General features: G+C 40.5%; 9 protein-coding genes, 1 long non-coding RNA gene and 1 pseudogene across 14 annotated transcripts; 6 read left to right on the top strand and 5 right to left on the bottom strand.

The window, feature by feature from the left end:
* Positions 1 to 9,573: 9,573 nt before the first annotated feature.
* On the bottom strand, positions 9,574 to 21,489 carry wdr46 (WD repeat domain 46). 2 transcript variants are annotated; one of them, XM_031316750.1, is made up of 14 exons: positions 21,398 to 21,489; positions 20,947 to 21,120; positions 18,368 to 18,448; positions 18,158 to 18,270; positions 17,938 to 18,025; positions 17,459 to 17,520; positions 16,798 to 16,902; positions 16,511 to 16,661; positions 15,665 to 15,900; positions 14,048 to 14,201; positions 13,331 to 13,478; positions 10,492 to 10,682; positions 10,238 to 10,351; positions 9,574 to 10,131 (listed from the first exon to the last, which is right to left on the bottom strand). In XM_031316750.1, the coding sequence occupies exons 1-14, from the start codon at positions 21,452 to 21,454 to the stop codon at positions 10,012 to 10,014; spliced, it is 1,794 nt and encodes a 597-aa protein (XP_031172610.1). In that variant the 5' UTR covers positions 21,455 to 21,489; the 3' UTR covers positions 9,574 to 10,011. The 2 variants fall into 2 exon arrangements, with proteins under 2 accessions (XP_031172610.1, XP_031172611.1); XM_031316751.1 differs by having other exon boundaries at positions 10,012 to 10,131; positions 21,431 to 21,489.
* A 2,272-nt stretch (positions 21,490 to 23,761) lies between these two features.
* Positions 23,762 to 27,985, top strand: LOC116062008 (cytosolic sulfotransferase 3-like). Its single transcript, XM_031316424.2, has 8 exons — positions 23,762 to 23,999; positions 24,384 to 24,513; positions 24,654 to 24,776; positions 25,131 to 25,231; positions 26,246 to 26,372; positions 26,472 to 26,569; positions 26,664 to 26,838; positions 27,291 to 27,985. Exons 1-8 carry the CDS (start codon positions 23,979 to 23,981, stop codon positions 27,401 to 27,403), a joined length of 888 nt encoding a protein of 295 aa, XP_031172284.1. The 5' UTR covers positions 23,762 to 23,978; the 3' UTR covers positions 27,404 to 27,985.
* Positions 27,986 to 30,959: 2,974 nt separating this feature from the next.
* LOC116062228 lies at positions 30,960 to 33,989 on the top strand (annotated as a pseudogene).
* Positions 33,990 to 34,914: 925 nt separating this feature from the next.
* Positions 34,915 to 50,408, bottom strand: LOC116062007 (proline-rich transmembrane protein 3). Its single transcript, XM_031316423.2, has 4 exons — positions 49,827 to 50,408; positions 42,339 to 43,221; positions 41,951 to 42,247; positions 34,915 to 39,188 (listed from the first exon to the last, which is right to left on the bottom strand). Exons 2-4 carry the CDS (start codon positions 43,144 to 43,146, stop codon positions 37,147 to 37,149), a joined length of 3,147 nt encoding a protein of 1,048 aa, XP_031172283.1. The 5' UTR covers positions 43,147 to 43,221; positions 49,827 to 50,408; the 3' UTR covers positions 34,915 to 37,146.
* On the top strand, positions 49,285 to 52,502 carry LOC116062009. The gene is made up of 3 exons (XR_004107874.2): positions 49,285 to 49,641; positions 50,751 to 50,885; positions 52,291 to 52,502. It is a non-coding gene; the product is annotated as an uncharacterized LOC116062009 (long non-coding RNA).
* A 2,161-nt stretch (positions 52,503 to 54,663) lies between these two features.
* Positions 54,664 to 58,362, bottom strand: ogg1 (8-oxoguanine DNA glycosylase). Its single transcript, XM_031316793.2, has 7 exons — positions 57,799 to 58,362; positions 57,309 to 57,679; positions 56,971 to 57,150; positions 55,669 to 55,847; positions 55,432 to 55,579; positions 55,269 to 55,318; positions 54,664 to 55,174 (listed from the first exon to the last, which is right to left on the bottom strand). Exons 1-7 carry the CDS (start codon positions 57,906 to 57,908, stop codon positions 54,977 to 54,979), a joined length of 1,236 nt encoding a protein of 411 aa, XP_031172653.1. The 5' UTR covers positions 57,909 to 58,362; the 3' UTR covers positions 54,664 to 54,976.
* A 146-nt stretch (positions 58,363 to 58,508) lies between these two features.
* On the top strand, positions 58,509 to 68,076 carry qars1 (glutaminyl-tRNA synthetase 1). Its single transcript, XM_031316683.2, has 23 exons — positions 58,509 to 58,724; positions 59,111 to 59,261; positions 61,513 to 61,622; positions 61,700 to 61,775; positions 61,862 to 61,926; positions 62,051 to 62,104; positions 62,459 to 62,522; positions 62,611 to 62,685; positions 62,828 to 62,913; positions 63,004 to 63,090; positions 63,177 to 63,276; positions 63,369 to 63,447; positions 63,533 to 63,772; positions 63,888 to 63,980; positions 64,080 to 64,217; positions 65,106 to 65,193; positions 65,292 to 65,438; positions 65,567 to 65,668; positions 65,780 to 65,872; positions 66,436 to 66,563; positions 66,652 to 66,718; positions 66,821 to 66,946; positions 67,114 to 68,076. Exons 1-23 carry the CDS (start codon positions 58,614 to 58,616, stop codon positions 67,162 to 67,164), a joined length of 2,331 nt encoding a protein of 776 aa, XP_031172543.2. The 5' UTR covers positions 58,509 to 58,613; the 3' UTR covers positions 67,165 to 68,076.
* Positions 68,077 to 69,026: 950 nt separating this feature from the next.
* LOC116062087 (glutamine-rich protein 1-like) lies at positions 69,027 to 75,872 on the top strand. Of its 2 annotated transcripts, none has more exons than XM_031316601.2 (12): positions 69,027 to 69,272; positions 70,018 to 70,306; positions 70,395 to 70,484; positions 70,585 to 70,725; positions 70,843 to 71,610; positions 71,721 to 71,898; positions 72,022 to 72,176; positions 72,303 to 72,417; positions 73,059 to 73,167; positions 73,401 to 73,549; positions 73,656 to 73,746; positions 74,640 to 75,872. In XM_031316601.2, the coding sequence occupies exons 2-12, from the start codon at positions 70,052 to 70,054 to the stop codon at positions 74,824 to 74,826; spliced, it is 2,238 nt and encodes a 745-aa protein (XP_031172461.1). In that variant the 5' UTR covers positions 69,027 to 69,272; positions 70,018 to 70,051; the 3' UTR covers positions 74,827 to 75,872. The 2 variants fall into 2 exon arrangements, with proteins under 2 accessions (XP_031172461.1, XP_031172460.1); XM_031316600.2 differs by having other exon boundaries at positions 69,028 to 69,272; positions 70,843 to 71,622.
* Positions 75,400 to 81,077, bottom strand: LOC116062088 (receptor-type tyrosine-protein phosphatase V-like). 3 transcript variants are annotated; one of them, XM_031316605.2, is made up of 12 exons: positions 80,932 to 81,077; positions 80,507 to 80,548; positions 80,293 to 80,390; positions 79,556 to 79,655; positions 79,357 to 79,447; positions 79,189 to 79,265; positions 78,948 to 79,082; positions 78,681 to 78,803; positions 78,400 to 78,560; positions 78,105 to 78,240; positions 76,733 to 76,794; positions 75,400 to 76,602 (listed from the first exon to the last, which is right to left on the bottom strand). In XM_031316605.2, the coding sequence occupies exons 3-12, from the start codon at positions 80,295 to 80,297 to the stop codon at positions 76,380 to 76,382; spliced, it is 1,113 nt and encodes a 370-aa protein (XP_031172465.1). In that variant the 5' UTR covers positions 80,298 to 80,390; positions 80,507 to 80,548; positions 80,932 to 81,077; the 3' UTR covers positions 75,400 to 76,379. The 3 variants fall into 3 exon arrangements, with proteins under 3 accessions (XP_031172465.1, XP_031172462.1, XP_031172466.1); XM_031316602.2 differs by lacking the exon at positions 80,507 to 80,548; XM_031316606.2 differs by lacking the exon at positions 80,507 to 80,548 and having other exon boundaries at positions 75,400 to 76,599.
* A 2,314-nt stretch (positions 81,078 to 83,391) lies between these two features.
* Positions 83,392 to 91,071, top strand: LOC116062144 (serine/arginine repetitive matrix protein 5). Its single transcript, XM_031316709.2, has 8 exons — positions 83,392 to 83,531; positions 83,620 to 83,766; positions 84,480 to 84,560; positions 84,677 to 84,780; positions 84,936 to 85,144; positions 88,375 to 88,433; positions 89,698 to 89,856; positions 90,622 to 91,071. Exons 2-8 carry the CDS (start codon positions 83,728 to 83,730, stop codon positions 90,802 to 90,804), a joined length of 834 nt encoding a protein of 277 aa, XP_031172569.1. The 5' UTR covers positions 83,392 to 83,531; positions 83,620 to 83,727; the 3' UTR covers positions 90,805 to 91,071.
* Positions 91,072 to 94,185: 3,114 nt separating this feature from the next.
* LOC116062166 (prickle-like protein 2) lies at positions 94,186 to 135,916 on the bottom strand. Its single transcript, XM_031316761.2, has 9 exons — positions 135,433 to 135,916; positions 104,078 to 104,262; positions 100,106 to 100,219; positions 99,856 to 99,993; positions 99,092 to 99,295; positions 98,113 to 98,299; positions 97,323 to 97,477; positions 96,376 to 97,177; positions 94,186 to 96,276 (listed from the first exon to the last, which is right to left on the bottom strand). Exons 2-9 carry the CDS (start codon positions 104,207 to 104,209, stop codon positions 95,312 to 95,314), a joined length of 2,697 nt encoding a protein of 898 aa, XP_031172621.1. The 5' UTR covers positions 104,210 to 104,262; positions 135,433 to 135,916; the 3' UTR covers positions 94,186 to 95,311.
* Between the last annotated feature and the right edge of the window lie 7,465 nt (positions 135,917 to 143,381).

The raw sequence follows: 143,381 nt of genomic DNA, 5'->3' as shown, positions 1-143,381 counted from the left end.
ATATAATTTAAACTGTACTTATAGAGAATACAATACGATCTGTAAAGCAATACCTGTACCATTATTACAGTTAATTCATAACACATTGTTATATGCAAGAACAAGACCCTTACCAACTTTACCAAATCTTGTTATCAATGATTGTACTTTAATTGACAATAAATGTAATAATAAATATATTAGTGATGCTTTGAAATCTAAATTATGTCTTGGTTATGAAAGAGGATTGTGTGTACAGGTTCCGAACATGGATGCATTGTCCATAGGAAAAACACATTTTAAATTCATTAAATGGCCCATTTCCCCAAAAGTCAAAGAGACTCACTTTAAAATAAATTATAAAATATATCCAGTCGCTGACTTTCTTAGAAGAAGATTCAAATTTGATGTAGACCCTTGTGTTTTTTGTGAGATAGCTGATGAGACACTGGAACACATGTTCTTTTTTTGCCCCGTGTCTAACAGCTTCTGGTCTGAGATACAAAATTGGCTGTCACTTAAGATGGATAATATCCCTACTCTCACCTTGCCACACATCCTCTTTTATATGGATAATATAGATTCATCAATATCAGATCTAGTCAATATGATTATTCTAATGGGTAAATATCATATTCATTGCAGTAAGTGGAGATGTTCTAAACCTTCCTTTGTTTGGTTTATAAATTACTTTAAATAATTTTTTTCCTCACTGAAAAAGATCAAATCTACTAAGATTGCAAGGAAAATGTGTAGTGAAATATCTAGGAAACTACTGTTTTGATTAGTCTCTCCTTGTGTACCGCTCCAAATGTTAATTTTACTTTTTCTAGCCTTTTTGCTTTTGACTTGTATATTTTAAGCAGCTCCCCCTTTTTGTTCTATTCTTTGTTTCTTTTGACCAGGTAATTCTTTCTTGTACATTGACCACATTTATATTGTATATACGCATGTATATCCTTTTCCCCAACAAGAGTTTTGTATGTTGGTGCTTTTTGTCAATAAAAAAAAAAAAAAAAAATCTGTTCCACGCTAGCCTATGGCTAGCCTCCACCGGGAAGCTAACGTTAGTTTAGCTAACAGCTAATTCGGCTAACCGCTAGCTGACAGCTAGATTCAGTCTAAAATAACGTTAACTCAAACGTAATGGGAAAAGCAGGCTACAGCTAAATTAAGACTTCACAGTAATAACAATAAAGACAAGTATTGAGTGATTGTATTTTAAATGAGCACAAGTAAAGTAGAACTGACGTAACAGCTGTTATATATGTTAGGTGTTTGTTATATATGTCAATGTTTATTTTCAAGTTTTATTTTGAGGGTCTTTTAAAGTTATTACATGCTGTCTCAGCTAGCAGTTAGCCGAATTAGCTGTTAGCTAAACTAACGTTAGCTTGGCTGTCGACTGGAAGCGTGGAACAGATCGTGCAGTGTCGTAAATCCTCGTACAACCGCGCATGCGCGAACATTTTGCGCATGTGCAGAACGGATCGTGCAGGCAGAACGGATCGTGCAGGCAGAACGGATCGTGTACCGACAGTACCTGCTCGGCTCGCCTCGACTCGACACACTGTGCGTCTGTTTTCCATTGCAGATTTTAGTACCGCCTTAGCATGGCTGGTCGTATGCCGGCTCGACGGACACACCAGCGCACAAGTATAAACATCAGGCCACTTGAGTTTGTTTTACAGTTCTTTGGAGGCTCCACGCAGAGCTTTCGCCGTAGCCTGCGTAGCCTATGTAAAAGTGGCCTGATGTTTATACTTGTGCGCTGGTGTGTGCGTCGAGCCGGCCATTTGTGTGTAGTTAGGCAACGGCGAAAGCTCTGCCTGGAGCCTCCGCAGAACTGTAAAACAAGTGGCGCCGCAGTAAACTGCCGTGACCTAACGCGACACACACACAGAACGTTGAAGGTGTGTGTTGCCAGAAGATACATTTTGTTTCAAATGAAGCTGGAGGCAACAAAAAAAAATCAGCTGGCTGAACTGTTTAAAAATAGCGGGTTTGTTCAGGACACCCCCGTGTGTCGCTTTCACATCACCTTCAGGGGTGTGATTCTTCCGGATAATTCCGGAAATCCGGCTTTTCTGACCTGAAAATGAAGCTCTTGTAAATCATGCAAATCCGCTTTTGGGGCCGCAAGGCACGGGTCGGGGGTATTGGTAAACATAATGACCGGTCACTGCTGTCAACGTTTTTTGTGCCTCTGACTCATGTCTTCATATCACTCCGCAAGTGGTCCATTAATTTGTCACGATGTAACTTCATTCAAAGCAGAGCTCCACCAAAGAGCCTGCAATCGTTGCGGAAGGTTATTTGAATAAGAATTTTGGACGTGTGGGGGCGAACTATCTTCTTAGCTGAAGCCGACAATGGGACAATATTTTTATTTTATGTTGGCAATGCAAGCTGATGCGACGTAGCAGATGACGTTGAGAAGTTGCAGTGAGGAATATTTTAGGAGCACCATTTTCGGCAGTGCAGAAAGGTAGTGGCCCACACTAACTTAGTGTTGAGCCGGGAAACATGGCTAAAAGAGCTCTACAGCGAAAAGATGTGCTGGGCGAGCCGTCAGTCGGTGGACGCTAACAGAAGCTAGCTGGCGTAAGCTGACAGCTGACCAACACTACCAACGCTAGAAAGGTGTTGAGAATGACCAACACCTAATCTTAAACTTAGTGTACTTAATTTGCTACGACCCGATCAGAGGTTACTTAAATTGGGACGTTCAGTCAAAATCAAGCATGTCACCTTCAAACGGGATCTCTGTTTGCAGGGTTCAGGCTGGACCCTCCCGGTGATCATGCTGCTCTGGGGGACCGGCTGTACAGTGAGAAGCCGCTGCTGACCGGCGCAGAGCTCTGCCAAAACTCCAACTGCTGTCTGTCTGCGCGGCCGTCTGACGGCATCAGTATTAAATTGAGACAGTTTTATTAGCGGTTAAAAACGTCTCGCGTTAAATAGTAGTCTAATTCGGTACAGTTGGTTTTAACGCCTGATGCAAAGTGTAGGCCTATAGGAGTACACATGAAAACCCTGAACAAGCAGCGTCGCTCTGCTCTGTCTTTCTGCTGTGCCCCATTCACGTAGTAGTTTTACACTATGTAGATTAAACTCTGCAATTAATCCGTGGTTCACATGTATGTATGAACTGTGGTGGTCCGTTACACTGTAGGCTATATTCAACATCACTGATTAAGTAGCCTAAGTCAATCCTACAAACAACTGGACTTTAGGGTCAAGTGTTGTTGTATCTGGCCCATGTCCCAGATGTGAAAGCCTCCTTACTGGACTACTGAATATAATAATATTCCATTATATTTTGTATTTTGAATTGTTACCTGCCACCAGAATTTTGTGATTTCCTTGCAATAAATATTGACATTTTTACCATAAATTGGTGCCTAAAAATGTATCAGAATGCAGGAATTGAAGTCTTTTACCCTCATGGGCATGGTAATGTGGGCTGGTGTGGGTGTGGGTGTGGTAGTAAGGAGAGAGAATAGGAGAAGGAAGTTTGTGTGAGGTGGACCTGGTCACCACAGACCCAAATCTTCTCAGCTGTTGCTACTGTCATATGCTGCACTGTCTCTTCATGTGGCACTATTATTTATATTATAACAAGGTAATGCAATGTGTAATCAAGTGATGACTGATTAACAGTAATGTAAATGCTAAATGCCCTAATACCTACATATCATGTAAGACTCAATTTCTCCATTTCTTCGCACAAAACTCTCCAGAAAGTGCCATTTAATGGTTTATTTTTTTTAAAAATGAGGGGGGGGCTGTCGCAGCGTCATGGGTGCGCCGTATATTTTCCTGCTTTTTGTCCTTTGCCAATCACACCTATGCACCTTTTCGGCTCGCCTCAACTTGCTTGGAACCTCGACTGAGGAGGTACTAAAAAAAGTACCTGCTAGCAGGTACCAGGTACTTTTTTTCGTAATGGAAAGCCAAAAAAGGCGAGTAGAGTCGAGGCGAGTCGAGCTGGTACCATGTAATGGAAAAGCGCCAGTCAGTAGTCTACGGCTGTATGTACCTGCCTGAACATGTTATCACAGTAAAGTATATTAATTATTCAACCAACGTCTGGTCATTCCCAAACACCAAACGAGAACATCACATTGGCGACGAGGATCAAAAAAAAAAAAGAAGAACAAAACGACAAAGGCTGTTGCACTCGAAAAAAGGAAAGAAGAAGAAAAAAAAAGGGACTCAACGAAGCCAGAGGACCACACCGAGTTGCTAAAACAGACTGAGGGAAAAAAATGTCACTTGGAAATACTGTCGCTCTGCCAGCTTTTGATACCGAAACGGATCCGAGATCAGTAGGACCGCGCTGGACAAAATGGATACAAAGGTTTGAGAACTATTACAGCAGTGAATATTACCGGACATGCCAGGCAGAAAGCATTACTACTGCATTTGGCAGGAGAGCGTGTGCATGATATCTATGACACGTTAGCAGCAGAGCAAGATAAGTTTGCAGACGTTAAGCAGAAGCTAGGCACGTATTTCGTGCCTAAAAAGAACGTCCAGTATCAAGTATATATGTTCCGAAAGGCAGTGCAACAGCCGGGCGAAAATCTAGACACATACTGTACCAGACTACGCATGCTAGCAAAGAACTGTGAATTTACAGACGTCAGCCACGAAATTAAAGCACAGTTGATCCAAAGCTGCAGTTCAACCAGGCTGCGCAGAAGTGCGCTCAGAGAGCCCGACGACAGCCTGGATGACTTTCTCGAATACAGGAGAACGTTGGAACTGTCAGAGCAACAAGCAGCTGGCATGGAACAGGGTGTAGCTGCATCAGTGAATGTGGTGCATCAGAACGGGTGAACAGCTACCAGCCGACGCGCCGGGAGAGCCAAGCCCAACGTCCAGTGCAGGAATTGCAGTGGAAGGTATCCACACGACGGAGACTGCCCAGCAAAAGGAAAAGACTGTAAAGCATGCGGGAAGCTAAACCATTTTGCCAAGCAGTGCAGATCAAAGCAAAGAACACCTGGAAAGGACTATGATACAAAACACAGAGACAACAGTAAGCAACACAGAATGCACAAGAAAGTGTATAACATCACCAACACAACACATAGTACCACACAGGACTCGTCTAGTAGTGATGAGGCTTATATATTTGCTGCCGGTAGCAACAGGAATACTACTCAACCATGCACACACATTAGGCTCAATGGTGTGAAAATTGCAGCAATGATTGATTCCGGGGCAGCAGTGAACATTATTAGTGAATCAGTCCTCAGTACACTGAGACCACGCCCACAGCTCAGCCCAGCTGATATAAAGATATTTCCATATGGCAACACTAAACCACTGCCCATAACTGGTGCATTCACATGTAGCATAGGGACAGACAATAGAAAAACCATGGCCGAATTCTATGTAATGAAGGGTGATAGCTGCTCTATGCTAGGCTACGACACAGCTAAAGAGCTAGGCCTCATCAAGACAACACTGTATCTGCTCCAACCAGCCAAACAGTAGCAGATGAGCTAGTACAGAAATACCCAGAGCTGTTTGAAGGCATTGGCATGCTGAAAGACTTTCAAGTAAAGCTCCACATTAACAGTGACATCCAGCCAACCTGTCAGCCACATAGGCGGGTGCCTTTTCACATTCGACAGAAGGTCGAAGAGGAGCTGAAACGGCTTGAGGATGACGACGTCATCGAGACAGTCACAGGCCCTACGCCATGGGTCCCCCCCATTGTGACGCCACCCAAGCCGAAGGATCCGGACAAGGTGAGAGTCTGTGTTGACATGAGACAGGCCAACACTGCCATTCAATGTGAACGCCACATCACTCCCACCATGGATGACGTAATCCACGAGTTGAATGGCGCTACAGTCTTCTCCAAGCTCGACCTGACTGCCGGTTACCATCAGCTAGAACTCCACCCAGACAGCAGGTTCATCACAATATTCACCACACACCTTGGCTTGAGACGCTACAAGCGCCTGAATTTTGGAATATCTTCAGCGGTGGAGGTGTTCCAGAATGCAATCCACCAGACTCTGCAAGGCAGCAAAGGAGTGAAAAATCTGAGTGATGACATCATCGTGTATGGTAGAACACAGAAAGACCATGACGACAGCCTCAAAGCGGTGTTCCAGAGACTGAAAGACAGGGGGCTCACACTCAACAGAAAGAAATGTGAGTTCAACAAAGCTAAACTCGAATTCTTTGGGTTCATTTTCTCAGCTGGGGGAATCTCAGCTGAGCCCAAAAAAGTTGCTGCCATTCAGCAGGCTAGTGATCCACAAGACCAGACCAAAGTCAGGAGTCTGCTTGGCATGGCAAACTACTGTGCTCGCTTTATCAAAGACTTTGCCTCCATCTCTGCACCACTACGTGAGCTGACCAGAAAAGACACACCGTGGCACTGGAACCCTGAGCACACCAGTGCGCTACAGACGATCAAAGACAGCCTGACCAGCAACACGGTAATGTCATACTTTGATCCAGCCAAAGACACAGAGCTTGTGGTAGATGCTAGTCCAGTCGGCCTAGGTGCCATTCTCTACCAAAAGAATGGAAAAGGAGAGAGGCACACCATAGTATACGCCAGCCGTGCTCTCAGCGACGTAGAAAGACGCTACTCACAAACTGAAAGAGAAGCATTGGCCATTGTGTGTATGGCAACCCTTTCTTCCTTGTCACTGACCACAAAGCCCTAGAGGTCATATGGAACAACCCACGTTCGAAACCACCTGCAAGGATTGAGAGTTGGGGACTGAGACTACAGCCCTATAACTTCAAGGTAGAATTCAGGAAAGGCGCAGACAACCCTGCCGACTACATCTCCCGTCACCCCGTCATGATGCAGACAAGCAACAGCACAAGAGCGATGAAAGTAGCAGAGGAGTATGTCAACTTTGTGACTGAGTATGCCACACCCAAAGCTATGACTCTCACTGAGATAAAATATGAAACACTAAAAGACCCAATCCTGCAAAAGGTTAGTACCCACATCAGAGACAACACATGGCACAGAATCACAGGCGACACCCAACACATTGTAACACTGAAAAAGTACAGACAGATCAGTGAGGAGCTCACTGTGTCCCACACCGATGACATCATCCTGCGAGGTACAAGAATCGTCATTCCTGCATCCCTTGAGCACAGAGTACTACAGCTAGCCCATGAAGGACACCAGGGCATTGTAAAGACTAAGACATTGCTCAGGTCAAAGGTCTGGTTTCCCAACATAGACCAGAAAGCAGAACTGACTGTTAAGAACTGTTTAGCATGTCAAGCCAACACACCTATTACACAGTCAGAACCTCTGAAAATGTCCGAGTTGCCAGAAGCCCCCTTGCACAACATCAGTGCAGATTTTTATGGCCCACTTCCAACTGGAGAGTATCTATTAGTCATCATAGATGAATACTCCCTACCCAGTTGAAATTGTGAGATCTGTCTCAGCCAACACAGTCATCCCAATCTTTGATAAAGTGTTCTCAATGTTTGGAATTCCCAGAGTCCTGAAAACAGACAACGGGCCTCCTTTTAACAGTGAACAGTTTTCTAAGTTTGCAGGCCATCTAGGTTTTCACCATCGGAAAATAACACCTCTCTGGCCTCAAGCAAATGCAACAGCAGAACGCTTCATGCGTACACTTGGAAAAGCAATCCGTGTGGCAGAAACACAGAGTACCCCATGGAAACTGAGACTCAACACGTTTCTCCGTGAAGGCCACACCACACAGCACCACAGAAGCGTCACCTGCAGAACTGTTGTTCCAGTGCAAGATCCACACAAAGATTCCATTAATCACCACAACCTGCGAAGACAACAGGGATCACACCATCAGAGAGCGGGACACGACTGCAAAAGCAAAGATGAAGTCTAACTCAGATGCGTGCCGGCGGGCTAAGCCAAGCACATTCACCCCTGGTGACAAAGTACTTTACCAACAACCCAAGCACAACAAACTCACTACCCCATTCAACAGCAAGCCATACGCTGTGTCAGAGGTCAAAGGCTCCATGATCACAGCAACCAAAGACGGACATTCTACAACAAGGAATTCTTCCTTCTTTAAAAAGGTCATTTCTGAAACAGAGGAGGCGCTCACAGATCGTGAGGAGGAGAATGAGGACACTGTCGTTGTGACACCGAGGTATCCCTCTCGAGTCAATCGCCAGCGCCCATCTTACCTCAGTGACTATGAGCCTGTTTAAAGAATGCCTACATTTAATCTAGCGAAAGGTTAATTCAAACATTTCTTAATGACTGTTTTGTCTATTAGGTTAATCGTAATGTTCCTGAAGGACTGTTCCGTCTTTTAAAACCAGTTACACCATGATTAGAGATACTGTTCTATTTGACACCGTTAATTCTAAGCACACTGATGAGTTACCTGAATGAGTGTTTCAACACAGACCTGAATTATATGTTTATACTTTGCACTGCTGAGTTATGAATGACAAGTAAGATTGTTATTGCAGTTAACAAGTAAATCAGTTACTTATGTCCAAGGCAATGGATCTGGTCGTAAAAAAAAAAAAAAGTGTTGTAATGTTTTAGGTTCACAACATTAGTACGATGTTTACGACAGTGACGTGTTGCTGTACGACTGCCGTCATACAGTGTGTATAGAACGTTGGCACTAAGTCCGGGAAAGTGGTTAGTCAGTAGTCTACGGCTGTATGTACCTGCCTGAACATGTTATCACAGTAAAGTATATTAATTATTCAACCAACGTCTGGTCATTCTCAAACACCAAACGAGAACATCACAGTCCCAAGACCTCGGTGATCTAACCACCCCTGCCTCTGAAATTACACTACAATTTCCATTGACTTGCAATGGTTACACAGGCATTGATGCACATATTGGGCAATGTGTGTTTTAATTTAGGTGTAACATTAATAAGTTAAATGGATTGCCTGTGCCACAGCTATGCTACACTTTTATAAGGGGTGGAAAATCAATATTAATGCACAACAGTATCTCAAATACATGTACCTGCTTGCCTAACTTGCACACCACGTAATCTAACTTGTTTCGCTAGTTCCAACCGTCATACAGTTTAATTCAACCCTGCGTTGATAGGAAAGTTTGTCCCCTCCTATGAAAGTCATGCCTACCGACAAACAGTATGGACATCTGCAACATTATGCTTATTTGAAAAATTATCTGTGATTTCATTTCAAAACTGAAGGAGTAGGCTTTTCATAAAAGGCTGTTAATCCACTTTAAAAACGTTGGAGTCTTCCAATACAAGCTCCAAACTGTTTTAAACAAGGCTCAGTGAATGTCATGAAAATAAGCAATTCACAAATTTGGGGAAGTTTTTACTGTTTTTCCCAATTCCCCCCAGTCAGAAACTAATCCCAGTTTTATCTTAAGAGATTAATGTCTGTTTGTTCACCACACTTCAATTTTATTGCTGAAAATTGGTGTCAAGCAGACAAACTCATATATAATAATAGATCGATACTTGGCGTCTGTGTATCGATACAGTATTGCCACGGAAATATCGCGATACTATGCTGTATCGATTTTTTTCCCCCCACTCCTGTTTCCAGTCAGCTGTGATCTCAAATAACACTCTGAATTCCGAGGCTTGGCATTATGTTGTTTATTTTAGAACATAGTTATAGAAAACATTTGACGCTCAGTCAATTCAGCCACCAAAGCACTCAAAAATTTGTGAAAAGTTGGTTTATAAGTAGAGAAAAAAAAATACAACTCAACACAAATTCTGGATGACACTTATACAAGCCATGGCACCTCACATTATTCACCCACGTAGACAGGAATGCTTCAGGCTACAGACATTAAATAGATCTGTCCTTTCACTGCACTCAACATTGATTACAGATGATCCGCCACCCATGAGAATGACTCTTTATTAGCCAGCTACATCCAGAATTTTTGCAGTCTTTTTTTCCCCCAGTGGAGTAATGTGTCCAAAAAATGTGTCCTTTATATGAAGTTCAAAGGTCACTCCCACAGAATGTCACTGGGTTTTGGGCTGCACAAAGGGGGCTCCTTTTCTATTTTTTGAATCTGTCCAGAGCAGATCTCTGGCTAGATAACACTGCCTCCTTTTTCTCCCTCTTCTTTCTCTCTTTTTCAATCTTCATTTTGTCCTCAGCAGTTTTCCTGATTACATCCTGGGGGGTAAACAAGTCAAGAGATGAGCCAAACACTGCAGATATAGCAGAAAGATCACAATGTCGTTGCAGCATTGCTCTTAATATTATATTCTGGATTATTTACCCTCTGGTCCTCATGAGCCACTTGTCTCTTGCGCCTTTCGACACTGCCAGTTGAACTACGACCCTTTTTCTTGTACTTGGGAATGAATTTTTCTTTGGCAAGTGGGTCAAAGCCCTGGGAAGACAAAAAATGCTTTTAGAAGGGTGTAAATGGTAATACACATATTATGATCAAGAGTCAATATTTCAAAATGTACAGGTCTGTATCCTAAAATAAAATTTGATGTGTGCCATAAGATGCTTCCTGACACTGACCAGAGCTTTGACCCGGTCTTGGTGCCTTTGCTCAAACGTGGCGCGGTCAACCTGTCCCAGCTCTGTGGGGTCGAGGCTGATGAGCTCTGGCTGGATCTTCTCCAGCAGGGCTTTAACCTCCCACTCCTGCCTCTGTTTTGCACTCCTGTATGGATTTGCATCCAGGCCGTCGAAGTTAGGCTCTCCCGCACCTGTGAATGCAAATGAAGGAAGACCGAAACAAAAGGGTCAGCGTAACGCTTATCAGTTTAATTTTCTAAGCACAAACGGACAAAGAAAATTACACAATTGCATCTGAGCTCCAATTATTCAATACTGCAATGGTACCAAGCACCTCTGACCCCAAAGTCTATCAGTTTTTAGTTTTTTTTTTGGTCCATATGCAGTTAATGACCTGCATATTCCCCAAAGGAGAGGAAGAGAATACCATTGCAGTATTGAATAATTGGAGCCCAGATGCAATTTTGTAATTTTCTAAATTTCTGATCCTCTGAATAAAAACAGAAAATTGGAAAAACAGGTTAAAGATCACATTTTTTAATTTGTCAAGGTGGAAAAAAAAGAAAAATTGGATATTTTAACCCATTTTTCTGTTTTTCCAAATGTCTGTCTGTGCTTAGAAAATTGAACTGATAAGCGTTACACTGACCCAAAAGTAAGTCATGGATGATTTTCAAAACAAAACATGACAACATTAAGCTGAACCACCAGTTTCCTCACATCCAACTTTGTGTTCATGTTGACCCTGTCTTATTTAGAGCAACATTGATCAGTCTACTTTTAAAGGGTAATTTTGGTATTTATCAACCTCGACCCTATTTTCCCATGCATCTGTGTCTAAGTTTTCTAATGTTCGATGTTTTGATATCTTGCCTGGTATCAAATTTAGCTCGCCCTGCATTTCTTGGGTCTGTATGAATAATTGATTTGTATTTTAACTATTTTACCATCTTATTAACCTGTGCTATGTTAACACATCCCTCACAAGTGATGTAGCCTGTCTCATCTTTTCATTATTGTTTGTTACTGCTTTGCATGGTTGAACGGTGCTAAGAAGATGGCTTAGGTCTATGTTGCTTGGCTGTGTTCTGATGCTTTCATGGCTTCTTATACTGAATGTGGATACTGTTTGATGTATAACTGTGCTAATGTCTTGCTGCTTCCTGTAGCTCTGTATGGCTAACTGAGAAAGCTTATCTGTTGTTTTAGCGGTCTGTATGGTGTCTTGTTGACTTCTATCTGCAGAGTACTAATGTCTTGCTGCTTCCTGTTGCTCTGGTCTAAAATCATCTGGCCAAAGGACTACAGTTGAAAATTAGCCGGCTGTGTTCTTTATAAATAAAGAATAAGAATAATAAGACATTGGACCAGTATTGAGCGAGAATGCTGTAACCGGCAGCTGCTCACTGGGCAGCATTGTAATCATATATAGACGTGTAATCATATAGGGCAAATGCCCATATGATTTATGTCCACTAAAAGTGCTGTTGTTGCCACTGACAGGCTCAGATTAATATAAGTGTCTAACAACATTATGGAAAGGATCCCTACATAATAGACCTTTTTATGTAAAAAAGTAAGATTCTTTTTGTTTAATCAGAAACAGCTCCCAAATTGCCATAGCCAAACTCAGACTCCATTTAAACAATACTTTTGTACTTTACTTTTTTAGCGGAAAGACGAACCAAGGCGGCTTTTGATTTTGATTTTGTTTCTGTCGACTTTAAATAAGTGGGTTTTTGGGTTTATTTAAATGGAGTCTGGTGGGTTTGGCGATATGGAGACTGTTTAATGTTAAACAAAAAGGATCCTACTCTTTAACAAAAAGGTCGACCTCTGCAGGGATCCTTTCCATAATGTTGTCAGACTCTAAGAATAATAATCTGAGCATGTCAGTGGCAAAAGAAGCACTTTTAGTGGACGTAAACTGAAGGTGCGCAATTGCCCGTTAATGTTACATTGCAGCTTGTTTCGCTGCTGCCAGCTGCAGTGGTCTTACTTAACACTGGAACAACTTCAACCAATGAATCAATCAACATTTATTCATATAGCGCTTTACAGCAACCAGCAGGTATCCAAAGTTTTTAACATGAAGTAGCAACTGTAAAACATAACATAACAGCTGTGAGGTCTAACAGCACTGATACAGCAGGATTCCTGGCATCCACAGACAAAGCAATATCATTGTGGACTCTTAACAGTGCTGACTCAGTGCTGTGACGCGATCTGAAACTGACTGGAGTTCTGTTGTAAAAAGGTGTGTAATTGTATTAAACAATTTTTTCCACCCAGACCTTAGAAAGAAAAGGCAAATTAGAGACAGGTCTAAAATTAGACTATACTGAGGGGTCAAGATGAGGCTTCTGGAGGAGAGGTCTGACCACAGCATGTTTAAAAGGCAGCTGGGACAGAGCCTAAACTAAGACAATAATTAATAAAAGTGAGTAGACTTGACCCAATAGTATTAAAGACCTCCTTCACCATGTTGGCAGGAACAATGTCTAAGGGACAGTTGGAAGGTTTAATGTGTTGCACCACCTCAGTGAGCAACGACTGAAAACGAAACTGGCTCAAACTCTTCAAACACTGCAGAATGCGCAGGAGCAGCAGGTTAAAACACACTCAATTTAACACTGGTGTTTTGCCTGACAGATGCCACTTTATCAGTAAAATAACAGAGAAACTTCTCACAGGTAGAGGTTGAAACATTTGTCAGAGCAGAAGTGCATTTCAAAAATGGTTGGTCCCATTAGACACAGAAATATGGGAAAATAGGGTCCAGGTTGAAAAATACCGAAGTTACCCTTTAAAAATGGTATAATGTAAAATGGAGTCGGACCTGGTATGAGCATGCTGGTGAAACCCTCTCCGTGACCCACCCCGAGGACATCCTCAAAGGGACAGAAGTTCATCCCCCAAATTGTTCTTTGAACTCTGTGAGCCATGTAGGGTTTACTCACTGGAGTGTTCCACACATCTCTGTACACCTGCAGGGAGACAACAGTTTTCACAGACACAGATTAGGGGATATGAGAGCAACAGGACATCAATATGTAAAGAAGTGTCCTATGTATCTCCAGTTGGAGAAAAAAAGAGACTTAATTATGATTAAAAAAAAAATGAATTTAGCAACAGTGTGCAACATTTGAGCTTGTTTTTAAAATTCTATCTTTGGCCAGTAGAAGTCCCTGCAGACCTTTTTCACAGCATATATTTTGTGCTGGTAATAGCAAGAAAAGCACAGGTGTGTGTTTCAGCTATGCTTTTGCTGCTATGACAAGACAAACATATCTGCTGTGAAAAAGGTCTACTGTGTTGTTCTAACACTCAGTTTCCAAACTTCTTATTACATTACCCATAAGTTGTGTGTCATTCACTTAAAATGGAACTCATATGCAACTGCAAAGGTTCCCGTTTCCCTTTTGGTAATCTTAAAATATTGTGTCGCAATAACCAACTTGAGGCCCAGAGACAGAATGGAATGCATCACTTCCTGTGCGCTAGATCGTTTTTCAATGACAAATCAGGTTGTGTGTAGTATGGTGGTGATTATGACCTGAACAATGTCCCCTGTGGCTGCAGACAGCAGACCCCTCTGGCTCAGAGACAAACAGGAAGCTCCAGCTGGGAGGAAGTAGGACTTGAGTGGCTTGAAGGCTCTAATGTCATATACCTTCAGCTTTTTATCCATACCAGATGTCACCATATATCTGCCAAGAGGAGACCATAACAACACATTGCTCTCTGGTGGACATTGAAGAAACTGCAGTTTACTGCTCACAACATAAAATGTAATGGTTATTCCAATAGGGCTGCATGATTTGGAGAAAAAGTCACATTGCGATGGTAAAACAATTTACTATTTACTAATAAATCTTTGCTTTGCCTAACAGTACAAATGAAATAAATAACACAATAAATAAGAAAAACACTGAACACTGAAAAACACTGAGACAAGTTTCATTTAAACAATACATTTTGTATGCCCTTATAAACAATAACATTTAAGATGGGTCTATTATAATAGTGATTAAGTTACAAAATATACTTTGTACAACCTCCTCCTAGAGTAAAAGTAGATATAAAATAAAACTTCTGGTACTCACATGACCATACACGACACATTGGCTACAGCCTAAACAGAAACTGATTGGTCATATATTTTGTGGACGTTGTGACGAGGGTAGCATAAATGACAGCGAGAATGGAAGGTGCGTTGAGGGAGTGTGTGAGTGGTTAAGAAAGGAGAGTGAGCGGTAACTTAGTGTACAAGTGTGGCTGTGTGAGGCGAGAGGAAAAAGAGATAGCAAAGACGATGTAAAGTGAGTTAACACTGAACAATTAAACAACAAGCTTCTCAAGACACGGTGGCTTCATCTGTTGTTAATACTGCAAGTAAAGTGAAGGCTGTAACCCCTGAAAGAGCATCGGCCCTGGAGGGAATGTCTCCCCTGTGTTTCCCGACCACGCTCCGGGAGCCCGAAACAGGACTGCGGTCAAGCCAGTCGTCGCTTGCATCTCCGTGGTCAAATCAGCCAACGCTTAAATTATAGTGCACCCATATGCTGATACTTAAATGTACGAAAATGCATTCAAGCGGCATAAGAGCGACCGCTGGTTTGACCGCAGTGCACACAGAGACTAGCATGTCACACATACAGCACACTTTTATGTTTAATTAAATTGCACAATTTTTGTTTAATGTAATCGCAACTGGATTAATTGTGCAGCCCTATATTCCAACATGACAATAAAGTTTTCTATTTATTTATGGATTTCTTTTACAAATTGTTAACTTTTAACAACCCAGTGTTCGGCCTGGGGGACACTAGCACTACAATTCACAAATTATTACAATGGAAAGCTGCATTAATAAAGAACATGCACTGTATCGATAGACTTCTTGTCTTTTGCAAAAAGAACGTCCCGTCATGAAAATATTATTCAAAGTGCAATGCACCAGGCGGTGGGTTGAAGAAAGGTTTTTGTCAATGGTTGCAATAACTTATATCACACTCTCAAAGACTGAAATAAAATATAAATTAATGACGTTTATACTGGAGCTACTGTGAAAACCAACTCTACATAATTATCCACAGCTTCATACCTCTAAAAGAATTACAGTATCCATGTTCTCTTACATCTCTAAGTGTTAAGTTTTAAGGTCACTCACGTGCCCGTCTTGTCTACAGTGACAGAGCGCACGCCGCCCTGGTGACAGAGCATCTTGACAAGGGCTTCTTTCTGGTTGGGAGACCAGAGGGTGACCGTGCCGTTGGAGTGGCCGAGGTGGATGACGGCATTATGAGGGTTCTGGCACATCACATCAAGCCGGCCAGTCTTGGTGCAAATGGCTGCCACCTCCTTTCCCACTGACACATCCAGGTACTGCAGGAAACTTGTAGCACTCTAAAGACAAGAGTAAAAACAGGAAGGTTTGTCAGAGCCAATTACAATTACACAATTACAGTTGGTGAAATAAAGTCGGTGTTAAAGAATCTGGAAAATAAAATTATTGCTTTACATTAACTGTTTTTACTTTACATTAGATTAAGGGCTTTCAACTGTGTGGTGTGTAGGGAGAAACAAAGATGCTGCGCGAGATGAAGAGGGCCGGTAAATGCTTATTTTGTTATTGTAGTTTGTCCCGCTTATCAACACACACAGCTCATTAAGGTACTTTAAACCCCTAGCGTCTGAACTTCCCGAGGATATTCAGTCCAAAGAAACGTCCATAAATCTGCTTAGAAATCATAGAAAAAGACGCTTATTTTTCTTATGGATTGAAGTTATCCGATGACAGTTGTCGTACTTATAACAATTTGCCAAAATGTAACTAAATAAAGTTTTAACCAAAAGGAAAACCTCTATCAATTGAGCGTATGTTAGATAACATCAGGGTTTGTGGCAAACTCCGAATCCATCAGAAGACAACTTTTTGTTATTGTAGTAATACATTCAAAATAAACTCACAATACATAGTGTCCAAAACCTGTAAATACAGTTTTAATGAACCCACCGCTGTTGCTAGCAAAAAGTGGTAGGGGAGGAACTGCATACGAAGGACGTCATTGAATTTGCGGATGCAGTGTAGCTCTATTCCATTGGAGTCATAGATATGCAGCCACTTCTTCTGAGCCACTGCATACATGGCCTCACTATGGAGCCACCTAAATAAAGGCAGAAATTGATTTTGGATTATTTACAGAAATTACGTTAACAGTTGCTGGTAGGTGAAGCATGATTGTAGTGTACAAAGTCTTGTGATTTGTGTAGTGCTGCGCAATGTTAAGTTGGATGACTTACTTTACATCATTGACAGACTCCATCACGTTTATCTCACACATTAGCTGTTTGGACTGCCAGTCTATACAGGCAACATGCCCTCTCCTCCCACCAAGCAGCAGTTGACTGAAGTGAAGAAAATGCACTGTTAACAAAATGCCCACAATTCAAACATTTAAATCAATATTTTTATATAAAGTAGAAGGACTCAGTTGTAGTGATAAAGCCACAGAAAGTTAACATCTGCAATTTACCCAGCTTTAAGGAGCATTTTAGCATAATTCAAGTCAAGGCTATTTATATAGCCCAATATCACAAATGATAAATTTGTCTCATGGGACTTCACAATCTGCATATGACTCCCTCTGCCTTTAGACCCTCGATTCGGATATGGAAAACTCCCCCAAAAAGGCCCTTTACAGGGTAGAAAATAGAGGACACATTAGGAAGAGCAACAGAGGAGAAATCCTTCTACCATGGACAGACATGCAATAGATCGTCATCGTTTAGCATTTTATTATTTTCATTACCTCCCAACATTACTGTTTGGGTTTAGTCTCAATGCTCTCTTTAACACCATTTTCAGATGCAGCAGGCAGTTGTTGTCAGTGAAAAAGCTCTGAGAAACCCACTGCACTCTATCTTTGTATATTTGTATAAGTATAGAGATCGAGATACTGACCGTCCAGTCTTGCTGTAATCTACTCGATAAGGTCCAAACTGAGACAGTTTCAGATCAAAATACTGAGGAGGAAGTGGGACAGAGAAAAAAATGAATTAATAAAAGGCAAGCAACATGGGGAACATCATCAAACCTGGCAATGTATTTATAAAAGTGCTTGTGAAATACATAAAATAAACAATCTTGTCCCCTACTAAACATGCCGTATTTTACTTGCTTTCCACGATTATGCTTTTTTATTTTTTATTAAAACACACTGGATTTATCAAGTTAAGCCCATACAAATTATCTACTAATAAGTTAATAAATTAGGTTGGAAACAACCAAAGCTGTGTACTGCATGGTGTTCCCAACCATACTAGTAAAACAAATTAATACTTTATAATGGGCAATTGCTGTAAATCAACATTTTAAGTAGCCCTCGCATGTCAGAAGTGAAATCTTCCAACATCTGCGCTAGTATCCGGTCAGTATCCCACCTTTGTCGCAGATGTTATATCCACAACATCTGCAATATCTTCCTGAGAGATTGTACACGTGTCCTCATCTTCATCTCCTTCTAGAAATCTTAGATTAGAGGAAAACGTGTCAAAAACAGGATTTTAAGCAATGGCTGAAAGGGACATTTTTCGTCATTTAATATTTGTCACATCATACACTGTGACACAAAGCAGCCTGCCAACTTTTAGAACAAATTACCCTGCATCCTCTGGGAGTAGGAGGTCAAACCGAGCAGCTTGTTTCTGGGCCATTTCTGAAGCTTCTTCTGAGCGAGTAATCATGTCTTTCAGCTTGTAATGTTGGCGGCGAGGCTGGACAAGAAGAACAAAGGAATGAGATGTTAGCTGGTGGCAACACATAACTTCACTTATTTACTAGAAATTGAAATGGCGACATTGGGGTGCTTACCTTTTTAGTTTTATCTCTCCTCTTGAACTTCTGCAACCTGTCTTCTGGAATAGGAGCAGGCCCAGGGAAAGGGTCAGATTTCTAAGGGAGTATGAACAATAATCAGAAGACATACACTGGATTTTCTTTGTGAAACATAAAAATATAGGTAAATTAATGTAGAGCTGGGAGATATATTAATATAATACCAATACTAAAGTGTGAAAATAGATATTGTTTGGATTCTGGGATAATGCAAGATTGTGGTATAGCTTAAAAATCATTTTCTTACTTTGTAAATACTGAGGTGATGTATTCAAAACTCTCTCATAGGTGTTTGAGATCTCTATCAATCAATCTCTGCTGACAGCAATATTTGGAGTAGTTCTGAAGGAGCTTACCTTCCAAAATACAAATTAAATGCTATTGCCTTTGCATCTCTGATTGCTAGACAACAAATTCTTCTTAAGTGGAAGGATGAGGCACCACCCACCCACACACAGGATTAGTGATGTAATGCAGTTTTTGTTAGATTCACTCTGAAAAACTTCATAAGGCTTGGCAGCCATTCATCTCACACTCATGCATATTGGACTTGGTCACTTTTAGGGTTTTATATTTGTTAAGATAGAAAACGTATACAAAAATTATATTTTTGTTAAGATAGAAAACGTATAAAAAAAATTACATATATCGTCTTCTTCTGGTTGTAAGGCCTGCTTCACAGTTAAGCAATGCACTGCAACAGTACAAGTCTCTTGACTCAACACGAGTTTGGTAAAAACTCCATTGTTTCATTCCACAGTTAGAAATATACTATTACTTTGATTCATATGTTGTTTTTTTTTATCATAATGGAAATAAAAATGTAAGCATATTGTTAGACATCACTCAGTGTTGCTCCATAAATACTTAATATGTCAGGATCAATTAGTGGGGAAATGTGTATAAAATGATGCACAAGACATCTACACTTACCACTAATTGAATGGGGTAGCCATATATATATATATATATATATATATACACACACACACACACACACACACACACACACACGGCATGAAATTGGCACCCGCCAAATGCGGGTAACTTTTGTGATTGGCGGGTGAAACCGTCAATCTACCTGCCACGTTGGCGGGTAGCCAATGAGATTTGAGTGATGCAAAACATTTCAGACCGTCCTGCCAACATGTATACATTTTAACATCAATGTACGCTGTCACTGAACCTGCTGCTGTTCCAATACTGTCGGCTCTCTGCAGCGGGCAGGGCTGCTCTGTTTCCCCCGCGACTGACGCGCACACACAATCACACACAATCACACGCAGACACACGCACAGACACACACACACAATCACACACAAACGCACACGGTAGATGCAGGAAGAAACGCAGATGAGACCTACACATTGACCTAAATTGAGGACAGCTACTCTCGTTATTGTAAGTGCAATGATAAGTTAAAGTCCAACAAGTACTTTATCAAACCGTATTAATGTGTGTCCCAGTCCATGATAGGAAATTAACTAACAATGTAAAGATCAACAAGCCACTGACAATGACAGATATGTTCATATTTGATTCATTTAATACATTCTTATTTTGTGTCTTAAATCCACCAGCCTTTTTCATATTTTACCAACATTTGCAGCATCCTGAGCCTTTTTGGTAAGGTTCCTAGGAAATCTCAGCCCAGAGTAATGAATTAATAGTAATAAGTATTATTCTCCCCAAAACAAGTTTACTTTTTATTTATTTTTTTATTTTTAAGAACTATACAAAAAAATTCTTGTGTTATGGTGCGCATTCACCAGTGTTTTGTTGTTTTGGTGCGCATAGGCTACTCCTGATTTTGTCAGTCATCTCATCTCTTATATGCAGTGGCGTAACGAGCCAACACCGGGCCCCTATGCAGGATTATCAAGGCGGGCCCCCATACTACAGCACGTGATGACGGCGCAATGTCCACGAGTAGGCTACCATCAATAGGACAGGATAGGATCATAGAGACACAGCAATTCCTGTTTTTCACCTTTATGACAAAAAAAAGTGGCTGGTGGTCAAAAAAGTTAACTTCATGCCCTGTATATACACACACGCATTTTTTACAATCTTAAAGCCACTTACGTAAAAACAAAAAGGGAAAACTTTTAAGGAGTTGCAAAGTATTTTATCAAACTGTAAATTTCATGAATTTTTAGCCCTTGAAATATTCCTCCTTCAGATAAATATACCTATAACTATATAACCTATACCTTTATTAAGCAGACACTCTTACCTGTACTTCAGATTTGTACATAAACATCTATATGCAACCCATGTAGAATTACCCTTACTGTTATCCAGTTTATATTTGATGATCCAAAGTTAACCTGTTTTTTGGCATTGTATACAGTATATTTGGGATTTCCACCTTATTGTTATCTTATACCAGAGCCTTTCCTACGTTGTGCTGCAACTGTTGTACAATTTTCCTCGGGATAAATAAAGTTTTATGTAGCTTAATCAGAACCAAAAATAAATATTGTGATATTCTGTAGATATATTTCCCACTTCACCGAATGACAGTGACACAACAATCACTTCCATTCTCTTACCCCTGATATAAACTTATTTCCATCTCCTTGATCCTCTTCTTGCTTCCTTTTCTTTGCTTTTTGCGTCTGTCGCGTCTTCTTTTCCAAAGACTGTTCAGTCTGTTCTCCGTCTTTAACCACTTTGTTTTCATTTTTTCCATCCTCCTGCGGCTCCTCCCAGTAACGAGATGTGGGCTATTAAAGAGGAGCAAACGGCAGCAGGTTAGCAGTAGCGACCTTTAGAACAATACAAAGCCGAATGTATTTTATTTGTGCCCAGAAACGGGAGTCAGCTCGCCTCCTCCAGGACCCCGTACACTAACGTTACACACGCGCTACTTGCGTTAGCTGCCCGATGCTAGCAAAGCTAATGCCACGTACGTTGTGTGTGTTTGAAAAGCACCGTCCTAGTCTTTCTTAGCTGATGATATTAGAAGTTAGACTCTCTTACTAATGATTTATTCTTAGTTACCTTCTTCTTTTCCCCCACGTGTGTATCACCCACCACTGCCTCGCCGGGAGACGCCATTTTTGTTGTATACGTTTTTCAGTTCCTGTGACGATCACTTCTGAGTACGTCACTTCCTGTTAAACATTGAGTTTTTATTTTGATCAAATCCCGAACATATTTAAAAACAACATTATAAATATATGAGATTCTTGGAAATAGTATTTCTGACCATAGACTGCTTTTACAGTCTATGATTTTGACAAAACAATCTCAGTGGTTGACTATAGCTTTTTCAAGACACTAACAAGTGACTATAGGGAAAGGGTTTACATGAAGAGAATGTGGGACCAATGGATACTTCGAAACCCAACATCTTAGCTAACAAAAGAAACAACTACTAGCTCAGTATTCTAACATCCACAGTCGCAGGAAATCATCACAGGTCGGACTCGAACCCTGGACCCTCTGCATCAAGGTATAAACCTCTATCAGGCGCCTGCTCTACCAACTGAGCTATCCTGGCCATGGGCAGCTGAGAGAGATGATCATAAGTCAGCTGGCTACCCTGAGACACTGAGAGCCACTATCCAGGATGAAACAACTAAGATCCTGGCAACAAGCCCCTGTATGGCATGTACCACCGACAGATAGAAGAAGTGCTGATATTGAGAAATCATACCAGTGTCTGGAAAAGGCTGGTCTGAAAGATAGCACAGATGCACTAATCATGGCAGCACAAGAACAAGCTCTGAGCACAAGATCAATAGAGGCCGGGGTCTACCATACCAGACAGGACCCCAGGTGCAGGCTGTAAAGATGCTCCTGAGACAGTCCAGCACATAACAGCGGGGTGTAAAATGCAGGCAACTACAGTATAGCTGGAACGCCAATCAAGTGGCTGGTTATGAACAATAACCCCCAAACGTGGACAGTGGCTCCAGCAAATTCGAGGAAACATCTGAGATCTCTGTCCAGAAGAGCGCAGTCCAAGGAACAGTTAAGCTACTGCGCAGAACCCTCAGGCTCCCAGGCCGAAGACCCGAGCTTGAAGGAAGAGGACCGCCCAGGATGGGGAGAGTGGGAAATTTTATATATATTGAGAAACATGATAGCCCATTGGTTCCCAAACTGCACAATATATATATATATATATATATATATATATATATATATTATTATTTATATAGAATGTCTATTTATACTCTCTGTACATAACCCTCTATACTCCTTATCTGTCACTGTAGACATGTAATCTGGAAAACCTGTATTTATCTAACTATACACTGTTGTACATAATTAATCTCTATCGTCTACATAACAGCACAGAATACTGTACTCAACCTGCACTTTGGTATTTAATGCTTCTTTTGCACTTCTGGTTGGATGTCAACTGCATTTCATTGGCTCTGTATCTGTACTCTGCTAAATGACAATAAAGTTGAATCTAATCTAATTTAAAAGTACAGAAATAAGTCAATGTATTGTACTGTGTTGTCCTTTCGGTCTGATTATGTTTTTAAGTAAATACACTTTGCTTTTGTGCACCACTTTTCTGGCAAATTTCAAGCACACAGCTAGTCTCCATCTGAAAGTCAATACATTTACACAATACAATTTATCCTTGCTTGACATGTTTTGGAAAAGTGTTCGTTCCCCTTACACACACAGACTCAACTTCTTTTCTCTGATTCTTTAGCCTATGCCAAACATCCAATTTCACTTGTTCTTTAAATGTGGCGTGCAACACAAATGTTCCATTAAAAGGTTGCGACATATCCACAGCTGTACATTGCCCTTGGTGAGGATTTTTTTTTTACTTCCTCCCCAGGCTCACTGGAACACCCCAGAGTGTTGTAATAGCCATCTAAATAAAGGCTCTTTTTTTAATCCTTTTACCAGATGAGTACTTTGGACCTTTCTTCTTTTTTGAACTATTGTGTACCCTTTTGAAGAGCACCTTCATTATTTGTTTCAACCTCCTGACCTTTTCTCTTCATTGGAAGTATTTTTGAAAATGGACCAAGACTCTTTACACATATCCAGGAAAAGTTGGTTCTCTCTAGGACATGCTGTGTCTTTTTGTTTTGACAGAACAGAGCTGTAGTTGTAAAACAGAACACTGCAAAAAAGCTTTGTTATTCTTTCCATGTACTAGGAACTCAAAGGCACTTTAAAGTCAAATGAATGCGACATGTTTTGAGTCATGCACACTGTGTAGATAACTCCCAAGTGGCTGGCATTGCTTAAATGTGCATGCAGTATGCTCTTTGTATAGTTCCTGTTTAAATTCTTGATACCCCTGCATGTTTTGTACATACCCCAAGAAGTAGATTCTTGACAAATAAGTAGGCTATATGGTTACATACAGTATATCTCTGTACTTCTGAGAGAACAGGGGAATACAATGTAAAAGCCTGGACATCTGGAAAGGGGAGGGCCTGGAGAACCTTATCACATCTGACTGAGCCTCCAATTACAATGGAGAACGTGTTATGCAATGAGAAGAGAGAGGAAGGAAAACAGATTGCTTATCTGAGAGAAATCCGAGCAGAAGAAAGAGAAAAGTGTCCGAAATACAGCAGAGAAACCAGCAGCATTCAGAATGTCATTTGATCCGGACAAGGTATGTCTTTAATTTAATCTAAAGTCTAAACATCTTTTTTTCAAAGGGCTACTTGTGCTTCACTCTCAAGTGGGGTTAATTTCTTGGTAAACATGTAATGCTGAGGAAAAGAGAATGGACTTGTGGACAAAAGTAGTTTAAAATGCAACTAAATATTTGAGTACACCATGTCCTTTTGGTGAGCTATTTGTTGTTTCTCTCCTTTTAAGATGACATGTAGAAGTTAATTTTTTTTTAACATTCTGACTTCTGTGTCTGCATCTGACCAGTGAACAATCTTTGCATTCTTTTCCACACAGTCAAATTGCTGCAGTTCAATTACTCGCACACAATGATCATACGCATTGTTTATGATTCTTTTCTCTCTCTTTTTTTTCTATTAAGCTCTCTCGACCAGAAATGTTTGATTTCCATGGAGTCTGCATGACTCACTTTTTCACAGACAACTGGGAGAACATTCAAAACTTTCAGGCCAGGCCAGATGATATACTTATTGCAACATACCCCAAAGCAGGTCAGTCCATGAACATAAAGAGCAAATATAAATGCTTTATGAGCTCATAAAAGATGTGTGTTGCAGTGAGGGGTTGCGATAATTTGTTTCCCTCTCTCTCTCTCTCTCTCTCTCTCTCTCTCTTTCTGTCTGTCTTTTAGGAACCACATGGGTGTCCTACATCCTTGACCTGCTGTATTTTGGTCAGATAGAGCGTCAGACATCCATCCCAATCTTTGAAAGAGTACCTTTTTTGGAGCTCATCGTCCCGTCTTTCGGTTCAGGTTGATCAAACATACATGTACATGCATCACAAACATACAAACACTTATTGAACCTTAAGTGTACTGTGCAGGGATTTAAACTTCATTAAACATTACTATTGTATCTGAAAAGTGTGCATGCCTTTTATTAGTTTATTATTAAACTATTAAAGCATTTTACGGAATCAGGACTTTTGTAAATGGGGAAATGGGTGTTGGACTTTCTTTTCAATCGAGTGGAGAGCGACACTCCAAACAGACAAGCAGAAAAATTAAACCCAATAGTAAAAAAACATAAAAACCACAGCAAACAAATGTACCCATTACTTCTGCCCTGTGACAATTTGCTTACTCCATCTTTACCTCTTCATACAGGAAAAGACCTGGCAGACAACCTCCTGACTTCTCCTCGACTCATTAAAACTCACTTTCCATTCCAGTTTGTGCCAAAGTCCTTTTGGGAGCAAAACTGCAGGGTCAGTAGTTTGTGTGTTCTTTGCATTACATCAACTAGAAGTAAGCCCCCTTTGGTCGCCCTTTCCCCCTGACCCTCACTTGACTCCTGAGACCTTTGCCCCTGCACCCAAGCCCTCTCCCTTGCTTTCACCTAAAACCTCTCCTGATCCCCCTTGACCCTCTTGCCCCATCCCTTGAAAGTATCCTGTGCAAAGGGCAGAACTCCAAGCTGTATTAATTGTACATTTGGAAGGGATGTGACAAAAGGTGCATGATTCATATCTGAAAAAGCACACACAACTCACATATTATGTCGCGTTCTATTTACCTTGGAACTCGGAAGCCGGAGCTGGGAATGACGTCATACCCGAGTTGAATGCGTTCCATTTAAAGTCGGATTTTCATTGTTTTCATTAGCTCTAGCCCGGTTAGCTATCGTTAGCAATACCAGTTGATAACAACGCATTACGCTGTTTTTTGTGCATGCAAACAGCGTAACAACATGTCCACATATAGAAGTTGAACATGCCTGTGTGAACGACTGATTTAATGACACAAATAATTTATGTTACTGCAGCTTTCACAACTGTTGATACAGGGGGCAGCCATGTTGGATTTTGAACTCGGGCTACTGCGAGGTTGTCAGAGTTCCGAGTTCGTAAATCTGAGGTGAGGGGGCGTGTTTCCGACTTTGACCTCGGAAAATCCGAGTTCCGAGGTAAATAGAACGCGGCATTATATGGCAGTAACAATATAATGCCTTTATGGCCATTACACATTACACAACTAAATTTGCTTTCCTGAGAAGGTACAGTATCATTCCAAACATGCTTGCACGCTTACACACCACATACACACATACAGTACACGCACCTGTCGTGCTGAAAAACTAATAATAAAAAAGAAAGATAAAATTTGAGTAGAATTTGAGGCATGTCTACCACCAGTTACTACAACAAACACTTGTGTAAAAGTATATTATGTCTCACGTAACGTTGGTCTTCAGATCATTAAAGCATTTTTTTCTTCTGTAGATAGTCTACGTGGCCCGCAATGCCAAAGACAACATGGTGTCTTATTTTCACTTTGATCGCATGAACAGGATTCAGCCAGAGCCGGGAGAATGGAGCAGCTACATCCACAGATTCATGGAGGGAAAGAGTGTGTATGATGTATGATGATGTATTTTATTGATACAGAGATGCATGGATTTTTCCTGAATACTACAGTGATTTTATGTGTTGGTCTGTTGCTATGCAGTGGTGTTTGGATCCTGGTATGACCATGTGAACGGCTGGTGGAAGAAGAAACAGACTTACTCAAAACTCCATTACATGTTCTACGAAGATCTGATTGAGGTAATTCAGTTGTTGTTCTGTGTCTCTTCCTACTCAGGCTACCTTTCATTTATAGCTGGTAACAATGCATTGACTGAGACAACTATGTTTCCAGGATACTGGACGGGAAATAGACAAACTCTGCTCCTTTCTTGGTTTGTCTCCTTCAGTCGAGGAAAAGAAAAGAGTCACAAGTGGAGTGCAGTTTGACAATATGAAAAAGGACGACATGGCCAACTACTCTACGAACTTTGTTATGGACTTCAAAATTTCTCCTTTTATGAGAAAAGGTAAGCTTTAGTGTGTAACTTTTTGATATTAATGAACATCCGTTACATTCAAGCCATTGCCAAATGAGCTGATACAAAGCTAATTAAGACTTTCAGCTCCTTACAACTCTCTCTGTATTTCTCAGTATGGCTATGTTCACAAGATTTTGTCATTCGGCAACTTTGCGCGCAGAAACTCTTCTGAAGAGTTCATCATGTTTTTTTAATCCTCCGTGTCCTCCTTGGCTACTACTGTGTGGAGGAGCGGTGGGTGTTAAGTGTGATCACGGAAGGCTTGTATCATGTGGATGTACCGACAGAATTGTTGTCATTACTTAGAATTTCTCATGGGGGGCGACAGAAGCTACGCACTATAGCTTCAATGAATAAATAGTTAAATGTGTGTGACAAGAAAAACAAAATCAGTTCTCCTCTTTTAGCTAAAGAAACAGTGATTCTCTGTGGTTCTGCAGGGAAGGTTGGTGACTGGAAGAACCATTTCACTGTGGCCCAGAGTGAACAGTTTGATGAAGACTACAAGAAAAAGATGAAGAATTCCACACTTCAGTTTCGCACTGAAATTTAAAGAGGACTGGACAGGCTGTGTATATTTGGAGATGGATCTATGACGGACTGGACATGTGGTGTTTCTGTGAAAAAATCAAGTTACAGTTGCCTCTAATGCAGTGATTCTCAAAGTGGGATGGGGCCAGGGGCTCCGTGAAAAGTTTTCAGATTCATTCATTTAAATTATCATGATGTAGGCTAATTTTTTTTTTTTTTTTCAAAAGGCTTTAGAGTTCTACAAATACTATTTCAATTCTTAAATCTATAATAGTTCATAGATTAATTTCATAGATTTAATATTTCTTTCATAACATGAAAATGTAGCATGTAGAAAAATTAACCAATGATGTAATTGGTCAAAAATCCTTAAATAAAAAAATGTATAGTATCCTGTCCACCATATTGTCCACATGTACAGTCTAACTCTTCAGAAGAATGAAATGTTAATGTGTAATTAAAGAGCAGCTGTATGACTAAAGAATTTACACTGATATTCTCGAATGAGAGCAAGACATTAGTGTGATCAATAAAATAAATCCAAATGTTTTTATTCATATCTATAATTTTTATATTTGCAATAAAACAACAAGAACTCATTCATGTTGTTCATTTTGTTTTTTCTGTGCATGGGACATCAAATAACAAAATGATCGGATAATAGGTAAAAAGAATAGAGGGTATGAAATTGCACTTGATACACAAAAAAATGTTTTTGTGTATCAAACCTTTTTACTTTTACATACTTTTAGTTACTTGTTTGACCAGTCTAAGCTAACAAAGTAACACAGGGCAGCAGTATACATGCCTACAAGTTGTGCAGCATGTCACAGTGAGATCTGTATTACACAACAAACTGACTTCACAACCACTGTTTTGGGAAATATCTTCTCAGCAGGGTGAGTGGGCCACTTTGAACTGTATGTTTTAAAATGTGCTGCACATGAAAGTTATTTGGTAAATTTATGATTGACTTAGCAAATATTTTACCAAGCCATTTTAACAGTTAAAGGTGCTGTAGGTAGGATTGTGAAGATCCAGGACTTAGGACAGGACAGCCAAAGAATTTGAACATCGACAACTTCTCAGTCCCTCCCCCCTTTCTGCTAAAGCCCAAACGGTCTCCTAAGCCCCTCCCCCCACAAGGGAGAATGAATGCGTGTGCATGAGCAGTGATTGACACACAGTTAGACACCCCCCCTGGCCCTGATTGGTGCATCTGAACAGGGAGCTGTGGATTTTTGCAAATCGCACTACAGGCTGTAGGTGGTGCCAGAAGAGCCGGATTTTTTTTTTTTTAATTACCTATTCATGTAGTTCTACTCGAACATAGGGTCAGTTTCAGCAAATATAACAGAAAGTAAGTTTTATAAGTCTTACCTACTGCATCTTTAACTGGGATTACTGTTAGGTATTTTTTAAAGATAGAGGTTTACACCTCATCTGGAGAATATTCAACAGGAGTCAACCAGTGCTTTACTTAAACACAATTTTGAAGTACTTGTACTTTACTTGAGTATTTCCACTTCCTGCCACTTTATACTTTTACTCCACTAGGCTACATGGGAAAGATTGTATTTTTTACTCTACTACATTTATTTGATAGATTTAGTTACTATGCAGAATCAGATTGTTCATACAAAATATAACCAACTAATAAATTATGATTATTATAGATTAAAAACCCATAATCAATTGAAATCAGTTCCTCTTTCACCAGCTGCAGGTGATGCTTACACATGAATTCATCACTAATTATAATCCAATAATATAATGTTCATTTTTATGAAATGAGTCATTCTGCATAATGAATACTTTAACTTTTGGTACTCGGTAGTACATTTTGATGCTAATACTTGTAATACTTGTACTTTTAGTTGCAATAGCGTCCCACTGCAGAGCTTCAGGCTCGGGCCCATCTCTAACGACAGGACTCTTGGTGGAAAATCAAGTGTAATCAATACATAACTTTTACATTATATTTTGCAGTGTATTGTATTATTGTATTAATAGATACATAGCCTAAATACTTTAGTATATATTTAATAATTGTATCACGTCCATGCCACTGTATAAGTAAGCTAGGCCACACAACCTCCACCAATAACACCAAGGTTGGGGCATCTGGTAAACATGTCCCCTGGGCACCTCCGTAGGATGGTGTTCCAGACACATTGAGCTGGTAGGAGGCCTATTATAGATAGCAGTTTCCTAATAATGCTACCTTACATAGCAAAGCTTAGCTGTAACTTAACACAACAAAACGCCTAGTACAGCACAGACAACATATGTGATCAATACTAACACTTTATAAATCGTGATAGGAATACAGTAGTGCCACTGTTTTGGGTGTCTGTCATTAAAACTCAGCTTCTGCACTGAACGTCTGGCTGTCACTTAAAAACTCATTAGCCAATGGGGACGCACCTCTGAAAAGACCCGCCTATGCAAGAGGTGTGTGTCAGGCAGTGCAATCAAGGGAGCTGGGATCATGACCGCAAAGCTGAAAGAGTCTGATCAGTGCAGAAAGAAGCAAAGGGAACTGTAAACAAAGTTGTATGTTTTACTTTTTAGAAGACAATTTTTTGCCTTAGTGAGTGATATTTGTTTGATACTTAAGAAGTGTTGAATATATTGGCACAAATCTAATTCCACAGTTCAGGGGCTGTCAAATCACATCTGCCAGGAGAGGTGATTAAAGTTACAGTAAAGTAAAATTTACTATTAACACAAGTGAAGAAAGACACTGGGAGAAGAGGAAAATACAACCAGGAAAGAGCAGTCAAAGGACACCATCAGTAATCTGGACAAGGTATGGCTCCAGATAATTTTATTTTTTATAATATCCTGTTTTTTTCTTCAAAATATGCTCACTTTCCAGTGGGGTTCAATTAGACGCATAGTCAGGAAGAGGTATTCAGATCCTTTACTTAAGTAAAGGTAGCAACACTGTGAAAATACTCCACTACAAGTAAAAGTCCTGCATTCAAACCTTACTTAAGTAAAAGTATGTAGGTATAACAGCAACTGTTGGGTAGTTTAATTTAGCAATGCATCATATTCTACAAGATCATGTTTGTAGCGTTGTCGCTTTCCTGTGAGAACCACTGTCAAAAATTAAAAGAACGACGTGATCGTTTGATTTCTGAGGAGGAAGGAGAAAGCTTGGGTCCAATTGAAAGTTAAGCAAAAGGTTTAATAAACAACATGAATGAAAATGACAAGACAAAAAGCAAATGTTACACTGTAGCTGACAGTGGACTGAAAACATGCATCTCCGTTCTGGAGTCACATCAATCAGTCATGTGACAATGATAAAACAATACACTGCAAGCAGCGGACATACAGACATGTTTCCTTGTGAGGTCACAGTCTGCAGTCCAAACAATACAAAACAATACATCAATAAAACACTGCCAGCAGTGGACTGCCAAACATGCCTCCCCTTCGGGAGACACATTCAAACAGTCCTGATTCATTGTCAAGTTTCCAAATTTATCCTAAGGAGCTGAGGGTGGTTCCTCAAATGACATCTCTCCCAGGATTTAGGACACACCTCTGAATTCAGGTTTACTCTCATGGCAGACAAAGGTAGTGCCAATTCTATTCAAGTTTACAAAGATATGCATTTTCCTTGTTCTAATCAGTCTGGCCCAGCAGGGAGTGGCTCCCCAAAATGCTAAGACAACAATTACCTTTCCTGTGAGAATGAGTCTTTCTCCAGTATGCAAATTGACAGTCGTGACTTAATCAATTATTAGAAGGTTGGGTTGGGGTGAGGCATGTCAAATGTTGATTAGTGTAGTTATTTGATTAGATCTGGCTGCAGAGTACATTATGTACATTTAAACCAAGGGGACATTGTTTTCATAACATTAAGCATGGTTTGAACTTTTTTATAATCAACACCACCTATCTCCAAAAAGTCAACTTTTCATGCGTTTAGAAAAACAGCCCTGTTTTCAGCTTTTTAAAATTCTACCACTGCTCATAGTTAGCTAGCTATAATTGTGAGTAATCCTGTTTCTGTTCATTTCCGTAGCTGTTTTCTTTCCTAGTTTCTTTTGGATTCTTAAGTTATTGTTGTTTCTCTCCTTTTTTATTTTTCTAAGACAATCTAACGATCAGATGATATACTTATTGCAACATACCCTAAAGCAGGTCAGTTTACACACACACACACACACACACACACACACACACACACACATACACACACACACACACACATGAACAGGATGTGCTTTGCTTTATACTGTAGTTTGGTAGTCTAAAATTATCTTAATTAACCAACCAAATTCCCCCTCTGGGGGGATAAATAAAGGATTATCTTATCTTTATTTATTGTTTAGGCCTATATTATTATATTATATTATCTTTTTATTTAATTGATTATTGTCTTTCTTTTAGGAACCACCTGGGTAACCTACATCCTTGAACTGCTGTATTTTGGTCAGACAGAGCGTCTGACATCCATCCCTATTTATAACAGAGTGCCTATGTTGGAGGCTGCCTTCCCTTCTCTGCAGCCAGGTTGAATTAACTATTATATACTCACCATATTACATATGTCACAAATATGCAAACACTTTTATGACGTGGTGGTAATTCTCAGTCTTTTGCTTAAATCAGTAAACTAAATTGTTCACATTGATTTACATGTCATTCTGTTGTATTATATATTATATGTAAAGGTTGAAAAAAAAAAAACAGCGGGCAAGGATGCATCCACACAGCTCTCACAGATCGTTTCCCATACTTGAAATACTTACGGTTTTTTTTACGGCCACGTGCACTAACATGCACATGCGGCCGGAACGGCATAATAACAGAGAAACTCGGATTAAAACACACACAAAGGGAGTGTGAATTTATTCTCTGCTCAGGATGCCATTACTCCACCATATCTTTTCATGGCAAATATTTGTTTACTGCTATATTAATGTTCTGAATATGTACAGCCCCTTTAATAATAATTGGTGCATTTATCATCACCATGGTATCTGAACGTTTAATGTGTAGTTGTATTGTCTTGTATTCACCACAATGTAGTATTCACTGATTTACTGTAGACTGTTTTGATAATGTACAGGATTGGGGCCTTCTCCACCCATGTACAAAGGAAAAGACCATCTGGACAACCTCACCATCTCTCCTCGACTCATTAAGACTCATTTTCCAGTCCAGTTTCTGCCCAAAAAAGTCTTTTTGGGAGCAAAAGTCCAAGGTCAGAAAAGCCTTTAAGTACAGTATCAATGGCTGAAAATTGCCAAGGAGATTATTCAAACGGCCCACACAACAGTATTTTTATTTTTACATACAGGAATTATCTAAGGACTTACTACAGATCTTTACTAGGTTTATGTCTCTCTTACTCTTACATTCTTGTTAATATGTTATAAAAACAAAAACAGTGTTTAACAGCAAATAAATTTCAACACCATGTAGGATGTTTTATTTCATGTGAAGGCTGAATGATGACAAAAGGAAACACTGACATCTAATGAAGATGATTTATGAACAGTTCTTCATAAACACAGGCGTTTCATGTCACATGCAATACTGCTCTTCAGATAATGTAAGTGTTTTTCTGTTGTGTGTGTAGATAGTCTACATGGCCCGCAATGCAAAGGACAGTGTGGTGTCTTATTTCAATATGGAACACATGACCACATTGCACCCAGAGCCTGGAGACTGGAGCAGCTACCTCCAGAGATTCATGGAGGGAAAGAGTATGTATGAAATACTGTAATTCAGTTGCTCGTATTGGAGATGCACAGATTTCCTTCGCATTCCTTCAATGCTTTCATTTATTGTTCTGTTACTTCAGTGGTGTTTGGATCCTGGCATGACCATGTGAACGGCTGGTGGGAGAAGAAACAGAGTTCTAAAAAAATCCATTACATCTGATCTGACATTAGATCTTTTACTTTCTTAGACATTAGTTTTTGCGGGTTGTCTTTGTGTGTGTGTGTGTGTGTGTGTGTGTGTGTAATTTAGAGTTCTCATACTAATCAAGTTACTTTTTCATAACGCTGCTGTAGGTGGTAATATACAGTATGAGAACTATAATAGTGCAATATTTTACATCTGACCAAATTTCCAGGATACTGGACGGGAAATAGACAAACTCTGCTGCTTTCTTGGTTTGTCTCCTTCCGCTGAGGAGAAGGAAATAATTATAGGCAAAGTGCAGTTTGATGCTATGAAAAAGAACAACATGGTCAACTATTCAACGTCACGAGAGTTGGATTTCACAAAGTCTTCCTTCATGAGGAAAGGTATAGTAAATACATACATGTGAGATGACATAAAATCAGATCTCCACCTTCACCTAAAATACCTGTCTGTTTTTTTGTGGTTCTGTAGGGAAAGTTGATGACTGGAAGAACCACTTCACTGTGGCGCAGGATGAAAAGTTTGATGAGAACTACAAGCAGAAAATGAAGAATTCTACACTGCAGTTTCACACTGAAGTTTAGAAGCTGTGTACTTCTGTGCATGTCCTGAACTGTGATTCATTTGATAATAATGTTGATTACTGAGTCAGATGATACATTCGATTGATAAAAATATTGTCTAATTAGTGTGGCAATTCTTATTGTGATGTCAACTAATGACTTTCATATGTTTAACCCTTGTTGAATCTCCTTTTACTGTGTTCAAAAATCAGTGTTATGTCACTCATTTGTGGAAATTATTTAGATTGAAGTGTACTGTATTTACATTTATGCTGTTAACTGAGTGCAATCAACAATAGTCTCTGGGAAACAATATCAGTGTATATTTAACCATTGTAAAAGAAGAATCATCCACTTGTTTCAGAAATAATTATGTGATAACACTCACTCACTCACTCACTCACTCACTCACTCACTCACTCACTCACTCACTCACTCACTCACTCACTCTTTGGCAGATGATTCCAATGCTCTGCAGACCAACCCTAAAGATGGAAATTTACATTCTCCTTTGTCTCAAGCTACTTAAAAGTCTACTCCCTCTGCCCCATGGCAGTCTACGCTGCAATACATTTTTTATTTTACTTTTATTATTATTAATTTTATTTACAGTGTCAATTCATAACACAAGTTATGTCAGGGCACTTTTTTTTATAAAGAGATGATCTAGACATAACTTAAGGCATTCTCAATTGTTTTTGATACCCTCACCCTTCATGACGACAGTAGGTGATATAGCATTATCAATGAAAAAAGTCTGAATGCACTGATCTTGTATGCTCGCTGTCAAAATATCTACTGCTATCAATGTGTTTTAATCTAAATTCCACAAGTAAGTAGAAGTAGGTAGTAAACAGTTGAGTTGCATATTTTTTCAGTGCTAAGTTATTTTAAGATACAATGAGTAACATAATTCAATATTTTTCAAAAGCTATCTAAACATAATAAATGTGTAGCTGTTTGGGGCCCAAAAACACTCGATCCACTATGGACAGGGATGTTTTGAACAGGCACTGCACTAGCTATGTGAAATAGCCTACATAAAAATGAATACACTAATAATAAACAGCAATAATAATAATAATACGTTTTCTCATTTTTATTTGAATCCATACATGAAATGCAGCAAGGAATACAAGAACAAAAGTTCAATGAGCAAAGTAAACTAATGAATCTAACACTGTACTTCTGCACTGTGACTACAGACTGGAGGCGGCACATTGATTGATTTTCTATGGCACGTACTGCGTTTATGGAGGGGACAACACTACGGGTGCTGGAGGTACCACCCTGGTCATGAAGTAAAAGAGGTAACAGCAAGTACTGATACAGTGAAATCTTATGGGTTCATTGGAATGTCGACAACAACACAAGGCCATTGTACTGTAAATACTAACCAAGTCAAGCATCTCACATCACTGGGAGGTACTGAACGTTACCCTGAGGTTACCCTGAGGTAACCGAAAACAAGTCATGGTTTGGCTCTCATCAGGAACAACAATAACATTTCAGTAATCATTTTGTTAGAACAAGACTCAGTTTTTAAAAACAGAATACTTGATATATCATGTTGGAACAAAACTTTTCAAATGTAAGGAGGAGGAGGAAACCACTGGGCCAGGATCATCAAACAGATTCAAGTTAATTAATAGACTAAATATGGTTACATGTGAAGTGTTTTGTGTTTCTTTCCGATACCTTTGTCGTCATTAAATGACAGAATTAAAAAAATCAAAATCCTGCAGACCGTAGTCCGTTCGTTATTTATTTAGCAATCTCTGCATCAATATAATCCTGAGCACATCTTGTAACAACCTCTGCAGCGAAGTATTAACTGTCACAGCATGTCCTACACTGGACACTGTGATGCAGAAAAAACTGTCTGCACAGCTCACATACATAAGCACTTTAGATTGTCTTTCACAGTAACCACTACAACTATGTTTCAAATACACCTTTATTCATGAACATCAAAAATAACATTATTTACATTGTTGCTTATACATCATATATTTGAAAGATATTTTCCTCTTGAGTAGTAAAATACTTCAGTCTAGTGCTCAGGCTTACAGTTAAGTGCTCTGTTGATTTAGGTCTATTATAAGAGATCTGAGGTTCATGCCAAGCAAGTCTCACGTGGTGCCGCCCTGCAACGCTGTGTAGCATTTAACATGACATATAAAAGTGTCTGAATTGATTTAATGCAACTGAATGGATTATGATCATGTTAAATATTCTTTGTCAAATCCTGTAAAAATGCAGTCAGAGGCTTTAATCGTACATAATTATTGATTGCAAAAGCTTTGTCCTACAGCAAAATAACAAGATGAAATGCATTAACCTCACAAGTAAATGCTTGAATCTCATTGTGAAGTTGAGCTACAGCTAAAAGCCTCAGCGACAGTTTCAGAAGTACAAGCATGCGTCTGCATGTCTCTGGCTGTTGTTTACTGCCCGTCTCTTTATGCAACCAGGTTCACATTATCATACAAGGCAGACTGGACAACAACAGCAGCAGCAGTAGCAGCACGTTAAGAGCTTAGAAGTAGTAATCCGTAGCTGAGTCACTATGATACTGTTAAGACGCTATAGAGAGTTAACCCAAATAATGGATTTATAGAACCATACACATATCACGGAACCAAACAAGGTTATGTATGGCACATCTTTACATCACAAAGCAAATTGAAATATGGAACACAGCAAATAAACTCTATGAAAGCAATGACATTCACGATTGTTGATATGCAGACATTTCTTTTCACAGAAACAATAGAAATGGGACTTACAGACGCTTGGAGCCACATTTGTCTTTTCAAAAGTATTGAAACTCTCGGTGGTGCGGTTCCCAGACATGCTAAAGAGCCATTAATAGGACTTGTTGAAATGTATGTATGGTCCCAGTGTATTTGAAGTGACACCAGTGTTATGCAGGTATGTGTGTTTGAGATAAAACAGGACAAGAAAGAGAGGGCAATAATGTGTGTGTGAGAAAGAGTTGGAAAGAGTTATGAGTGTGCTGTGTTGTTTATGTTTATCTGTGCTATCTGTTTTACTCCCAGAGTAAAAGGCTTACCATATCTGTTCCACAAACACAGCTGTTAAACCCTTTACCAAGATAAAAGGCAACTAGGTGATATCCTTTAAGGTCATCACCAAGAGACACTTTTAAATAGTTTCCCTTCTCTGAAAATAATTCATTTTTAGGCAGCTCAATGATCAAATGTTCCCATATTTTTGAACACTATTTGTTAAAAGGGTGTGTTTGATGTGTGGTAATTGGTCCTCATGTCCAAGGTTTGGTTCATAGATCAATAATTTCACTGCTGACACTGGCAGAGTCGTCATGTCGGCTGACCTCCAGGTAACTCCGTGACCCCATCGGCTTCCCAGCCCTCCCCCGCACCCTCTCTGAGTCTGGGGTGATGAACGGCCGCGTGTCGTCCACTCCATCCTCCCCCAGATGCCCCGTTGATGTTCTGGAGGGACGAAATGACACAGGGCAGGACACTGATGAGGGGACGCTTCCTACCACGTCCCCGGCCCACCTGTGACCCTGGTGAGAGGGCGTGGGGGGAGCAGTCACCTGCCTGCTGGGCACACTGCTGAGAACACTGCCCCCCAGTGGCATGGAAGACTCTGTCGGGTCATCGCTGCTCTCAGAAAGCAGCTGAGGATCACTGTTTCTGCGGAGCCAGGGCCCCTGGCTGACCCCTGATCCCGGGGACGGGGACTGTGAGGTTTGGTTAAAAGGATGAAACAAGCTTCCTCCTCCGAGCAGGTGTTCCCTGTGCAGGGCCGCGTCAATGCTGCGGGTCAGGTCAATGGGAGATGGGGGCCGCAGATCAAATTCATAAAGAGACAGTGAAGTGTCCCTATCCTGATCCAGACTGCCACTCACTGAGCGCTGTGGAGGCCGGCCCAGCGCTTGCAGTCTCAGCAGGGAGCCTGTGGAGCCGTCAGATATGCCTCGTTCTGCAGAGTGGCCTCTATGGTTGCGTCCCCGGTTGTTGTCTTTGACGCAACGTGGCTGGGCAGTAGCCTGCTCGTGGTTCTGGTTCCTGATCAGACTCTTGCTGATGTCAGCTCCAGGACGCTCCTGGCCAGCCCAGTTGTTAGGCAACTCCCCTGGTCCTCCTCCTCCTGGTCCTCCTCCTCCTCCTCCTCCTCCTCCCACCCCATTACTGTCAGACTTTCTACAGGGCTTCCCCCTCAGGCTCTGGACTATCTTGGACCAGCAGGTATGTCTTTGAGTGGAGCCTGTAGATTGGCCAGGGGACGGCAGGTCTCCTGCTGCTGTGCCATCTGGTCCACCCTCCTCCCTTCCACTGCAACCTTGAGGCCTCCAGAACACCCAGGAACCCAGAAGCAGGAGGGAGAACCCCCAGGCCAGCTCCAAGAGCCGGGCCCAGAAGTGCACCAGCCACCATCCCCAGTTGAAGCGCATCCAGTTCCCTAGCAGTCCATAGAGCCATAAGGTGGCATGAACATGTAGCCCGCAGCACAGTGCCCCCAGAACTGCACAGACTGCCAACACTCTCCCCAGGATCACCCCTGTCCTCCTGCTCCCTGTCCAAGCCTTCCTCCTGGCATCTTCAGGGACTCCAGGGTGGGGAATGGAGGGGCAGCGTATACGTGGAAACACATAGCAGAGGAAGCCCAGACAGAGAGCCAGGCCCCAGCATAAGGACAGAACCTGTAGGGTGACAGGCACCACAGGGGACAGGGCTGGGGAAAGCAGATCAACCGCCAGCAGCAGGGTACACTGCAACACAGCCAATACAGCCACCAGAGGAGGACGCTCCAAAGTGGAAGGTAACACACTTACTCCTGCCACCCTCAACGCCAGCAGCGCTAGGGCAGCCTGTGTCCACACCAGCAGGTGTAGAGGCAAGTTGTAGAGGACCATGACTGCAGGGCGAGGGAGGAATTTCCGTGTGCCGTAGGGGTCTATTAGAAAAAGAGCTGCCCTAAGGCCTCCAGCCAGAAACAATAGAGCATTGGCGAGTGCAAGAGCCCCCCGATGAGGACAGTTTGCTCCAGGGGACAGGGTGAGGCCAAGAGCAGCTCCAGCAAACAGGACGAGGAAGAGGCTCGCTGAGCCGTATACATGCAGCTCCCAGGCGAAAGCCAGCGTCCGGCTCAGGTCACCCCAGTAGAGATGTGTGCCATTAGAGGAGGGGCCGTCGCTGGGAGAGGCGGCTGGATTAGAAGTAGAGTGGGGAGCTTGGCGAGGATGTCCTAGGAGAATGGAGCGGTTCCTCTGACCAATACCAGCCTGATATGTGGGGCTTAACCTTGTTCGGGCAACAGGTACAATACTGGTGGCAAGGAAGGAAGAGGTCCCTACAAAAAGAGAAACAGTTTCAGTTTTTTAAATATATGAAAACAAAATGTTAAAAGTAAGATTACTTCTAAATACCATTTATCGGAAAAGCAGAGCAATAGTTTAAAAGTACATGGAATACTATTCAGAGCCACTAGAGGGGTGTAGCTCACCATCAAAGTCATGAGCTAGAACCATCTCTCAGTTCTTCATGTAACTTAATCGGTTCTGCACAGACACATTGTCCTAGGTCTATATTACAAATATGGAGACAAGGTCTAATAAAATTACCCAACTTGTACAGTCTGTGTAATATAACTTCTATTTTTGAAATCTTATTACATATGCATCACTTTTCTCCTCTCTGCAGGTATCAGGTTAGTGTGTTGCTACTCATCAGCTGTCACATTGTATCCCAAAACATGGCTTAGTATGGAAATAACACAACTTAACCGCAGACAGTGCCTTTTTTTGTGAGCACAACTGTACAGAGTATAAATCACAAATGTACTCAATAAGGCACACACAACTGCAAATGTAATCCAAAAACAAGGCACAATGTATCAGCTAATAGCAACATGCAGGGTGAGAAGAATTCGAGCCAAAGTCTAATAATGTAATTTCAAGTACTAAAAAAAAGAAAATTATGTAGGGAAGGTCATTTAATAGCAATCATAACATGCTATTAATCTTGATTTAAATACTATGCCACCGCATCATCCACATTATATTCATACATTCGTAAGACATTTATGCTGACCAAAAACTTCCGGATAACCGAATAGTAATTGTGTGGCGTAATTGGATTACATTATATAATTAACAAGAACATCTACATAACGTAACACCACAGTGACACAAAAACTCTCCGTTCAAATTTGCAGTTATACGATACATACGGTAAGTACTACCTCATGGGACAAGACAACACCTTGACAATGTGGCATCTCATTATGTCTATCTCTCTTTCATTTAATGCATGCACACACATACTTCTGTTTGTTCAAGGCCTCCTGCAAAATGCAGGAAACACCCAACAGCATTATACTCATGGGGCCATTCATCACTGAGCGCTTTGAGAACAACTCAGATTTAAACATAACACAGTGTAAAAAACATTTTGAGCACCATGAACTGATGTGAATAATAACACTACAAAATGTAATTATGTCTAAGTATTTTATAGGAAGACAGTAAACACATAAAATATAACGACTCTGTGACTGAATTACAGTAAGAAACAATTGTAGCTAAAGGTTATCTATCTGGAATGATTTCTAATACAACATTGAACTTTTAAACTTGATGGATGGTGGAACAACATGATCCATGGTAAAATACTCAAATCATCAGCCACTTTGGAGGACGTTAAGCCCGTTCTCACCATGTGGAAGCCACCCATAAAGCTGACACACTGACTTATGACTCACTCCAACATGTGTTTCACTTCCTGGCTCCCTCCCTCGCTCCATCCCTCCTATCACACACACACGTTTTACTTTCAGACTCACATAGGCGAGCGCTGCATACATATCACAGACACACTCCTTTATTTATATAAAGGTGTGTTTTACTTCCTTCCCTCAAACTCCTTTTTTCTGTCTTACAGGAGCAAGATCCAGACACATTCCAGATGTGCTGCTCACATTTCACAGCTGGATACACTTACCCCTACCCTTGAGTTTTCTCTTTAACAAACAAACGCACGCACGCACGCACACGCACGCACACACACACACACACACACACACACACACACACACACACACACACACACACACACACACACACACACACACACACACACACACAGCTTTATATGTCCACATGTTGTAATGATCTATAATATCCTTTTCACACAATAATATGTTCATGACCCGATACAAATGTAGACAGATATATACATACAGTACAAACTGGTATTGCCATGGATGCAACATTATTCATTTCAATGACCTACCAAGGAATCTACTAGAAGACTTTAAATGTGCTCATGGGAGCCTGAGTGTTTAAAAGTCATGAATATGTTGTTCTCGTGGTATCTAAGAGACTGCCTCATGCACCCCATGTGTCATGCTTTTTCCTTTTCCATTTACATTTTTCTCAAGTTCCCTCCCTACATCCCTTTTCTGTGCATCTGGTTTACATTACCATCCCCACTCCCATGCCTGTACCTTTCTTTCATCACACTTTCACCCACCCAATCTACTCTTTCATCTGTATTCCCAACTGTCTCTTTTTCAGACCCTACTTTCCTCTTGTCTATCTCTTTGCATAGCTGCGATTCTACCCGCCTCCTCTTCGACCCTCCCTCTCACCTCCTGCTCATACTTTCTTCCCTTGCTGTGTCTACCCCACACAACTACCGCCCCACTTTCCATGGAAAAGTGTCTCTGCTTTTTCCCTCCTTTGCAGCCTTATCCAGATTCTTCCAGTAAAAAAGTTCCAGCTGCACAAATAATTCCATTTTAAATTTCTTTGACACTAGTCAACTACAGAGTAGTCTTGCATTGCCAGACCTATCTCAACAGCACTGTGTCAGTGCTGGAGTATGGTCTAGTTGCACCACTAATCTATTCTGGGATACGGAAAAAGAACACTCTGGCTTGTTTATATTTCTTTAAACCAATCACAACCATCCTTGGCGGCACGAAGCCCGGGATGCAGCGGAAGGGGAGAGACATACAGCATGTGAGAGACACGCTGGATGTCAGGCTTTATCCTAGAAATGTACATCCGTTGAGCCAGACTAACTACAGAGCAAAAGACCCACATTTCTTACCTGGCCTTGATGACTGTACAGTTGTGCTAGCTGTATTTCTTCCTAGTTGTGCTGTTCCATTGGGTTGATTTGTTGTTTTGGAGGAGGTTCTAACAGCCTCCTGTGTAGTAGTAAGCACACTAGTTGGAAATCTGGTTGTCACTTGCTGTGTCTTGGTGTTTAATGGTTCTTCTGCAGCCTGTGACTGTTTATAGTTAGAGCCAGTGGTGGTAGTCGTGGGTTGGGGTAATGTCACAGCAGCAGAGTCCTGCTTTGGAGTGTCTCTGACGGTGGAAGGAGTGTTCTCTGTCAGTTCACCTAAAGAATGGTGGAATAGAAACATTTGTGACATGACATAGTGTAAAGACTTTGACATCAACAGCAATCTATTATATAATTGATTTCTCACCTGTTAATACTACAGTCCGAGGTGTTACCACGGGGGACGGTGTGGCTCTTGTCTCAGTTTGCGGAGTCATAGAGATTTTACCAGCTGTTGTAAGCACAAACAGGTGAGGCTTCGCAGTCTGACTGTCTGGTGGTGGTGTTTTTACCAGTAGTGTATTTTCAGAAACTTTAGATATCGCCGTCTGTGCCTGTGGCTGATACTGCGCCATTTCATCACCAACTGTTGACTGAGGAACAGGTGATTCCTCCTTCACAGGCATCACTGTTGGAATACTACCTGATCCCAATCCATGCAAATCATCATCATCTGTCTCTTTCTCTTCTGGATTCCCTGCTGTCACTGGTTTATCACCCGCAGACTCAGCAACAGCAGCAGAGGGCAAAGTGGGCAGAGTTGGAGTTTTTGTAGTAGCATTTCCCTTTACAGTCCTGCTGGATGCTAAACTAGCTGTGTCAGTCCTGGGCCTGGAGGCTGTTGGTTGAGTTAAAATTGGCCCACTGCTGAGCTTCTGCGTAGAAAGGGCAGATATAATAGGAGTGGACTGTGCGGTAGGACGGGACATTTCTCGCCCCTGTTGCACTGCATTCGTAGTGGTCAGTTTATCCCGGACTGTAGCTCTGATTGGCACATCACTGCGCCCTCTGGAAGGCAGAGAAGGCCAGAATCTAGTAGTGTGCTTGGTTGGTTGCGGTGGAGAGAGCAGGTCCAGAGGAGAGAATGAGGAGGAGGAGCCAATGAGGGTCTGGGAATCTGAAGGATGAAGGAAGGAGAGGATGAAGCCCAGGAAAAGGAGAGGCATGGGAGCCATGATCTGCCTCTGACTGGTGAGCACTGGTCCCTCTGGCTGTCTGTCTATTGGTCACACCATCCTTCAACTGTGGTGCTGTTGACAGAGAAAGACAGGTCACTTTTACATTTCATCAAATAAAACAAGCACAAAAAGCATGTAGCATGTTTTGCAGAATTCTTGTCTACATAGTAGCAATGCTCCATAGCTAATTTAATTCGTGAAACAGTGTAAATCAGTAAGAATTTGTGATGATGGCTAATTTGAGGAGTGCATGTTGTTGTCTTGCTATGCTGATTCAGAGGGCAGGTCAATGAAACTCCCGCAAGGTTTTAGCAGCATGACACTGACGGACACACAGGGTGTGGTAAGGTGTATGGTTTCAGAAACCAATGTGTCGACGCACAGACACAGACAAAGGCAAGAGTTAACCTCTAAGTTATATAACACATTGCACCATCAAAATTATTAAGCCAAAACAATAAGTCACAGATGGTTTGATTCAGTGGCAGATGGACACATTAACTTTTTTTCTTACTATCCCTGCCATAAAATGTTCTTTGGATAAACATCAGTTTCTTTCTCCTCCAAAGTCTTCAGCTATTTTGTTCCAAGGAGCAGGACTCTGCTCCCCTTTTCTGCTAGTTCTGTTTGAGTCATGGATGCCAGGAGCTGACAGCTGTAGCACCTAGTGGTGAAGCTCAGGGAGCCCAGTGACACGGAGAGACCCCCGGGCCCTTGAGGATTACACAATCCTACGACTCATCTAGCTAAACAGCTGCCAGCTGCATCCCCTCAACTCAACATGCGCTTCTTATACAAAAACCCCACCCCTTTTATTTTATTATTTCAGCCCCTGACTTACATAAACCTCCCTTGTTCAAACTAGTCTGCCTATGACTCACAGTGGGAGATAACCTGGGGCAGCAGTAAGGATCATACTGAAACTTCAGCTGAAACATTAGGAGGAAAAGCACAGAAAATAGAAATCAGTGCCTATGGCAGAATTCATTCTACTGCTTATGACTCACCTAGGGTCCATTCACAGCTGCAGTGTATGGTTCTCTGAGAAAATACTGCAGCTGCACACCACGGTTGGCATGTGCAGATCGTACTCATGTAAAATGGGAGTAATCTAGGTGAGTATATGGAAAAAGTGTGTGTGTGTGTGTGTGTGTGTGTGTGTGTGTGTGTGTGTGTGCACCAAGCAGGAAGTCACAGAGCATATTGTAGGTATATGAGAAAATGTAGACTAGTGCAATCTCAGTTAGCTTTTGAGCTTGTCAATCAGTGTTTTGTCTCCCTCTTTACTAAGTTTTACACAAAAGCAGCTGGAGAGAAAAACTGGCAATGAGTACAGTAATATAAGTGGTAGTATATCTCAATCTCCACCCACTCACAGTAGTCTGTGTTTATTTTCCTTCCTGTCTCAGCCACCTCTTCTACTCTGTCTAGTTGGCTGTTGGCCAATCCAACCTCTGATTAATTCCTGTTTTTCCCCCTTTCTTTCTTTTCCTTTAATCCCCCATTTCACTGGAGTGGTTTCAACACAGTCCTACAGCAGGTGAGGGTTGAAAGAGGGCCCTGCAGATAGGGAGATAAGGTGAATGTTAGGATAAGAAAAATGAGTGCGAAGGATAGGCAGGAGGGGGGAAAAACAAGGATGACAGGAACGGAGAAGATGGAGGAGGCATGGTGATGGTGATGAAGCTGACAGTGGAGGGTACAGCGAAGAGAGGGGGCAAGGATTGATGGGATCTGTGATAAAATTGAGACTGAGAGAAGTGGTAAGGGCTTTATATTTAGAGATAGCTGGTTGATAAACTGACAGAAACTAAGAAGCAGAATATGTGAAGCAAAGAGGAAGAGTCACAAGGAAACTATATTTCGGGATTAACAGGCTTGTTATGGTCCAAGCGCAGATATGGCAGTCTGTCCAGGAAGGCATGCAGAGAAACTGAGCCTGCTTCACCTTTCCTCTGAGGTTAACTAGCAGGTGCGCAGCCTATTGAGAAATTGCTTTTAGAAAACATACTACTATCTTGATCCAACATACGTCATCCTATGTGTACGTGTTTGAAGGTAGGTGGAAGAGATTAGAAATCTTAAAAGACATTTTGCCAAATAAGCTTTAGCTGGAGGAGAGAAACACTGCTGCTTTATTTGAAACACTGTCAGCATTAATCTCATCTCCACACATGGGCCATAAACCCACACACACAGCAGTGGTTCCCCAAAATATATTTTTTTAAACAATTTGACTACAAGTTTCCATTGAAGTAATACAAATGTAGTAAATGTAGGCTGATTGGCAGTTGCTCTAAGCAGACTGAATTACAGGCCAGGAACAGACAACCATGTGTGTTGTTGGATTTCATCTCCAATGTAACACTACAAAGACCAGATCAGTGTAATCAGCCTGTTTGGTGCTTAACTTGACTAACTAACACACACACACACACACACACACACACACACAAGCAAATAAGACAGCTAGTCCCTCTGTGACTGTCCTTGGGAGGAAGGCAGATGCTATTTTTTTTTTTTTATCATTTTCAGACCCTCGGGGCAGAAAGACGTATCGCTCTGCATGTTATTTGCACTGGGGTGTGCATGTTGTGTAGATGTCGTCATTTTCTCCTGCACAATACGTTCTTTATCCAGAGCAGGAAATGCCCATGCATATTATCCAATAGTACAGCAGCCAGCAACAATCTGAAGATTACTATAAACTCCTTGCCCACAGTATAGACCTGCTGGTTATACAATCACATAAGTCAGTACAACAGCAGCTGTTACTAATCAGTTAATCGTTGCAGTACTGATGTCATGTCTACACTGATGTATTAATATGATCAGCTAATGTCCGTACTTTACATAAGGAACCAGGCAGAGGGAGTGACATTTTGGAGAATCTCCCTCTTTCTTGCAAGTGTTCTCTCTCTCTTCTCTGCCAGATTCCAGACAGCCTGGCAGTGCAACATTTCCATTCATTTGAGTGAATATTTCCAGGGACAAACATAAGTCTGTTTGTGGACAGAGGGAACTGAATTATTGAAAGATAGCATTGAATGTCTGGTCAGATTTGTAATCTTGTTAACTTATTATCTAATTAGATAGTTCCTGATTGACATCATAATTTCGCTAATTTTAGACTGTAATTTATTTAGGCAAAGATCTTGTACTGCTGCATGTGTTTAGACACCAACATTTGAGAACTGTGGTTCCATTTGTTATATGAAATAAAGGGTTTTGTAATAAAACATGTTCACTTAAAATTAAAAAAAATAGCTGATAAGAAATGTTACTTAACTCTGTAAGATTCATCCTTTGGGGACCATGAATGTCTATAAAAAAAATAGCAATCCATCTAGTAATTGTTAAGCTATTTCATGCTGGACCAAAGTGGTGGACCGACTGACCGACATTGCTATCGCCGATAGCAGCTATAGTCTCCATCAGTATATGTGTGAATATGTGTGGACACATGCTTGTGCTGTGTTTCAGGGCATGAGATCACAAGGCCTTGACTGAGTGTCCAATACCTGAGTTGACTCATAGTATCCAATGTCAAGGTGGCTCTTTAATGATCAGGACTTCACAGTCAAAGTCACCCATGGCCAGAGAAGCCCTCAGCTGGGAAGAAGATCTTGTTAATGGATGATAGGGAAGAACACGAGTGGGGCAGGAGAGAATAAAAAAAGATACAAATCTTTCAAAAAAAAAAATGAAAAAAATAAATGATAGGAAGAATCACATTACAAAGAGAGAGAGGTACAGTAGCAGGGCTTCTGCAGTGCCAGCAATAGTAAAGATGGGCAGAAAGAAAAAGAGACTGGAATAAACCAGCTGAGAGCTGTGTGTCACTGTGGACCGCTACACTGCAACAGCTCCTCAGTCCAACTATTACTTGCCATACAGATGTGTAACTTGTTTGTACTGTGCTATGTAGAGGGACAAATGTGAGACTGTGAAGCAATGTATGTATGTGAATTTGTGTGTATGTGAGACAGAGAGAGAAAAAGAGTGAGGGGGGAAATGGGAGAGGGAGTATGTGCGGTTATGTTGGTATGCGGGTAGTGGGGGAGGTAGCTGATTTGACCGTTAAAAATTCCACACCTTGAAATAACATATGGATTGCAAACAGCTCCCACAATATTCTCTTGCTTATTTCAATTATAGCTACCACATTAAAAAAAGTAATGCTATTCTTTAAATGAAGTTGATTTATATATGAGGAGATATACGAGCTCTACATGCATTATATATTCTCCAGGACGTTTTCCAGGCGGTCACCCAATTTCTAGACCTCTGCCTTAGACTAAAGCTGTCCATTTAGCTCCTAACACAAACCAACCCCTGTTAAAGATGCCTCTCTTGTGGCGCTCCACTGCCTCAGGGGGTGTCAAAACTGCATTGGAGCAACCGACCACACAGCAGGGTCATGCTGAAGGAAGAGAGGAGGCTCCAGAACCAATCGCGGATGCTTTTGATCCCCGGTTGAAGTGGATGTCCAACTTAAAAGTGCTGAGCCCCACAACATCTTTGACTGATGTTCCGCCTTCATGCGAGCCACAGATCAAGGGCTGAAGTTCAGCCTTAAAGGGTGAGGCACTTTAACTGTACTGTGACTCCACACACACACACACACACACACACACACACACACACACACACACACACACACACACACACACACACACACACGATAGGTGACCATGGAAAGAGAGTGTACCTACTTAAATGTACATTATCTACACAGATTCAGGAAATAACTGTGAATTGAGTATATTCAGAACTTCAAATGAGCACTCACCCATTCCCAGAAACATAACCTGAGAGATAGCAAGTCTGGTGACTGACTGAAACAGCTGCTAAACCGTGTCAAGCCACAAAACACTTTCAGGAAAAGAGATTACAGGCATAAACAGCTTGCCTGCTACAGGGAGTTTACCACAGCTCCACTTCAACCAGAGACTCTCACTATGTTACAGCTGGATGCTATAAAATGACTGCTGTGTTAAGTGGTGTGTTGTTGGGTAAATTAATCACTGGATTTGCAAACAGACTGTATATTATCTTACATAAGATGTCCTTGGTGCATATTTACAATTTTATAAAAATGTAATGATGCATACTTTGTACACCCAAAGCCAAAAAGATCCAGTGCCATAAAGGGTTAGGAACAAATCATGTCTAGTGCTTACTTAGTGGGTCTGTCCTTCATTTATAAATGCTTGTCTTGATTTATGCTTTGTTTTCTGCTATTCTGGTAGTTTAGTTTAGTTTAGTTTAGTTTAGTAGGGCTTTATGCTCTGGGAAGTGTCTCATGTCTGCAGCTAACTGAAAGGAATAACTGCACTGCCCGTTTAAAAGCATCTGGCTCAAAAATATGGGTGATTAATAACGTTTAAGCCATTAAAGTAAGCCCTACTCAATACTGATGGATACAGTCATGGATCATCCTCTGTCCTGTTACACTCTTTCAAAACCCCTCTTCTCTGTAAACAGACTCAATCAAAGCAGCTAGTGAATCTCTCTTGAGCTGTTTAACAATTGGATAGGACCATTTTTCTCTTGTCAGTGGATCAGGCTGTGCTGTTTTTCTTTTGAATTGGAGTCGTATGGCAGGGCTCTGCGTTACATCCAGTAGCACTTTGAAGCAGCTCTGTCTGTGCGCTCTCAGTGAGAGGCGCATTGGCGCGGTTGCCTTCTTTTGCCTCCCCCCTTCACTGGATCCTTTCAAACACTGATGAGGAACAGGTGAATCTAGATTCTCTAATATAAGTGCCACAGCCCTGCCTACATGTTGAGGTTGGACAACCCTCGTAAAATACACTGTAAACACACACATGCACACAGACAACACTTTGCGCTCCTGCCAGCAGTGGCGAAATAGTACCCCACTTGTTGCTGTTTCACCCATTATTTCCACTTTCTGGACAGCCAAGCCTTTTCAGTTCCCTGGGATATTTGGGCATTTAGCTAGTTAGGTTTGACCGGTTATGCAAATTAATGAAACAGGAGAAGCTGGTTGAATCGCATGGCCAGCTATTCAAATGATCTACTTTTTACGTAAAATACGACTAAATTAATCCATTATTGAGTAGTTGCCGTTTAAGGTGGGTCCTTGTCCTCATATGCTACGTTACACACTGAAATAGGTAATAACCTATCCGTAGGTAGCCAATTTATAACCTAACATTAGCTTAAGTAACGTTAAGCTAACTTAGTAAATTAATTAGTAACGTTGATAAACGTTAGCTATAACGTGTTTGTTTGTGTAAACTTGGCTACTGTAAAGGTCTAGGGAGTTTTTAGGCTCAAAAAATCATGATCAATCACTCGCTGACGTTATTCACCGTTGGTCACGAAGAGCAGTAACGGCGTTACTGCGTAGGCGACGTTACGGTCGTAACGGCAGGCAGCCACCGTGATGGCTTCAACTGACCAAATTCACCCAAACTGTCGTTTTGTCCTGCGATGGGGACGTAAGCTCTCAACACTGCACACAAAGTAAGTACAACAAAGGTACAGGTAGCTAAAATGTGAACGTACGTGTGTTAAAGTAAACCCGAACCGACCACTGCTACCGCGGCAAGTCAACATCACGCGTGGATCACTGCGCAAAGTATCGCCGCATAGCAGCCACTCCACAACTGTTATCTTATTACAAGTCCATTCGTCACCGACAAACATACCTGCAGGTTCTGTGCGGCTCCTCTCCGATGGCGTCCTCTGCGGCAGAATATGAGGACTAGGACATACCGAGTTAGCCAAAGAAAACGTGTAGCGTTAATCCAGGTCCATCGCTAATTAGCCGCTGGGTACAACTGAAAACGGTAAAACAGTCCTCTATCGACATACAGAGAGCAGCAGCCTTGTACCACTGCCAGCAGCTCTCTACCCACGAGCTAGTGAGCAGATGAACGCCCCCTCCGATCGCTCTATCTCTCTCCACATCGCTCCCTCCCTCTCATTTTTTTCCCTCACAAGCGGATAAACACGATTGCCTACCTTCCAACCTACCGACTGGCACGTCTGTTCACAACGGCAGTCCGGCATGCAGTTTCAGACTGAGCACCCTTCATTTAGAAAGCAGCCTGCTCAGACAGTGCCCAGTGGAAATATGACGACACTGGCATTGACATCATCACATAGCATGCGGTGCCACTATCAAGGTTCTGTTTTTTTTATAAGATCTAAACTGGGTTGTTAAAGTGGCTGGGTGGTGTGAAAGTAGTGTCATGTGGACGAGACAGGTGAGGAGGCACCTGACATTTCTGGAAGGGTGGTGCAGCAGCAGGGAGGACAATGAGCTGGGAACAGAGCTGTGCATGCAACTCTACCTCCCTCGTCTCTCCTGCCCTCCAACCAGAGTGTTTAGAGGGGGAGCAAGCCTGCCAGAGCCAAGATGATACTGTTTTCTGATGCAGCACGGCACCTTGGCTCGGTGCCTCCTCTCCTTCATCCCCCATCTGATTGTCTCTCTGTCTTACACAAACACAACACTCAAGTTTGGACATGCTGTTGAGACTGCAGAACATTAACTAGGCCTATAACTCTCATATCAGCAGCAACCATCTCACTCTGTATCATTATTTCTCATTTGTCACTCTCATTAGATTGGCAGCACTGCACAGTCCTAAAATAACCTGTGCAGCTCAGAGGATTGTCCTAATGCCATTACATTACTACTGAGCAAGCAGGAGAGACACTGAAGGGTTGGGACAGGAGGAGCGGGGACACTTCACCTTATGGTAATCACATTATTGCACATGGATTATGACTAATAATCTATAGTTAGGGGATAAATTAAAACCAAATTGAGCAGAATAGGGAATGGATGTAAGTTTTTACAAGAGATGTCATGTAATTTAGATCATTAGCACGACATTGAATGTGTGTGTGTGTGTGTGTGTGTGTGTGTGCGTGTGTGTTTGTTTATGAATCGATTGTTATCTAGTTATGTTAATAAGATTACTGTAATCTGGTGTACCAGAGGGGAATCTGATTCATCTGACATTCTCAAACTATATAAAAAGACCCAGATGAGTCTTTTCTCGTGGACAGGTGCCTTCTACTCATTGTTTAAATTAAGGGGGAGCTCAGCAGTGTCCGAACACTGCACAAGAGATAGTGAAATATTTGCTTACTTTGGTAATTTACTTTGGTAAGTGAATGCCCTGATATGAGGCGACTTTGTCCTCCTGTCCGAGTTTTCAACAGTTTTCTAAATAAGTCTTAAGGCAAGTGCTCAAACAGACAGTTTTGTTGAGCATTATATAGTGGGTGACTGTACATTATGACACAGAGAAGCTTCACCAGGCGTGGTCCTCCTCAAGTGTAAACATCAATCTTTCATCTGATTTTTTTTTTTTTTCACTTAATTTTCAATAACTATCAATTTGGTCATCTGTTTTCTCAATTTCAAGTAAATCATTACATTTTTTTTATAAGCAAGAATAAAATAACCCATATGTTTACATGTCACAATCACTGTACAGCACTTTGAATTGCATTTTGTAATGTTTGGAAGGTGCTATATAAATAAAGCTTGATTGATTGATGTCCCACTTATCTTAAATCAAAGCAGGTCAACCTGGTAACTTACCCATACGTATATTGCCTTTGACTGACAGCTCTTGATACATATGGGGGATGTCTAGCGGGCTTTAAATAAAGTGAGCAGTATTTAAATTTTGCTAAATGAACAAATTCTTAAAAAGGAGTGAGTTGGCTGCACTGACGTACACCAAAACCACACATGGGAATCATGCTACCCCTCACCCATATATACTGTGGATCGTGTTTCTATACCATCTTTGTCCAGGAATGTAGTGAATACATTCCATCTAGTCATTTGAATTGATCCTAGTAGGGGCACTGAAATTTAACTCCAGAGCAGACGGAACTGTTTCTTCCTCCCAATCTATAAGGCATTGAACGTTAATCATAGCCAGCAAAGTGGGGATCTGATCAGATGGTAAAAAGGATTAATTTTCTCCAAAAATAAGCCTCTTTCATTAAGAGCAGCCAAGACCTTCATATGCTAACCTCCGCACACATATGAGGCAGAAAAGCTTAAGATCTAAAATACCTCTGCCAGCTCTGTGTTCTCAGACTTTCTCTCTGTGGCTTTCCCTTCACCCTATGGTTGTCTAGACACCAAAGAATAATCTTCCCAACTCTGGGCCCCAAAGACAGACTTCAATGTGGGGACTGCCTTCCCCCGTCCCTCAGGCTCCCCTCAAGGCTGCCTACAGCAGCAGCATTGGGTTTCACCCATAGACTGTATGGTTTCACCACATCTCTAAGGTGAATCAACACAATGCTCTTCACATTTTATCCATCTTAGGTATTGTATCAGATACTGTTATATAATACATCTGTTACTATTCAGGAATAATAGTAATAATAATAATAATAATTTAAAACATCCATCGTTTTAAAGTGTGGATGTGCCAAGAGACCATTTTTGGTTCAAATCTACACAGAGCCTGGATATTAAAAACTGGATCAAATTCTTATTTAATAAATTGATAATACCAATTATATAATAATATCAATAACATTTTTCAAAAATGTATCCCTTTGACAGATATATGACAGATAAATGGCAACATTAATATACCGTAAAAAATATGTTGAGAGATTTACTGTGAATTTTTATTATAATTAATAATAATTATTAGTATCCAATGCAACAGAGTCCTATATTTTACATACTTTTAAATCTCACAATCTTATGCAATTCAATACAACTATTCTGTCATAAAGTCTACTTTATTTTTTTATAACAGTTACATCAATTTTAGGTTCCAGTAGTGAGGTTAGTGGTGGTGTTCTAATGAACTGCATTATACCGGGTTTCTAATGTTCTGCCCCCTCATGTACTTACAAATAAAAATAAGCCTCTCAATATTATGTAGTCGACTCTAGTACACCACCTTAACTTTGATGTCAATAATAAGCATTTAACTACACATATCAGAAACTGTAAACAAAAAAAATTTACATCATGAACTTTGTAAAGATAGAACCTATCTATCCATCGCTCTCTCTCTACATTTATATCATGGTAGCTATCCATTTATTATTTGGCCATTACAGGCAATGTTGCAAATTAATGAGCAGGACTGCTTTATGGAAATACTGGATTTTACATCATTTCTGCCTCAGTGTGATGATTTGTCAGGCATTTAATTAGCTGGATTAGTCAAAAACAGAAATAACCAACTAGTTGTTTCATCCGTTTTTCTAATGATTTTACAATATCATAATATGTATGTAAATATGTCTAGTTCATAGGGTATAGAGATTGTATTCATATCATCCACTCCAAAAGTGGTGCCCCTAGTGCTAGCAGGAAGTAATGAAACCCTCTTAGATCAAGTAGACACGACGAGAGATGTCCTTTCAACTGAATAATTCCAGAGGGGATGATACAAGCTGAGGCCCATCTCTTACATAATGTGCAGGCCACTGTTGTGTTGTTTGAGTCTTTGCGTGTCAACTTGCGTGCGCACATGGCTTTTTCTTTAAGATTCATGTCCCCACCTCAAGCACACTTTCACCTCTCCCTGCCTTTTTTCAAAAATATATACACCGGTATTTCTTTGTCTCAACTCTATTTTTACTCTGCTTTTCTTCTTCACTGTGACTCTGCCCTGAAGCTGGGCCCTAGCTTCTGTCCGGCTCAATTGAGAGTGGGGATGAAAGCTGACATATTTATTAACACACATGGCTGCACACACTTCCACAAATAAACATCGTCTATGGATGTAAGACATGGACATTCAGCCACACACAGATGCAACTACATGCATGATGCACCTGCTCACTTACGCCAACATGCCAAAAAAATATGCCTTTTGAACTAAGGATAAGAAAGAGGTTTGCTAGGCTTGTGGCTATACACAGATGCCACATTTTAGAATGATTTCTCTACATATATTTAGAAACAAACTAACATTTTGCTCGGTCATTGCACAGGGACAGTAATAGGTCAAACACCCCTTGAGATATGTTCATGTTGTCACAAGACAAGACAGTCACACAAGCCCCAAGCATTGACAGCAGATAACTGCAATCCCTGCTATAAAAAGACCAGCTGACAACCAATGCCTATAGATTGACACCCAACCAAACAGCTTTTTACGATCCGACAGACACACTATTTTGATGCAGGGAATGCACAGAAGAAACACAACACACCATTTTGGTGTCCTATGACCTTTTCAGACATGCATACAGATGCCATGACGTGTTGGTGTATGGTGTAACAGGAACCAGGGGGCTTGGCAGAAATAATTCACCCAGGGAAATAGTGAAATGTGTTGTTCTCAGAGATATATATATATATATATATATATAATATATATAAAGGCCGGCTAAAGCAAATGGCCCACTATGAGCTATTATCTTGCAGAGCAATAACTTTCAATGCATACTGCCACCTAGGGGCCTTGTCTGGCAACATTTATCAGGAATGAGAGCTTCTTTTAAAATACATACCGTACACAAAACATTAGCACATAAGTTATTTTGTCTTTATTGTAAAAGCCAAAACAAAAGGCCACCAGTGTGCTGTATTTGTACTATCGTAGTGGACTCATAGGAAAGTAAACATAGAAGAGGTCACTGTAAACAACATAAAAACATGTAATTGAAAACCCTAAGAACCTTCATACAATAATTTGTTTTATACCATGACAAAAATACGGTTTATATATTTCATTCCAATAGGTTTTTCAAAATGAAGCAAGCCAAAGTGTGTGAAAAAAATGTGGTATTGTGATCTGATGTGAGTCCTGATGTAAGAACCTTGTTTACCTTATATAAAACTCTCTCAATTAGAAGTCTTTGCTTTCTTGTGATGTGCTGACTTGGTTTTCATGTTCTTCACAGTTCCATTTTCTTCTGTCTTAATTTTTGTTTTCTTGCATGCCACCCTCAGTTCTTCTTCATTTTCCTCTTTCTTCGGCCGTTTCAGTTGGGGCATTTCTTTCAGCTTTTGGAACTTCTTGAGATCAGCACAAAACAACACCTAAAACAGATAAAGACCACACAGTGGTTATAGCAGACAGATTGGAAGAGACATGACAGAAACTCACAGACAGACACTGACTGATAACACTCACCGACTGTGCCCAACCAGCATAAGGACCCCACAGTTTTCTGAAAAAATCCCCTGTGAAACAATATTACATTGGACATCGGATTGTGTTTAGGATTAAATAGAACCACTAGTCAGTGTTTACAATCAGAACGAACATACTACTGATAAGGTGGGTAAATACTAACCAATATCTCGGTGAAGTTTAGCTGTGATGCTCTTTTGTCCGTTGCCAGAAGCATAGTTGTAGTCACGTTTAGCAATCTGCCACACATGTGTGTCTATGGGTACGGCCTCCGCCTTATCCAGGGACATCAGGCATACACAGTCTGCCACCTACAGCGAGACACATAGCCTTGATTACATGTTACTGTAACAAGTTCATGAAAAATATAAGAGGCTAATGGGTTGTTTTCCTACTCTACCTTGGTGCCTACACCAGGGAGAGTACGCAGAGCATCACGGGCCAGCAGATATGGGACACTGCGTAGACCTTCAAGCCACTGGAGCCCATGGGTGTCCAAAATCTGCTTCGCACTCTGCTGAAGGAACCGAGCCCTGTATCCAAAACCGAGATCCCTGAGACACGCCTCTACACTGTTGTCTGTCAAGTGCAATGTAGAAAAACAACACAATTATGATGACAATGGCTAGTGAACATGACTCTCAGCACGTATACATCAGCATGGAAAATGTAGGCACTTGAAGGAAGAAATAAACACAACAAAAAGACACAGGATAATAACACATTTGTCATAGAACCTGCAGCAAGATGTATGTACCACTCAGCTGTCAACCAAAGCACTGATCTTATTATCTTACTTTCATATAAAAAGAGGCTGGATAGTAGTCAAACCCATGTTAAATGTGGATTTGCAATGATAGGCAATGATTGTGAGGACATTTATTTCTATTCTGCAACATGACTTAGGTTGAAAATATTGTTGCATTGGCCAGAATAAAAATCAAGGCCTCCTGGTTGGATTTTCTACTACTGAACCACTTACACTCTAGCAAAAGTGGAGGGGGAATACTAAACCTGATGCAGTTGTAAACCCTGAACTAGGGCTGGGCAATACGTATATAGATATTATAATGATGTATGAGACTAGATATGGTCCTAAATGTTGAATATTGTAATATGACACAAGTGTTTTCTTTTCCTGGTTTTAAAGGCTGTATCACAGTAAAGTGATTGACTGTTCTATCTGTTCTATTATTTGCCTGTACCCACTTAGCTCCACTTATTATATCCACATTACTGATGATTATTTATCAAAAATCTGAAAGCACCAATTGTCAACTCTACAATATCGCCGCAATATCGATTGATTGATTGTATGATTGATGTATTTGGTAAAAAATATCGTGATATCTGTTTTTCTTCATATCGCCCAGCTCTACCCTGAACCACTGATACGAAGAAAGATTTTAAAACAGTGGCGTAGGTCTGTGGTGAAGGAATGTAGTTTAAACAAAAGAACTGCTGTGCTCAACTCAACTATCTCTAGAGTCTAATGGGATCCGACCCAAAAATCATACAACAGGCAAATAAAGTCATAAGCACTCACAAATAAGTATACCATGCTTTTAATAATGCACAGCAGGAGAGGAAAAGGATGTGTTTCAGCCCTAGGCTTTGCTTAGTGTTTCTGCTATAATTAAAAGTATTATATACTTATTTGTGAGTGCTGATGACTTCATTTGCCAGAGAAAGAATATAGTACCTGCAAGCGCAGACAGGGAAGGAAAGTTGTAGTAGGAGGTTTCATCCAGTTGGCACAGTGGGGCGCCCAGAGCCTGACACAGTCTCTCCACCATGCCCTGGATACGAGAGATGTGGTTGTTGGAGGTGCAAATGAAGGAAAACAGGCATTCAATGGGGTCCTGGCGCAGCATGCGCACTCCTGGGGAGAGACCAAACAATATATTTAAGACACATTTCATTGAACAAATATTGCCTTAGTCATTACTTACAGTAATGTAATAATAAGTGGTAGCATGCATGCATGCACGCACACACACACACACACACACACACACACACACACACACACACACTGACCTGTGAAGATATCTGCAATGCACTTAAAGTGAGGGTCTGCTACTCCCCATTCATTGTACAGATCCAGCAGCTTCACATTCAGCTGGAAGTAGTCTCTCAGCATCTCTTCTTCCTCCTCACTGTCCTGCACTGAAGTCAAGGCCACCGGCTCCTCCTCTTCTTTCTTCAAAGCTCCTTTGAACCTCTTCTCTGACTTGTTTTCCATTTGTAGAGAAACACCAGCCCTCCTCTTCCTGTCACTTCCATCCACCTGTCTGCTTTTTTCATGGTTTTTGTAAACGTGGTACCAAAGAATGTCACCTGTTTGAGTCAGAGTCCAAACTCGTCCTCCCATCACTCCGGTCCAGTGGCCTTCTGCGGTTTCTCTCCATCTGTGGGTTGAAATGCGTTTAAACAGAGACACATACACGATTTAAACTGCATTAGTTATGTCCAGCAACTCTCCTGTTGATCATGAGACTAACGTTACATCTGAGCTAGACCAACCTACCGGAAAGATTGTCCACATGCAAGAGTGAGATCAAGACTCAGCTCCGACTTTGCACAGGCCAGAGATCTCCACATTTTTGACCCCGATGACAGTACCGCATGTTTGGCCATCACTTACCTGTTTTGATGCTAACAGTTACTCTGCTGACTGTTCAGAGGAACACAAGCGTAACGTTACACTAACCAACCACAGTGTCCCGACATTATAAAACTCATCTTAGTGTGATTAGAGTAATGTTGCAGCGTAAAACAAACCCTACACCTTAATGTAAACGGGAAGCTACAACTTCTAAGTACAGTTCATGCTATGAGTTCATGTTTACAATAGCCAGTATAAATAACTTTCGCGGAGTTGTTTTAGCTAGCGTCGATAATGATGATGGACAACAAAGACCTTACACCGTGATGCACAGCTGAGCATATTTGAAAAGAAAAAGTGCAAAGTTTAGATATTTGTAATTCGAAATGTTATTTTGTACAAATAAGACGTGGTTATAGTCCTAACTTCATGTTAATAATTATCCCAAATCACTGTGATGTCAATCTGATGCAACATTTCTCAGATTCCGGTAGCCCCTCCCGTACTGATGTAAACACAACTGCTGATTGGCTCTCTCGCTCTTAGTGGGCGGTAACTTTAATCAAGCTCATTCACGATTGGTCAATGCCATCCGTGCCCGCGGTTTTCTATTGGCTAATATTTTTGTACTCTTTCCCTTTGAGGTGTACAGGAAGTCGTCCCCTCCTCGCTCTCTCTCCGAGAAGAAAACTTGTGTGTGGCGGTGGCGTGTCTGAGTGGTTCCGATCGGTGGAAAAATGGCAGATACGGTGGCACTTTTCACTTCCATTGGGCTCAGTGAGCAGAAAGCGAAAGAAACACTGAAAAATGAAGCGCTGAGTTCTGCCTTGAAGGACGCAATTGTTCAGGTACGACCCAACGTATGATATGGGGAAGATCAAGTTCGTGAAGGGACAGCTGTGAAATCAGAAATGTGACTGATTTCACTTTATTTTTGAAACTCACATGTATCCACCCTTATTTCTTCTTTACTTGAAATGAGCTCTAACTATGGGGTCAGAGGTAACGTTACCTACCTTTGGATACTAGGTTTCTCATAACTTTTGAGTAGTTGTGACAGGCTGGGCCACTATAGTTTCATTTTCACATTCCAAAGGCTGTTTGCAGACAATCGGCCCACATAAAATAGTAACACTTCCCAGTCTGACTGTAACACAGTTCATTAGCTATTGACATACACACATTTTAAAGGACAAAACGATTAATTATGGTCTTTTCTCATTGCTTTCAAAAGGCCCAGCGAGTCCGTGGGGCATCAGGAGTAGACAAAGCCATGGGCACATTGCTGTACAGTATGGCATCTCGCCTTAAAGACACCAAACGCCTGGCATTCCTTTCAGACTGCATAGTTCAGTGCAAAATCATCACAGAACTACAGCTGGCAGGTAAGTTCTGACATCTTTGACATGTTGCAAGCTGACTGATCAAGTTCATGAGATGTATTGACATTTCCGCAGGTACAGGACAGTACAGATACATTGGAATAATTGTGCATATCTCTCAGAGTCAACTGTAATAAAAACAAAAAGAAAGGCAATTAAAGGAGCAGCATAAAATAATACACACTGTGCAATATGAATTATAAAAAATACACACTATTGCACAATTACTTATTTCACTAGATCATAACCAAAATGTAAACATGACATATTTTAACATTAATCTTTCAGGTAATTTCTCAGACCATTCCCTGACATAAGAAAGCCATTTTAAGTCCATGGCATTTATTCACCCACCACTGCCCACACACAAAATACAGAATACCCAAATTCAGCCAGGACACATGCAATTCAATTTGGCAGTGTGCCAACAAAGTCTGGGATACAATACATTTGATGAATATAAAATGTGCAGGAAAAAAATGTCAAGACCCCACAGCCTCTGAAGGAGGCTAGGGAAGCAGAGAGAGCATAGGTGAAAGCAGAATGGATGAGTGCCAGCCTTGACTCTAGAGGGTTTTTACCGACGTTCTGGGCGGTAACCTGGATGTGCGGCCATATTGGAGGCACTCGGTGTAAACAACTGAATGGAGTAATGGAGTATTGTGCACTTTGGATACTTGAATACTTTATGTCTAAACAACAGAAAAGCTCATCAAAATGCGTCCAAGATGCAAAGGCAATGGAAGGACTTGGACCACAAAAAAAAGGTGCGATATTTTGAGAAATCACGGTTTACTGGTGGTGCAGATCCCTACAAGTTGGCTCCCTCTTCTTGGATCCATGGCGACCCGGTGATTCTTCCTTCAGTTGCATATCCCGATATAGTCAACTACCTGGTTTTCTCGCCGAGCCCATACACAGCAGAAGACCTTAAATCCTACAAAAGTTTGGAGGCCTATAACCAGATGGTGTGTGGATGGGTGAGGGAGACGCAGTACCAAGTCATTAACGACCGTTGTGTTGTGAAGGCCTGAGTAAGTAATGCAATAACGTCTTTAATCAACCTAACCTTAACTGTATGATATCATTGTGATACTCGAGGTGTAGCCAAGTAACTCTCAATCGTTTTTTTTTTTCATTTCAAAGACCGAACAAGACAGATTTCCCCGTCGTAGATCCTGGTTAAGCTTTGCCAACCACAAGCGCCTCCTTTCCTCTGATAACTTCTGGCATTCCTCTCCCTGGTTTTTAATAACTTTTGGAAGTCGATAATATTCCAAATGTTTTTCTCGGTCTGACCTATTGGTACAACCTAAAACACGGCAATAATTAACAATTTTCCTTGACTGTGTTTGGGATCTACTTCAGTGCCTGTACTTTGTTGTGATGCGGAGTACCTCCAATATGGCGACTTCTGGTCTGATGACGCGTCGTGAAAACCCTCTATATGGACTGTCTAAATGAATGCGCTAAGTTTGTAGACATGAATGACTGAAGAAAATAGGCTCGTTCGAGATGAGCCAGGTCTGCGCAGAATCGATCACCGGTGATCGCCGCCCAATGCATGCTGGTTAGATTTGTGTCCGACTTGCTCTGACATCATGCACACGTGGGCAACGATAACCTCACGAGATCAAGACGGCCGCAGGTTTGAGACGCAGACCCAGGCGGACCCAGGGCATCCTGGGAAACGCCTGGCTCTCAGCTGATCTAACAGCTGAACCGACTCAACATGATGGCGTTTTATATATACTTTTTATTGTTTTTGAATTTTAATTATTTTTAATTACTATTTGTTTGATTTAAAGGTTTATTCTGTACAGAACACATAGTGATAGCTGATAGTGAGGTTTAGAAGTCAGAGAGACTAAATCCGTTCAGATTACGGATCATCTATAGTCTGTTGTTTATTAACATCAGCAACAGATTGCACGTAGAGCATTTTAACAGCTACTCTGTCATAATAAAAACAACAGAAGACTTTGTACAAGCTGATATATGGGTCTGATAATATTGTATTAACTCGGAATCGGACCTAACTGGATGTGAGTGTGTCTTTGACTTCCTGTTCAGCCTGAAGGCTGCTGGAAACGTCTGGAAACTGTCAGACTTGACCGCGGCTTTTTGTCACTGCCCCCGGCTGCTAGCGCCTGCTCTCATCCACTTTACAGGCGAGGCGCAGTTCATCTCGAACGAGCCTAATGACTTCTGTGTCTTCCTGCTCCATCAATGTCTCCTCCCTCTTTTTTTGCAGCTGCACTTGAATTTGTGAAGAGTCATCCTCAGGACCCCATCAACCAGAGGGAGTTTGAAGAAGCATGTGGAGTGGGCGTGGTCATAACACCGGAGCAAATTGAGGATGGGGTAGGTGCATGAGCTTACATTGCCCAGAAGTGTGTCTGTCTTACTGGTGTGTTCAGTGACAGTGGAATGTTGTGCAGGTTGAATCGGTGATTAAGAAGCACAAGGAACAGCTGTTAAAGGAGAGGTACCACTTCAACATGGGACTGCTGATGGGTACGATGCGTAGTAAAATATGTTTGAAACCATTAAAGCTTAACAGACAGATAGAATGTCTCACTGAGCTTTTGTGTCTGTTTCAGGAGAGGCACGCTCTGCCCTTAAATGGGCTGATGGAAAGGTCGTCAAAAATGAGGTGGACATGCAGGTGTGTTTTGAAATAGAGAATATTGTTAGAAGTAGTGCGTGTGTCATTATTATTGTATATTTGCATCTGAGGTTGTTCGGTTATTCTCACTGTGTACTAACTAACTGTGACGTTTGTCTTAAAGGTCCTACACCTCTTAGGACCCAAGACCGAGGCTGACCTGGAAAAGAAACCTAAGGTAACGCACGGCACATTATTTAAAGGAATTAGTTTGACGTTTTGGAAAATATGCTTATTCGTTTTCTTCCTGTGCCCAGCCAAGAAATGGTCCGACACATAACCTTCCCTGTTTGGACAGAGCCAGGCTAGCAGTTTCCCCTTGCTTCCTTAGTCGTTATGCTAAGCTAAGCTAACTGGCTGCTGGTTCTGTCTTCACATTTATCATGCAAATATGACCGTGTTATTGACCTTCTCATTTAACTCTCTGCAAGAAAGCAAATAACCTTTATTTTCCCAAATGTCTAACTATTCCTTTAATCACTGCACTTAATCTTTTGGTTTCCTCTGTGGTTAATGTCCAGTTGTTTTGCAGCCCCAGAAAGCTAAAGTCGCAGAGAATGAGGTAAAGGCAAAGAAAGAGGAGGTGGCAGTGAATGGTAAGCAGCAGACAAAGTAGACGGAAGGTTGAAGTGACAGGTAGTTTGTTTATTTGTTTGTTTTTAACTGTGGCTGTTGGTTGTTTAGGCGAGGCGATGACTGGGGAGGGAAAGTCACTTATGGAGCAGCTCAGAGGAGAAGCACTGAAGTTCCATAAACCAGGTTAGAAGGAACCACCTGAACAATTAGATGCAGTTGCATTTCTGCTTGCCGACCTTTTTTTCTTCACACTCCATTTAGAGCAATTTGAAAGGATTTACTTACTAAGCATGTTGATCTTTCATCCTTACCTTCCATCATACAGGAGAGAACTATAAAACTGAGGGCTATGTGGTCACACCAAAAACAATGGACTTGCTTAAAAAGCACATGGAGATCACTGGTGGACAGGTACAAACTTAATATGCGTTACTTTTGGATAACTTGAAAATGATTATGTATATTGATTTTCCCCCTTTCCATTTACAAAATTCCTTTTAGATACGTTCTCGTTTTCCTCCTGAGCCCAACGGTATCCTTCACATTGGACACGCCAAAGCTATCAACTTTAATTTTGGTTATGCAAAGGTACTTGTCTTTCTCTCCTCTGTCACATAAGCAGTTTAATCCTCTCGGTTGCAGCAGTTTTCTTTAAACCTTGTCTCTTCTTGTAGGCAAACAATGGAATTTGTTTCTTGAGGTATGATGACACAAATCCAGAGAAAGAAGAGGAGAAATACTTCACTGGTATCAAGGACATGGTGGAGTGGCTTGGTGAGTTTGATTGATGCCTTTGTGATCTGATGAAAACTTCAGGTACACTCTACATTCATTAAGTTTCTTAACAAAATTACTGTATTCCACAGGCTACGAACCTCATGCTGTCACGCATGCATCCGACAACTTTCAGCAACTCTACGACCTCGCTGTGGATTTAATTCGCAGGTGGGTGTCCAAACCATGTGTACATGTTGGTAAATGTGCACAAGCCAGTAGATGATGTCGGATTCTTTTCTTTGTCTGCCTTCAGGGGTCATGCGTACGTGTGCCACCAGAAAGGGGAGGAACTGAAGGGCCATAACGCTCCTCCATCCCCCTGGAGAGACCGACCCATTGAGGAGTCGCTGGTGTTGTTTGAGAGGATGAAAAAGGGGCTGTTTGCTGAGGGAGAGGCTACGCTCAGGATGAAGATGGTCATGGAGGACGGGAAGATGGACCCTGTGGCATACCGAATCAAATACACGCCACATCATCGGACAGGAGATGAATGGTATGAGAACACAAACTGCTGTACTTTTTAAACCAGGTATTTTCATTGAAATACATTTGTTCACACAACAAGCTGTGTTTTTATTTTACGCTTTGTGTCTTCCGTTTCTCTGCAGGTGCATCTACCCCACTTATGACTACACCCACTGTCTGTGTGACTCCATTGAAAATATCACACACTCCCTCTGTACCAAAGAGTTTCAGGCCAGGTACTTTTCTTTCTGATCTTTGGTGATCTGTCGTAGCTCGAAACACAAATGCATTGTTATGTTCACCGTCCTTTTTGGTTTCCTTTGTGTTTGTAACAGGCGTTCATCATATTACTGGCTGTGTAATGCTCTGGATGTGTACTGCCCAGTTCAGTGGGAATATGGGCGCTTGAACCTCACCTACACTGTTGTCTCAAAGAGGAAAATCATCAGACTGGTAGAGGCTGGTGTTGTCAGGTAAAATAGCCATTTGTTTCTAGTCTGTTAATTATTTATTTTAACTATTTATATGACATTGTTAGAAGGATGAGTATTTGCCCTACTACTATTCTGTACTATACTATGCTGATACTTATTAAGCGGAATAGGTGTCAGCCAAAAGTGACCGTTCAACATTTGTCAATGTCATTATAAAACGTGTGCCTGGAACCCCTGGTCTTATGTTACCCTATGTAAAAATGATCACAATGAGTTCCATTCAGAGTGGAATACAGATTTTAAATTTAGGAAAAGAGAGCTGTCAGTAGAGAAAAAGTTGGGTCTGTGCATCCCTACCTACATACTACCATGTTTTATATTTACTTTTTCACTAAAGCCCCTTTTAGACATGCAACTCTTTAATGTAAATGTCAGGGCTTCCGGGATAACTAGGGAGAAGTGAATAAACCACTGAAATAAAATAATCCATACAATATATGGAGTAGACATCGTCCTTAAATCATTAAATTTTGCAGCAGTTTAGGTATACAATTTCTATAAGGTAAACCTCAACTACTAGAAATAGGATATACAAAAGGGCCTACTAACTATATTATAACTAGAGATTATTTGGATTCTATCGCACAAGCCCATGGCTCTTCCTGTAAATGTCCAAAGACCAATTTAATAGCAATGTTATGAATTCCATGTCTGAACAGGGCTTAAGTGTATTAAAAGCTATAACCACTTCTTCTAATAACAACACAGATGTCTTGCAACAGATAGATAAGTCAAACATCATGAGTGAATTCAAACCATATATACTTCTCACTGTGATTTGGTGTGCAGCATTTTAATCACAACAGCTGTCTTCCTGCTACATAGAATCTGTTTGGTAACTGTAGAAGGTATCTTTTCTAATTCCAGAGACTGGGACGATCCCCGACTCTTCACTCTGACTGCGCTGAGGAGAAGAGGTTTCCCAGCAGAGGCAATTAACAACTTCTGTGCACGGGTATGCAGAATAAACAGAAGGATGAGTGGTTGGGTGGAGGAAGTAGTAATTAAACGCATGAGGACGGTGCTGTAATGATATGTTGCATCTGTTGGCAGGTTGGAGTCACAGTTTCCCAGACGACGACAGAGCCCCACCTTCTGGAATCGTGTGTGAGGGACGTGCTGAACGACACGGCACCCAGAGCCATGGCTGTGTTGGAACCACTTAAAGTCACCATAACTAACCTCCCTGCGAACTCAAAGGTTTGCACAGGACATTACTCATACGTGTGCTCCCTGAGGACTTGTAATACCCTGTATATTCTGTCTTTTGCATGATATTTAAAATCACCGGTGCTGAATATTCCTGCTTTCGTCCTCTTATGTCTCAGTCCGAAGTACGAGTGCCAGACTTTCCTGCCAACGAGGCCAAGGGCAGCCACACCGTCCCATTTACACACACAATCTTCATTGAACAGAGTGACTTCAGAGAGGTCAGAGAGAAAAACTAAACAAAATACCCTCACAGTATAAGTAGCATACTTTCTTTGTGTGATGCTTGCATTGCGGACAGAGGATAATGATGGACTCCTCTCCTTTTGCAGGTATTGGAAAAGGGTTACAAGCGTTTGACCCCGGAACAGCCTGTAGGTCTAAGGCATGCTGGGTATGTCATCTCTGTCCAGAAGGTCATCAAGGTAAGACTCTAGATATGTGTGTGTGTGTGTGTGTGTGTGTGTGTGTGTGTGTTCTTGTTTTACTATATTTGTGGGGTCCAAAAACCGGGAATACAGTATACTTGTGGGGTCCGGACAGCTTTATGGGGCCAAAATGCTGGACCCACAACTTTAAAGGGCTGTTTGAGGGTTAAGACTTGGTTGTAGGATTAGCGTTAGAATTAGGTTATGGTTAGGGTGAGGGTAAGGTTTAAGGTTAGGCATTTAGTTATGATGGTTAGGGTAAGGGGCTAGGTAATGCATTATGTCAATGACAGGTCCCCACAAAGATAGTGAAACGCACTGTGTGTGTGTGTGTGTGTGTGTGTGTGTGTGTTTGTGTATGTGTGTGTGTGTGTGTGTGTCATTTTGGATCGCTTTGGGTAAAAGCACTACTCAAATACAGCTTGTTTTTCTGCAGTCCATCTGATATTGCAACAAAACGTACGATCTTGGTATTATACATTCTTAGCAGTGTTTGCTTCCCTCGGTGGATGTCTTATCTTCCTGGTCCACATCCTGCTGATATCTCCTTTGTTTCTCAGGACACTCAGGGTAAAGTGGTTGAACTGGAGGTGAGCTGTTGCAATTCTGAGACCGCAGAGAAACCAAAGGCCTTTATCCACTGGGTCAGCCAGCCATTGGTGTGTGAAGTGCGTCTTTATGAAAGACTGTAAGTCACAAAAAACACTCTCTGTCATTCACAATCGATATTCTATGTAGAAAACTCACTTAACCAAAACGTCTCACTGTCTTCGTAGATTCCTGCACAAACATCCAGAGGATCCGTCTGAAGTGCCCAATGGCTTCCTGAGTGACATCAATCCTGTAAGTACCTCTGCACTCCTGTGACAGAAGGCCTGTTTAGATCAACTGAGCTTTTTCAATGGGCTTAGTGATTGCTCAATGTGTTACCTTTTTGTCATTTAGAATTCCCTGCATGTGATCAGCAGTGCCTTAGTGGATACCTCAGTAAAGGGAGCAAAGGTTTTTGACAAATTCCAGTTTGAGAGAGTCGGCTACTTCTCCCTGGACCCCGACAGCACTGCAGACAAGGTACAGTAAGATTGAACAACTTTGAAACGGTTGTGGTGCAATGCTTAGTGGTGAAAGCTTTCACAATATTTTAGTTCATTGGAAAATGTATTATTATATCTACTCTGGTTTAAAAAACATTTTTGTAATGAGTGTGACGTGTGACTGTAATCTTTCTTTCACTGCAGCTCGTCTTCAACAGAACAGTCACCCTCAAAGAAGACCCTGGGAAGATCTAATTGACAGAGATCAAGCCACTTCCCATGAGCCCACAGATACATGTCCAAATTGTTTGCATCAATTAATGTGTAACATCAGCAAGGGCACGGACTGATCAAGTTGAGATTGACTCAGAAAAGATACCGTAATAATTACATGTCCATATTTTTTTCTAAACTGCAGTTCTCTTTCATGGATCTGTCTTGCTGAAATTGGAAAATATAATTGTATTTCTTAATTGTCGGCTGCGAAAACAAAATTACTGCAGTATCACTTTGCGCAATCTCAACCTTGGTCACTCAGTGTCAGAGTCCTCTTGACTCTTTTTTTTCTATATCTGCTGCAATAATATTCACTTACAGTGTTTTTTCTTTGTTGAATGGATGCATGCTGATCATTGACATCAACAAGGATGACACGTATATTATTGTAATATTGGCTCGAAACTGGTGTTACACAGGAGATGCTCTCAAATGGCATGCATGACCTTCTTACAAAGGCGGAAGATCCTTGCCAAACCATAATGTGTTTTTTTAGACTCAGAGGGGTGAACATGTGTCCTTTTGACAGGTGACAAGAATAAATAATATAAAATAAAAAACCTGCAATGTCTCTTTGTTAATAATCTGAAGTTTTTGAAGCTGATATTAACATTCTCCTACTAGTGATATTTTAAATTATGATATTTTACTATTAGAATCAAATGTTTGACTTTGTTTATGATGATATTTTGGTTATGGTTATTGGTCACACACATCTAGGGGTGGGTGACCGTAATAGGTATTGTGATTACCTGAAGGTAATCACTGATTTCACTAAGAAAAGTCTAATAAGTTTAGTAAACAGTACAGTGTTGCTTAACTGTAACCAAAATACAAGATATGTGAGCTGTATTATCCTATAATAAAACACACACAATCCCAGGCTAATAATCATGATATTAATATATTTTGCAACATTAGTTTCTGTGGCTGATTTGGCAGTTGTGTTAAGTAACTGCTTTTTCAATTACAGCAGCAAAACAGTGGAATGCTATGCCTACAAGTATTAGAGAGTGTATTAGTTTTAGTCAGTTGTCAGTTTCAAAAGTAATGTTAAAATGTTGATCATGTTGTCATAAGGTCTGATAATGTGTCTTTGAATGTTTACACACTGGTCTGTCCTACAGGTGTATTTAATAATGTTATATGGAATTGTCTTTTTAACAGTGTTATATATGTATTATATACACCCCCCAGGGACAGGGACTACAGATGGACATTAGCATTGTGCTATTTCTGGTGCAATGCATTTATTGTGAACTGTTTAAAATAAACCAATAAATAAAAAATAAATGAATGAACATATTCAATCCGGCAATTAATATTGGACCAATACTGATATCAGTCAAAAATGACGTTGTGCACTGGTGCATAAACCAGACGTTGTGTAAAGGAAAAGTAAAGATAATACATGTTTTAGGTTGCTTTTTTGGATAAGCAAAGAGGTAAAAGGTAAAAGAGAAAGATGTAACCTGTTTTCAGCTTTTTCCAATAAGCAATAAAAAGTTAAAATAAATACTCAAGCAGATATTTGGTCCAAACAAGAGCAGTGTGGGAAATGCAGAACACGCTGAAATGTAGTGCGTGGGAATTAACCCTCAACTGCTCACAGCTTCTTGAGCATCACCCAAATATTCAGCGCATCTCTTTGGGATTACCTTAAAAGATTCAGAAGCTAGTGAACCACTAGGAGCGTCTGTCTGGCAAAACTGTGTTTTAAGGTGGACCGACATCTACCTAATCTTGAAGGCCACTTTGCCTGTGTGTGTCGCCTTTAATGGACCATCCTGCAAGCGCCAGTTAACGCGATAACATAAGATGGAAATACCGCGATAGCACGATAGAGTTACAAATCGCTTGCCTATTGGTCGGAGCCGGGTACTGTTGTAAGATGGCGCCCAGCGAAATATGAGTATTTGAGAAAAAGAAAAATTAGAGCCGACCACCTAACGAAAATAAAGAATAAAGCAGCCATAGAGAAACGCCATTAGCACTTCGCGTCCCTGCTCGTTGGAAGAGGAGCGCCGTTTTGAGGGCAGAGAAGCGCTTGTGGGCGGCTCCAGCCTCGGCCCGTTTAAGGAAGAGAGGTAGCTAGCTAACGCGCCTGCTAACGTTAGCTTGCTAGCTTTGGGGATATCAGAAAAATGTAGTCGGTGTAACGTTACGGACAAGAGAGTCGCCAGTTTCCGGTGCTTTCTGTTTATGTACAACATGCTACGTAGCTAGCTATTGTGTTGTTTGTGCACATGGTCGCATTATTACACTTTGCCAAAAACAGCTGTAGCTAGCTAGATATTATTTGCAAACAACGCGGCTGATTAACGTTAGCCGTACACCTGGCTAACCTAGCTTGTTGTGTAATCAGCTGTTAGATTAGCTATTATAGAGCAATTCCACTATGCACATAATCGTAGCCGGATTGTTGTGAAAATAGCTAGCATGTTCTCATTATGCAGCACTTTCCATCGCTTCTTCGAATACTGCATTCAATTTGGAAAGTGGCCGCGCTTTTGTCCCTGCTCGTACACAGTCAGATAGATTTAACCCTTTCGTATTACCATCTGTCTGTGGTGCCACTGGACACTGATCTGTTGGTCAGTTTGTAAACACTGTAAAGTTTCAACTGATGTCAGCGCAGCGTTTCTGTCCGTTAATTGTTACATCAATAACCATGTCGCTGTCTCCTCCTTTTCAAATGCGTTTTAGTCGTACACGTTTTGACAGGGCTATTGGAATGTTATTCATGGTCAGTCTTTGGTGATACATATATAGAATGTACAGACGTCTGCAACTAATTTAAAACACTCCAAAATGAATGATGCCTTTCCTCAGATCCCTACTATAGAAGAAGATTCTGTCAGCAGCAATGAATAACTCCCTGGATGGTACAGGCTCCTATGAGGAGCTTGTGAGACAGAAAGCTCGGAGCATCCCTCAGCATCGCATGAAGGAGTTCCTAGAGTCTTTGGCCAGCAAAGGCCCAGATGCCCTGCAGGAGTTCAGCCAGCAGGGCGGAGATACTACGGCCACCACCACCACTATGGTCTACCAACAAGAGGCTAACTGCATCTACACAGACAGCACAGAGGTGGCAGGGTCATTGTTGGAGCTGGCTTGTCCGGTAAATCAGCACACTAAATCACAAAGCAGTCCATTAAAGAGCTTTGTTCTTGAAATGAAGCTCTCTGACAGACACTTTTCTAATGCAGGTTCAGGTGCAGGTCCAGCCGCAGCAGCAACAGATACAGGAGTCTCAGCAGCAGTCTGTACAACAGAATACAGAGCAACAGATAGTGCAGGTTTGAGCTTTTTATTTTACCTTTGTGTTGTGTTTATCACACATACCATGTTCAATTTAATCCTTGGTCCACTAAATTTGGCCTATTATCTCTATTTTAGGTGCAGATCCAGGGTCAGCAGCAAGGTCAGATGCTGGGTCAGGTCCTCCAAGTACCCTCTGGCTCCCATCAACAGCTCCAAGGTGTGACTACTGCACAGCTGATTCAGCCAGGGGAACTCACCGAGGAGCAGCATCAACAGGTGCATATAAACACACACATACACACACACACACACACACACACACACACACACACACACACACACAGTCAGTCTAAAACTTTTTACCAGTTATCATCTTCCTCCCATGTGTTTTAGCTACAAGCCCAGTTGGTGGCAGCTGTTGCAGGAGGACAACATATTCAAATCCAGACAGTGGGGGCCCTTTCTCCCACCCAGCAGCAGGACAATATTGAGAGGAGAGTACTGGGAACCACCGTTGCCACATCACAGGGAGCGGGTGTCCTCCAGCCAGCCAAGAAGCGTAAGGTTGACATGCCCATCACTGTATCCTATGCCCTGCCTGGCCAGCAAGTAGCAACAGTCCTTGCTATCCCTCAGGGACAGGGCCAGCAGCAAAGTTACGTGTCCTTGCGGCCGGACCTCCTAACTGTGGACAGCTCCCATCTTTACAGTGCTACAGGCACTATCACCAGTCCCACAGGGGAGACCTGGACAATCCCTGTTTATTCTGCTCCTGCTGGTTCCGGAGGCCGTGAGCAGGTCACGCACATTGCCATTCCCCAGGAGGCCTATGGAACAGTGCAGGTTACGGGGCCAAACACTACAACAATGACTACAATGCCAACACAAGTTACTGTTGAAAATGACAAGCTGAAAAGTCAAAGTCAGACAGTGCAGGCCGTTTCCAGCATAACAAGCTCCGGGGGAATGGGAGGCCAGGAAGAAGTGGTGCACACACTAGCTGCAAACACACTATTCCCTGCCCAGCTGATGAATGGAAACATTCACATCCCAGTGGCAGTACAGGGCTACTCTAACGCTACACAGTCTCTTATCTGGGATCCACAGCAGCAGGTGCTGCACACACAGGGGCTGTCAGGGCAGGATGCACAGCAGCTGCAGGTGCTCACACAGGTGTTGCTATGTTTTGCATGCTTTTTTTGTGGCCAGATACACATATTGACATGTATTTCTTGATTGCATGAGGTAACATTGTTGGTGTGTCTGTGCAGGGTCAGACAGTGGTAGCAGAGGTAGATGGACAAGGTCAACAACAAGTGCATGTGCAGGAGCTGCTGCTGCCTGCCACTCTGAAGCCAGAGGAGGGGCTGGAGGTGTGGCGGCTTTGGGCTCAGCAGAAAAACGCTGAGTTGGAAAAATCAGACAAAAACAAACTGGCCCCAATTGGTCGTAAGTGCATATACACAGTGTTTGTTAGAGTGTACAATATTTTGTTGTTGATGCACATTTGTATTCCCATTATCTCTTCTCTGTCAAACCAATCACTGAATTATGTGTATGTGTGTGTTTTAGGACGCCAGGCGCTGCGTTTCCAGGAGGACTTGGTGTCATGTGCAGTAGCCGAGCTCTGCATGGGTCTCTCCTTGATGACAACAGAGGCTCGTGGGTTGGAAGGGGAGTCTTATGAGGCTGATGTTCTCTACTATGTATTTCTGTGTATACAAAAAGTAAGTTCATTACACACACACACACACACACACTTCATTCAACGTCCATTCTATCTCTGTTGGTACTTAGTTTTGATGTGGAAACACTGTTTGACCGCAGTTATCTTTCTCCAATTTTCCCTGCAGTATCTGTTTGATAATGGTCGTGTGGACGACGTTTTCTCAGATCAGTACTACACCCGCTTCGCTCACAGTCTGCACCAGATCCTGGAGCCTTGGAGACAATCTATTCATCCGCTAGGTGTGGACAAAAGTCGTTTTCCAAATATTTAGTGGACTTGCAATGCGTGTTCCTCTGCAATGCATGTTCCTCTGTAATCACCTTAACGTTTTACCAACTAATATTATCTCAGATACAGTTAGGGTTGGGTACCAAGACCCGGTGCTTATACGGCACCGGTCCCTTAACGACGGGTATCTACCAGACCAAATAGCGACGCGGATTTCGGTGCCTCATTTCGGTGCAACTTTAATGCCTGCCCTGCTCTCTGATGCTCCGAAACGGACAAGGCAACAGGAGCATCCCTGCATGTCACGCTAGTTATTCGGTTCAGGCACCGTTTTTAAAGGTATCGTTTTAGCACTGATAACGGAAAAAATCCAAATGATACTCAACCCTAGATACAGTGCAAAATAGTAAATGCACAAACCTACCGTGTTAGGGGTATCACCAATCAATCTTTATCCCCCATCTTATCTATTTGTATTTTCCTAAATAATACAGCTGCACATTGCAAGTGTATCACAACACAGACTAACATTGAAGTATTAAGACCATATTGCCTTTAATGGTTTTGGTTTGTATAGTAGCCCATGAGTGTCAATCTTTGAAGGTTTTTAGCAGAAAGGTCTTCATAATCTGCTCTTGAACTCCCCTACCAGGTTATATTATCCCCAGTCATGTAACAGAGGAGATGCTGTGGGAATGTAAACAGCTGGGAGCTCACTCTCCCTCTACGCTGCTCACGACTCTAATGTTCTTCAACACCAAGTGAGTTGAACTGCGTTTACAGTCATCGCATACAGTTTCATTGACATGCAGTCATATTGTGTGATACATACCTCTGTGCATAAAAGCAAATGTTTTGCACACAAATAATTTCCAACCCACATTTCAGCAAAATACAAATCTACACAAGACACCTGCTGTAGTTCTGTCTCCCCTCTGCCCCCATATGGCTATGAATCAACTCAGTTAGTGTATATACTGTATATCTTTAACAGGTATTTCCACCTGAAGACAGTGGATCAGCATCTAAAAGTGGCCTTTTCTAAGGTGCTGAGACACACCAGGAAGAGTCCCAACAACCCCAAAGACAAGAGCACCAGCATCCGATACCTAAAGTCAACCGAGAGGTTCATAGGACAGAAAGGTAAGAGTGCACATTATTTGGATTTGTGCTGTCGTGTCTGAGAGGAAATCTCATTTTAAGAATAAATAACAATGTTTAATCTGTTTGTACATTTTTCTTTGTTTAGTCACAGATGACATGTACTCTGAGCAGCTGGAGGACCCAGAGAATCCACTGCGATGTCCCATCAAGCTCTACGATTTCTACCTCTTCAAATGGTAAATATACAAGTGTTTATCAGGAAACTTAACTTTAGGTGTAAACATGTTTTTATGTAATGAAATATTAATCCAATATTTCAACAATAATGAAACGGTATTTGTCATATCGTAACTGGTAAAAATGCTTCTTTGTCGGACCATGTAGTGTTTTTTACTCTGACCAATGTTAGGGTTATTATCATTTCATGATGAGAGACAGATTTTCTCTTTTGAGTTGCTGCCTAAATAAAACTCTTGTTTGCTATTGACAATGGGTTGTGGATTACACATTGCACTCAAGTGTTCAAGTGGTAAAACTTGTGAAAACACTGTTGCTAGGCAACTGACAAAAACATTGATGCTTTATAATAACTTCATTTTTCTCCTCAAAACGGCTAATGATTTTGATGTTTTCTGCCTCTTAACAATTTGCAGAGCAACTAACTTCTTTGGTTTAAGCGGTCTATAAAAATGTCAGCGTCCTGCACAACTTGTGACAATTGACAGAAAAGTAATCAACTATTTTGATAATCGATTCATTGTTGCAGTAAACCTTTCAAACAAGAATGCTAGCCATTCACTAGTTATTGCTAGCTTATTTTTTTTTGCTTAGTGTACATTCGCACAACACACAAACTATCAATGGAGTATACAGTATAATTGCCAAATCCATAATGGAAATAATTCTTAGTTGCAGCCCTAATCTCAAGGATAAATGGAACGGTGGCCACTAAAGGAAATGTTGGCCATACATTTTTGATATGACAGCACACTTTTCCACTGATTCTTTCACTCTCAGTTGCAGACAAAGACTACTTAATATAATTCCATTATAGGCAGAGACGGGCAAATCTGGTAAATAAGCGCATCTTGAAAATGTGCTAACAGTGTGTTGTCTGTGTCTCTGTCAGTCCGCAGAGCGCTAAAGGTCGCAATGACACCTTCTACCTGACTCCTGAGCCCGTGGTGGCTCCGAACAGCCCCATCTGGTACTCTACTCAACCAATCCCAAAAGAACAGCTTGAGCAGATGCTCGCCCGCATCCTCGTCATCCGTGAAATCCAGGAATCCATTAACATGTCGGAGAGCGTGCACTAGTTGGACCTGAGGAGAACAATAAATGGACTAGACTCTTCCTCTCTACACCCAGCCTTTGATTGCTCATAATCAGTCGTTTTCTATTCTCTCACACCCTCTTGTGGTCTTTAAGGGTGGCATGTATATGTTTATATTCATTATGTGTCAGCATATCTTATTCATAGACTGTACATACAACCAATACAGATAATTTGTCTTATTGAGGGCAATCTCTTAACCTGAACACCAAGTTTTGTTTTCTTATTTTTATTTGGCCAAAGGATGTAGTGTCTAATCTTTTTATTGGACCTGAACTCTAATTTAAATGTTTTAACGGTCGGTTTCCTTACCAATTGTCTGGAATTTTCCTTTCCCGTTTTGTTTTAATCTGTAATATATTTCATATATATTTTCACTGGGGTTAGCCTGCGCTATGCTGCTTTTCCTTTTTGTTGCTCTGCTTCCCTTCATCTGCCTTGGTCTCTGTAAAGTGTCACAGTAAATACCACAGTGGTACTAAGACTGCATTTAGTAGCCAAACAGGCTAAAAGCTCATTTTTAAGTTGTGTGAATTCTCCCGTTTTTTGCTTTTTTGAATTTCACTCATCTGTCTTGAGCTGAGCTCACACGTGGATACACCGAACTCTGGAGATGGCTTGCTTGTTAGTTATTGCTACTTGCTACTTGCTTGCTGTTGGACTGTCTCAGCTGCATCTATCAGGACACAGACATTGTTGCAATACAGTGACGCCACTCACCCTGCAGCTACTAGCACTTGCCACATGGTGGAGACGTGGCAGAGGGAGGGCGGAGGATGCTGACTGCTGCTGGATCCGCCTTTCTCTCTCCTGTCTTCACAAACCCTAAAACTCACCCGAAGAGGGATATATTGTATCATACATGTTTATTACATGACAGATGAAAGACTCTTAAAAGTGGGGTTAGCCCTTTATGTTCTATAATGTATAAAACTCATAGCTCCTTCATGTACTGTAATGGGTTTCAGTCATCTAAGGAGAATGGCAGTGCCTGTGTGTTTTTGAAACATGACCCTTTTTGTACAGCCACTATACCATGTGTCGGCCTTTCTAGCAAGTATGCTATCAATTCTGCACATGCATCCTTAGAAGTGTGTGGTATTAAATGATTCACAATGATTTTTCACGCAAAGAAAAACTAAATAAAAGACATCTAGCGGCATCACTTCATCAATAGTGGAGGTAAACAAAGAAAAAAATGTACACCCTCAGTATTTACATGTATCTGTAATGCAAGCGGAGCAGCCGCTTGTTCTCATAAATCTCATGCTAAGTAATTTATAGTAGAAGAACAGGTTTGACCTGACTGGCAGGTTAATTCCTTCATTTTTCCTTCTCGTTCACAACTGCTTTGTCTCGGATTTCTTCACCAGCATGTATGTGCTTGTCCAGCCAGTTTTTCACCTGCAGGGCATGTTGTCATACAGCGCACACAGCATTATTGCTGCAGTGTCCTTCCTTCTTAGGTGCTGTATGAGGGCATGCATATTTTTTGTCTTGACTGTTTTTGTATTATCAGCTTTACAGTTTGTAAATTCAGGAAGCATGTGAGCCTGGATGAAACAGTGATGAGGAGGGCAGTAATCTCCTCAGTAGCATCCTAGGGTTCAAAATCTGCTGCAATGTGCTCTGTGGTTGGGCTGACTGAACTGTGTGCCGCCGATGGCGACGTCTCCTCCCTGAACGGCCCAGGGAACTATGGGGTTGATCTTGACTGTGGTGGTTCATTTTTGAACTGGCTCCCTGAACTTGTGCCCTGCTGGGGAAAGAGAAGCCGCCTAATTACAAAATGTCATCTTACTTTACAATGACTAATTATACACTGCCTGTGCCGAAACAGAATTTGGTGTGTGTTGTTGCTCACTGGGAGCTTATTTCTGTATTCTCACCGTGCTGAGGTTCCTCCACTGAGCCAGTGTAGCAGACACTGATGAACAAATATGTACTGCTCCTGAGTAAACACAAAGGAATGAGCACGTAATGAGGATATCATGTTTGGGATGAAACAGGATAGCACGGTGTTCATGAGTATGGAGATAAGATTTAGTATGTGTCAGTGGCATCGTAAGAAAGCAATGGAATACATAATGTGAGTGAATTACAGGTGTGCATTTACACAGTAATTTAACTTAATACTTCAGTCTATATAGTCCATTTAACTGAATATTTAATACATTTTAGAGTTAGTTTTAAATAAGCACAATTATGACACCAAGCAGTGGTGGAAAATGATTAAAGTATAATTCTCGAGTATTTACATTTTCTGCTACTATATAGTTCACATGATTGTATGATTAACTTCTACTCAACTACATTTATAACAGTTATGCTTAGTTACCTTCCAAATTAAGAGAATCAGCTCACGATCAGCATATGAGTTTGATTCATTGTTATACAGTAAGAAATAGTTTATTAGAACATTGATACCACTCATATTTCATACATCCAGTAGCTTAGCTGAGCATGCTTAGCATAAAGACTGGAACCAAGGAGAGCTGTTTCAGGTCTTTATGCTAAGCTAAGCTAAAGGCCGCTGGCTGCATCTTGTCATCCAACTCTTCGCAAGAAAGAAGCATACCACTCAAAGTATCAAACTATTCCATAAAACAACCAAACTCTGACAGGAGACAGTTTGCTGATATATTACTGACTTTACTCAAGCAATATTTTCAATGCAAAGACCTTTCTTTGTAATAAAGTATGCCTATGTTTTCATCGTGGTATAAATACTTCTGAATATTCTTTTACAACTAAGTAAACTTAGTTACAAAAATGTTTAGTAAACATCACATTTTACAAATGGCTGATGACCCTGTCCAGGTGAGCAACTGTAGTAAGTACGTTTACTAACTACAACTTTGAGATACTTTTATATTTCTTACGCTCACTAGAGTGAAATATTGTACTATTTATTCCACTAGATTTACCTAACTGCTATAGCTTGTTACTTTTTAAAATTATTCTACATAGAAAACATATTATCAACTTATAAAATATGAAGCGTTGTTATACTGTAGATTAAACAACCCAGAGATGTATAAAATTAACTTTACCTATCTGCACGAGTACTTTGAGTTTTGATAACTTTAAGTGCATTTTGCTGCTAATACTTTTGTACTTTTACTTGAGTAACACTTTAAGCGCAGGACATTTGCTGGTAACGGAGTACTTTTTTAAAACTTTGTTTTTGCTTCTTTTACTCAAGTAAAATATCTCAATATTTCTTCCAACACTGCTTGTGAGTGTCATTACTGGACTGACCAGATTTTGGACCATCCACATTCGATGTAACCGTAGATCCTCCACAGCAGCTCGGATATCAGGCCGGATGCCCCTCGCACACAGCTGCATCAGCCACAACAACGTCACAAATGTCCCTGAACGCCCAACACCTGCACTGAAACACACAAAGAGCGTATTGACTTTAAACATTGTCTTGTGGTCCATCTGAATGATAAACCTCTGAAAACTCTACAGGATAAATACTAAATTGGGTTGGCAATAACCCAATTAAATAAGATGTAGAGGGTTATGGGCTGGAGGTCAGAGGTCACACCTGCAGTGCACCACAGCCGGCCCCAGGAGTGGAATAGCTTCCAATTCCTGCCGCACATGCTCAGTGAAGGCACAGAGTGAGGATGAGTCTTTAGGGACGCCTCGGTCTGGCCAGGCAGGGTAGTAGTACTGTGTGATTATCCTGACTGTTGAACAAGCTCTCTGAAACACAAACACAAGGACTTCTTCTTTGATTGATTACTGGTGCCGTCAGTGCACAAAGAAGTCAACAGCAGCAGTTTAAAGGTACCAAAGGGGATGATGGATGTTTATTTTGCTCACCTGTCTGAGGTTAATGGTGGTGATAAAATAATCTGGACCTCGTTTGCAGGTCACTGTCGTCACTTGGATCAGTCCATGATTAACTTTGCCTCCTTCCAGAGGCCAATACCTATCACACAGCACCTGAACAGATAGAAACTCCCCAAAATGTCTAACAGTTCCTTTAAAATAAAATATTGATATAATGACACACACACACACACACACACACACACACACACACACACACACACACACACGCACGCAAACTGAGTGTGTCTTTCTCACCATGTCCTTGTGTGTCAGAGCTGTCACCATGACGATTATCCTGACGTTTTGCTCCCACACCATCCTCCAGAAGTCAGCCATGGTGTTGTGCAAAGGACCCTGGGTGCAGATAAAGTCTCTTTCTGATCCTCCACCCTGAATACAGACACACAGTCATTAACAGATGTAGATAGATGGTTAAGCAGACAGAGTAATGAAAATGACAAAATAAATTTGGTTGAGGGGTTGAATGAGTTCTTACAGGCACAAAATTTGCGTTGATGTAGTCAGTGTGTGGTTGGGAGTTTTGGACTGACAGCCTGACGCGACAGTGGTCATCTATAACCAGATGGAAAGCAGACAAAGAAAAGTCTCATACATTTCCACAAATACTTGCTGTAACCTGTTCTAGTACAAGTCTTGCACTTACATGGCAGTATGTAGGGGTATCTGTTCTTTTCTCGGTTGGCCTCTGAGTCCCCTGCTCGGGTGGGGAGGTTTTTTCCAACTTCATCTAGCTCCTTCACAGAGCCAAAGACATTAGCACACATGCCAAACACATTTAGCTTCACAAAGTCTAATCATCAAAGTCTAAATAAATTTAAAAAAACATAAAACATACTATTTACCTCAAACTCCTGTTTAAAGCCCCTGTTGTCATTGGCTGCGAGTGCCTGGCATCGCAAACTTAACTCCTGCAGAATTTGCGCCCTTGGGAAAGTTTGCGCCCTGTGAGACATGATTGTGTTACATTAAACCATTTTTAGACCATTGATGCACTCAGAAAATGTGGATATGTTTGGTTTTATTCTATATTTATCTTATTGTCAATTAATTAATTCTAACAAGTATTCACTGTGTGGCCAAATCTTGATAGCCTATAGCTTATTTATTTGTGTTATCAAAAACACATTAACAAGCCACAGCATTGCACTGGCTGATGTATTACTACATTAAAATGAACATGAGTGCTGTATTTATTTGAGGTGATCCCACATTCACCATCCTGCTGTCATAAATACTCACCAGTGCACCAAATTTGCAGCTGAAAATAGTCCCCAATAAATGCATTTGAACACTTTCTAAAATCCACAGTGCCCAGCTATTTTCGGAAATGATTTAGCCTCGGTTGCCAGTTTATTAGGTAGCTTGCTAAAACTAATGTGACCTTTTAAAAAAAAAAAAAGTAATGAGCTCAAGGCTGAGTGCCAAAGACAGGGTAATTAGAAGATATAAAGGGGTGAAATGACCCATTGTTGGTTTTGGTCTTTTCACATGATTTGTTGAATATAGCAAAAATATAGAAAACTATCAGCTGTATCCTTTGTGCATATTATCAGCATGCTACAAGGAATTTTGTCCTTACCTCATGTCTTTTCTTGCGGTCAACCTCGTACTTTAAATAGAAAAATTTAGCTGGAACTTGGGATGTTGAATGATGCCTGGGTCATTTCAGTGTTGGAGCTGTGAAAAAGATACCAAATCATGTCTCATAAAGTCACTTTTATAAATTTAAATCAATAAATCAATGAGCGATTGATGAAGCAAACTGAAACTGAATAGCTGAGAACAGTGTCTACCTCTTGTTTTCCCCTCCCCCTGGCTGTTAAAATGTTTTCCTCCTGAACAGAGGTATGTGACACCAGAGAAAAACACTTACAACACACAATTGTGCAGATGAGAGCGGCTGTATCACACGTTATGAAGTTAGGTGCTTTCACAAATGTACTGCATTTATGTATGCCCTGAGGTAGCTGAGTTCATATTTGTTTTACTGTCAAACCAATAATATTATATATTCCTATCTAATTATACTTCTCCTCCACATTATAGCAGAAAGGCATACCTAACAAGCACAGCCCAACATTCACACGGCACAATTAGTGAAACTGACTCGACCAGAAAGAAAACCTGCTCCAACAAGTTCTTAACCTCAAACACTAACAGCAGAAGTACAAAACAGAAAATCCCAACAGCTTCAGTATGTTTTTTTTTTCAGGATTACCTTTCCAAATGAGCCTCTGTTAAATATTGAAGAGAAAAAGAACAGGACTACTTTATTCCAAGTCATCTTAAAGTTGTCTGGTTTTAATTATTCTCTCTCTGACCCTGTGTATGTGTGTCTCTCTCTCTCTCTCTCTCAGGGGAGGAGGAAGTGTGATGGGTGGAGACAGTGGGTGGAGAGAGGAATACTAAACCTCTGAGAGGGATGGCCTCAACTATTCTTTGTACATTTAGCTATTGTGCCATTCAAAGCACTTGGAAAACAAAATGTCACTGTAACTAAAGACATGTGAGACTGGATCTCATGTTTGTTTTTATTCAAACTTAAGAGTTGACTTTACCAACAGCGGACATTTGTGTCTCGTTTTACACATATCCATGTTACGTCTTTGAAAGTGTCCCTGCTGACATGTTGCATCAGTCTGTAGCCATATACAAAATGTTGTTTAAATGGCACAAAGCTATGAATTGCAGCATGTTTAATCACTTTACATCTCCTAAATGATCAACACTTGATGATTTGGGCCAGAATTCCTGCTTTATCGATTTCATTATGACTTGACTATATATTGCTTTATGGTATTTTCAAATCCTTGTAGTGTTGTTTTAATCTTGTAAATTAAATGATGTGCATCAGTTGTGATATTGATGGGAACCTTCAAATGTCAGATACAGCTGTGAGATGATTTAACTTTGGAGCAGACTTGTGAACATGTCTAAATTTACGAGAAAAGATATTTAACTGCGGGACATTTTGACTAGACATCCCTGGATTAGTGAGGGGAAATCTGTGTTTTGTATCATTCATATATATATACACTGTATAAGTTACAGTGTGATACTCTAAATGCTCAGTGCAAATTGTTGCTTAGTGCAAATTGTTCCTGATGTACGAGGAAATATGGTGTGTTGATGTTTGGGAGATATTTGTCTCATGAAAAAACAACTGCAGTGTCACAGTTAAATTCAGCTGCATCCATTACCGTTAGCACTAGAAACAGGCAGGTTTAATAATCTCCCTGAAGAGAAAACTATTTGTTTTTTTGATGAAGATGACATCCATTTCATGTTTTATTGCTCATTATATCAATCAATCAAATTGTATTTAAAGTGTAAAATCACCATTAAACATGGTCTTAGTGCATCAAGTACGGGATATGATAAAAACAAAATTCTTTGTTTGCATTGGAATCTTATATGTAAGAAGAAATGTTATTGTCTAAAAAATGTTTTCCAAGTGCAGCAGCATTAATAATGTCTTATATTAGTTCATTTGAGCTGGACACCAGAATGTTTGAGCACACATGTTCTCATATAACATTTATTAGAATAAATACATTATCTAGGCTATTTGCTGTATTTTTCTTATACAGTATGTATATATTTGAAGGAGTTTAAGCTTTTGCCCTTAGGATGTCATTTCAGGGTTAGGGAGGACTAAGAGACTCCATGTCTCCTTCATCCCATGTGCTATTGATATGCTTAGCAGCAAATAGCACTCTGGCTGCATTCCTTGCACTTCCCATGCACATCAGCACTATTGTACATGTATGCCTTGTATGAATTTCCATTTCCCTGCTCTAGCTCTGTGATTTAATGTGTTGATGTGTCATTGATGTTGACTTTTTGTATTATATATATGTGAACCCTGGCAGAAAAACAAAACAAATTGTACAAAATGAACTGTGGGTATCACTTAAAAAAAACACGGAATTAAAGTATATTCCCAAACTGGGGTCGGGGGACCATCATAGTCCTTCAGGATGTCCTGAGTAAAAATAATCAGTTTTATTTCACTACAATTTCAGTGTCATGGCAGGAATGATGAGGTTGACTGTTTGAGGTAGGACTAGCCTACATTACTTATTACTCAGAGTACAGACTACATCAGATTTTGTGGGGTGCCGAACATAGACAAAATGCTTATTTTTAGTTTCCAGTACACACTTGCCATTGTAGTGTGCCATCATTTGGTGGAAAGTAACTAAGCATGTTTACTCAAATACTGTACTTAAGTAGAATTTTTAGGTACTTGTGCATTATTGTTATTATTATTATTATTATTATTATTATTTCCATTTCATGCTTCTTTATACTTCTACTCCACTACATTTTGGAAGCCAATATTGTACTTTTTACTCCACTACATTTATATGACAGCTTTAGTTTCTAGTTACTTTGCAGATTTATACTATATATACAAAATATAAATCAAATAATAAATTATGATATCTTTATAAAGATTAAGCTACCCAGCAGTATATAAAGTATTTACAATTTTCTCCACTTTTGCCAGCTGCAACATTACTACGTCTCCCACCACTGGGTACACTCGTGTACATGCAGTCACGCGCAGCCTGAGTGTAAAACATAGGTGTGAAGTGTAAACTATATGGTTAACACTTTCAATAAGTCAGCATATGAAGTGGGCTGCGCGTGCGTGTTCTCCGCTTTCGTTTTTGACAAGCTTTTATGACCACAGACTGAAGCTGATTGGGTGGCTGTAGAAAAAGGAAGTAAAAAACATGTTGCGTTATTTTTCAGCAGATACCAGAGAAAACGCAGGTCGTTTGTCGACATAGTGACACATTCAACTACAAGGTAACCCTTTTACACTTGTCAGCACGATGATATAGACGAATCAACCGCGAGGAATACAGAAATGTAGGCTACATATTTCACTTAACAGATGTAACGAAGAGAATCATTTGGCCACACGCGCTTCCTGGTTTGTTGGAGTCTCTAGAAAGAAAAACAGTCAGTCACACGGATCAAACAACGCTGCAGACAGACAGAAATGGATCATGTACGACCGCAGGAAACAGAGCAAAACAAGGTGAGGAAAAAAACATTTCCTGGGAGTGAAGAGCTTCCCGTTGTCTCAAGTTCGTCATGTGCTCTGGTAACCCCCCTTTTCACCACAGTCTATCTACTTTTCCTCTCAGTGTTTCTTCTGATAAGGGCACCACTGAGAGACGCACGCACGCACACTGTAGAAATATACAATGGTGTTTATTTTCAAGAAACCATAATAATAATAATAATAATAATAATAATAATACATTATGTTACTACATTTTGACTCACAATATCCTCCATAATGACAGAAAGTGTGAGTTGGCTATTTTTGGAAATAGACCACTCCTCTCTGTTGCTATCTTGGATTTGTGTGTTACTCAGAGGTTACAACAGCCATATGTAAATTAGAGTTCAATCCCCAAGGGTTTTTGTGATACTACATCTATTATTAGTTTAACCTATAACATGTCAGAAAATAGTGGAAAATGTCCATCACAGTCTCCCAGAGTCCAAGGTGACCTCTTGCTTGTTTTGTCTGGGTAACAGTTTACTGTCACATAAGACAAAAAGAAAACTGTCACATTAGTGAAGCTGGAACACGGGGATGTGTGAAAATTATTAATTTGTCGTCAAAAAAAGTTGCCATTTATTTTTCTAATCACCTAATTGTGTCTGCTCTTGACAATAACCATACACTACCTGCACTGCAAAACCATATTAACTGTGATTTACATGGTGCTATTTCCTCAGGGCTCTGTGTTGCGGCACAGAGAACACAGCGATGACTCTGTCGACAAGAGGCCCACTGACAGCTCTGCGTCTCCCCCTAAGGTACATCCTGTTCTCAGATGTCCAGCACAAAATTACCCATTTAGACTGTATGATTGCTCTGCTCTCTTTTATAAAGCACCACAGTGTGATACATTGGTTTACCCATGTGGATACAGGATAATAAGAGGCTGATCAGAAGAGTGCGAAGTCCATCGAGACCAAGGGCATGGCTGTCCAATTCTTACAAACCAAAGTTTGGAGGGCCATTCTACAAACCTCGGTAAGACAGACTGGTCGAGAACAGGGAGCACTTTGCATTTTGTTTTCCTTGCAACAGTTGACTTTTTTGCTGAGTTACCTGAAAAATATTAATGACGACGTCGAGGGTGATTCTGGCTGTCCTAAAAGCTTTTTTTCCCATCTCAAATGATGCAGTTTTACTAAGGATGACCACTCATTCTACAAACCTGGCTTTGGCAACCAGAGGTACCACCACTTCAACCCACGGGGTTACTTCCACCGGAGAGATCATTTCCAGCCTAAACCTCACCACATCGCACTGAGGGAGAGGGAACGGGAGAAGGAGAAGGAGCGGTACGAGCAGAGAGAAAGTGCTGAGAGAACTTCACCTCCAAATCCAAACTGTAAGTTTGTGTTCTGTAAGTCTGTTGCAAAAGTCTGTGAAAACAAGGATTATACTTCATCTCGTTTGAACCTTTTAATGAAGAGACTTTGACAATATGTTCGCTATAGGACCAACATTTTTTTTTTATGGTTTGGACTATGCTCCTTAGTTTCAGTTGAAGGGAATATTAATGCTACAACATACAATAATATATAAATAACTTTTTGGGGAAGGCTTTTTCCTGTTAACATGACATCTCCCCCTGTGCACAAAGTGAGGTCCATAAAGAAATGGTTTTTCGATAGGGATGTGGAAGAACTTGATTGGCCTGCACAGAGCCCACCTTCAGTCCCATCAAACATCTTTTGGCTCCGTCCGCCCAACCTTACTAATGTTCAGTGACATCGGCTTGTAACAGCGAGGACCTAGTTCAAGATTTTTTTTATAGGCCTTATTAAACTTGAGTCACGTGCATAATCAATGCAAAGACACATACTTGTGAGCACACACAGTGTGACAACTGGGATTTTACAGGCTGGGTTATCACAGCATCCTTATGTGCAAGGGCATGAAATTAAATACATTTGTAAGAACCGCTGCTGTAAAAAATAAGCTTTTTGTGTTTGTTTTAAAGATGATGCTTCCCTGTAGTGTTGCGTAATGTGTGAGGCTACATGACTTTAGGACTAGATATGAGTTTGGGACTTTATAGACAATGAAAGTTCCAACCAGGCTATCACAGACTTTTAATGTAGTAAATTAAATTGTAAAGACTCTTGTAACCAAAAAAAAGTGTGGCGGCACAGACAATGGCATTAAAACTATTGGAATATTGCAAGAATGTTACAGCCTAATGATTTCTCCAATGAGCTGGAGGAACACATAGATAAGACAGGTTTCACAGCAGATAAATAATGAAATGAATGATGGCTGAATTCCATCTTTAATGTTATTAGTAACACCTGTGCTTTTCCTACTGTGACATGTCAAAATGTCTGCTGTGAAAAAGACCTATTGCTAAAAAACTGCATGAAGAAAAAAATACTGTGATATTATTAATATATCATAATAATAATAATAAATAAAATTATAATTTCGTCATAACTTTGGTTCATGACTATCAAAAGTAGTACATTTCACAGAACCCCACACCCCTGCCACAATAGCCTACCCTTTTACCTACAGTATCATACACACACACACACACACACACACACACACACACACACACACACACACTAACTAACAAATGCAACAGGAATTATGATAGATTTAAGAAGAGATGCTTTGTTCCAATTGCTTGTTAAGTAACCAAGTAAGTGCCATAAGTGCACTGACTGGACTGGCTTCACTAGTTTTTTCACTGATGCTTTTGTGGCTAAATGGTAGCAAATCCCCACAGCCAGGCTCCCAAATGTTGTGGAGAGCCTTTCCAGAAGAGTGGAGGTGCCAGGAAACCACCAGTGACTCCAGGAAGTGACTAGACTGGCCCAAGAAATAGTCTGGCACATAAACTCATGTATACTTGTTGTCTTTACTCTTTTAAAACGAACAAGCTACAGCTAGTGAATTAGTGAGATTTAGAGATGCCGATAGGTAGATTTTTAACATTTGACAAAGCCAGGCTAGCTGTTTCCCGTTTCTAGTCTTCATGCTAAGCTAAGCTAAACTTCATATTCACAGTACAGACAAGAGAGTCAATCTTCTGATCTAACTGATATTTCCCATAATGTAGAACTATTACTTTTAGTGCCCATGTTTTTGGAATGAGATGTTGATGTTTGGGTGTACACATACTTTTGGTCACATGGTGTTGGGCATATTTATGAGTTGCATGGAGTATATTTTCATACAAAGCACTGACTAATGCCTAAACAGAAGAACACACTCTCTCTCTCTCTCTCTCTCTCTCTCTCTCTCTCTCTCTCTCTCTCTCTCTCTCTCTCTCTCTCTCTCTCGCACACACACACACACACACACAGTGGTTAGACACAATAACAGAAGCACATATACACTTTAATATAGTTTAATACAACAAAAAACACAGCCTGAAACATTGTCATAGGGTTACATAAACAAATGACCCCCTGACACACTCCCAACAGAAACATTATAAACTGCAAAATCTTCATGTGATTGTTGCCACCTCCTGTACATGCATATACAGTATATTTAAAGAATGTACCTTACAAGCTATACAGTATCATCGTGCACTTTATTAATTGACCATTGGGTGGCAGTATAAGCAAGCAGAGAGAGACACACACACACACACACACACACACACACACACACACACACACACACACACACGCACACGCACACATGCACATTTTCATCGACACTTTGTATTGCAAATATTTGGAGGGTATTTTGCTCATCGTGGTATCTGGTGGTTGGTAGGTAGTCACACTCTGGTAGCAACAAACCAGTGTTACATAATGCTGACCACTAAAAAGCTTTTCCTGGACTCAATAGATGGATTATGTAGTGATGTGATGTAGAAGTCCGTGCATTAGTCATTATATGTCTCAGTATGTAAACTGTGTAATTTATTTACAGGTAGATTTATTAGATACTTGCGAATTACCTCATCATTTGTCAGTGGGAGTCTGGAAGTAAACAGGAGGGGTTTAAAATGTGTTACGATCATGTTTCTTTGGTTTAAACACAAACTGTGAATGTTTTTGTTGATCTTTTCCTGGTATAAAGCTGTACGTTGTGTTGTTTTTATTGAGTGAGCTGTTGGTACTGTATGTTTTTATCTTCTCTTGCACCCAGGCACTGTATCTGTGCGCACACTGCAGCACTGTGGAGGTGTGTGTTTGTATGAGTGTGGAACAGGTTTTTTGTGTGCCTGAGTGATGGTGCGATGATGGTGACTCATCGCTGATTTGTGTGAATAAGAGAGGGAGAGACTAGCCAGCAGTATATAATGAGCCATAACAAAACTATTGCTTCACATAAGATAACTGCAGTCCAGTATTACAAGGCAAAATTGCCAAATATTAGCAAATTCGGCTTAAAGATATATTGATTTTTAGATACCGATACTTGCAAAAAACACATTTTTCTAACAGGAAGCTGAAGAGACAGAGAGTTCTTAGAGGGCTTTAACCATCAATGGTGGTCTAAAGAGACCTGTAGATGCTGTAGGTACCTATAGGCATGGTCAATAGAAAAACAAGGCCATCTCTCTACTCTCTTGTTGTGTTATTGTGTTGACCGTGTGATTTGTATGTTTTCCAGCTACCAGACCTTTCTTACCCAGATCCACTTCCAGCAGAGACAAGGACATGCAGTACATCGTAAGTTCACTAGCAAAAAGACCTTCTCTGTTTTTCCCCTTCCGGTTTTCCATTTTGTTAAAAGATAGTGGTCCACCAATTCCTCAGAAATGACCAAATATACAATTTTTTCCTTCCAAAATATGGATGTGATATAGGGCAGCACAGTCTGAATGTTAGTATTGTGATATGATTTACAAGAGCTTTTGACAATTCTATCCTAATTAGCAAATAAAAACAATTTGAAGAGAAAAGTGATTGAGATGAAATGCTATTTTCTGTCCTGTGCAATAAACAACCTAATAAAACATGGCAAAAAATAAGGGCTGTAATTATTAATTATTTTCACTATCGATTAATCTGCTGATTTATTCAAGGCTAGTCTCCCAAGTTTAGTGTTATTGTTTGAAAAATTAGTAAATTATCTTTTTTCTGTTTATGGACTTATCAATTCATCCCCTAATTGTTTGAGTAATCTTATATATATTATATATCCATGTAGATGGTGTTTTTGTTTGTTCATAGACATGAGCTCATAGCAGAGAATGACTTGGCTATAATGCAAACAGCCCAGGTGCTGCATTTCTTGGCTGACCTAATCCCAGCGAGGAGCGGAGCCGCACACGATGAATCACTGCTGGTCACTGCTGCAGTGAAGTTAAAGTGAAGAGAGGAAGACAAATTCAAGAATGACTTGTTTTTAGATTTTCAATTTTCTAATCAGTGTTAACAAAATGTGAGCTGTTGACAACATCAGCTTACCTTAAGGTACAATTTGTGTTATTAACAGGTCTTTAAATACAAGGACTAACACTAGACAACTAAATCTTCTAAGCATGTTAGTCATTGTTTCCCTATGCTCTTCACATTACATGTACACATTTGATCCATTGTAAATTTAAAAGTAAACATTATAGCAGCTTTAATAAAGAGTTGTGAGTAATACATTTATGGCTACATACATTTGGTTATTCTGGAGGGGCAAGCCACAAACAACCTGAGCCCCAAATCATTAACAAATGATTTGTAATTAATATATTAATATAGCCAATTGCTGCAATTTATTATTATACTTTTCTTCATTTATTTATGACTTTTACTTTTGTTAATCAACACCCCTTTTGAAATGTACATGTTTTGCCATTGCATACATATGCAGAATAAATTCTGAATTAATATTTCACTCTCTGCAGTGTTACAAGTTGACGTAAGTCATCTTCTGGCCATTAGCAGCTCAGCCATCATCATGTTTTTGGCCAGCTGTCTCTGATTACCTCTGTTGCAGGTTTGTCAGAACGACAGGAACCAAAGCAGGGAGAGAGATCACAGGGGGACTAAAAGCAAAGAAAGAGAACGAAGCAGAGACCGGGAGCTCCCTTCAACTGCGAGCCAGACGGCGACACGAGACCGAGCCATCCAAAAGAAGAGGAGAGAGATAGATGAGGTAGAGGAGTGTCATTCCATAAACGCACACCTTGGGAAGTGTTAGAAACAGAGGAAGAGCACAGATAACAGAAGCTGGGATTAGAGAGTGAGTGACGGAGGAAAAGATCGCCGGGAGACGTGAGACAAGGAAAAAAAGATTTGTTTTCTGTCGTCGATTAACTTTGAAACGCTGAGCCTGAGGCAACTTCAGTGTCATTATTGTCTTCACTTTGCTGAGCTCGACATGGAAGGTCCTATTCATCGTTTAACATGATTGATGGTGTTTTAGTTTTCTAATTGGGCAAAAATGCAAAATGAAGCTGTTTACTTCAGATCACCTGTATCACAAGAGGCTCCGACACGTGCCTTAATGCTGTCTCCAATGTGACAGACATCACATGACGCACTGCTCATCGGTGGTGTTTGTGTGAGTGTGTGTTTCCACCCACTTGACGGGAAACATGGCCTCTTGCTTTTCATATCTCCATGGTTGCAGGATTATAGATGCATTGCGAGAAAAGGCACTCTGGCAACAGGTAGCTGGTGCAAAACATTTCCACAAAACTCAGCATACAGGCACACACAATACTAATGAACAGTTTGCATGTGAGCGTTTCCGTGGATTGGTAATCCATTCAGTGGTAATTGGAGATGTGTGACTACTCACTAGCTCATTTGTTGTGATCTTCTGTGCTTTTCTCTTCTGTTCGTCTATTCTCTTCACTCTTACTCTTCGCCTCTTAATCCCATTTGCCCTAAAACCACAGATGTGTGTGTCTTGCAGGTGTACCATCAGGAATGTGAAATGTTTGGCCTCGTGGCAAAGATGCTGATAGCAAAGGATCCGACCCTGGAGCGCCCCATCCAGTCCGCACTGCAGGAGAACCTAAGGGACATCGGCAAGCGTTGTGTGGAGGGCATGGAGAAATTTATAGAGGACTATGACTCCAGGGAGCTGTCTCACTAATCAGAGAAACAGTCTCCTAGCATTAATCCTACTGCTTTGTTGATAATTGTATTTCATGTGATTGAATGCTGCTTTTCTTCTTTCTTTGCCAGTAGAAGTAATACATTCGCACATTCTTGTATATGTAAAGGTAAACTTGACTGTGACTTGGACATGTGATACTGCTTCTAATTTTGAGAATTTAATGATTATGATAAAAATAAAACACTGGATCCATTGGTTTAAATGTCCTTATCAAAAAGTCAAAAATATTGATTCTAATTATAACTGATGTGCCTTTTTTTTTTTAGAACTTGCTTTTTAATTATTTAATTGTGTACAGCAAATTAAACGTGGTCAAAATGTGTTCAGTAATTTATTCATGGCTATATGGGCAAGACAAAATCAAGTCATAGCAGGAAATTCATTAATTCAATTACATTTTATTTATAGTGTCAAATCATAACAGAAGTTATCTCAGGACACTTTACAGATAGAGTAGGTCTAAACTACACTATACAGAGACAATTCCCTAGACAATTCCCAGCGGCAAGGAAAAACTTCCTTCAACAGGCAGAAACCTCGGACAGAACCTGGACCTTGGTGGGCGGCCATCTTAGCTACCGGTTGGGAGAGAAAGTGAGAGATACAGAAATATGACTAACTGAGTGTAATAGAATGACATGAACAGTGGCAATTATAGTAACATTGGAGATTATAGAACTATGGCTAATAATAATAGTAGTAGCAGTGCACAGTGTCGAGCAGGATCACGGCAGGAGCTGCAACTACGATCCATGTGCCACCCCAATCCAAGGAAATCTGCAAGGTGAGAAAGCACAAGGACTCCAGGGAAGAAGCTAAGTTAGTTGCATGTGTTAATGGGACATGAATGCACACAGATGGAGTGTTCCCCGGCAGTCTAAACCTAAAGCATAACTATGGCTGGTCCAAGGCAAACCAGAGCCTGCCTAACTATAAGCTTTATCAAAGGAGAGTTTTAAGCTTACCCCTATTTTCCACCAGGCGCAGTTCCATTCAAGTCGATGCTTGATATTCAACCACCCGCCTCACGGCGCGTTCCGGAAGCGTGCATGAGGCGGCTCTCTGCTCCGCTAAAGATACACGCTAGGTCTATTTTCACACAAGGTGCGGGGCGTTCAGAAAGCTGGGCAGGAAGTGAAACAGTGAGAGTATCCAGTCAATTGACCAAAATACACACCCCAATATCGTATATGTCTTCTCTACAACACCACGGACAACAAGAGATTCATCTTGGAGGTGAAAAAAAACATAATAGACATCACAAATCCTTTTTATCAGGACAACGCCAGAAAAGAGAAGGCATGGAGTTTAATTACAGGAGTGCTTGGAGTGAAAGGTAGATACTAGCTTAATAAATGTGATTGTTCTGTAAAGTGCTTCTAGAGACATTACACTTTTTGCAAGTCAGGCAGGCAAGACGCTCTGCTTCTGAGACACTCCTGGTGTGGTATGGCGTGTGGTGGAGGACAACATTTTTTGAAAAATTGGGGTCACTCCTAAATGTCTGGACGGTGTCTCCCTCCCGAACCAAAACTAGGAGCCAGAGGAGAGGTTCCAGAGGAGAGGAGCCTGATAGCTGAAGGCTCTGGCTCCCATTCTCTTTGGAGACACAAGTAACTCTGCATTCTGGGAGCACAGTGTTCTAGTGGGGCAATAGGGTACTATATGCTCTTTAAGATATGATGGTGCCTGACCATTAGGCGCTTTGTAGGTCAGGAGAAGATTCAATTCTGGATTTTACAGGAAGCCAATGCAGAGATGCTAATACAGGAGAAATATGATCTCTTTTCCTAGTTCTTGTAAGTACACACGCTGCAGCATTTTGGATCAACTGAAGAGTCTTAAGAGACTTATTTGAACAACCTGATATAAGGAATTACAATTGTCCAGCCTTGAAGTAACAAATGCATGACTAGTTTTTCTGCATTGTTTTGAGGAAGGATGTGCCTAATATTTGCAATATTACGCAGGTGAAAGGCAGTCCTTGAAGTTTGTTTTATGTGGGCTTTAAGAGATAAATCGTGATCAAAAATAACTCTGAGATTTCTTACAGTGGGGCTGGAGGCCAGGGCAACGTCATCCAGAGTAGCTATAGATAATGAGCTTCAGAGGTGTTTAGAGCCAAGTACAATAACTTCTAACATCAGGAAATTGTAGGTCACCCAGGTTTTTATGTCCTTATGAAGTTTAGCTAATTGATTGGTTTCATCAGGCTTGAGATATATATATATATATATATATATATATATATATATATATATATATATATATATATATATATATATATATATATATATATTTGGGTATCATCTGCATAACAGTGAAAGTTAATAGTATTTCCTAACAATATTGCCTAGAGGAAGCATATTTTAATGCGTCAGTAGGTAAGTAGGCCACACGTTTAGTCTTTAAGTATTCGTAAATGAAGAAGTCTTTCTTTGATGTTCGACCTAAAGCCCGACAGATACGTCAGCATGGCCGATATTGCCTCATCATTAAAAACGATATCTGCGTAAATGTCAGCCGATAAAAAATTGCAGCACAGAAATACCAAAGATATTTTTTAGGTTATTCAGGAACACACCAGACGGACAACTTTATTTTTCAATGTACAATCTTCTGCTCTGTACATATCTTGGTCACAATTATTAAAGTGGCAATTGAAGGTCAGTTTACCAGGCATTGAGAGTTTAATAAAATATGCTATCCAGTTGCATTATGGGAATTGTAGGACATTGTGTTTTTCACAACAACTATTGGATGGATTGCCATGAAATTTGGTAGATATCGATAGTAACTAGAGGATGAATCCTTATATCTTTGATTGGTATTTTTCTAGCTTTGTCATCAGGGCAAAACTTTAGTTTGTCCAATATTTGATTTATGGCCAAATACCTGCAAAAGTAATGACATTCCCATCAGCCTCAGCTGTACTTAGTGGTTATTGTTTTTTTGCACCTGTAAACAGCTCCTCCATTTCCCTTGAGCATTGAATTGTGGGACAATAGACCTTTTTCACAGCAGACATTTTGGCATGTCATGGAAAGAAAAGCAGCAGGTGTAATTGATCAAATCAAAAATGCCTGCATTCCATTTAGGTGAGCCAGTTCCAGGGTCCTGATATTGTGCATGCTGGCTCACTGGGACACCTGATGGAAGTGAGCCATTGTGTTGAGGAAATTTGTTTCACCTGTGCTTTCCCTGCTATGACAAGTCAAAATGTCTGCTGTTTTTTTTCTTTTTTCCAATGTGAACATTTACAAAACCTGCTTAGAAATAGTATGCAGTATGGATTTGTGGAACAGCTAATGTGTCACTCAAGCTGACCAATCAGAACGACTTATAGATACAACTTGCTGGTTGTTCATTGAAGTACACTTTATTTTCAGTATGAGACAACAACAACAAATCAACATGCAAGTCTCCCTATCTCTACATCATGTTATACAAATAATGATTCTTTAGTTACAAAATATATAAATATTTAAGACCATATGTACAGAACATTTACATTACTACATCCATTAGTTTATTAAGTTTATTACTATATATACATTTAACAGGTATTATTCTTTAATATTCTCATAATTATTATTTGCATTATTATTATTATTATTATTATTGTAAGCATTATTATTTTTATCATTCTTAATCATCTAAGGGTAACTCAAAAAACAAGCATGTTGCAGAAGAGAAAACGGGACCATATCTGACGTTACTGTGCCTGAATGGTTCAAGGAGCAGAGGCTGTCCAGCGCTCTGTCCTTGGTAAAGCATGGAGAGCTGGCTATGTAGAGCACAAAGTTCAACAGACTATTTGTACAAAGTGATAACAGGGCTAGCGAGCCAACACTATATTCCAGCAGCATTTGAATTCCACTGAGGTAAACAATGACATAGCTTGGAATCTAGCACGTAACTTTCACTATCCCAACACAATTTCTGGTTTGTCCACATAGAATAAGTTTTACCGCCCAGGGCTTGAATCACTGAGCTGCGACATGAACAGTCAGATTGCTGCAGTTCCACCAGTTTTACCTTCCTTTTTGAAACTGTAAAGGAATGGTTCAATCTCTTTGTAACATGAATTCACACACAGACACACACATACATCATGGTATTTACCTTGACCATGGTATATTTAGTTGTCAAATTCATCATCGTGCTTCCTGGTACCATCAGATGAGTTGATCTCTATCTTTGTAAACATTTCTGTTGTGTAAGCCAGCTGAGCTTCCTCTTATGATTAGATCATTTTGTGTAGGTGTACACAAACACTACCCGGTGTAGAGTTGTGTAAGCTTACAAGCACACAAAATAGGCCTTTTCTTTCTTCAAACCCAACACACACTGTCAACTGTCTCACTCTCACCTTCCCACTCCCTCTGTTCCACCTCTCTGTTGCTTTAACCATCTCCTTACCTCTCTCCCTCTCATCTCTTTCACTTTCCTGTTCATCCCTTACCATCTCTTTGCTCTATATCTATGAAAGTATACAGTTTTTGCTCTTCCTCCTTTGGCGGGTGTGCAGCTGGCCATGAATCGGTCCGTGCAGAGGTCCGTGCAGAGGTCCATGATGGGCAGCTATCCCAGAGGGGCTGTAGCGATGGCGCAGCTCTTCGTTGTTGATGTAGCAAAGCTGCACGGGCCGAGGGATTGGTTCACCCAGGAAATAACCCTCATCTCCCTCAGACTCGGAAGAAGAGGAGCAGCTGGAGCACCAGGGGTCAGCAGCCTCCATGTACCCATCGCCCCAGCATGGCCCACCCAGCCCCACAGGTTGCCAGCCAGCATTCTGCAGGGTGAGATCAGAAGTGGTGCGGGGGCAGGGCCGTTGGGGCTGCTGTCTGTACCCGCCTGGCTCAAGACCAAACAACTCCCGAGCAGCATTACCGGAGGGGAAGCGATCGTAATCCTCCTGGACGCGACGGTAGGGCAGCTCTACCATTTGAGTGGGCCGGTCCGCCACCAGGTGCAGGGCATTGTCAGAACGGGAGCGGCGAGAGCGTTTGTGGTGGCGGCCACTGCGGTGTTGACTGTTACCGTGGTTTCCACGGTGGTGTTTGCGGCGCCTTGGTTGTGGCTGCTGTTGCTGTGACACCGGTTCCTGTCCGTTGATGCGTCGGCGGGGCATTCTGTCGCTCATTGGAGCCATCCGCAGGTTTCCGCTGCTGCCCATCACCCCAACACGACCTTTGCTGTCAAAGCCCAGCGGCTGTGGGCCATCCCAGTACTGCAGCGGGTAGCCGACTCTCAGTGGAGCATACATGTTATTGGTGTAGGGGCGAGAGGAGGACAGCGACTCTGTGCTGTGGAACTGGACTGATGAGCTGAGGGTGCCCATGTTGCTCTTTTCAGACACATTCACACCTGAGTCTTTACTCAGGTCGGGCATGGAGAACCTAGACAAATGCTCCTGACGCTTACTGACCCCGTCCAAAGAGTTACCTGTTGAAACCATAAATCACATGTCACATTTTCATGTAATTTGGCATTATATCTTATTATATCTTATCATACTATACTGTATCATTTACATCACTGTACCTGTAGCATTGGACATAGTGAGGGAATCCATGGATCCACGAGGAGTCTGTTCTAGAGGAGTGAGGGGCTCATTGAAGCTCATGGCATTGATGGGATTCCTCCTGGTCAGCGGGGGTCTGCCGTCTCTCTGGAATCCATGCAGGCTAATGCTCCTCTTGTCAGAGAAGCCCTGGTTCTGGCTAGACATCTCATTGAAACTCATCTGGGTGCGTAGCTTGTTGGGCCTGAACTCATCCTGGCTTTGGTGGGTCCAGTTTTCATTAAAGGAGTGGCCCCTCAGAGCAGCCATAGGGGTCCTCTTGGCATTGCCTTGTTCCTTACCCCAGGAGTCAGGCCTCTTCCCTGGGTTGGCAGCAGTCTGAGCTGGAGGATGAGCGTTTGCGTTGGGATTGTAGCCTGGCCTGGGGTTACACTGACCCAGCAGATGTATAGGTGCTGGTGTGGGGGAGGGTTCCCCCTGGGGGCCCTCGTAGACAGCAGGGACGTAGGGGTCATCCCGGCTCATCCACACCTGGTTAAGGCTTGGGGCACGGCTCGGAGTGCGGCTTGGAGTGCGGTTTGGTGTCCTGCTCGGGGTCTGGCTAGATGAGAGGCTTAACCGGTCCATCTGAACAGAGAGAGGATCAATTTCAGCAGACAGACGGTCAGGCATGGGTGGAGGAGCTGTCTGCCGGGCCTCGGCACTCCGCCGCTCCTGCTCAGCGTTCCTGCGCTCCTTTTTGCCAATCTTGGTACTGTGGCGGGATTCACGGGAACGGGCGCTTTGGAATGCCGAGTCTGAGGAGTCAGACTCATCTGGATCCTGATGGTTCAAATAAAACAGATTAGTACAATTATTAAACTGTACATATGTAGACAAACTGTTTTAATTAAACCACAAAAATGCAAATTACCATTACAGGTCACTTTTTAAAATATAACAGTAAGTCATAATTTTGGTGACCCACCTGTCCAGCGCTGCAGGACCGTGAGCAGAAGATCTGCCCCTGCTTTGGCAAGAAGGGGCGGCCAAGCAGAGAGCGCTTGCAACGGGCACAGCAAAAACACTCCTCGGTTGCGTGCCAGTGCTGCCCATCATACGTCATCTGGCCTTGGTCAATGCCTTTGGTAAAATGGGAAAAACAAGTATAATCTTATAACATGACATACCAGAAGCAAGTTCATTAGTAAATACACAAGTGGTCTAGATTTAACTGCTTAAAAATTATAATGTTGTGATGGCAGCTATCTTTTATACTGCCTATACTTATTCTACAAAGTCTGTGTGGTTAATGAACACAATCCACATTCTGTTTTAGCCATTAGCCAGTAGGTTATGTCACTAAGTACTGAAATGGAGTAAAAGTATAAACGGGGCTTTTTTTCTCCACAAAAACATTTGTGATTCTGTGCCCATACATTCATACATGCTCAATTTGTAAGATACATTTCACCAGTCCTGCTCCCCAGCTAGGGAATCATCTTCCACAGCTCCCATCTGGATTCAACATGGGAGCATCCTCTGAAACACACTCTTTCACTGTTACTGGAGCTTGGGATGATAATAACCATCCACATCTCACTGCACTGACTCCGCCTCCACACAGCTGTGGCACACAAGGCTCAGTGAGCTGACAACACCCACACTTACAATAAATGCCTGTTAGAGGTTTTCTATGATTAAAAACATGTCCATGTGTTTTGGTAACAGTTCATATATGTTAGAGGATTTAAAGCTGCAGTAAAAATGTGCTGTACCTATGTGTTCTCCACATGCGTCACAGTACTCTGCATAAAGGGACTCGAAGCAGTTGCAGCAGTGTGGCCGTCCATCCTTCATGATGTAGCGCTGGCCACCGAGGGTGGTCTCACACTCATAGCAACAGAAGTGCTTCATGTGCCAGTGCCTGCCCTCTGCTTCAGTGCACTCATCAGCAAAGATTATCTGCATGATCAAGACATTACATTCATCAGTGAGGATATTCTACACAGAGATTCAATGAAGATTTTAACTGGCTTTAAACTAGTTTCCATTACACCTATTTCAAAGATTACTATTATTGCTGCTGAAGAAGCAAATTCATCTTGGGTGGTGATGATGTTCAGTGCTCCATCCTTCGCTCATTACTATTTTCATAATATTTGTATGTTTTGTAAGTTTTAAGAGAAACTCCTTGTCACACGTTGCATATGTCAGTGAGTTGTTTGCAATTCCACCAAATTATTTCCCCCCTCTCATTGTTTTATTTGGATAACTTTAGAAAATTTGACATCTGACATATCCCTAATAATTAATCCAATAACAATGATGATCTACACATTACTCCTAAATGTATTTTATGACATTCAAAGTTGCACATTTTCATATTTCAAGTAAATCCAAAACTATTGTTAAAAAAAGGGTTAGGGTTAGTGATCTCAGTCCTACAGAGCTTTTTATGAGTAAGGAAAATCAAATAATTTGTATCAAATAAAAATGCAAAAACAAACCTGACCAGTCTTTAATTAGTGCAGAGCACTGTGGCCAGAGTTTTTATTATTTATTATTATTATTATTATTATTATTATCTCAGGCCAGCTTTCCACACATTCCAGTTAGAAAACAAGCAGACTTTCTGAGACATGGCAAGAAACATCTTTTCTCTCCAGACCAGTTTTTAACCACATCCAAGTCTCTGGGCTATGAACCATTCAGCCATTTCCAACCCTGAAGGGCTCGAGGCCCAGATAGGCGCACCTCATCACAGGCACAGCAGCGGGGTTTCAGCCTCTCGGCATGATGCCGGCCACAGAAGATCTTGCCATCATGGTAGAAGTAGATGAGATCCACCAACAGTTCCTCACACATGCTGCAGACAAAGCAATTTGGGTGCCAGCATTTTCCATGACCTGCCCTTGCAGCAAAAACAACAATGTCCCCTCCATTTATTTGACCACCACACTGTAGGAGAGGAGAAAGCGGAGAGGAAAGGAGACAAGAGGAGAGGAGTAGAGAGGAAAGGAAAGTAGATGAGAGGAAACAAGAGAAAGGGAGAGAGGAGAGAATAGAAAAGGAATGGGAAGGAGAGATGAGACGGGAGGAAACAATAGGAGAGGAGAGGAGAGAAAAGGAGAGAACACAACAGAAAAGGAAAGAAGGGACGAGAGGAGAGGTAAAGAAAGGAAAGGGTTAAAGTAGGTGTGGGACAAGAGGCAGCATTTAGTACAAACTGTAAGATGTGGCGAGGGAGGGTAAGAAGATGGTATTTGAAATAACTTGTGATCTTTTAAAGATTTAAATGTTTCCTATTTTTATATCTCTTTCATCCATATGATGAAACATCAAAAAGAAGCCCAGGCGAGCACAACCGAGAGTATAATTTGAAAAATGGGCAGAAGTATACAGATATATTAGATCATGCAATTTCTTTAGACATAAAGAAGCCTTAACAAGTTGTTGGGTTGTCCATTGATATCTTCAATAAGTGAAATGGAGAACAACAGGCTAGTTGCTGATTTTACCTTTTCACAGATCGCCCCATTGATGGTGAGGGGGAAAGGACGGACGTTGCCTCTGCCCAAGCTGTCCTTCTTCCGTTGGTTGCTAAAGAGCTTAAGCTCTCGCTTCTCCTCCTCGTCCAACGAGTTACAATAACGCATCTGAACAACACGATTCTTCATCAGGCATCATCATAAAAACTAGAATGCTAACTACTCAAAGTCATAACAAAGTAAACGTGTAAAAATTGAGAAATTTGCTTTGCTGTTTTACCTCATTGTCATGTGGTGGCAACTGGTGAAGCAGTTGTTTGATACGACATTTCTCTCCAGGGCTGTTTATATAGGGGACCTTCTCTTCTGGTAAGGAGTTATAATACTGATGCACCTGAAACAACATCAAACGTGGCGATATTCAAATATTAAACCGGCATTCATTGATGTTTTGGCCACTGTAAAAACAGTGACATATTGTCGCTTTATAAAGTTGAGATGATGAACTTGTTAGCAACATTAGCATTCATTTCAAGTTGTGTTTCTGGCCATGTGATGAAGGTAAGTTAAATATTCACTCTCTTTTTAGCTGTTTTGGTTTCCACTTATCCTCAGATAAATATTTGTTTCTTTAGCTGCTAAATGCTCCACTATGCTAGTCGCTAAGTTTGTCTCTATGCCGCTTTCCACTGAAAACAGCTGATAAAGCAGTGAGAGTGAACCAAAACAGTTCATGTGTGGCTGGAAAATCTAAACAATGAGCTGAAAGATGCACACAAAGACACCTTTTAAATACAATTAGTAATGTGTGATATATTATTAATATAAAATATGATTACAGCCACTTTATGTAAGATATAGTGCTGACTTGCACAGTGGTAACAGAGTCCATTATGCTGTGTTAAAGGTAGTCTAGTTTACATAATCTACATTATTTCATTAATTCATGGTGACAAACCCACCTAAATGAATCTAAAATTACTTTGAGATGAATTTATCATGGTCTTCATGCCAATTTAATTTGTTTTTGCTTTGCCCTCCATCATCGCTGCCCTTGGAAATTAGTGTCTGGGATTGAAAGTGTGGCACAATGAGCTCTGTGCTGCTGCTGCTGCTGCTGCTGCTGCTGCAGACAACCTTGAACAGCATCAGGTGCTCCACATTTTTAAGTTACTATTCACATTGCTTAAAGGAAATCTCCATGCTGGTATTGCAGTTAGAATTAACGATACAGTAGGACTTGGTATCTGTGGCCTGAACCTCTTTTGATTTTTGCGAGTTAGCGGGTGAAATAGAGAAAACCTGATTGGTGTTTAAGAAGTAAACACTCAAGAAAGGAAAGCAATCTTGTCACTTGTCTCTGATTTTCAGTAAAACAGCCTGTGACACTGAGTGGTCTAGTGTTCAGTGCAGTGTAAAGATATATTTTGCTGAGGTTTTTGTGATCCAATTTACATAATCAGTGGGGTGGAGGACGAGAGGGAAAGAAACATCTCTGATTGTTGCCCCTCAGCTTCTCTATACTTGTTCTATTCTATGCTGTGGCTGTAGAGGTTGACACCGAGCCTTAGGTCAGGTTTGCAAGTCAGGGTTATTTGAAGTGAGGAACTTTTCTCCCGAATCTGCCTCTTCACATGAGGAGATCTTATTATGAAAGGAAACAGGTAAGCTTTAAAGTTCAAGTCCAAGTATATCACTGAATATTCATTCTCATACTGGATTTTTTGTATTTTATCTGGCTGCAAAAACACTTTCCTTAACAGCTCTTCTGTGTTTTGAGCTCATGGAAAACTTATCTATGGCTGCAAGTAATGATTATTTTCATTATCGATTAATCAATTAATTGTTTCTGGTCTGGTGAAAAATGCCTGTTGCAATTTGCCAGAGCCCAATGTGACATTTTCATATTGCTTATTTTGTCCAACTTACAGTCCAAAATTTAAAGGTATTCAATTGACTATCATAAAAGAAAGAGAACCAGCAGGCATTTACATTTGAGAAGCTGTGAGTTTTTGGTATTTTTGCGTAGAAAATGACTTTGATGATAATTATCAAAATTGTAGCCGCTTAATTTAATGTTGATCAACTAATCGATTAATTGATAAAGTCTCAGCTCTGTTTCAAATTATGGGAGGCTCTATCCCACCAAATCCTGTATTCTCAAGCTCTTAAAATAACTTTAGTTTTAGAAAATGAACAATAAAAATATGATATAAATAATATAAAGTATTATTTAGATAATATTATACTGATACAGTTTGCATCTGTATCTGAAACCCAATTTTGAGTTTGGACAGCTCGATAAACTGTAGTGCATGAAATACTGATTTTCTTTTAAAATTTGAGTCACATTAATGACATTGTGCGGAGAGAAACCCAAAGTGACAGGCTTAAAAATCATTACATTCAAATGCATTAAGAAAGCAACAGGAGGCTACAATTGCCTGTACCCCCTGTTGGATGAGAGAGAATGCAGCCTCTTTGAGCATCCTGTCAAGATGGCTGACTGGAGAAAATGACTGTTATCAGCCCAGCCTGTCATCTGTTAACAGAGCCCTAGTGTTGCCCTTACTAAATAAAGACAAGTGTTTATACCCAGTATAGCTGAACAGAACTGGACTCATCTTATGTCAGAACTTACGAAAGCAACGGACAAAAATAAAGAAATGATGAGGACATATCTTCCTCTGGATGTGCACAATTGATTACATAAGCTTGGCCATGCATGCAATTACAAGGCATTTAAACTGCAAATGAGTCCAGACAGGGAATTGTGAAACCTGGATGCATAAACACATTGCCAATTATTTCCAATTAGATTCATCCAAACATTCACCGACTCAAATTACTTCCATTCCTCTGGGTTTAAATTTGCAAGAATACACTAAAATACAGAACACATTGAGGCTTAGCATACCAAATTCATTAAACGGGAATTTGTTTTTATATTTGAACAGTTCTAAAGTGACATATTACTCATATTTTTTGGAGAAATGTTATAATCATCTACTTCAGGGATCTTCAACAGGGGGTCCTCAGCGTCAATGCAGGGGGGGCCTCCAAATTGCGTACAGAGTCATTTGAACTATGCCATTTGATCTCGCCTCTAATACAGAGCAGACTCCCAGACTAATGTTCAATCTTAAAAGATTGAGCTTGTTCTGGCAATAGCCAGACTATATTCACAGTGTATTTTTAACATTAAAACAGGATTTATAAAATCATGCCAACAATGATTAGGCTATTTCAATAGCTTAGTATTCTATGGGTGGCTGTGGCTCAGAGGTAGAGTGGTTTACCCTCAACCACAAGGTTGGGGGCTCAATCCCAGGCTCCTCTGGCCACATGTCAAAGAGTCCCTGAGCAAGACACTGAACCCCAAGTTGCTCCCCGGACGCTGTATGTATAGCTGTACACGTTGTACTGTGTGTATGTGACGATTAAGGATAAAAAGTTTGATCTTTGAGTTTGATGCAAAAAAAGATATGTATAAAGGTTTTAGGCCGCCCTATACGTTATTGTAGGCACATGTTTAATATGCAACTTTATTTTATACAACATATGTAGTAGGGGGTCTCTGCTCCAACTCTCTTTAAGTTAAGGGGTCCTTGGCTTCAAAAACGTTGAAGACCCCTGATCTACTTGATGGTAATCAGGGAAATTGCTTATTGCTTTACTATGTGGATTGGGACTCCACATACATGTTTGAATATATAAAAGGTTGACTAATACATATTTTGATGACAGAGTGATTGAGACGCTTGCTTAATTCATCTGTTCTTCAGACAATGCAATCATCTAATCAGTCTGTGGTTCCTTTTCATGATGTCGGTTATGGTTGTCATTCTTCTGTTAACTTGGTTCCTGCACAGTGTCAGCTTTAACACTGACTGAAAAATGTCCTTAGATATTTGTCTTAGTGATTTGTATGTCACCCCAAGCCCTTCCCTCCGCTTCCCCCCTTTCAACTCAAAGAGACTAACACACCATGAAGGAGATTAAAAAACAATAATGATACATGGTCTTGTTTTCAGATCAGAGAATTTTCCATCTCAGGATTATTAGGAAAATGCCACAGATACTTTATAGTAATTAAATTCTTCTGACCGATTTGGTTCAATTTGATATGGTCTGGCTATGCCGGAAAAAAAAGCATTAGCTAATGAAGCACTTATGAGCGATGGGAAAGGGGTGTTTACTGTGCGAGTTGAATATCTTTGACTTGAAAGGGAAGATTGTGGAGCTTGTGTACCTGCTCAGGACTGAGGCCGGGGGGAACCCAGGCGTATTCCTCCAGTGCACATCCAGAGTCATCATCAGAGGTGGAATTCCTCTGAAAGTCATACATCAGCTTGGTGATGGTCTTTTCCATCTCCAGAGACATGGCTGTCACAACATGCTCCTCTACACAAATTGCTTCAGTGGACACAGGTATTCCTGTTGAGGAAACAGACAAGAAAGTGAGAAGGAGGCAGAAAAGAAGGTTCAAATAAAAAGAGAGAGTAGGAGAGTGAGCAAAGAGAGAAAACAATAGGAGGTAACCAAGTCTTCTTATTAGTATTCCAGGCTATATGTGGAACTTGCAGATTTAGATCCACTAGTGGTAAACATCAGGTGTACCAGGGCTATAGAAAAAAATGAATGTTATGAACCATACTTTTCTGTCTCGCATATGCACAGGAGAAAACATCAGTGGTCCAGCTCTGTAAAATGCATTCAGGGTATATCAAAGTGTCTACAGCCAAGCTAGAGCTGTACTTGGGCACAGTGGGGTTTTGCTTACGTCAGCTTGCTAACATGCATCTTAGTTTAACGTGCTAGCATGCTGATAAGCATTGGATGCAAAGTACAGCTGAAGCTGATGGGAATGTCATTAGTTTTGGAGCAATCTGGTCATAAGAAGTATTGGAAGCATTTTAATTTTGGCCTGATGATGGTGCTGGATGAATCTGAGCGGATCATGAATGTCTGTACCAAATTTCATGGCAATCCATTCAATAGTTGGCTGGACATTTTTCACAAAAACTGCTGGTGGTGCTAGAGGAAAAGACAGGAGATTGTCAAAGTCATTAAGATTCATCCTCTGGGAACCACAAATGTCTATTCTAATTTTTGTGCTGATCCATTGAGTAAATATTCCCTGGATAAGTGAAAAATCTGACCTGCTGGTGGCGCCACAGGTAAAGTCAAGGGATCACTTAAGTTACTGGGATACATGCTTTGGGAACCATGAATGTACAGTCCATCCAATAGTAGTCAAACAAATTCAGTCTGGACCAAAGTGGTGGACTGGCAGACAGACCAGCATTGCCATCACAAAAATGTTAGTGGTGCAGATCTGTAATATCACAGTACTTTATATTAAAAAAACAATCTGTACTAACAATGCAGTGCCAAGACATTGTTATCAGGAAACGCTGCTGTATCTGCATTCACTGCTTTACTTGAATGAATAGATTAGAGATCAATTCAATCTCCTCCTCCTTCTTCTTTTTGTCTGAGAGGAGAACAGCTGCACACATTACTGACACATGAATAATTAACAGGTAGGTATCATCTCCACGACCAAAATATGAAAATGAAATGCAACTCATTTTACAGGCAACAAGAATATTTAGTGAACCAGCAAGGAGAGCAACAATGACTTCTGTTCACATCTCATGGCTTGTTATTTTGAAAGCTGATGAGTGGAGAGATATTAGAGTCGATTAATGTAAAGTGTAGGGAAACAAACGTTTTTAATTATGTCAGAACCTAATATGAATTTGAAACATCCATTGTGATTATTGAACTTGCTGAGGTTGTTGTAAAGTAATCAGAGAAGACAATTGGATCAATGTGGACATGCCAGCACAGAAAACTGAGATTTCTTTTTGTCTGCAGGACGTGTGGTATGGCATGGTGGTCAGGGAGAAAGTGTGAACAGGCCCTGACATTTCTGATTAAAATGATTGCACCAGACAGGTCTTTTTGGGCAGTTTCAGACAGCAACACTATTTCCCACAGATTAGAAATCATAGAAAAAACAGAGCTTAAGCAGTGGCCAAGGAACAGCAGAAGTTTCCATAGACAGAGCCAGTGAGTCAGCCTCCTTCCAAGCAGAGCTGAGTACTGTTCTCTGTATCTCTCTAAGATGGGTGCTGCTGATTTCTTTGTGAGGAGAGATCACAGGTATGTAACCTTGCGCCTTTAGCCTGGCCCGAGGCTGTTATTCATTAGTGTACTGAGGCTGAGTGAGAGTGGGCCTGCTGAGAAGACTGCAGCCTGTTGCGCCAGTCAGACGTCAGTTCAAACGTGACTTATGTTGGCACTATGAAATCACACCAGTGAGCTGCTCAAGAAACTGACATTTTAACCACATTCTGGCATTAATATACATTTCACTTTCTCACCATCTGGGTAATAGACTAAGCTAGCATTTGTTTTAATTGTATATCTTTTATAGTGCTGAAATTCACTTGATGTTTTTATTGTCATAACTAAAAAAATACTCAAAATATTTTGGGAAATATGTTCGTCTGTTTTCTTTGTAAGAGCTACATGAGAAGATTGATACCACTCAGGTCTGTACATTAAATATGAAGCTACAGCCAGTTATCTTAGCTTAGCATAAAGACTGGAAACAGGTTGGCCTAGTTCTGTCCGAAGGTAACAAAATCCACCTACCAGCACCTCTAAATCCCACAAATGAACAGGTCATAGCTTCTCTGTTGAATCCGTACAAAAATGTAAGTGTAAAAATTACGATTTGTGGTTTTAAGGGGTCATGTACATTGTGCACAGTGACTTCCTGTAGTCTCCACTAATTTCCTGGCAACCTCACAGTAATGACAGGACTGCAGGAAGTTACTGCGCCTGGCCAAGAATTTTTTTCCCAAAATGTCAAACTATTCCTTTCAAACATTCCTAGTCACTGAATTAGTTTAATTTTTTTTAAAACTAAGATATCGGTTTACCCTTCAATTCAGATTAAGGATTTGTTCATACTGAATTTATTAATCTCTGAGCTGAAGAAAGTTGGTTTAGCCTAGCCAGGAAGTCTGAAAGCAGGGGGAAACACAGCAAGCCTTAAAGGAGAACACACACAATTTTTACTTTAATCTTGATCGCTATACCTATGTGAGTACTGTCTATAGCAAAAAAAAATGAGCCGAAATGGTGCTAGCAACATGGAGCTGCTGCAGCTAATGCCGAGAGCTCCCACTTAGCTAAAACGGCAGTTATGGGGGCATAAGATAAAGAGTGCCTTTGTGCCTCTTAACAGATACAAAATGCAATTAAAATGTCTGTGCAACATGAACAGGGCCCTTACATGACAACAAGATGCGTTTAGCAACTTAGCCATTGTTGAAATTCACCTACCCTGTTAGCTGCTAGCTGCCGTTTGGGATGAGTGAGTGTGTCCAGCCATGCTTCGGTAATAATCATCACGCAGCAGTTCTGTGTGTATTTGTAACATATATATCCATTTTGTGTGTTATCCATCTGGCGTTGGTGAGTAGGAGTCTTGTCAGTGTCGATCGTTGTGGTTTCCTTAGCCGGGCTAGCATGCCCGGCCGGTGTCCCTGCCTCTGCTTCCTCCCCGCCCTCCTGGCTTCACGCGGCTGACAACAATCCAACGAGCACCCGCTGGTCTGGTGGATGTCTTCCAGAAGACCGTTCAAACCTTCCCGGCGAAAAATGGTATTTTATTTCACCCTCAAAAATAGGTAATTGAGCACTCTAGTGGTTATGACCATATTAGTGACTATGTAAAGTTTTGGAAACGGATCAAATTTTGTGCCCTGTACAGTAAAATAGTGTTTTAGACAGCTAGCTGTAGTCTCGTGCTGAAGTCCCGTGGGAATTTAGTTGTAGCATGAAAAAGGCAAATAGCAGTGTGCAGGTTGGAGGAGCGTAGTGTGTGAAGAGTGAAGATCGGAGTTGTTCACAACTTCTGGAAGACATCCACCAGACCAGTGGGCACACCGCTTTCACATAGGTATAGCGATCAAGATTAACGTAAAAATTGGCCGGAGTTCTCCTTTAATCAAAAATAATGCCTTCCAGCAGCTCCAAAATTGCCTTATTTAGGCTACATATTGTATCTTGTATGTTAACAAACTAGCCACAATTACACAACTGAGTTTTGTTCAGATATGGGAAAGTGTGCAAATCTGGCAAGTTTACTATGACATAACTTTCAAGAAGCAGCTTATGTTCACTGTTATTTGTTAAGAAATGGCTCCAATATGTAAGCAAACTTCTCATTAAGCAACAATGACTTGTTTGCTATGTTTACAAGTGTTAAATACACAAGATACAATGTGTGTATATACGACAGCTTTGGAAGGCACTTTTGGTGGAGTTAGGCGAGTTGTCTCCCCCCTGCTTCCATTGCTTGTGCTAAGCTAGGCTAAACATGTCACAGAGCTGCTTCTGACCACAGAGATAATCTCATCCTCTACCTCCAGGTAAGAAAGAGTGTATTTCCCAAAATGTCAGAATATTCCAAGTTTGCCTAATGAAGGTCTTTGACCAAAACGTTTTTTAATAACCCTTTTTCACAAAGGACATTTTGACATGTCATAGCAGGAAAACCGCAGGTAATGGATAACAATAATGATGGCTGGGGCTATTGTATTGCGCATGCTGACTCTGTGACATGGCTTAAATGAAAAGGGGCCATAATTATTATCATGAGTTTTACTTGCTTTGACAAAATGTCTGCTGTAGAAAAAGTCTCTAAGTGCTAACATTTTGGGGGAGTCCACTACCTTCTTTTTTAGTAAGTTTAAACATGTATTGTAGATAAACTACAAATTCATACTAAGAATAAAGTAGCCATTTTGTTGTAAAATGGGCTAACCCTCTGTGTCTCTATTAGTAAAACCATTGTGAAGAAATTCATTTGGCACACACAGTTAGATGGAGGGAATGACAGCCTCACTGTGTGCACCAGTGCATCGATTAATGGTCCCTTCACACCCCACTTATTAAGACATACTCTAAGTCTCTGTGCATTGCTAAACAAAGACACAGCGTTCGTGTCAAACAATTTCAATGTAATGAGTCGTCTTTACACCCTAACTTTTGACTGTATGCACATTCAGCTGGTACAGAAGGCTGCTGATGAGTGTGTGACTTTTTGACGTAATACACACTCGCCAGGCTGACTGGCTAGTCATAACACACTCCTCTGTTCTTGCCCAGCAACACAAGGAGAGAGGAGAGACAAGCTGTGAACTTCTGTTTCCTGGAGGAGGCATACTTTTGGGTAATTCATGCTTCAGAAAGAAGAAGTGGTAATATATTTGGGGCGAAAATAACTATTTCAGTGTTCACTATTTTTTAATTTTCTACTTATATTCATCTTAACAAAGCCATACTCTGACAACTGAGGGTTGATTTTGCTGACTGCATGGTCTATTTTATAGTTCATTATAGTAAATCATGCAGCACTATAATTTTTTAAAATAGTAATCTTTAATGTGATTTTTTTAGGAGTTTATGTCCATAGAACACAGTGCTCCTTTGATGTTAATCATTCAGTGTTTAAATGTTTTTTTTTTTAATTTTTATTATTTCATCAATTGAGAAAGTAGGATAAGAAATGGAGACACACTTTAAATACCATTATTAAGTTATTTCATTTAATGCCCTCAATTCAATATATTTCTTTGGTAAAATGTGACATGTTGAAAAGTATTAAAACATTAATTGAAAAGCTCACAAAAGGTAAATTCAGTGATAGATTTGATGAAAGCACCAGTGTCTTGTAATTAAAAAATGTGTAAAGGTCTACAGCAGAAATGGGCAATCATGTGCCTTGCAGGACCAAGAGATAGCTTGTTCTTTTTCCAACCGATCAATACACTTTCAACTAGATGGACGAGCTGATCAGAGAAATCACCTGGAGGAGTGTATGGCCGGAATAAAAAGCTGCAGACTCTCTGCTGAACATGTAGTTTACAATAATTACTAACATGTTATAATCTGTCTTGAACTTGGTCCCTGGTTTTTATTCAAGTCTTGATCTTTAAACCACAATGACATCCTAATTAGCATCATTGATATCAGAGCCACTTTCTGGGTGCCACGTTGTGCCTTGGATGTTGCTAAATAGCTAAAAGACATTTCTCAAAATTGTCTTGTATTTAAATCATCGTTTTTATTGCCATGGTAATGTGAAGAGGAATGATAATCTCTCTCTGTGGGGTCATACTGTAGGGATAATTGCTTTAGAATTTTTACAATGAAATATGAATATTGTCTGAACTGAACAGACAAAAACGTCACATTTATACATTGATCTAACAAATCTTCACCGTACATAAAATAAGTATCATAATATATATTTTCATGTTTTATTGCCTCACAAAGTAGATTTATTGTGGGTATTTTGACACTGAACAACTGAATACAACCCTTTAATGTCAAAGTGAAAGCAAGAGTGGCTTTCTCTTTGTCACTCTCCCATAAAGAGACTGGCGAACACCCGGTTTTGTTGTTGTTGTATGCAAAGTCGCTCCAATCTGAGCCTTTGAAGCTTGTCCTTCAGAGTTGTTGTAGGTCTCTTGGTGGCCTTCGTCACTACTCCATGTTGCACGTTCCCTAAGTTTTTTGAGGACACTCTGCACTAGGCAGATTTACATTTGTCCCATACTCTTTCCATTTCTTAACGAATTAATGAAGGAATTAATTAATTAATAGGGCTGTGTGATATGGCCAATATCCCCTATCCCATATAGGTCATTTCATAACAAGCATTTTATATCACGATATAGCGTGTTTTCTGGTAATTCAATACATTTATATCTATCTTTATATCTGTCTATATGAAATAACAGCATAATAAAGCATATTTTGACATTTGTATACTCCTGTGTGTATTAATACTTATGAAATAAAAAGTATTAAGTATTTTCTCATTTTATTAAGAACTTTAGTGCAAAATAAACATAACGTGCAAGGATCAGTTTGACCGCTGATAGCGATAGAAACCATACAGAAAAATATATGATATACATTTTTATATCGTTTAGTATATATTGTCATATCGCTTAGCCATACTTAAAAGGGTGTGAAATTGTCTTGTATCAATCTCCTGAGTTGCTTGACTTTTTGTTAAGTTACTGATTCACCTAAAGTTGGACATTCCAGATGCAGGTGTATCAGTTTTAACACCTTGACTACACACAGTTGATCTTCATTTAACAAATGACGTGACTTCTAAAACAAATTGGCTCCACCAGTGATGATTTAGGTGTGTCCTATTAAAGATGGTGAAACACTTAGTATTTTATATGTGTAATTAACAAAGATCATTTTGTAGAGATCTGTTTTCACTTTGACATAAAATTACAATTTTTTCAACCTGGACCATATTTTCCTATGCATTTGTTTGTAAGTGTAAGTAACGCGTTACAAAAGTAACTCAATTACAGTAATGTATTCCTTTTTGCTGTAAAGCAGTAATATAACGCATTACTAATTCAATTTCGGTAATATTATACTCGTTACAGTCTCAGTAACGCGAATTACAACGCATTTTAACGCAACATTTAGTGGTGCGTTTTTTTTAAGAATTCAACTTCAGCGTCGTAGAATCCACCAACACTGCGACACATTTCTTCACAGGAAAAAAAAGCCGTATTATTTTCCTGTCGCTGTATTCGATGGTTGAAATGACTGTAGAGACAGATACATTTGCGAGATGGATATTATTTTCAGGAGTTATTACACTGCGTTGAAGTGAGCTGTCCTGTTTATGTTCCCGTGGTCTGAACCAGAGACAGTACGGACAGCATGTATGTCCCAACAGGTGACGGTACGTCAGCGGCTGACAGATATAAACATGTTGGGAATTAATGTTGAGGCTTGCTACACGTAAATATCATTGCATTTTATCAGCCGTAGAGAGTAACTATGCCTGTAGTGGAATGGCTTCGAAAGACGACCAAAAGCGCTTGTCTTTTACTGTGACCATTTACTGTTCAATACGCTGCAATTTTACAAACAAGAAAGCAGAGGTGTGGACTCGAGTCATGTGACTTGGACTCGAGTCAGACTCGAGTCATGAATTTGATGACTTCAGACTCGACTCGACAAAATGTACAAAGACTTGCAACTCGACTTGGACTTTAACATCAATGACTCGTGACTTCACTTGGACTTGCACCTTTTGACTCGAGAAGACTTCCTACTTCCCATGAAAACTGGGGAAGAAAATGTTCACACGGCCGCGCCGCTCTCAGTTTATCTGCATCTGTGAAAAAAATGTGCACCACCTGTATGCATGCAGAGAGCACGCGCGCTGCCTGCACGACATCCAATCACTGTAGTCCCACGTTGTTTTGATTCGACAGCATCTAAGCAGGCACATTGCAAGACAACCAATGAAGCACAAGCAACAACGAGCCAGTTGGCAAAATGATACCGAAGATAGTTTCGTTTGGCTATAACAATTACGAGGTAGTCGACAAAAAAAGAGTTGCAATTTGCAAAACATGCGGGTCGAAGATTACAGACGGAGCTGCCACAACGTCCAACTTTGTTCGACACCTTAAGTTGCACAAAGAAAGGTAAGTTTTGAACGAATGCTAAGCACCTTATCGGATGTATGTACCGTAACATACTAGCTGCTGCATATTTACTGTCTCAACGAAACAGTAAACGCACGTCTCCCTTGCTGGTTCATGCTTACCAAAATAGGGATTTTTGAACCCTGATTATATGAGGTACATGAGTGTAGCACACTCAGATGGAAAACCTCGCCAACATCATGTCAACGTCCGTTTTAAAGTAACGTTACCATAACACAGTCACAGTAGATCCACCATTAGCCTTCCCTTTTCATATCAGGGGTTGTATTCGCTATAACTACCGCCTCGCTATACATTATCCCGCTTATTACATGGCTACCTATCAAATAAATCATTACTTTGACACAAAATATTGATTTAAAAAGGAGTTTATTGATTTAAAAACGATTGTATTGCTTCCGCTAAACCGAACTGCGTCCATAGCAACGCTCTGTTTTTCATGGCAACGGTCTGTTATACTTCGCAGCGGTCTGTTATCAAGAAATAACAGGCCGCATTCTACATTGGAATTCAACCAAGCCATGTAATAAAATAAAATAATAACGATTATAGTAGTAATGTTCAGAGATGCAATAGATTATTATAGTGCAGTTCTTAACTAATGGGAATATTGTTTAGCTTATTTTTGGTTTAATTTGGTTTACTTTAATTATTTAATTTATTCAATTATTTTGTTTTGCTATACTTTTCATGCCAACTTGCCATGGCCCCCCTAGCACTCCCTCGCAGCACCCAGGGGTCCCCGTCCCAACTTTGAAAACCACTGCTATAAAGCATATGACTTCAGTTTCTTGAGAGAAAGGGCTTTCTTATGACTTTTGAAGCAGTGAAAATATTCTTAATATTGCATACACTGAAACTGAAATGACTTGAAATGACTCGAAACTAAAATGGTAGGACTTTGGACTCGACTTGAGACTTGTTGGCTTTGACTTGTGACTCGACTCGGGACTTGCCTCATCTTTGACTCGACTTGACTCGGGACTCGAGGGCAAAGACTTGAGACTTACTTGTGACTTGCATAACAATGACTTTGTCCCACCTCTGCAAGAAAGTGAACAACTTCAGCCTTACGGACATGTTGCTTCTCAGTAAGCTAGCAAGAGTAGGCTACACAACAGACAACTTCCGTGTAGCTTACTTCAAAATAAAAAGCACTTCCTGTGACGGTTCGCAGTAATACTAAATTACTGTTAAATAAGGTTGTGTAGGCTACCTTTTCACAAATCAGCTGTAAATCAAGTACTGTAAATAATGTAAATAGTGTGTTTTAAACTAAACAACATGAATTTCTTATTCAAGTGCTATAAACAAACATTTTACAACAATGCCGTACTTTTAATTGAGTATTTTCATTTTCTCCTAATTGCCTATTATACGTTTTACTTATCTATTTTTTATAGCTTTAGTTACTTTGCATATTTATATTAATTATACAAAATATGAATAATCTATGATGTATTAAAGTGGATTCACAAGCTAGCTGCCAAATCAAACTTCCCCTGTTATTTTGGTAAAAGTAACTCAAAAGTAATGCAAAAGTAGTGTAACGCATTACAATTCAGAGACAGTAATATTGTAATATAACTAATTACTCTCAAATGACAGTAACTAGTAATCTATAATGTATTACATTTTGGAAGTAACTTGCCCAACACTGGTGACTAATGTGAACAAAGATCGTTGAAATGCGGTAACTGGCGAACTGGGCTCCAATGTAATAGGGCAAATGTGCACTGTCAATTTCTAACCACTAAAAGGGCTGTTTTGCCACTGACAGGCTCATATTATTATTATAAGAGTTGGATTATATTATAGAAAGATGATGAATTCTCGTTCTGAAATCTCACAAGGTGACTTTCTGGAAGACAGAGGTGTGGTACGTGAGTGGGGAGAGAGGAGATCTGGGGAGTTTGTTGTTTTGGAGTACAGAAAGCATAGCTTTTTCTTATCCCAAAGATTTTCAATTGTGCATTTCTGAATTGTGCCAATGAAATGTCGAGCTACACTTCGCGCAGCTTTCATAGACGTTACCTTTGGACACGGACAGGATGAAGTTGAGGCTAGTTGTTCTACAGCTACAAATGGATCCTAATACTCTGGTCCATACACTGCGCCTTGCAGACCATTGGGTCTGCAGTGACCAGTTTGACCGAGATGACTACTGCCAGCCAAAGAGGAGAACAAATATTTACCAAAGCACATTTTCCTAAAGAAAAATGCTGTTCCAAGAGTGGAGAGCGGCAGACAGAGCGGGAGGTAAGCTAATGTAGCTCAGTGCAAATTCTTTCAGGAAGACCTAACAAATAATCAGTCTCTCCTAAAGCGAATTAGCGCTTCAGGCGCTCTCCTTCTGATAATCCAATCAGGAACGGCCAAAGATTCCATAGGCCAATCACAGCGTCACAACACTGTTTTAAAAGCGCTTTCTCTCCCTGTGCTATCAGCTGTCATTTCAGAAAGGCGTCGTCCCTCCTCCTCCCCTTCCACCTCCCGTCCTAGTGATTCTACGGCTGTCGCTCCAGTGCCTCCTCGGTCTGGTCTTCCGGCCCTTCCCCACCGCCACCGGTGTATTGTATTCATCTTAACAAAGCCATACTCTGACGACTGAGGGTTGATTTTGCTGACTGCATGGTCTATTTTATAGTTAATTATAGTAAATCATGCAGCACTATATTTTTTTTAAATAGTAATCTTTAATGTGATTTTTTAGTTAGGTTTATGTCCATAGAACACAGTGTTCCTTCGATGTTAATCATCATCATCATCATCATCACCAATAAAACATTTTGCATATCTGCAAACAGTCTCTCCTGATTGAAATGCTATTAGCTAAAGTTACTCTTGACCTGGCATCAGTAAGTTACACACCAAAGTATGGCAGGATAATGGCAACTTATCCATCTTTCCATAATGTAGTATGGGTGTTGAAATTAATCATTGCATCGATGCATCGCAGAAGTGGACGATTCTGCATCGATGCAAGGACAGACCATAATCGATTATTGCCTATTGATGTTACTTGTTGATTTTCCGTTCGCTGCTTTTTTTTTGTTTTTGCCTTTTGTCTGTTGTGTTTAGACTCCGCTACATTTAGGAAATGTCTTTTTTGAGAGCAGATACAATAAAAAGAGTTCTTATACATCTGACTGCTTGAATTTGTTGATGAAAACCATGTGTAGCAATAAATAATAATTTTGAGGAGGTGACGCATCGTGATGCATCGGGATATCAAATCGGATCGAATCGTTGACAGGATAATCATAAACGAATCGAATCGTGAGACCAGTGAAGATTCACACCCCTATAATGTAGTCAGACAATAATAATAGTCTGAGTCTGTCAGTGGCAGCTCGTTTCAGCGTTCTCGCTCAAGACTGGACCAATTACAAAGATTTGTGTTCACAATAGTCACATTTGTTCACACAAATGCATGGGAAACAGGGTCCAGGTAGACAAATATAATTATTCATTCTTTTTGAAGGCAGCCTGCTGCTTTTGGAGTACCTCACTTTAGGTCATTGTAAATCATTAATTATTGTCTACTTGACACTTCTCAAATAATCACAAATAAGTGATGAGTTTAGTTTGAGAGACTAGATTTTGTTTTATTATAATTGATTTTATAAAATTGTATGAATTATTTGAAAATGATGATTACTTTTTTTTTAACCAGGTGCAGGGACTGGTATATAGAAGAGAACTCATCCAAACTGAACCTCAGTGAGGCAGCAGTCAGCCAACTGTAGGTTGGAAAAAATGCTGCAAGTTGCCATGGCAACCGATTGGTGTGCAAATTCTTGAACAACAGCAATTTACTATGTCGGATGAAATATATGATTTTATCGATTTAACAATACAAATACAAACAGAGAGAGACCTGTAATATATCTTTCTTATGACCACTGTCGTTGCTGGGGAGCATGAATCTTTTAGTGGGCTTTTTCTTTTTTCCTTTTTTACACACCAGGGTTATATAATGCATAATGTATGTGCTGTAGGCATATCATGCTTTACAGATCATAAGTCATCACTGAATTTAGTTTTTCTCCAGAATTTGCCTTTCCTTCAGTTAGATCCAATTAGCAGTGTCTTAATTCACACATAAATTAACTGAGATTAATCAACATCTCTGTTCCAGAGGAGAGACGATCTTGGATAATTGGGTAATTTTGAGAACAAAGAGAAGAGACTCTGCGTATAAACTCACAATAGCTCAAATTTCAGCAAGAGAAAATAGTATTGAATACATATGGTATTTGAAAAACAGAAGGAGAGAGAGAAAATTTAGAGAAACAATAGAGGGCTGTAGATGCAGTGTTAAGAGCATCGCTTTTCCTTTTTCACGTGTCATGCTTCACCCACCTCCCTCCTTCCTCCTCCCATCCTCATGTGCCTCTGACAGGCTCTGTGTGGGTGTGCATGAGAGAAAGAAAAGGAGAGGGAGTGATGGAGAGAAAAAGCTCTTATTTATGTAAAAGCTGACATGAGAGGAGGTGCTCAGCTGAAGCACAGAGCCTGACCAAGGCTCTATTAACTCTACACAGTGCGAGCAACTCCAATCAAAATCAACTAAAGACTCTCCACAACAGCAAAAACAACGCAAAGCTGACTTTTAATCTCATTTCTATTAGGCTACCACTTTACAGTAAATCAGCAGTCATTACAGTGTCCTTTGGTTGACAAATTCCCTGGTTTTCTATTTTTATTTATTTATTTATTTTTTTTTTTTTACAATTTCTCCCTTTAAAACAATGCAAACATGGAGATATGGGCTTATTATAGGTTTCATGGATATGTCTAATCAACATTAATCATTAAATGAAACCAAACATCAAAGGCTTCAATCTGAAAAACTGGTGAAGAGTTTTAAATTGAATGTATTCACTCCCGCGTCCCCTTCAACACACAAAAGCTGAACAAAAGAGGATACTAATCGTCTCAACATGTTCTTGGTTGTCAGCTAATCTCAGTGCTGTATGTAGGCAATTAATTCACTGTAAACAAACATAACAAATTATTATTCCAACACACACACAACACACATTAATCATCCTGTTGTGGACTTTGCTGCAGTACACAATGGTTCAGGATTTGTGAATGCTGTTTACTATGTGCATGAAACAACTAAAAAAATCACTTGCAAAAGAGTCTAAATCATGTTACTCACTCCTTTCTATTTGTAACGGCAGAACTTTACTACTTTCAACAGCCTCACATTCTCAAAGACTCAGCACATCCGATGAAATATTAAAGCCAGGTTACAGTGGGAGGTTTGAAGATTTTCACTGGATACATTTTCTGCTCACTCTGTTGTGTGTGTGTGTGTGTGTGTGTGTATGTGTGTATATGTGTGTAGTGGTTAAACACATGCTCCTAATGTTAAAAAAGTGGTAGTGGTTTAGTTTGTACTCAGGCCCCCTCTGCAAAAACTGTAAAACATCAAACACTTCAACAATATGCCTCTGGGAGAATTGTGGCAGGCAAATACATAATGCGACAAAGTACATAAAAGGTCAGTCATTGAAAAATTTGAAATGCTATTTTTTTTTTGTGGAGTAAGCAAGCTTCAGTGTACTGTAGCTCAGTAGCATAAACAATACTGAGAGAGTGGACGTTTTTGATGTCCTCTAATGGATTGTCCCACATGTGTCCTGTCTTTAGTCAGGCCCCATTTATATATTCATTCATTTAACAGACACTACCAATACAGAATAGAAAATAAGCTACATTCTGCAATATCTGTTTAGTTGTTGTCTGAGGCTGAAACAGCTCAAATTTATCTTTCCAGTTTAGGTGTGCCTCTCTGTGCTCTTTCAACATAAAGCATTCAAAGACGGATATTCCCAGAGTAATTTTTAAAGCACTTTGAATAGTAATTATCTGCCTAAGTGCCTTTACAGAAAACCATGGAGATGTTTTGAAGTACAACAAGAGGATTTAGATCATATTATAGCTTTGCTTTTACAAAACAAAAGGTTGATTAAACAGATATGTTTTGATAGGCGTTAATAATATTGGTTTCGTCAACTGATTGTGGGATCCTTTTTGCTGGCTTCCAGTGCTACACTATGAAACTAAAGTGTTGGCTCATCTCATTACTTGCTTACATAATCAACTGATAAAATACATTTTACAGGACAGCAGATGGATGAAATCTGGTATCATTTTCTTCACCTCAACCAGTATCCTGATGCAAATGGCTTTCAAATGGCTCAGCAGGTACAGTTTGGATCAATGTTTTGGGGTGAGTGTGTTCAATACCCCTCCCAGGTGCGTGCACACACACACACACACACACACACACACACACACACACACACACACACACACACACGCACACATGCACATTTTCAATTCAATTCAAATGTATTTTCACAGCTTCAAAGCGACACAACAAAGCACTGTGGGCAGGACTGAAACAGTAACCTACTGCTCCACTAACACTGGTGTGTGAGCCTCCCTACTGGCCTTACAACAGCCCAAATGTCAACCCTTGGCCTTTTCCCCCTCCCCTGCTGAACTCACAGTTATCCCCGATTCATAATAAGGGTTATAAATACACATACACAAAACCAACACCTCCCAATCCTCAGACTTCCAGCCTTTCTATCCCTACTTCCAATAACAGGAGAACTAGTGTGGCAGAGCACAATAACCTTCTATACAGGAAAATGACATAAGAGCCGGTCGCCATGGAGTCAGGCTGGTTGAGTAAATACAGTAACCCTTGCCCAACTCTCAGATATACACCATGTAATAAAAGGGAAAATAACAGCATGGCAACCAAGAAAGAGGCTCGACAGGAAATATGTTATTCGTTTATCTAAATGTAGGAATACAGATGCAGGAGATGACAAAGATGTGTCGTTGTGTTTGGATGGAAGATAGAATAGACGACTGAAGATATATGAGATTTCTTTGTCAGATTGCTTCTCGCTGAGAAGAAGGAGTGGAAACATTATTTTTAAATGCAATCTTTCAAGCAAGTTCTGTGTCCTTCCTTATTCGATCTTGTTTCTTAATCGGCACAGAGGGGGAGGTGTGTGTGTATGTGTGTGTGTGTGTGTGTGTGTGTGTATATGTGTGTGTTCATTGGCTCTCTTAGGTCTGCGTGGAAAATCAGTACCAAGGACACTCGTGAAAACAACCAATACGCTGCTAGATCACGTCTCCTAATAGGAGCCAGAAATCATCCTCTTTTCTGTGAAAACAAGATTCTGATTTTAACGACGCAACTGTTCAACCGTTCAGTTCTGATTGGCTGTCAATACACCATCAAATCCAGAATTATGTAACCCTTCATTTCAATAACAAACAGCTCTCTTGCAGCGCCAATCAGCTCGTAATCCAGTTATGAGGATTAAATTCTTACTGCAGCTTATTTGGATCAGGACTAACAAGAAATTAATTGAAAGGCGGTTGACCCTATAGGAATAAAGCTCTGCAGTTCAGCTGGCAGAACAGACTGAGAAAAGCTCAGAGTGGGTGACAATACTGGTGATATAATTGGGAACATAACACACACTCGAATTGGCCGTCTGCGTTACTCACGTGGCGTTGTCATCAATAGCTGGAAGGACTCATCATTTTCATGTGTTAAAGCTGTGCATCTCAAAAGTATGGGAAAATAAACCCAAATGCTCAAATAAAACTAATTAAAGCATGCACACACACACACACACACACACACACACACACACACACACACACACACACACACACTCACACGCACACGCACACGCACACGCACACGCACACGCACACGCATGCACTGCTGTTCATATCACTGATGTGCTAATTGTTGGAGGTGTGTTCTTGAAATCCAAAGTAGGAATCTCTTACCTACAGATGTACAAAATTTCACAAGGACCTGAAAAGCTGTAATTAAAGGGTGACACATTTCTGCTCCTCTCCCACTGTGTGTGGGATGGCCTGAAATAGAAATGCTGGGTTGCAACAGGCAAATCTGCACTCTACACCGCTGCACAGACACAGTCCTGGATCTTAGCGAGGGAAATAGATACTGCCTGTGTCCATAAGCCTCCACATCTTTGTGGGAATTTCACCAAATGATCTGACAAACAGGCATGATCAGGTTTGATGATAGGCAAGCGGTGGGCTGCTACGGGAGAGTGACTGAGTCTGGATGGCAACACACACACATGCACACACAGCAGATCAGTTTCCAGACCGAAGCTATGACCTGTGCGAGGAGTGCAGCTGGGCGAACAGCAGCGCATGCTCTCCCTCCACTGCTCCTAGTGATTCACAAACTGAGGCTAATTGCTATTGTGTGCTGCCATTTACATCTTTTGCCTGAGGGTGTAATCTTCAATATGGGGCCATTATTATTCCACAGAGCCTTGTGTTAAGAGGGTACATGTGTGCTATATCTGTACAGGCGTGTATTTATTTATCTGTGCATGTGCGTGTTAGTGTGAGTTTGTGTGTGTGAGAGAGAAAAAGGGAGAGAGAGCAGTCAAAAAAAGAGTCTGTTGCTATGCATTTGTACACGTCCTTTCCACTGGTCTCTTCACATAAAACATCATGGCAGAGAGGAGTTGAACACATATAGCTGAGCCATTTTCCTGTGATGCAACAACATTTTAGCAGTAAAAGCCCTGAAAGCCTCAGCCTAATGTTAGAGGTCAGGCACATCCCTGAGCCGTCTTGATGCTGCGAGGAAAAAGGGCTTGAACCCCCTTAAATTGCTTGTTGGTTCGCCAGATTGCTCCATTACTTTAATGGATTGCAGGGGAAGTCACTGCAGTGTTTTATGGTTGAATGAAAGCATTATGTTATCTGGCAGTTTAACCTGTGGTGAAGAGTCATGCTATTTGGGTCATATGTAACATTTGAGTTCCATAATGGCCCAAAATTCACATCCATATATCCAACTGCTGCTATTAAAGTAACGTGTGGGGTTTCCACAAAAAACCCAACAAATAATGTCACTTCTCTAGCTTTCATGCTTAAATATCCCTTGGCAACAAGTTTCTCAAATTAAACGACAAAATACATCCTTAGTCCATGCACTCCAGAAGTACCCCTATCGGCAGGAGACATTATTTGTCAGTGCCTTCCTAAAGCTATAAATAAATGAATCAGTTTTATGATGTGACAATGCTATGGTTAAGGTTAAGTCATAGGCACAAAACAACTTCATGATCATGGTTTGGGTTAAAAAAAAGTACTTTGTTAAGGTAGTTAAGGTAGGCACAGACTATTGTCACCATTGTTAATAATAATAATAATAATAAACATGTGGTTAAGGTGAGGAATGACTGACTGAATGATCAGAAACAAAAAAACGAACAGCAGTCTCCCGTGTTAAAGTCTAACGTTTTGTTGACCCATCCATCCACCCCGACAGCCTGCCTATGCAGACATTGTGGCTCTATAATACAGTCACGACTTCCTCCTTTGTTCCCGTGCCGCTAGAGGGCTTTGTCACTGGAAAGTCAACAGAAAAAAAGTACTTACATTATGTTACTTTCTTTGTTGGCAAGTATAATTAAATTAGCGTTATTATGCAACCTTCAGCTAGTGGGTTAAGTCCAGCACTGACAATGACAATGGCACACATATGATCCACACACAATGTGATAAATTATAAAAGAGGTAATTTATTTAGGGCTCAATAGAGAAAGCCTTTTTCTTTTCTGACATCTATGACTGATAACAACTTGGCTTCGATGTGACAGCACTGTGTGAATCTAACAATATCAGCACTCCCTCCCGAATTTTTTTTTATAAATCTCAATATTATATATATATATATATATATATATATATATATATATAATCTTTCTTTTAATGGCAGTGAACTAGCTGCAAACATTTTTTGTTTTTTTAGACCAATGCAGAAGGGCTGACAAATGTGTGGATGCTGCCATATGGGAAGCATTTACTGCTCTCCATGCACGTGTAAAGTGCCGTGCATACGAAAGAGACGTCTTTTGGTGTTCAGTCTGGAGATAAGTTTTCTGAGTCTCCTTGTTGTTGGACCGCTTTGTCAGAGAAGCCATGATGAGGCAGCATGATTATGTATGAGCTGTACACCGGAGAATGTCTTCTCCAAAAAAAACAGAAAGTTGACCCTTTTAAACATTACTGCGGCACCACAAGTTCATACATTGTGCTATAAACAAAAAGCGCTGTAAAAATTTGTTCGCAAGTGGAAAATCCACCACCAACATCTGTTTGGCACAGAAGCCTTGGGTTTAAAGAAAGGGAATCCAATACTGACTGTTGGGTACCAAACCAAATTCAAATGAGTGAAGAGTAGCCACTGAAGGCATGATTCATTTGACACTCTCTGTCATTGTTTTTTTTTTTTTAAATCAGCGCTTTTGTGCAGCGGCGCAATCAACAATGGACATGTAATGACTCACGCCAGAGTCGTTCCAAAGTGAACAAAGAAAAATAATTGACTGTGACTGTACCAAAAGGAGCAGACAATGAGATGGGACAAATCGATCAGATCTCAATAGATCAAGTCAAAGCCAGACAAAGACTTTGAGAGGAACAAATCTTTGTATGTATGTCTTGGTGTTAAGCTGCTGCAGGTGTTACCACTGAATCCGTGAATCACTTACACCTCCATGACTGTAAAACTGGAATTAGAGGCTGAGAGGAAAATTATATTGGGCAACTATCCTGTAAGAGTATGATTACATATAGACCAGTGGGAGCCACCATTATCTCTGATATAGTCTTTTTTTCATCTGACCTCAGTCATACTGCAAAAGGATGCTGCAGAAAAGTTCACTGACACAAACACCGGCTTGTCTGTGTGGCTGAATGAGGAATGGCATAATACATGGCCATGACAATGCAAAAAGAACAAAAAAGGCCAATTTTGGTCTATGTACAGAGGTGATCACTTACCATTAGCCTAAACTCCATTCAGCTAACAGCTCAAAGCTGCAGACTTTATCACAAAACACAATTATCTAATGAGAAAAACCTGGTGGCCATTAGCTTGTGACTCTGTTCAGCTGAAGGGCAATGACTAGATGTTGCACCTAAATGGGTTACAGCACAGCAACAGGGCTGATGATTGTGCGTGTGAGTGAGTGTGTGCATGTGTGTGTGTGTGTGAGACAAGGTGGGATTAGAGGAACAATTATGATACCCACTCATTTTGTGATAAGAGCTGCTCCCAAGCTGGAAAGATAAATAAATATATTAAGTAGCTTAATAGAGGATAGATACCTGAATAAGATTTAGTGAAAGAAAAGACAGAAAGTGAGATGAAAATTATGTCGAGCAACATAAAAAGGATAACGAGGATAACAATGGAGGTAAGGAGACAAGGGGTGTAAGGGGGAAAGTGTCTGTGACTGAACTACAAATGGAGACCAGTCAGCCAGTTTTCAAATTTAAGATGTCAGTCTATCTAGGGGTAGATAATTTATAAAAGGAAAGATCAGTACAATCCACTGACTGGTCGTGACTGTTTTCCAAAGATGGCGCCCGCCTGTATACGTGAACGGTACTATCTTTCTAAACTATCTTTTTAATAAACTGTCTGTACACTTACAAAGTTCTCAATGCTTCGGTTTACATGTAGAGACCCTCATTATGCTACTGTGGAAGTGTGGTGCTATTTTGAGCCTTGTTAGTGGTATAGAAATAGCGATTTCTTTTTACTTTAGCCGTGCCCCGACGACTAGCTTTATAAGCTAATTAGCGGTTTGCGATAAAACTGGTCACATTCGATTAGCATGAAAACATATCCTAGAGAACGGTCAAACTCGGACATGTGTTATTAACCCCTAGGTTCATTTTGCGCCGGATTTGTCGTTTAAAGCGTAACTCTCGCCAAAATTACATTATAACACGTTAGCAGTTGTTGTTTACGCTATCTGCCATTTTCCCAGTCCAAAATAGGCGATCTCCGAATGCGAATGAACGGACTCCATAGGAGGAAATGTCATTCTTATATGAGGCTCCTTTTTCAACTACAATCAGTCAGTCAATATTGTGTTTCACTAATGACAAAACAACGAATTATCCGTGCATTTATATGGAACTAAGCTTTTGGAGCTTTCCATCTTTGCTCTCCTCCCTCGACTATTTTTGACTGGCTCGATAGACGGCAACCGGAAGAACAACAGCTACAGTGAGTTAAAAATAGCTATTTTGAGGCTATCATAGAAGTTTCCCTAGCACTCCCATTCAAAAGGCCATTTGACCGAAAAACGAGAATACGGTAAATCTTAAAAGTGACGCTTCCGTCCTAAATATGCTTTTAAACGAAAGTTTGACTCAGGTACATTCACAAAAAGACCTTAGGTTGCATTTTGGCGAGAGTTACGCTTTAAGTACAATTTTGAAGTTAGTTGCTTTGCAGATTCAAATTAATAATACAAATTTCTGATGCATTATTATGGATTAAGATAAGACTTTAATGAACCCTGAGGGAAATTCATAAGCTAATAATTAGTATTATTACCTTACCAGCTGCAATATTAAATTGATGAACACATTTTAACACATTTTACATATATATTCTGAAATGGGCCATTCTGCATAAAGAGCACTTTTACTTTTGGTACTTTAAGTATATTTTGATGCCAATACTTTTCTACTTTTGTACAATTTTGAATGCATGACTTTTGACAGCGTATTGTGACAGCGTATTTATACCCTGTTAGACAACTAATGAATTCCTATGTGAAGTTCTAATATAGTATCCTGAGCTCATTGAGATTCATTAGCCCCTAATTGGTTTTTAACAATCAAGCTGTTGTCCAAAGGCAATGAATCTAGTTTAACATCTGTTCAGTACAGCCTATACGGATACACACAAAATGGAAAGCTCTGTATATGTTGTTGGATTAATAAGTGCTATTAAATAACACGTCAAAAGAGTAAGAGGTACTAAGCTTCTCCAAAGCCATTATTGGATGATTAAGGGCTTGCGTGAGCGACGCTCTGCGCAGGCCATGCATGACACTGCGAGCCCAGGAGAAGGGGGGAAAATGTCCCTCTGTTGGAAAAATCATTAGCTGAAACCACAAATTCAATTACCTCCTTGTTACTGGATCTCTCCTGATGGTCCTCTGGAGGGCTCTGTAGCTAAATAATTCCCATAACTCCCCCACTTTTGTGAGGTCAGTCATCAGGATCCGCCATCGACGGAACAACACAATCAAAATATTCAGAGAAACATTTAGGGAGCTAGCCGGGAGCAGCGAGTAAAGACATACAAATCAACCCCAAAATGAACAAAGGTCTCCACTTCAAATCAAACCTAGACATCGCCAGTGGAGGAAGAAATACTCAGATCCTTTTCTTAAGTAAGATGACCAATACAACAATGCAAAAATACTCATATAGCAATGTCTCTTTGATGGAACTTAAACAACTCATAGACATCTGAAATGTGACAAGACACTGTTTTCTTTATGTAAAGGGTCACAAGCCAAAAAGGTTGGGAATCGGTGGTTTTCTATCTATCTATCTGTCTATCTATCTATCTATCTATCTATCTATCTATCTATCTATCTATCTATCTATCTGTCTATCTATCTATCTAGCTATCTAGCTATCTATCTAATGTAATGGAATAAAATGGAAAATATTTGCCTCTAAAGAGTAGTAAAATAAAAGTAGAATAAAATGATAAGTATCTCTAAATTCTACTTAAGAGCAGTGCTTGAGTACTAGTGTACTTAATTACTTTCCACAACTGGACATCTTGTTTATGTGCCTGACTTTCTGAAGTCCACTAACCTTGTCCTTTACAGAATAAAAAAACAGAATACAACCCAAGTAAAGAGCAAAGATGCATATGTGCATAAAATAAAGTCAGGGAGGGAGAGGCATAAAGGAAGGGTGTAGGCTGTGAGCACCTTTCTATACTCTTGGCTTCCAGGAAGCCCTGAGTGAACAGCTGAGCCCTGCAGTGGGAGCGCTGTTGGTATGCCATGGGCTGAGACGAGTGGATTAACAGTGATATTATCACCTCATCAAGTTACTCTGCTTGATGAGGGGGTTGATGAGAGGCAGGTGGTTAGACATATTTGAGTGTGTGTGTGTGTGTGTGTGTGTGTGTGGTTTTCACAGGAGATGTAATAGTTAACAGCTTCACATCCTTATCTCATCAAAGCACTTTAGAGTGACGCAAAGCTCATAAGAGGAAACCAAAATTTTGGTCAGTGAAGAAATTCCACGGCAGTCTCAAAGTAACGGAAGATTTAATGGATCAAGCAGGCATTGTTGTCTTTTTCTACATCATCTCTGGGGTGCAGTGGGGATTTTACATTTACAAATATAACACAAATTGCCTTGTTAGAAAATGTTTTAATTAAATCAACTTAAATTATGAATAAAAAGATAATTATTATTTTTTTAAGATTATTGAATGCTTTCATCTAGTGCCATCATCAGGTCAACATTTTGTTATTTGGTTTATGACCAAATACCTATAAAACTAATAACATTCCCATCATCGGAGATTACACAGACTTTGTACTAGGGAGCTGGCAGGGCAAAGAGCGGTTGATGTCCGGTCGAACCAATTTGGACATTTGCGTTCTCACATACAGCTCCGCCGGCTGGGTAATAATTTCAGGTTTGCAGTGCATGTGTGAAAGGGGCTTTAGTTTTGTTTTTCAAGTTACTTTTCTGACTTTGCATTTAATTGTATGATGGTAATTGTGACCTAACTTTTTACAGTATTACAGCTATAATGTTAGCATCAAATAGCTAATTGAAACTGTCAATAATAATCAAAAGTCCGGTACAATATTTCCCTTTTTTTTTTGTGAAATGAAACTAATCCTAAACTACTCTGATTATCCTCCCTTTACTTAATAAAACTAGTTTATTGAATCACTTTATTGGCCATACCCTCCTAATCAAGTGTTTTTGCCAAGATGCAATACCCATTCAAATATAAGAACAAATATACCCAACATTGCTTTCATGTATTGTGAATTGTATGAGACTTGAAGAGGGCTGCAGATAAAGTCATGAGGGATTTGAGAAGACAGACGGAACTGCGAAAAAGAGAAATTGGAGATTTGAAAAAAAAAAAGGTTTATATCATGATGCAGGTCAAAGCAACATAGTCTACTGTGAAATCATCAATCAATTTACCTTTGTTTCTGTAATTTTGAAAATGGTTGTCTTTATACGATAGTTAAAACTGAAGAGCGACTGGAAATATGAGAGCGCTTCGGGGAGATGACACACATAGCAAAGGCCCCTCCTGGATTTGGATCCAGGACGTTGGGGTGATGTGGGGTTCTTTCCAGCTGCTTATTTATACATCCTTGTCCTTTCGCTTCTCCATGACCTGGAAATCGATTGAGGTCTGCCATCTCGAACAACGTTCCAATTGGTAAAATGCCTTTTGGAGCCGACAAAGAGCAAGAAGCCTTCTAGAAGAGCTTGGAGTGAGAAGTAAAGTGCATTGTATCCTACTTTTCTTTCCTTCTTTTTTTTTAAAGACTTTTCCTTTATTTTTTGCACATCATAGAAACGTGGTATATAAGTGGATACCTTAAGTCCTGCTGTTTAGCATTAACTATACATTCATTTAGTAAAGGGTTTAAAACACACTATAATGAAGTTGTAAGAAGATATAAGGACATCTTTGTGTTTATTAATGTAAAATATTTATAAAACAACTATAATTTCTCCTATGAAGACACATTTTGTATATTTTATTATTATACAACTGTGCTATACTATATTGTATTATTATATTTTACTCCAGGCTCCACTTATGGGTGTCCACAGAAAAAGTTCTAGTTGTTAATAAATGCATTAATAAACACTTATATCTGCGTACAACTACATTGTAGTTATTAAATATTAAATATTTAAGACTTTTGAGAATTAAATGTATGACTAATACCAATACGTTCCAAGGCCATGTTTAAGAAAACTAAATTAAATGCTTTTAAAGACTTTTTTTCAAGACCTGCAGATACCCTGTTGAAAGGTGAATACTTTTTCTATAATGATCATGTCCATTAAAGGGGTTTTTAGGAATACGGAATCCAATTTAGAAAAACCTTCTGTTGTCAGACTAAGCATGCTTTATTTAATAAGTTAAAATGCTGGCCAATGGGAAACGCATTTTATTTAGCAGTTGGATACTGCATCTGAGTGTAAAAGGATGATAAAGCCAACAAAAGGCGGTGATTTAAATTGTCCTTGGCCATTTTTTGTGTATATGTCGAACTATAGGTACATTAGGTATTATTACATATCTTATTTTCACATCTGCCTGTGAAACATGTAACGAAATGACGTCACTTCAAAATGACGCTCGTAGAAGGATGTCCTTTTTGGCAGACACATGTTGTGCTACTTCCTCCATCCTTTTATATCATCCCTGTCATCTAAATAAGGGTAGGGGAATATAGATCAGTAAGTACTTCAGTCAGGATCACAGAGAAACACTTATTTTATACATTTCACTTATTTCACTACATTTATTTATAAAAAATAAATGTATGTCTTTTTCAATCATAAATTTATGCACACATACAGTACTTTTCTTGGGGTATTTTATGTGCATCAGTGTGTTTTTGTGTATGCATGTGAATGGGTGATACAGTACACTACTTGCGTATGTGTGCACATACACATTGTGGTGAGTTGCAAAATGCTATTTCAGAAGCCCAGTAATGATGCCATTAGTATGAGGATAGAGTGAATACTAAACCTCAGGGCACCGCAGCACCACAGATGATTGCCCTAGAGTTAAGTTTCCTTGTATCTATCAGTCAGTGAGGCCAAACTAGCACCAACATCCAAACCAACAACACCAGGAGCAACATCTGCAGCAGCAGCAGCATTTACATCATGTCATCTCTCTCCTCTAACAATAATCCATACACCTGCAGCCTCAGTTTGTCCCTGTCTCTCTAAACTCCTCTCTGGATGTAACTTTTAATTTAAGGGAAACAGTCTTCCTCTGACTAAGCATAAACTGCATATTGTTCTCTTAGTGATCCCTATCGTAAGCCAGTCAGCACTTTCTAGGATACACAGAGATTGGGTGGAAACTGCTGAGACGCACAGTGCTACTGCGCTAAAGAAACGCACTGTGGTGAATCCAGTTTAAACCCAGAGCTTTATGAGTCTCTGTGCCTCTGTAGCCTCCTCCTCTATTCTTCCAGTTCGCCTCCTTTCTTCTTTTCATCCAAAATAAATGTGCGTGCGGGGGCCATTATGAACTGGAGGCCCCACAACTGTCAGAGGAACCGGCCAGTAAGAGAGCAGAGAAGCAGCTGGCAGAAAGAGTGTGTCCAGATGGGAATATTTGGCTAGAACAGCAAGGTTAGTGCAGTATCCCCCTGACGCTAAGTGGCAAGGAATCTTTAAAGAACCAAAATGAGTCAGGACATTGGTGTTGATGAGTCCTGAATAATGTCGCAGACAGGACCATGACTCGGCTTTGGGAACAATTACAGAAGTTTGCTATGATCAAGCCACACTGGGCTCAGCACTGCAATAAGCTTTAATGAGCAAGTTAATGATTGGTTTATTCTAACCAATTAAGAGGCTTTAATATGACGTTTGGGAGAACATTAGTCATCAGACTGCAGGGAATCATCCAGGATCCACTTCAAGAGAGGCTTGATTGTGGTAACGACCGGTTAGAGGCTAAATATTCACCTTTCACTCCATGTGGAAATCAAATCAAGCCGTCTGCACCTCGACATTATTTAGAGCATGATTCACCGGATTTCCTCTCAGTGTATTTTGAACTGAGTATGCTCCTTTTAGCTTATGGGAAGAAAACATTCATGTTTCACTAGTCCACAGCCAAGATTACGAAAAGAAGTTATCTGCATTCACATTTCTAAGATATTATTTAACACATTATTAACATTATTTACCCCAAATACACCACCAGAATAGCTCAGTTAAAAGGCAGGGCCAACTTATTGGAAAAATCAATCTTGGTGGCTGCAGAGTGTAGAAAGAGTAAAGTCAATAAAGGAAGAAACTCAATACTCATTAATCTGCTCACCAAAGGAAAACAATCTCCCTACATCAGCAGTGAATTCCCTGCTAATATTCTTAATATTCTTTTTTATGAGTACCACCAAGTCTGGATTTTTTGCTCCCCCATACCATATCAACAATAACATCTAATACTAGTACTACTACTACTACTACTACTACTACTACTACTACTACTACCACTACTACTACTACATATATGTGAGGTATGCTAGTTGTTCTTTTAGTTAACACTTTGTCTTGGGCTAGCAGGTGTGTCTCTTTCATAGGTGACAGGGAGACAAGCCACAAGTTATTCTACTATTATTATTAGTCAGATACAGATTTTTAACAGATCCGGATGGCTTTTAATTGTGAATTTTAACTGATTATGCTGGCAATATTCTGCCTTTTTGTTATTGTCCTAGAATCCTATTAAAATAGGAGAACCAGCAATGTGTTAGTCTGTCTCTCTGTCTACTTTCTGACTACCCTACCCTGTCTGTGGCCCCTTAGCTCCAAAACATTGGTTGTAGTGAGTACAACAGCAGGATGGTGTACGTGGGATTGACTCAAAATAAATAGAAAATAGAAATATAGCAATAGAAATAACCTGGTTTTGGTCTTTTAATGGGATTTACTGACAATAAGAAAAATATACAATTTCACCAGACTTTCACAGTTTTTGTTTTATTATTTATTATTTATTTTATTCCTTTATTCCTATCCATTTTTGGAGGAGCACAATATGTGGCCCAGGATTCTGTGGTTTGCTGGGGATTTATTCATACACTGAAGTCCCAGGTAAATGGGGTTTACCTTTTTTGTGCATGATTGTGGCTCTTTATTATCATGGTAAATCAGGTTGATGCTAGTGAACAAGATCCCTGCTGCTGTGTTGCCCTTCTACGGTATATCTTTCGCAGACAGTTTTATTTTGCCTGGTGTGAATCACAAGCGTTCTTTACCGCTTCTATCTGGGTTTTAGTGAGTTTATAGGGAAGTGTCACACCCTCTGAAGACAAACCAGCTTCCTAAACTTCCATTTTTATCTTGTTGCTCCTGGAGCACTGAGTGACAGTTTTATTTCTGGTTATCTGCTATTTTGAAATTTTACATTATCAGCATTATTGCTGCTAAACAATATAAAAGCTTCTTCTCTTGTATAAGTATTAAACAATATCATACAATTTGAATGATGCAAAGATTTAATTTAGTGCAGACTGATTATTAATTACCCTATAACCACTACAGATGCATGTGTTTACTTGTTGTTTTAGTTACTTGTACAGGTGTGATAATGAGTGTATTAAAATGGGGAAGGGTTTTTGTGCTCCGCCACTGTCAGTGGATTTGTGGACCAAACATGGCTTTTTATGTTGCAGGTAGTCTTTGCAGTGCCACCTACACAACGTGGGGTGGTAGGTTACCATATTAGTGTAGCCTAGCGCTAGGTCGGCCAACCTCTTGAGATCCATTTCACCTCTATCTATTCATTCATTTAAAATCTGCATTGGATCGCTGCAAGTTTTGTTTTATTTAGATTCCCTAGCTTTTCCCTCCCCTTTTCATTATTTGTCAATTGATATGCAAATTGTCTGATTTTCTCTTGTATAAACTTACCTTTACGGTTTAGTTATGGGTTTGTGGAACCATAAAGTAAGGCTGCAGCCTCACAGATATCATCAAGGTGCCTGACGTTAAGCTTGTTGTCATTTGTGAACTCCTCCTCATACATTTACAACCTCACATGTTCATATGAACAAGTGAATAGGTACAGGTACATACAAATAGATGTCAAACTGATCTAAAAGTGTTCCACCTGCTGCGTCTGGTGCCACAGTTGTACCTGGGACGGTGTCTTTAAAAAGTAGTCAGATGAGCCTCATCACATTCTGTATCTCCTAATCTTCTACAGTCCTTGTATTGTAAAAAGGCTGCTGCTGTGTTATTTTCCATGTTGAGTTTTTCTCTTAGATGACAGTGTATTCTCTTTGTTCTGGCTGTGTCTAGTGACGGGTCTGCAGTGTGCTGTATGAGGCTCGGGCTGCGTCACCACTGACTGTAATGGCTAAACACTGCAGGGTGGAGAAAGCCCTGCAGGATGCATACATTTACACCTTTTTGTTCTCAAAAACCAAAAAGAAAACCCATAATCTGAGGCGTTTTCAATAAATATGATGAGATAAAATTGTGCTTTGCGCAAGTTAATATTAATATTGGACAGACTCACTAGAAACTGCTCTTCATCCCTGTTTAAACAACAAGGAACTTTTTACAACAGCTAATCCATCTGAGATGGTGTGCCCTAGTAAGACTGTGACTGTGACCAACAATGTGTTTGTACAGTGAACACCTTGATTAAAACCTTGATTTTTAGGGAGCACAACAATATAGACAGAGCTGGTCTTCCCCATTACCTCCTCAGTGGATACAAATTCCCATTTTAATTTGATCAGGCACAGCTGGATGAGCTCTTGGGGTCCTTCTTGGAATTGACTGTGGCGCAACACAGGTTTCAAGTCCTGTTCAGAAGCCTTTCTAAAAGGCAGTGTTTTAAGCTACTGTACAAACTATCACCATGACAACTAGAGCTATCCTAAACATGCAACAAAATGGATAAAACCACAACACAAAAACCACTTCTGATAAATTCATCTGTAATTACAGACGGAAATCTTTGATCTGGCACTTATTTTGAGTGTGATGTAAGGGGTAATTTATCCAAGAATATCTTTCAAATTCCATCTTTTCATTTCAATTCTGTACGCCATCACTCTCAGTCTGCATCATCAACCTTATATAAGAGAAAGGTCATAGCATATATATTATTAAATGACTCAGTCACGGTATATTACATTATTAATCACCTCAGTGTAATCTCTAAACACACACAGTGTGGCTCTGACCCGGGTGTCATATATGTTTAAGTAAAAATAGCCTGCAATCTCTCAGGATTAAACCAACACTTAATTAGTAGACCAGTCAAGAGATGGACATTTATGTCAGAATCATAAATAATGACTTTGCAAATTCTGCACAGTATTACCGTAACCAAAAATCTCCCAGCGCTAGGGATTTGTCAGCGGGCAGTGAAGAGGTTCCCTGGGTTTGCACCAACTGAACATGAATGGCAATGCAGCTCTAAACACAGAACATGTCCTTTGTGGGAAAGAAACAAACAGCCTTTGTGTTGCTGATATGATTGTATAACATCTGACTGAGCCACCTGAACTGTCAGCATATGGGGGCCATAAAAGCAGTACAGAAGCAGAAATGTACTGTGAAAGCACCACATGGGGCAGAGCAGCAAGAGCTCTGAGACACCCGCCCACCCTTCCTGAATCAGCCGTTTCTGTGGCGACCAGAGCGAGGGGGGGGGGGCGGGGTGGAGGGAGGTGCTCGGTGAAAGTGAAGAGACAAAATTTGAAACCCGGTGGGAGAAACATGAAGGGACGGGCGGATGGATGGACAGATACTATATTGAGGGATGGGTGATAAAGGGATGTGGCAGGGTCAATAGGGAGCTGGGGCTGATTCCTCAACATCACAGTCAGTGACAGATTGACAGTCAGATGCAAACAATAGCAGCATCCACAGTGAGAGAGACAAACACAGGGGATTTTTTTTTACTCTCAAATGGCAGCCCAGATCACGGTCATGGCTCAGGGGTTTAAACCATCTTGACATTGACAATGTCTCTCTGTGAAATCTCATTCGGCCATATGGTCCTATTCAAAGCCTCGTAATTCTCTGTCCTCTCTGTACGCAAATCATACAAGCTTGAAGTAAGTCATAGCAGATTAAGACTAACTTCACAGGCAAACTTTAAAAAGAACTGAAGTTGATTCAACAAGTGGTGCACTAGAGGAAATACATCTGGACCGACCTGCTGATTTCCTGCGGTAAGCTGCCATTACACATAAATTACATTTTCAGGATGCAACAGTAGAAGCGACAAATGTCACATATAACATGGAGGAGGAGAAGGTGATGAATTATCCAATGTTTGGTTCAGATGATAGATTAAATGACAGCTTTGTATCAGAATTAAGATACTGTAATGCAGATTAAGCTCAGTCGTGGCCAAAGCAATTAGAAAATAAATCAATCAGAAAACTGTGACACCAGTGGACATATGTGCAACAAAATCTACTTCATACCAAATTAACAACACATTGTCCTTTGCACATAATATTACAGAAAAAAGAGCTTTGCATTATCTTTCTCATTACATGTATCTATGATTAAATGTCAGCTCTGTTTTTGAAATCGCTCCAGTATGTTGAAAACCTTATTATGTAATGGACTAGACTTTGATCTGGGAATAGTGTTACAGTTATATACTACAGTGATGGCATCCTGTCAATGCTATAACAATTAGGGCTGGATGCAGTAGTTCTCTTGCGCAGTTGAGACAGAAGGCTCACACTAAGCTCAAGAAAAACTGTGTACATCTGACATGTAAACAACTGCAGAGTGCCCTGACGGTTGTCGATAAATTACTGTGTCCACACACGCTACAAACCAAAATGTATGCACAATCTGCATACCATCAAATACTGTAGTGCGCCTAAAGCGCAGCATCTGAGATGGCACTGTCTTCATCTGTTTTTTTTTGTTTTTGTTTTCTGTTTCCTAACAAGACTGAGATAACAGTAGCAGAGCTGAAACGGTTCCCACTCCACCCACTTTCTGTTTCAGGGACACATGGATTTACACATGGGGATACTGGCATGAAATCGGATGGATTCACTCTGATCACCTCCCCAAGTCCCTGTGATCTTTTTCTTTGTCAACTAGCCTTCACAAAACATACGAGTAAAAAAACACCCCCACTCGTCACATCCTTATGGACACAAAACTAATGATGGATGCACCTCATTTCTTAAAACTTTCAGCAATCCATGTTTTGTTAAAAAAATACATTGTCTTTTTTTGTTAGATTTTTTAAACATCAAATCATAATTATATAATATAAGCGTCAAGTCAAATTGGCACGACGCTACTGAGAGTAGTTCATGATGAGGCTGTTGAGACTCACCTGTTTGGGAGGATGGTTGTCAGAGTCCTGGTGTGCGAGGCTGCTCAGACAGCAGCAGAGATGCGCAGGGACTGGACTAAGTCGCTCACACTGGACACATACCAGAGGACTGAATGACTCTTCTCTGCTCTGCACTGCTCACAGCTCACAGTGCTCAGCTCTTCCCACCGAGTATCAGAGACAAACACCAGCTCAGCTGCCTCTCCCTCTCTGTCTTTCACACGTACTGTAGCAGCAACAGAGAGGAGGCTGGGGGCTGCAGCCTCTGTGATCAGCACAAGTCTCTCTCTATTTCTCTTTCTCTCTCTCTCTCTCTCTCTCTCTCCTCCAAGCTCTGTGTCTCTCCTCAAGTCTGGCTACAGGCAGCCATGGCTGGAGAGGCAGAAAAACAGTGAGGAAGTGTATGTAGATTAAGTTGACTCCCTTTGCAAGTATTTATGTTGTGTTATAGTGTGTGAGAACCAGCATGCCCTCATAACAACAATGCACACAAGCGTACACGCTGTGGGAGAGAGCTTTACTCCTGCCTCCTCCTCCCCTTTTTTCACCACCACCTACCCACTCACCCATCCACCCACCCTCTTCTTGCCAGCCCCACACCAGCCTGTCAAAGTGAGTCATCAGCTATCAGCCAATCGTAGGGCGGCACACAGCTTCCGATTAGAATAACAGGAGTTTTTATGCATGCCTGTTTTGAGGAGATGAAAATGAAATGCAGAAGTGTCTGGGAGGACTTGACATACTTTGCTCTGGGTGTGGGAGATCAGGTGGTACATGAAGAAAATCACAAGATTTATAAAAACAAAAAAACACATCGGAAATTTTCTTTGTAAGTGTATCCATTATTATTTCATATAATTTCTAGTAAGCAATTGTTTTTGGTCTAACAGCTCCTTTACCACTTACAAAGCATAAATCATGAAGAAATCCATATGAATATGATTATAAATGCACAGTATTCATCACTGCATCACTTGTGAGGTGTGACTCACTGCGCCATATGATTCATTCTATCAAGGCTGTAGCCACATATGAGTACAATAAGGTCTGACCCCGGCAATTTTCCCAGGAAAATGAAGGTAAAGTACTAAAATAAGCACAAAGTCACTGATAAGTGTCCTTCTGTGTAGTTAGGTGGGAGAAGGTATTTTGGGCATTCAGGGTTCCAGAAGTTACATTTCTGTTCATTTTCTGTGAAGACAATGTTTTGGAATAGGGCTTGGATGGACATTAAGCTCCTCTCGTTGAATCATAAGTACAAACAATGAGCAACTGTGCTGAAAGGAAAAACGGTTCACTGGTGGAAACTCAAAAGATTAAAGAGTATATACAAAAGAAACTTGAGGATAGAAGTCAACTACACTTCCCAAGGGGCATAATGAGTAAAAAACTGAATCACAAAGCTTACACATCTGAGAGACTGTCCTCCAAAGAAAGACAACAGCACCAGTTGTTTGGACTGTTTATGTGCCACCTTATAGGTACCCTGTGGAGTTTATCACCTCTAGTAGCACTGGAGCCGGTTTTCTTTTTTAGGATTTCATATTATTGCGCTTATCGACAGGTGGGGGCAGGGAAGAAGAAGACTGCTAGCAAGTAAACATGAATGTAGACAATGTAGGTTTCAAAATGTTTCAAAAAATCTTTTTGCAATTTTTTTATGAGGAAGGAAATGTGTTCAGTGTGTCTGTTAGACCTCAAGGATACTGTGATATTGCAAGGTACGCGTCCTGCATCTCTGACGCATTAAAATCTGAAAGGACACAGTGAACTCACTGTTGACGCGTCCGGGGGACGTATCCAGTGTTTCCCACACGTTTCGGCTGCAGGAACTTCCACTAGAACTAAACCTTCTAAAGAACTCATTGCGTTTCAACTGCAGAGACCAGGGTCTAAATTTAGTTCTGGGGACATTTTCCGTATCCTTATTATCCCCCAAAACGTTTCTGATCAGAGGGGATATTCTAACTCCATAGTTAGTCTTCAGCCACAACCGATGCTGACTCAAAATCGGTGAAGGTACCTTTAAAAAAACTCCTCTAGCCCTGATTCTGTGTCACTTTTTTCTTTATAACGTCACTGTGAGAAAACTTATTTAGAAAACTGGAGTATAAACATCAACATAAGACCCCTGAAATTCATCCCTGTGACCTTAAAAACAATTTATCGCACCCCTCTGCTGACCAGGCCAGATTTATTTAAAATTAAAAGACACCCTCCAAGCCATTTCAAAGAACTAAAAAACATTAATGGCTGTTTAATTTGAAATCTCCAAACATTGTTATTTATCTTGATCGACATCCCGCTTGCTGAATAAATTGTTTTTTTCAAGGGTTACACTGGAAATCAATTGTGAAGAGCACTTATGGCCGAGACAAGATTTAATTTGGTACCAGACTTAGAGAAAATCTGATAAGATGTGGGACATCTGTGAAGTGTGGGGCACATAATACAATAAACCTAACTCAATGACTGTCATTAGAAATTGTTTAAACGACTGTAGAGCCCAAACTGTGGTGGTCTATTGCGAGGGTAACACATCCAAATGAATTTCCGTCATCTCTGGGCCGGCTGGAGAAATGACTTCAGCCAAAGGGCCTGAAGGTGAGGAAGAGAAAAAGGTAAACGGAGGGAAAGTGAAGAAAAAGGAATCAATAGCTGATTGTCTGAGAAGAAAAGGAGAAGCATGTGAGAAGAACAAATGGAGCCTATTCCATATAACTAAGAGGAACACTGCAGTGTAGCTGTTAAAGTCATTTCCTCTTCACACATTTCTGTTGCAGGATGAAAATAGACTTTGCCATCAGATGCGAATAATAGAAGATCCTGATAATTATATGGCTGAGCCGCACTCATTCCTAACATGCTATTTTTTCTCCCCAAATTTCTATTATTTCCACTAAAATCACTGGGATGGAGGGCAACATTATAAACTAGTACAGCTATTCAGAGTAAATACACTTAAAGAAAGGGGACGAATAAACAACGAGAATGAGATAACTTTCTTTGTTTAGAAAGTCTACATAAAGTACTTACACAACAAAACATACATATACAGTGGAATAATAATTAAAGTGACAAAATAACAGTGGAAGAACTACTCAGATCCTTTACTTAGGTAAAAGTATACAAATATGAACACAACAATGTTCAAGCAGCCATGGACAGTATGAGAAAATAAAAAAAAAAGAAAATAAATAGTGTTTTTTCATTCAAGCATGTAAATATGTTCTAGTAGAAACACAAAATACAATTATGAATCTGAATCCAGTATATAATAGGTCTCCTTTAAAGTTGCATTTAGGTACAGTGAGTAAATGTACTTAGTTACTATCCACCACAGCAGAATGACTATTAGACAGTTGTCCAAGTTCAGTTAAGACCAAAACATAATCCTGAAAAGGTGCCAGAGCTGCTCTCTTTGGATTTGTCACAGAAGATGAATGACACATTGACAGCTGTCTCAATTGCCTCTAGTTCATGAAGTCAGAAAAAGATGACAATGATTTGTACAGCTTCTAAATAGCTTGAGGTGTACGATTCTTGGAATGAAACCTCTCACTTAAGGTGTGTATCGAACTTTCAGAGGAAATTGGTGAAGTGTCTCAAAGCTTTAACCAACAAAGAGTGAAAAATGGCATGACAACCGCAAGACTGTGTTTGACATGTCAGAGACTTAAAAAACATCAATAGGGATGTGAAGACATTACTTATCCCACTGGACTGCCTACTATAAATGAAGTAATGTTTCTCTGTGACACATATTTGAACAACTTTCAGAAAGTAATGGCGTTAGAGAGACTTCGTACTATCCAAGGTAACAAAATTTGTTAATTTCCTACAGATCACAGTGCTACATTTAAGCAGGCAGCCTTGGCCTTTTTTTTCCACCAATACAACTGTTATTCACAATCATGTATTCATTAGTGGCCATTGTACACCTACAATAGCACAATCATATCAATGGGCTTGCCTACTTCTTCCCCACTAACTGTGGTCTGAGCCTTATCAATTGCATCTTTAAATCTTTCTCCTTGTAATTTTTGTCACGTCAGTAAGATGACATTAAAAGGAATTCAGTCCTCTATGTCTAAGGGAGGTGATTCACAAGTCATGAAAAAAGGCAGAGCTAACTACAGGAGTATCAGTAAAACTGGACATAAAGGTGATAGCCTGTCAGGCCAAAAAGAAACAATAAGGACAAATGCGATCCACAAGAGATTATTGTGACCAGTATCTGTATGTCAATGTACTCACACCCCACTTGGGACTTCTCGTTCCCTCAGCCTGTGTCTCTGTCATGTTTTCACCCACAACACCACTCCCTTGACTCCCTTGAGGACTTCCACATCTGATAACGGAATACTGATGTTAAATGCTCTGAGCAGGGGGGAGCTGTGTCCTGCCATACTCCATTTTAGTAACTGAAGAATGTCTTTGCTCTGGGGGACAGTGAGTAAGACACATGGGAATTTTCTCTCCTCTATCACTGTGCAGTGTAAGGGGATGACATAGCTGTCAGGCTCCAACCCTAAAGGCTTTCCTTTTAAAGAGGTGTAACTGTACGTGTGTGGGAGTTTCTTGGTGAACATGCATGTTCGGTGGGATGAAACAAAACTATGTCTGTGCCTGCAGTCATTACTGTTACATATATGTACTATATTTAGTGTAGTTAGCTGTATCTGCAGGTATGATTCAGCTTGACAGTGGAAACAATTATTTACACTTTAATAGACTAATGACACATTGTGCTGGGTGAGCAGTGTTGCTGAGGTGATGAGGTCAGTGGAGAAGGGAGATAAAGAGGGTGACAGTGATGTGTTGCCTCCATTAGAGTTTGTGTCATCCTTCTTGCCCTTTGATTTGATCACATAACCAGTTCTACAGCCTGTTAAACAAGACTCTCATCCCTCACTGTCACTGTGACAAGGAGGCCTGAAACACACTCTCCAAAACAAAGGAATGGTCATTTAACACAACAAACAGTGACTAAATTCAAACAAAATACATATTATTGTAGAAAAGCATGTTAATATTTCTCAAAGTAAAATGTTTATTTATTTATATAAAAGTATCATTTTGATACTGGATGTGTAAATCAGCAACTGTTTGTGAACATGTTCATAATATCAACTTTTTAAGGGTTAATGTGCTGTTGTTGTGCTGCCCCGAAGTGGCCAAAAAAATCAGTTAATGCAGGTTTAAATCAACTGAAACATTTGTGAAATGTATACTTACACCGTTAATCAAGTAAAGTGTTACAATTATGACAACATCTGGTTTCAACCAAGCCCCCAGGAATGGAGCTACGCTGTGAAGTGATTTTGGTGTACGGAATATGGCAACTTCCACATTCATCACATGACACACACACTGGCCCAAAAGGCATTTAAACCTTGGACAATCATTGGAAAAGAAGCGGCTATAAAACTGATTAAAAAAAAACTTGAGCTTCACAACCCCCCTCTTTTTATTATCAGAATTTTGTCTATTCAGTCCGATAACATTTGGAAGTCTAGAAGAGCCATAGCAGAGGCCTCTGGCTCACATGGTCTCAACTGGCTTGGGTGGAGAAGGACTCTAGTGCTCATGCTCTATGGGCCCAAAAACACTGAAGCGTGAGGAAGCCTGCGGAGGCTTTTTTGCTGTACAATATGCGCCCAGTGAGCAACTTTTTTCTAGAACTGAATGGCCGCGCTATCTGGTTCTCCTTCATACATCCATGATTTTAACCAATCAGCGACATAGCTTTCTCATCTAGCACACACATAGGAAGACCAGATTGGCAGTCTATTGTAGCAGTTATTCTCATGCTTGGGTCAACACAGCCTGAAAACATTGACAAAAATACCTTCTGTGAAACGGCAAATATTCAGCTGAGACCAGATACAATTCACACCACTGTTCAAAAGGGTGAAAGAACTGCCATCTCCTTTACAGAAATCACAACATGCACAAAGACAGACATGAAAAATACTTATTTCCTCTGGGTGAAAACACATTTTGCTGCAGAAGTGTGACCTGAGACACATGTTATGTTCAGTTTTATTAGGCCCTGCTTTTTATAGATGACCTTCTCCATCTAAACAAAACATCACCATTTCCAGGTAGCGCCATTTTGTGCAAACGTGTGAATATTTACTAGCCATGCCAGGATTGTGATGAAGTGATTATGTCCCAGTGTCCCCTTTCCAATTACCATGCCTTCTTTAAGCTGACAAAGGTCTATGTTTTCCCCTGGAAATACATCAACCTCTTCACTGAAATCAAATAAAGCCACCACAAACCTTTTTTATTAAATTTTTGAGACCCAGTTAAACAAGCTAATTTTTTCAGTCTATTAAATATTCTTCTAACTAAATGCATTTATTAGATGAGGGCTGTTGCAATGCATGGATTAAGATGCAATAATTAAAGCTACATATATTTCCAACCAGACTTCAGGGATTTGACTATTCACAGTGGTAAATGTTGTAAAGTAAGTCATTTTTTTATTAGAATACAGATTTTAAAGAATTATATTTTGTAAATTATGCCTCTTATACTTTTCATATTTACCTCAAGACTATTTGCCTAAGAAAATATGCCATTTTCCACTTTGTTTGGTGTTCGATTTTAGCCTACTGAGGATCTTGTCTGATTGAAGGCGCCTAAGCGGTTAACACTCAGTCATAGCTACTCACTCCTAAAACCACTAAGAGCTTTCAGGAGATGAGCCATTGATTCCCTGGTGGCTCAATGCACAACTGCACAGCCATAATACAGGACGATGAGAGTCACGCAGCAAAGATAATCCACTTTCATGGGCCAGAAAAAGCATTTGAATCAAAACGTACAATTAAAAAAAAAGATATAGGGAGAATTAGATGGCTGTGCTTAAGCTCAGGATGCACAGTGCATCGACACAAAAAACTTTGCTAACATGCATATGGGAAAAAAAAGCCACGCTGAAACATGCTTTCTTTTCCTTGCGCTATTACCAACAGTCTCCCTCCCTGCCCATTTCCTCGTCTTTCAACCATTTTCAATCTATTCATATCCATCTCCTCCACATATTGCCATGTCCACCTGTTCCCTTTAAAGCCCCTGACTGATAAACAGCCTTCCTCCAGAGGGACTCCATGGTATAATGTTGTAGAGAAGAAGATTTCAACCAGCAGACATCTTTATATGTTATCTTTCTTTATAACAACTTCCTGGGTACTGTGATATGATTTATTTCCCCTCAAAAAGGACACAGACACATGTCTGCACAATGCACATCGACACAGAACTCTGCAAGAGCACACTCTAGGTTAGAAACTACAGATACATGTGCAGTAAAATATATACACTGAACATGCATTTTTTCACTGTGCTGTGCTGTGCTGTGTTTATTATCCCTTGCTTGAAAATCCCCCCAGTAGTTGTTTTTTATGCGAGATTTTGGCTTTTTTATTGAAGCAAAAAAGAAACCTTTATGTGGAGATCTCTCATTCAAAGAAGATGAAATTAAAATCAATAGCGCAGGAATGATAGACAAGGTCTCCGGCTGTTTTTCTTTGAGAAGCCAACCATGTTTCATCCTGTGCTGCTTTCCATCTGCAGTATTTCAAAAGATTCAGGCTAACTGCTGCTGCCACTTGATCTTTTCCTTAACCTTCATTGAAATCAGACAAAAATGAATGATTCAAATTAACTGAATGTGCACCTTTACTGCACTAGATTATATGCATATAAACAGAAATGTAATAACTATTATTTTGCGCCTAATCACTTTTGCAATCATACATTACAAGTTCTGCGTACTTAAGTCCCTTTGCATTTAGCACAAAGGCATTACATCAACAGTGTGGAGCCCAGAGGACGAGCCTTCTGGATCTGCCACATCCACTTTGGGTGGAAGTAATTAGATAAGACACTTAATGACAACACGTTGAATAATTTTGATGGAAACCACATGGGCACAG

The sequence above is a fragment of the Sander lucioperca genome, chromosome 12 (assembly GCF_008315115.2).
Source record: "Sander lucioperca isolate FBNREF2018 chromosome 12, SLUC_FBN_1.2, whole genome shotgun sequence".
NCBI lineage: Eukaryota > Metazoa > Chordata > Actinopteri > Perciformes > Percidae > Sander > Sander lucioperca.
This window is presented reverse-complemented; position numbering and strand designations above follow the sequence as displayed.

Coding starts and splice junctions, on each gene's coding strand:
- wdr46 (XM_031316750.1), bottom strand. CDS start 21,454: ATGGCGTCTCCCGGCGAGGCAGTGGTGGGTGATACACACGTGGGGGAA. Junction 18,449..20,946: donor GAAATAAGTTTATATCAGGG/GTAAGAGAATGG, acceptor ATACTCCCTTAG/AAATCTGACCCTTTCCCTGG. Junction 10,352..10,491: donor AAGACCGGGTCAAAGCTCTG/GTCAGTGTCAGG, acceptor TTGTCTTCCCAG/GGCTTTGACCCACTTGCCAA.
- LOC116062008 (XM_031316424.2), top strand. CDS start 23,979: ATGTCATTTGATCCGGACAAG. Junction 24,514..24,653: donor TGCAACATACCCCAAAGCAG/GTCAGTCCATGA, acceptor TCTGTCTTTTAG/GAACCACATGGGTGTCCTAC. Junction 24,777..25,130: donor CGTCCCGTCTTTCGGTTCAG/GTTGATCAAACA, acceptor CTCTTCATACAG/GAAAAGACCTGGCAGACAAC.
- LOC116062007 (XM_031316423.2), bottom strand. CDS start 43,146: ATGGCTCCCATGCCTCTCCTTTTCCTGGGCTTCATCCTCTCCTTCCTT. Junction 42,248..42,338: donor TCGGACTGTAGTATTAACAG/GTGAGAAATCAA, acceptor ACCATTCTTTAG/GTGAACTGACAGAGAACACT. Junction 39,189..41,950: donor TGTACAGTCATCAAGGCCAG/GTAAGAAATGTG, acceptor CTCTTTTTGTAG/GGACCTCTTCCTTCCTTGCC.
- ogg1 (XM_031316793.2), bottom strand. CDS start 57,908: ATGGCCAAACATGCGGTACTGTCATCGGGGTCAAAAATGTGGAGATCT. Junction 55,319..55,431: donor TAAACTTCACCGAGATATTG/GTTAGTATTTAC, acceptor ATTGTTTCACAG/GGGATTTTTTCAGAAAACTG. Junction 55,175..55,268: donor ATGCTGGTTGGGCACAGTCG/GTGAGTGTTATC, acceptor TATCTGTTTTAG/GTGTTGTTTTGTGCTGATCT.
- qars1 (XM_031316683.2), top strand. CDS start 58,614: ATGGCAGATACGGTGGCACTTTTCACTTCCATTGGGCTCAGTGAGCAG. Junction 63,448..63,532: donor GCTGTGGATTTAATTCGCAG/GTGGGTGTCCAA, acceptor GTCTGCCTTCAG/GGGTCATGCGTACGTGTGCC. Junction 63,773..63,887: donor CATCGGACAGGAGATGAATG/GTATGAGAACAC, acceptor GTTTCTCTGCAG/GTGCATCTACCCCACTTATG.
- LOC116062087 (XM_031316600.2), top strand. CDS start 70,052: ATGAATAACTCCCTGGATGGTACAGGCTCCTATGAGGAGCTTGTGAGA. Junction 70,485..70,584: donor CAGAGCAACAGATAGTGCAG/GTTTGAGCTTTT, acceptor TCTCTATTTTAG/GTGCAGATCCAGGGTCAGCA. Junction 72,418..73,058: donor ACAATCTATTCATCCGCTAG/GTGTGGACAAAA, acceptor CTCCCCTACCAG/GTTATATTATCCCCAGTCAT.
- LOC116062088 (XM_031316605.2), bottom strand. Junction 78,804..78,947: donor CTCTGACACACAAGGACATG/GTGAGAAAGACA, acceptor CTATCTGTTCAG/GTGCTGTGTGATAGGTATTG. Junction 78,241..78,399: donor CCGGCTGTGGTGCACTGCAG/GTGTGACCTCTG, acceptor TGTGTGTTTCAG/TGCAGGTGTTGGGCGTTCAG.
- LOC116062144 (XM_031316709.2), top strand. CDS start 83,728: ATGGATCATGTACGACCGCAGGAAACAGAGCAAAACAAG. Junction 84,561..84,676: donor GCTCTGCGTCTCCCCCTAAG/GTACATCCTGTT, acceptor ATGTGGATACAG/GATAATAAGAGGCTGATCAG. Junction 84,781..84,935: donor GGGCCATTCTACAAACCTCG/GTAAGACAGACT, acceptor CAAATGATGCAG/TTTTACTAAGGATGACCACT.
- LOC116062166 (XM_031316761.2), bottom strand. CDS start 104,209: ATGTCTCTGGAGATGGAAAAGACCATCACCAAGCTGATGTATGACTTT. Junction 100,220..104,077: donor CCGGCCTCAGTCCTGAGCAG/GTACACAAGCTC, acceptor ATGTTGTTTCAG/GTGCATCAGTATTATAACTC. Junction 99,296..99,855: donor ATGGGGCGATCTGTGAAAAG/GTAAAATCAGCA, acceptor CCTCTCCTACAG/TGTGGTGGTCAAATAAATGG.